A 128,642-nucleotide genomic window follows, 5' to 3' on the forward strand; every position below is an offset into this window, starting at 1 on the left:
AACGTACAGTGCCACTACATTAAGAGCATATATAAGTCCCGGAAGATAAAATAAGTGAACATAGAAATGTATGCGGTCGCGGGCATTTCAAAGTTTACCTTCTTCACAAACATTATAAGGACAATGTTGTATAAAAAAAAAAAAGAGCAGAAAAATATTTCATTCAAAAGCATTACTTTCGGGTTGTCTTTCATTATTTTTATTTCGAGATACATATGAAAACGTGAAGGTAACAAACAGCGATCAATTCGATGACATATATAGAAATATATATCTATGTAAAACAATTGCAATGAACTCTTAGATAAACATAACTGCCCAAAGTGAAAAATCAAGAAATATTCAATATAAAGCAGATAAAAATGCTTTATTTTGCTACCAACTTCCGTCCTTGACAAGGGTTGAACTCATGACCTGCAGAACTAAATCCTAGCAGCGTGTGACTACTGCGCTAGATCGATCAAGTCAAAAAACCTGCTTTCGGTTACGATAGAATTCTCGTCATACTGTCGCTTGCTACAGAATCTTATGAGAATGGAAATGGGACACAGATACTTGACGTAAATCTAAGATGATCATATAATACAGATACTTTATTTGAAATATTTCATATAAAGCACAACGATCGTGCTTTCAACCCTATGCGTTCAATCCTGAGCGGATTTTCACTGATACAAGTCCATTGTATAAGTTTAGGATCTGATATCTTCAAACTTTAAAGGAGGGTTCCGTTCAAGGTAACTTTCCTTTATGGTTTCAAATATTTCATTCTTGAACACTATTGCAGAAGGCTTAGCATTAGTTTGGATGTCTTCATGTTCCAACTCATCTACAATGGATAAAAATACGTTGATAATTTCACACGAGCAATGTTATCGTGCAATGTAATGGATCATATGAACATGGATACATTTATATGAGATATATTTCTCATTCCCTACATGGAAAGTTATTCTTTATCATTGAAACAATATAATCATTAGAACATCAGATAATGCTATAACCTACGATAGGATAACGTTTCCTCTTCGTGATGTTTGTCAAAATGCGAGTTCTGATTGTTCTTGTGCCTCTGACCATCTTTGCCGAGGGTCCCGTCACATGAGTCCTGGCTTTTGCTAACATTGCTTCTCATCACCCTCGCTTTATTGTTTTTCTCAGGTCGAAATATAACAATATAAATCTTTGTTAGGAAAAGACAAGCAAGAAACACGGTTGCATGGATGAACAGAGAAACACAAAGAGAGATAACTCGCACTGCGGCTGTTCCTGAGAAAGCATACAATGGAACAAATGCCAACCAGATGACAGATGAGGTAAATGAACAATACATGATTTCTCGAGAATCGTTCATTCCTTCTGGGAGTTTTCTTGTTTTGATGGCGAAGACTAAACATACAATCATGAGCATAAAAGGCCAGAAAAGCAGAAGAAAGTAACTGAAATCACTGGAATCTTTACACGCTCGGTGCCCGATGGGCTGCTGTGCTAAAGCATCATAACTTATATCATGTGCAGGAGTGTCTACAATCATCCAAAATATTATGGCAAGAAGTTGCACCGCTGACAAGACAAGGGATAGTAACAGTGCCGTCTTCATTGTACATATGTAAGGTCGGAGCACATGTTGTCCCTTAAGCGCTCTCTGTTTTATCCCTGCTCTCACATCGAAAGCTCTTTTATAAACAATTAACTTCGACAGAACTGAAGAATAAGCCAAAGTATAACTCATACCGATAAATAAACGAGCTAGTGCACAAGACCCGGAAGTAGGTTTACTTAGTAATACAAAAGGCGATGAGTAAGACAGAAGAATGCTAAACAGCAAGACAATGCTTGTTTCAAAGCCAGTGGCTTTCAGTAGAGGGGTGTTTCTGGTTTTGACGACTACAACAGATACTGCCACACACAATAGAAACCCGAGTATACACAACACTAAAATAGCAATAGAAAATGGATTGTCGTACGTAAAATACGAAACAGTTATTCGTATACATTCATTTCGGTCTACATTTGAGGTGAATCCAATAGGGCAATTTACACACACGTAACTATTCGACGAATTAGCAATGGCTCCTGCAGGGCAAGGAGTGCACTCCCAACAACATTTTTCGGTTATTCTTTTTATATAACCTTTCCAACAGGAGGCGGAACATGAAGAAATTTCCCCGTATGCACTCTGTACGTTCAGCATCAATTCATTTTCTAAAACTGTATAAAACATTTGAATAGAAATTCAGGCATTATAGTTATGTATTCAATGTATTGATAAAAATATTTTTTAAAAAATGAAAACGACACTGAATGTATTGTATAAATAAGGATGTCTTACATTTTCCAATGTCGATCCATTCATAACTGTCATCTTTTCTTAAGTACTGTAGAATACTGTATCGAGCCGGACCCTCTACTCCATCCACAAAATGAAATGTACTGTTGAAAGGATCTGTTAATGCAGTAAAACAACAGGAACACTAAAAATGTATGATTTCATCTGCTGTAAAAAAAAAAATATATATCATTCGAATTGTGTGTTTGTCTTTGATATTCTTGACAACAGAATAATATATTTTCGTGGATAAGTCTTGGAAATTGCAAAATCGTTTACTAGTTATCTTGACGATCAAATTATGCTCAAACGGTAACGGTAAACTAAAGATTTAACTTTAAGACAGATGTGTTGATTTCAGCTGTTCCACCTTCACCTTCTAATAATCATGTAGCAACATTACATTGCATTATGCATAAACTGCATATGATGTTTATGTCTCCGATCTGATTCAATACGCGAAAACATGTTCTGTGTATGATTAATTTTGAAATCGACGCCGATGATGCTACAGGGGCTTCAATAAATTCGTTTTAAGTCAGCATTTTGCAAATTCTCTGGCCGTTATAATGATCTTAGGAATTATCAAAATCGTACGACATTTTTCATAGCAGTTGCAAGACGGTTCTTTACGTCTGAGTGTGATGATCAGTTATTCTGTTTACTTGGTCATTATATAGTTTCCCGACCATAATGAGATGCTTGCTCCTTCATGCTAGGCACCTGATTCTACTCTGGTGTTTGTTATGGTCCGTGTTTCCTCTGCTCTTAATTTCGTGTTCTGTATAGGGTTTATGAGATTCATCACTATGTGTTACCTCCAGCATTTTCATAACTCAATTATCAATTTGAAAATTCTCAACCACAAAATACATATCGATTCCTTTGAATACAGTTTACCAGTCGCTGTAGCGAAGTGAATAGTGTGCTCCCTTTGTAACCGGGAAGTCACAATATACTCTGGCAAGAATAAGAACTCCCACTGATTCCGGTTTTGAACCCCCTACACGAGTTAAACTTTGAACATTGCACATATAGCTGAAATCGTTTTCATATTGTGTGGAATTTTCGAATAATAAACAAACACATACATTTTATTTAGAAGAAAGCATACCTTCGTGAATGATGTATTAAACGATATTTATACGTTGTTATATTGATTTTAGGAGTCAGCTCTTTTTTCATTACAAGTCAACAATAAACTTTAAGTTTAATACCTTAACGTAGTGCATTCTTCATTTTCAGTAAAATATTTTCATTTGGAAGAAATGTGCATGTATTGTTCTTATCAAAGAATTATCTTTAACTAGTTTAGACATCACACATGCCTGTAGAAGTATATATCAGCATTAACTGAGTTCCTAGTATCGGGATATTTGAAATTGAAATATACAAATTCAAATACGGTTAATAATTTTCATAGACATTATGAAAATTTCAATAAATTCATTTCAATGATATTTGAATATATTGCTTTCATTTTGATACTTGGTCGATTTAAATGCAAACGAGGAAATCGAATTACCGATTATCATCAACTACACCCTAAACTCAGGAAATCATTATGAATTTGTAATGTTTCAGACATGTTGATATGAAGAATACAAATTGCAATACAAATTTATGTGGGTTGTTTGCATCATGTAATATTTTTCAATATACAGTTCTTCAGTTATTCACTAACGCTAGAAAATGAAAAGTAGTGTACACATCAAATCCACCAAAAATTATCCACTATGAACATTCAAATCCCCCCTTCATTTTTACCTTTAACTCTCTCGAGGTATTCTGTCATTAGGTCACCGGTAAAGTTTTCTTTCATCTTCTTACATACACCCGTTAGATTCTGACACATCTCCGAATGCATATTCAACAATGCGTTACCAAATGCGTAAACGGCATCCCTCATGTTGCTGACATATGGAAAATCTTGATAATATAGCAAGTGACGGCTTTACTAAGTAAAAGGTACCGAGATACATTCATCAATGCTCAAAAATATTTAAAATCCAGAACCAATTTTTATTTTGATAACAGTCATGAATGTTTAGTCCGTATTGAAATATTCGTAACTCTCTAGTTAATAAATTTATGTGTACGATAACTTTAATCAGTTAGCCACTTTCTGTAGCTTTCATAGATAAAATTCATTGTCATTTTTCAGAGAACTATATACATCCCATATATATATATATATATATATATATATATATATATATATATATATAACTTGAATATATATTAGCACAATATATCAAAACTCCACAGATTAGTATGGAGGTCGCTCAATAACAACCGCTACAATGTCACAAGTCTTACCTTATATAAATACATGTATATACAATGTAGGGCGTTAAGTCAGTAAGAACAGGAAGGTTTCCATTTTGATTTTAAAGTTAAATCATAATATTACTGAACATGTGATGATTGCATGAATGTCAGTTACCTGTGTCGTTAAGGCGTCCACAGGATTCTGATGAACAGTTTGGGAAATATTGATTTAAGTAGTCCTCATACCAAGGATTTGGATTTGTTTGAATCGTTTGGCGGCTGCAATTAGAGACACAAACTAATGAAGTAAAAGCAAAGTACCAAACAGATTACCTGAATTCGGATGACATGCAGACTGGTTTGTCTCAAGACCTGTTAAACTCGTAAAGGTGGAGAGCGCACCTGGGTGATGATTACCTCGTATTTGGAATTGTTGTAAATTGGCATACTTACTGTGTCAGATCCAAAAAACAAATAAGGGGGTGGGGGTTGCGATCATAATTTGTACCTTTGTCGCATAGCGGTGGGAGATGGGTATTGAGGTTCCGAAAACAGCAAAACAGACTTTTTTCTTAAAGATTTTCAACCTAATGGGGATGCAACCCCATACCCCTTTCACTTATGACATTTGTTGAAATGAAAGTTTTTATTCGTAAACTAATTTTTATACCAAGAGACCTAGAGCTGATTAGTTTTCCAACGCCTACAAAGTGATAACTATATTCTAATGTAGACATCAAGTGTGAGGATTTTTAAACAAATATGTATAACTCTACAATAGGAGTGCGATTGTCATTGAGATTACGAAATCAAATAATTTATTTGATATTTCACGATGACGATTTCTTTTTATATTTACCATAGCCGCCAAAGAATAGATTATCCCTCTTACTTATTGATGTACTGGGAAAATCCAGGATATTCCAATGTTTCTAATGTTAATCCGAGTGTTCCGCTCATGACATCCTCTAATCCTTTTGGTGGATCTCGTCCTGTTATACCATCACTTCCGATCCAGATGATGTCTTCCAGATGTATGTGATGAACGTGGCGGATTATTCTGTACGCATTCTGATACAACATGAACAGGACCACCACTATTTTCCCTATAAGATAAGCATTGTTTACTGTACCTACCAGAACATTTTGTAAAAGTTCAATGCGCTTTAGTCAAATACCTTGAAGTTCCGCTTTAATCAAATACCTTGAACTTACATACACATGTATCCTTTTATTGGTTTTAATCATAATCACCTTCCAAATTTTTTCTTGATTTTAATTCATTCACAATTCCCATGATCTCTACGTCCTTAATATTTTCCGAAATCTGCTTCTCATAACCAATGCATATATTTCCCAGCGAAGCAAAGGTTTTAATGTCCCTGTACCCATAACTGCCATAGCTCGAATCTTCATATAGTATATTCACATACTGCCATCCAAAATATCTGAAGAAGCAAAGACCATAGACATTTCAAAATTATGAAACTCCAAAGTAGAGATTAACATAATAGGAATGCTTACAGTCTGAGAGTTTGAAAGGCGTCTTTCATATTCAAACAAGTGTTAACTTAATATCCTGAAATATTACCCTAATATGGTCACAACTACCGAATTCGGTATTGTAGTGAGATATTATCTGGACGTTTGCTGAAGGCGGATAATAAACACACGTACAAATTCTACTTTTAAAAACAATTATGTGTCAGTTAGAATCAGTCATCAAGACGGCAGAGCATGAAAGTGAGAACTTGCATCTTGGAATGAGAACAGACGTAGTCAAATAAAAAAGGTATTGTCAATCGGTAGTAATAATTACTAGATTGGTAAGGAGTTACCAAATACTTTGCCAGATTTGCATTCAAAATGGCATTACTTAACAACTATGAGTTCATCCATGGACCATTGAGAAGCATACCTATGTATTTTGCTTTATGTCAAGCTACTGACAAACAAGTTGATGGTACAGGGGTTTCAACAGTCTCGTATAAAGTCAGCATTTCGCAAATTCTATGGTCTTTATAACGATCTAGTTTGCCAATACAACCTATCATTGGGTCAAATGCTGTCTGATGTGTTTCATACTGATTGTTAGACAGTTCGTGGCACACCGATTTTGACTACAGATAACTGTTTACCTGATCAAGATATAGAGCTCACGGCGGATGTGACCGGTTGACAGGGGATGCTTACTCCCCCTAGGCACCTGATCCCACCTCTGGTGTTCCAAGGGGTCCGTGTTTGCCCAACTATCTATTTTGTATTGCATGTGGGATTTATGAGATCGATCACTGTTCGTTATCTTTACCCTTTATTCATGCATTCTGCAGTGTGTTTTGATTTTCTTTGGTGCAACTTGTGTTAATATCTCTTATCCAATTAGATATCTAGAAAGCTATTTCAAATGAATTGATGAATTTGTTTCACCTCATATGATATTAAACTAAAACTGTTACATCATATGAGTGAAAAATTCTTGGGGGGCGTTGAACAACATACAATATATGTTAATGAACTGCAGAAAAAGGTTTCCAGATCGAAAATCATTGCAGCGCTGAAATTAATAGCCCGTCATGCCACCCAACGTTCAAGGTAGCAAATGTCTATCCATACTAAAGTGATATTATGAATAGTTTGCATATTATTTTAAAAATTAGCCAAATTGCATTGCTTTCCCATCAGTTAATATGGCAAGATACAGCATTCATTCCTTGTAATCAAACATCGCAAACTATAGTAGAAAATTTATCATGTTTTGGTCAATACCTGAGCAGCTGAACAATTCCTTTAGCCTGGTGAGTGTCAGACGGGACTGTTCTTTTGAAATACTTATATTTCTTTCTGTCATTGAGAATGGACGATGTGGCAGAAGCACTTATCTGGTATTAAAACATGAAAAAATGAAAGACAAAATTCATTTTTTTTTTTTTACTTAAAATCATAATCCAAGTACAAAAATATTTAAAGTTTAATCTATATCATGTATGTATGGGGATGGGTGTTGATTGATTCCCGTTGGTTTACTTGATTCGTTCATTATTTTCATTACAAAATGAATCGAAATGATTACGTTATAAGTGTCAATTTCAGAAGCGATTTCAAAAACCCAAATGATTCATGGTGTATTTATATCATTTACAAATCCGGTACTGTGTATATAATGGAGTATACAAATGTGATTATATTACCTTTAGTAGAGAATTATTTCTATAGTTCACATGAACCTTTAATATTGCCCTACCTGCGGCATTTGGAAAAGATCGAATAAACTGGCCACAATCCGGGTTTCTTTACTTGTTACTGGACCAATCACTCCAATAACCCTTCTGGATAGAAATGGAGTACAAGTGATGTTATCAAGTTCTCCGTGCTGTGTATAGTAACTCTGTTCTTGTAACTCGAGAGAGTGATGCAAAGAGGGATTAATGATGTAGCAAGTGTCGTAGGCAATCAGACCCAACGAGATCCGAGACTTTGTCAAGAAACCGTTAACTTCCTTTAGGGCGAAAATTGCTGCGTCCAATAAATGTATTCCTACATCTTGATCAATTGTAATACCACACTTATCGCCATCGGGAAAATGAACAGGAAAAAGTCCACCCAACATAAAGTCCCCTGGGATGTGTACATATCTCTGTCCACTTGAATTACAAAACGCATATCCAAGTAATGTTACTAGACAAAACGTAAGACATCCGAACGAAATCGCCATTTTATCAAATATAGGTGGGTTTGTTTTACAATACACTGCTTTGCTTCCTGAACATATTTGTTATTTATTATGATACCTTGTGTTATTGATTTAAGTCATTCATAAAGGAGGAAAATGTGAAATATTTCCATCATGAAAAGGTATTTTGATCCGTTTTACACAAATATTTCCTTTTCTTCCGGGATACATTATCCACCTCTAGAATGTATATGTGCAACGAACATTGAAGGTTTTTTCGTTATTGTTTGCGAGTTTTTAGGTAGAGTGAGTTTATCAGCACATGTTTTTAATTCTATTCATACGACCGCCTCAGACATTCTGTTTGCTTAGATTTTGATGGGACTTCTGAACATTATCGAAACACATTTATCGTATTTGACATATGAATGTAGAATTCAATACAAATGATATAGAACTCTAAAGATATCATGTAGGACATCTCAGATGAAAATATGAAGACAACGAACAATTATCAATCCCATAAACCTAAGAAAGAGTAGGGCAAACCTGGACCACTGGACACACCAGAAGTGGAATAATATGTCTAGGAGTAAGCATATTCTGTTGATCGACAACTCCCTCCGTGATCCCTATATCTTGATCAGGTAAACGGAGTAACCCGTAGTCAAAATCACTATGTGAAGAACGGCCTAACAATCAATATGAAACACGAAAGACAGTATTCCACATAATGACATTTGGTTTTGCACATTAGATCATTTTAACGACCACCGATATTGCAAAATGCTGACATTCAGCGAGACAGTTGAATCCCCTATAATATCAATTTATTTGCGCGTAACGTACCTCAAATTTGAAATTTATCCCACGTGGAATATATGTCGAATCAGTTGGGAGACAAAATAATATGTTGGTAATACAGAATATCGCTACATGTACATGTGGAAGTTGACAGTGGATAAAAATGAGTTGTGACGATCCTGTCTATATCAATGTTATGAACAATTCGAATGAAAAACATTTACGTACATCCGTTTCTCTCCAGGCCCGTACCCAGACTTTTTCAATGGGGGGTGCATAAGTTTACGGCAAGTGGTTTGGGGGCCGCTTAAGGCCACCAAGCGGGTCCAGGGCGAAGCCCCCCAGAAGCAGAAGCGAAATAGAGAAAAATAAGGGTAAAAATGCTCTATCCTGGATGCAATTTTTGCTTTTTATTTACTTATTTAATACTCATAAATATGAAAGGGGAAACATACTGAAATTGGTCATATGTAAGGAAATGCTGGTCAATAATGTGTTCTTGTCTAATGAAAGTTATTTATTAATTATATGAAGTTGGACTTTCAGTTTTGCTTTTATTTGCTTAATATCCCTTAGCAGGTACCAATGATCACTTCTTCTTTAAATTCATTCACAAAGCCAAGATGCAAAATATGAAGTAAAACATGTATACATGTTAACATTTTTATTCAAACTTTGTTTCAAGAAATGGTAATGAAAGGTGAACAAAACTTCAAACTACAACACAGTACTAAGTCGAAAAAATAAAAGAAGATTTTAGTCATAAATTACAGACAGCATTTATAAAGGGCACTGCTAGAAGTTCTTAAGGCAAAAAAAAATTGCGTGTCCAGTTATCATGGTTATATGCAAAAAAAAGAGTTGGTAAGTTGAAAGTTTTTTTTTAATTTCTATGTCCCAACATTTGATCCCTGGGTCGGAAAGTTTTATTGATTTCTATATGTACATATGTCCAGCTAAACTGTGATGAGCTGCATCCCGCATCATACAAGGTATTTTTAGATTTGTCAGATGTTCACTGATTGATAAGTTCAGTTTTAGCGCAATGACAGACAACACAATACATTTGTACGTTTCCGAAAAGCATTACTCTTTTTAAATTTTGTATGCAGTTTAATTGTGATGAGTCCGACTCGTACTTCTGAAGATATACTTTAAAGCATTATTGATATTACCTGTGTACTACATCTGCAGTCACACTAAAACTCAGCTAGATCAAATCGATCTTTGAAACGATGCATTTGTCCCAGAATGTCTGCAAAACATACCATAGATCAAGACTCAATTCGTTTAAAAAAGAAACCGAAACCGGATACGATGTTAACCGTATTTCTTTACGCATAGGCAATATGTATTGAATTTATTTCGTGATATTCCTTACTGTGGAAGTAAAAGCTAGGGATTTTAGAAAATATTTGACTTTAATAGTGCTTGATGATTTACACAGCCGACTTTAATAGTGCTTAATGGTTTTCACAGGGGGATGCGTTTGGACCCCCGCACCCCCCCCCCTCGGTACGGGCCTGTCTCTGACTTTATATAAACAAAATCATAATAAGAAAGCCCAGCCTTTGGATGTTCGTTTCCGAGAAACATCGAATTGAATGATATTTATCTAAGGTAAAGTTACGTGTACCTTATATTTAAGATAAAGAGGGGGTTTAAAACACATGGGCAAGATATTACGAACATGGCAAGGTATATATAAGAGATATCAAAACCACGTACTAGACACATGTAAACTTAGCGTACCATTTATCCTTCCGTATTTAGTAAACCAACAGTGATAAAAGAAGTATATAGACAACGTGAGGAATATGTTTTTAGTTCCCACTTACAAAGCTTCTAACAACATTCTCTTTGTGAGTCTCATTATTACAACTGTATTTTAAACGAACTTTAATGTCACATTTGGTAATCCAATTTATACTCAAAGATCCCTCTCTAAATACGAAACTCTGTGCAATAGTGGCTGCCCCTGGATGGCTTTGCCCTTTATTGAAGATTGTACATCAAATGCTCGATTGCAGACTATCAACAAAGAAAATACACAGGAATGCGACATCGTTGTTCGTATTATTAGAATACTGAAGTGATGGTAATTTGTATTAACGACGAGTCTGATTATACTGAAATTATCCCACGTTTCAATTGTTATATTTCTCTCTCTCTCCATAATAGAAACCACTTAGGGATTCATATATATCGCAAAATAAGAAACATACATTTTTATTTTTATTGTATTGATTCCTGAAATATGGTAAATGAATATTCCCAAATACCCAGCTCAGCTGTGTGTAAACAGTTACACGTGACACTGCAGCTCAGCTGTGTGTAAACAGTTACACGTGACACTGCAGCTCAGCTGTGTGTAAACAGTTACACGTGACACTATTTCCCAAAGCTTGGTTGTGTGTCTGTGGTGGAACTAAAGCATTTAATACATTAATGCAAGACAATTGTGTGTTGATTTTAATACATGTAAAACAAAATCAAATGAATACAATCATTGATTGAAATAAATATGTTTAAATGTTTGAGTATTACAAAATAAAAAAAACGTGGTGCAAAATCTATCGTGAGATCATGAATTCTGATTTTGAACATCAGGTAAGGATTGTGATAACCTTCTCGCAGACTTTTCCAATCTGTTATCTTGGTTTTCTCCTTCTATCATATGTTCACTGCTGACATGAGCTTTATGTAATTTTCTCGAGGTTATGTTTCTGATAAAACTGGAGGGATTAAAGCCTATACTTTTGTGAAATAGTTCTTTACTTGTATGCTTAGGGGAACTTTCTTCCACGTCGAATTGTGAATTACATTTTGAAATATCTCCGTTAACTTTGCTTTTATTTAATGTTTCAGTGGTTTCTATTTCTTCAGAGTCTTTTATATCCCCTAATAGTTTTTCTCCGCTGTTTCTCTTCAATGAATCTTGAACAGTTTGTACATTTTCAGAGTATTTCTCAGATTTGTTGATGACAACAGAGGAGTTCCGGAAGGGTAAAGTTCCGGTTGTCGCGGAGTAATCTTCCCCTTCATCTTCGTTATCGTTGGTCACTGAAAATGTGAAGGTAAACAAAGACTCTGACATTATTAAGTTGTTATGATGAATAGATAAGTGTCATTCGTAGATATCATTATTTGATCATCAAAATAGGTTACGAAATACATGTATATCACTTAAGAATGAAATCGTACACATCGTATTTGTATTGTATAGTGACATAATTACTTGGTTGGAATTATTGATGGAATTACAAATACTGTTAACCAACTTTTATTCATTATTCGTGTGTGAAATATTTTCCTGATATTTGCCAATATCATTTTCCCTCTGCAAATGGATTGCCATGAACTACTCAGTCTGTCTATACTTCAAGTGTCGTGTGAATTTTACTGATCTCATACAACTCTCAAACCGACGAATCGAAAACAAAAGAACCCCCTGAGTAAACGTTGTTGTACAGCATGGAAGATATTTGTGAGTAAAATGTATGATATTTGGAAAAGCAAATTAATTACAAGTAGTGAACATTTACAGTACAGATTTCCTCGCAATGTAGATGACTTACCACATGCAGATGAAGGTTTTCTAGAACAATTAGCTGAGTTTCTGTCTTCCAAAGTCAACGCACACGACCGTCTCTTCTCCCCAGCATGACTGCCGTGGATACTTCCGCTGTATGAACCTCGACTTCTACTTGGGGTATTCCTCATTACTCTTTCCTTGTTGTTTTTCTCCGGGCGGAAGATTACAATGTAAATTTTAGTTATGAAGAGACAAATCAGGCACACAGTTCCATGGATGATCAAAGACACAGCAAGAGACATAACTTTGACGACTTTGTTTTCGGAGAAGGCATATAGAGGAATAAACGCAATCCACAAGACAAATGACGTGAAGCAACAGTACATTATTTCATGGGAGTCGTTCATACCGTCTGGAAGTTTTCTTGTTTTAATGGCAAACACTAAACACACAACCATCAACAAGAATGACCATGCAAGACTTACGAAATAGCTAAAGTTTCTCAAGTCGGCACACGAACGATTTCCGACGGCAGATTCAGGATTTATAGAGTATGATACAACTGGTGGTGGATTGTCACTGGCAATCCAAAACACAATCGCTAAAAGATGTATAGCGGATAAAGTAAGGGACATCACGAGGGCAGTCTTCATTGTACACATATTTCTATGCATTAGTGTCTGCCCCTGGATGGCTTTGGTCTTTATTGAAGATTGTACATCAAATGCTCGGTTGTAGACTATCAGCTTGGAAAAAATGGAGGAATACGCCATCGTGTAACTGAGACTAAGAAATATTCTGAAGAAAGCACATGATGCCAAAGAGGGTTCACTAACAAGAATGAATGGAGATATGTAAGAGAAAAGAATTCCAATTAACAGCACTAAGCTCGTCTCGAATCCAGTAGCCTTCACTATGGGGGTAGAACGTTTGTAAACAAATATAGTAGACACTATTAAACATATAACAATTCCAAGAGACGAAAACGCAACTATCACCAGAACATAGGGATTGTTATACGTAAGATGCTTGATAAGAATAGCAACGCAGATGTTCTGTGCGTGATTGGGTATCCATCCATATTCACAGGGCACACAGTTATAGGGATCACTGACATTAACTATGGCGGTGTAGGCACAAGCTTTACACGACCAACAACACACCTCACTTCTGCTTCGGATCTCGCCTTTTTTACAAGGTAATGAACACAAAGATATTTCCTCGTCCGGTTTCTTCAATTCATTCCACTTTAAATTCTTTCCATAATCTAAAATACAGTATTCATAATGAAAAACGAATTGTAATAAAAATTATTATGTATCTCTTACATTTTCTACTGATCTCACATACTGCACACTACTAAAGAAGATAAATATTGATAATCTACATCTTTAAAAGTGGATTCGAGATGATGAACAGTGCCCACAATAAATGGCCGTAAGATACATGCAAGAGCACGAATAAAATACAAGACCAACACAACCAATTGACAAACAAATGAATCTCTACTATATACTCTCAGCATGATGCTTTTCATATACATGTAAACTATCTCATCAGTTTAATAAGTGAGGAATTTGTGCACATGGGATGCCGTCGATTGTACAGTCCTTGCAAAATGATATCTAGTGATATTAAATTATTGAGAAACGCTCCTAGTAATGGGTTATCTACGAGTCCTTCTAAACGGTGAAATCCTGTAAATCTCGAAAGATTACTTCAGTGAAAATATTGACGACTTGTAGAATTTTTATTCATAAAAATTCTTCTTTTGTGTGTGTGTGGCCAACTTATTTTCTTTTGGTAGTCTAAAGATTGAGACAAATGGACGTCATTCTGATGGTACTAAAATCTTACATTTTCCGATCTCCTTCCAGCGGTAACCGTTTTCCCTCTGGTATTGTAAAACGCTGTATCTAACGGGACCATCCACCCCATCCACAAAGTGAAACGTTGTGTTGAACGGATCTACAAAAGTAGTTACAAAAAGATCAATAATATATCAAACCAGGGATCGGTAGTAACAAAAGGAATTCATACTATATCAAACCAGTGATCTGTAGTCACAAAAGGGATTCATAGTATATCAAACCAGGGATCTGTAGTCACAAAATGGATTCATAGTATATCAAACCAGGGATCTGTAGTCACAAAAGGGATTCATAGTATATCAAACCAGGGATCTGTAGTCACAAAAGGGATTCATAGTATATCAAACCAGTGATCTGTAATCACAAAAGGATCAATGATATATCTGTAGTCACAAAAGGGATTCATAGTATGGGTCGAGCCCTCTGCTGGTGGATTGTTAGTCCCCGAGGGTCTCTACAGCCCAGTAGCTAAGTACTTCGTTACTAGCTTGAAAATACAGATGTATATTTAATTGCTGTTATAAAATTTAGAAATTCATTTCAAAATTAAGGATTATCTCCCTCATGCATAGCTCTTATCCTTGGACGAATTTGGCTCCATTTGTTTGGCATGCTGTTTTTTGGCTATATTTAGATCTAAAACTTCATAGTTATTTCGGATTTCAAACATTTCGGTTGAGCATCACTGAAGAGACATTATTTGTCGAAATGCGCATCTGGTGCATCAAAATTGGTACCATATAAGTTTTACATATCAAACCAGGGATCTGTAGTCACAAAAGGGATTCATAGTATATCAAACCAGGGATATGTAGTCACAAAAGGGATTCATAGTATATCAAACCAGGGATCTGTAGTCACAAAAGGGATCCATAGTATATCAAACCAGTGATCTGTAGTCACAAAAGGGATTCATAGTATATCAAACCAGGGATCTGCAGTCACAAAAGGGATCCATAATATATCAAACCAGGGAACAGTAGTAACAAAGAGATCAATGATGTATAAAATCAGGGATTTGTAGTCACAAAAGGACCAATATTATATCAAAACAGGGATCTGTAGTCACAAAGGGATCAATAGTGTATCAAATCAGAGATATGTGGTCACAAATGGGTCAATGATGTATCAAATATGGATATGTAGTCATAAAAGGGATCTATAGTATATATAAAACAGGGATCTATAGTCACAAAGGGGTCAGTAATATATCAAACCAGGGATCTGTAGTCACAAAGGAATCCATAGTATAACAAAACAAGGATATATAGATTAAAAATAGAATGAGAATGTATTAAAACACAGATCTATAATGTAATCAAACGAGTAGAAAATATGAAAAATAACTGTGACGTCGTCATTCATGTATAAAGATGAACCGAGTATCTGTTAAGCAATCTTAGACGACTGAATTGTTCTGTTGTAGAAATGAAAGCAATGGTATATCAAAAACTTCAAGTAATTATATCTTGCCTAATATATTTGAAGAACATATGCAAATTGATTGAATATTGTTTTCTACACAAAATTTGAAAACTATCCACCCATACAGTGACGTCACTAACTCTAGGTGAAGGGCTACAACTATTGACCTATGCATGGCACTCAGAGCGGTAACAATGAGGGTTCTGGAGCTTAAACAGTGAGGGCTCTTTTTGAGAGACTTTACCAGAACATAATATATGATTACTTGTTTTAATCATAATCGTATGATATAATTAATGGCAAGAGTAATGCGAAATGACGTTCTATAGAGTTTTGGAATTCAGTTCTAGTTCTTTCCAAATTATCTTCTTTGAATATGTTTGATTATTTTTTTTTTATTTGTCGTTTTTATATCAATTTAGGATAAATGTTATAATCAATTTATTTCACTGCAGTTTTACTTCCATGACTTTTTTGGCATGTAATGAAAATAGCAAAATACAAAATATAATTATTCGGAACGCAGATTTTCACAGAACAAAAGTATTATGATGTATGAATTCGACAGCAAAGAAAAGTAAGCTTTAAGTATCTTAAAATCTTGACTTACTTTCAACTTTTCCAAGATATTCGAGGATCAATTCTCCTGTAAGACTGGATTTCATGTCATCACACACACCCCTAGCTCCTCCACAAAGTGAAGAGTGGATCTCCTGTACAGCGCTTCCAAAAGCGTAAACAGCGTTACGTACGTTGTAAGCTGTGAGTAATTCCTCGAAATCTGAAAAAGATATTGATCTAAATAAAAAAAAAATTATTTCATCTTTCATATACATGTATACATACATCGTTAAGGGATTAGGTTAAATGATAATCCACTTTGACCCTAATTTCAACGGTAATTTAAACTTTCAAGCTATATACATAACAAAACTGTATGTAAGCATTTCCTATTAAACGGGTGAGATACACAAATTTATCTTAAATGATTTCTACTATACTTGACGTCACAAATACGTCAGTGACACACAAGTTTTCTTGAAATGACAAAAGTACAAAAGCATGTGCCATATGTCTCGACAACAGATCAAATATGTTTTTAATCTTAAGAACATACGAGACATTTCTCAATGAAAGGTGAAGACATTGAACAGTAATCAATCTCATAACTTGTATAAGCAAAACAAAATAGATACTTGGGCAAACACGGACTCCTAGACACACCAGATGTGGGATCAGGTGTCTAGGAGGAGTAAGCATCTCCTGTCAACCAATCACACCCGCCGTGAGCCTTATATCCTGATCAGGTAAACGGAGTTAACACGTCGGACAGCATTTGACCCAAAACGACCATAGAATTTGCGAAATGCTGATTATTTCTAACTTTTCGTGACGTTCCAAGTACAATTCACTTGCATTCTATTTCTGTTTTACAAGAGATCTTGGGGTATATTACCATGTCTGTTTTAAAGTTAGCATAATTGATAACTTTTGGTTGGTGTAAGTAAACTATTATGTATTAGAGCAAGTTGTATAAATGGACATTACTGTAGCAAAGGTGACAATTTTTTTTTTTAACAATGGGGTATTGATTAGTTATGTGATCTAACCACTGAACTATCCTAGCCGATATACAAAGTTTTGTAATATCACTACAAAACTATTTCGGAAACCCTACAACAAATTTTCATAACGACAATACGAAAAATATTATTTTCTTAAATGTCAGAAATGTCGCACATGTCCATAATGTACAAAATACATCAGTATCCTTTTCAGGCTCACGAGCGCGTCCTACTGGAAAAGGAACTTCCTGAAAAGTAGGCATTTCAGTGATTTGTTCGTGTATAACTGTAGAAGTCAAGAACTGTGTGACGTCATATTGCAAAGTAGGAACGTGTTTTGACGGGAATTGGTTTTGACATGTGTTCTCTGGTAATGGTTAGCTATCAAATAAATACATGCTTAATTCAAGGTTAGAAAATAGACGTTCCTCTGTTTGTTTTCATAATTCGTAATTTACTGGAATTTTATCAAATCAAGAATTATAAATAATTTCATGCGTTGGTGTGGATATTTAAGTTTTAAACATCGTGCTTAAGGTATTCAATGTATAATGACCATATTTCATATCTAATAAATGGATGGTGGAATATTTGTAATCATGGTATCATTTTGAAGGGTTCATCAAATAAAAATAACCCACGGTAGGAATTTTCTAAATTTTGTTTACTGCTTGATATATTTCACCTAGAATTTAACATTGAAGTATATGGTAAAAGCATCTTTTATTACAATATTTTAAAAACAAATTATATATTCATACTAATCTCTTGGTAAAAAGTTACATACACTTTCTTTTTATGAAAATATGAAATAAAATTAATCATTGACCACACACATTTTTAGAAAATTGGATTTTTCTTATTTTTACAAAGGGCAGACAACTCTTCCAAAAAGTCTTAAGTGCAAAAAGGTCAGCTTCTAATCATTTACCAGTCATGTGAATTTCATCTGCTTCACTTCCATCATTATTTAACAATAAAGTTTTATGTTGATCTAAATCCTTCAAAATTGTTCATTATCCTTTCATTATACATGGAATACCTTAATTACCATTGATTTTGAGGTCAGCACAGTTAGGTTTTTTGCCAGTCGTGGAACAATTGTACCGCTGTATCAAATATTCACCAAACCAGGGGTTGTGGTTATAACTCAGATTAAGCCTAAAATAGAGAGTGAAACTTGCTCAACAGTACTACATATATAATTACACATACAAGGCTTAACAGGGGTTGTGGTTATAACTCAGATTATGCCTGAAATAGAGAATGGAACGGGGTCAAGATTAGTATCATTAAACAAACAAGGAATACACTGTAACATGAAGGTTAATATCTACAGCTTTTTTTATATCATTTCAAATTCAAATTCCGGTCATAGTAAGAAGAAAAACCAGCACATCTGTTAGCAAAGTCATATATTGATTTTTCATCTATACATTAGTTTGACAAATGAAGCATCTACTTTCAGAATAGTATATAATCACTTATTTTCGGGAGGAGAAATTCCATTCTACTCGTGGTGTCTTTAAGAGTTCCTGTTCTTCATAGTCAGACGTTCTCTCACATTCCTGGAGAATTTGTTTTGTGGGGAATGTCCACACCACATACAGACGAAATTATGACTCCATGAACAATAGCTTAACAGAATATGAGAGTAAATTGTTTGGAACAGTGAACCCCATTCAGCACCATATACCGTTGTTTGGGCTGTTTGTACATGCATGCTGTTTTACGTCACATTCCTTTGGGCACTTTGTACATCAATCGGAACTTCTCAAATGTCTCGCGCACTCGATATACACTATGTCGAGTGTGTGAGATATTCGAGGAGTTCCGATTGCATGGTTTGTACATGCATGTTGTTTTACGTTACATCCATTTGGGTTGTTTGTACATCCATGCTGTTTTAGGTCACATTAAAGAACATTTTACTCATATAGAGACGTCGCTAACTTTATCTTAAGTACCACAAATTTTTAGCTATGCATGCCACTCAAGTACGTAACAGCGAGCGTTTTTACGTACCAACATTAAATGTGACACAGGACCTATGTTACAATGTCAAGATACATGTTTTTCGCTTCTACTGCCGGACACTAGTTGAAGGAATAGTCAGTACCTATGTTTAACCGTTAGATTTGCCGTGGCGCCGAGTTTGACAAATCGGTGCCCTAACACTATGATGCCGAACATTACATCGCATTGCTCTTTCCCTCTTTCTCTCTAACCATCCCTCTCTCTTATATGTATCAGTTAATATGTATATGAAGCTTCAATGTTGGTGTCATGTACGAATTGTACTTGTACATTCTAGTGGCATGGATCTCAATAAATACTTGTATTGAATTAAAACAAAACTACATCATCGGTAGAAAACTTCACATCTTTTATGAATAATTCTTACTTTTTGAAGTACTGGGCAAATCCTGGGTAGACCGCAGTTTCTGGACTGATACCTATTGCCCCTTTAATCACGTTATCGTGTTCACTAGGTGGCTCTCTACCGATCCAAGCGTCACCTCCGACCCAAATGATGTCGTTGCCGTTGTAATTATCATCTACCAATTCCATTATTCTGTAGGCTAGTGCATATTGCATGAAGAGAATGGCTACCACTTTTCCTGAAATTATGAAATAATATCATTAGCTATTCTGGAGGTATTGCTTCAAATGTATTGTGATAAAGAAAGAGACATTTTTGCCCGTATTTCTCTACAAATTTATTCTTTGACAAAAGCGAACTGAATGTCTGGTTCAAACACAGGGCTTCCATGATTACGGTACAGTACCAGATCCATAGGTATATGAAGCTACAATTCCATTTCCTGGATTGCATTAACCTCCTTTTATTTAAATCTTCCTTCATGTTTGCAGATGGTTATGGCCGATTTCAAACCACAGCTGACATCTGGACTCGACTTGACTTTTGCATTCATGTAAGGGCACGTATGAAAAAGTGGGGATAATAAACAGTGCTTAATCTCATAATATTCCTACAAAGAATACAAAATCAAGAGTTTGGCAAACACGGACCCCTACGCTATCATTAGAAGTGAAAACCAACGCAAAGTGTCATTATATACTCATTAAGTAAGAAATGATATGAGAAACGTTTTCGATTCATTGAATAAATAACCAATGTACCAGAATAACGCGCTCTACAGATGTACATGTAAAAACAAATGTGAAAAAAAAGTAGAAGTAAAGAAAAGTTTCAACAAGTGTTTCAAACTTTCAACTTATCATGGCTAAATCATTTTACTAAATATCAGCAATGTAAAGTTGTATACCATATGTCTATATACAATGATATACAAAAGCAGATACTCCACTTTTAACTTTGAATTACGTAAATGAATTACATGCAAGTGCCATATATGTGTGTGTGTGTGTGTGTGTGTGTGTGTGTGTGTGTGTGTGTAATACTCTCCTATTGATGTGAATAAGTATTCGCTGTAGATCTAAAAGGAAATGTCCGGCTGCACACACTTCATTGTACATGTACGGTAATGCAATATCTTCCGTGTGTATTTATATTAAGGCAAGGAAGAGGACGTATTTATATCAATAGTTTGTGTAAATTATCGACCACATCATAGCCTTACAATACGCAAGAGTGGTGAAATTACCAATCTGAATCTATGGGGTGTGTAAAATCATGTACCTCAAGTTTGTTTTCCGTTTATGGTAAATTTTTCCCTGATGGTATCACTATAAAATGCTTGAAAAGAAACAATGATGATTGAACAAGATTATAAAGTTATCCGGATAATCTAAAATCCGCAGAAGATATCTATTAGTTTGAAATAGCACACGCACCTAAAATAGATTCTTTTCATATTTTCGGAAGCGCCGAGATATTTTGCATGCAAACACTAGGAAATATATACATTTTTAGAAATATAAAGCAATTTGTCGCAGTTCTTTTTTTAAGTCAAGGTTAGATCAATGTCATTAGTAGGATCTACATGTGGTTTGTTACACTAGGTCATATTCTGTGTTTCCTAATTAAGACTTATTCAGAGTCTTAAAAATATCCCGTTGCTGTGATTTTGTTCTGCTGGAAACAAAAATCATTATCTCCTTAAAATTTTCATCTTGATGATTGAAGCGAAAATTCACTCCTTCGTGGGTTCTGTCGAAAATATCAGGTTGTTTATCTTTTTTTTCGACAAAGTACGTTTTCCTTAATTATCACAACTGGTTATTATTACATTCAAAATTTGATCTGGTGCGCCCTCCAACTTGTTTTTTAATAGTAGCAGGGTATTGTGGTGGAAATATAACATTTAATCAATGAATGGTCTGAAAGATCAATCCAAGCAGCCACTGTCGCCCCTCCCACTGCACCCTCTTTCCCCAACGATTTATATTTCTTTTTTCATGAGATCAGTATTATATAATGAAAAGTGATCAATTTCATAAATCCTATAAAGAATCAAGAGAAGGGCAAACCTCGACTCTTGAACACATCAGAGGTGAAAACAAGTGTCTATATTTTGTATTCATTTACCTGATTATACAGATAAAATCTATCAACAGAATCCGCTCCTGTATGGCGTGTAAAACGTTGCACTATTATACTAATCTTGTTATTCATATTCGAAAACTTGTAATTTTTATTCTAAAGCATATCATTCATATTCGAAAAGTTATTATTCATATTTGATAATTTTATCATTCATATTCAAAAACATGTTATTCTTATTCTAAAACGTGTTATTGATATTCAAAAAACATGCCATTCTTATTCAATAAATTGTTATTCATATTGTAAACTTTTCATTCATATTCAAAAACATGTGATTCATATTCGATAATCTTATCATTCATATTCAAAAACATGTGATTCATATTCGATAATCTTATCATTCATATTCAAAAACATGTGATTCATATTCGATAATCTTATCATTCATATTCGATAATCATGTCATTTATATTCGATAATTATGTTATTTATATTCGACAATCACGTCATTTATATTCGATAATTTTGCTATTCCTATTCTAAAGCATGTAATTCATATTCGATTATCATGTCATTCTTATTCGATAGTCATGTCATTCTTATTCGATAATTTTTTAATTCTTATTCAATATAATTTGCATTGTGGGTAATATTATCTGTTTGTAAAATCTCTGCTCATTGGGTACATGTATGTGAAAACGAAAGTAGATTATGGTGTTACCATATCTGGACCACGTGTACGCAGCACATTCATAGGTAATGAATGTCTATTGATTGATAAACTTTTGGTAAATGTTCATCGTATTACACTAACTAACATAAAGAATGTACACTTACCACCAGATATGGTAACACCATAATCTACTTTCGTTTTCACATACATGTACCCAATGAGCAGAGACTTTGCAAACAGATAATACTACCCACAATGCAAATTATATTGAATAAGAATTAAAAAAATTATCGAATAAGAATGACATGATTATCGAATATGAATTACATGCTTTTGAATATGAATAGCAAAATTATCGAATATGAATGACATGATTGTCGAATATAAATAACATAATTATCGAATATAAATGACATGATTATCGAATATGAATCAAATGTTTTTTTAATATGAATGATAAGATTATCGAATATGAATCACATGTTTTTGAATATGAATGAAAAGTTTACAATATGAATAACAATTTATTGAATAAGAATGACATGTTTTTGAATATGAATGATAAAATTATCGAATATGAATAACAACTTTTCGAATATGAATGATATGCTTTAGAATAAAAATTTCAAGTTTTCGAATATGAATAACAAAATTAGTATAATAGTGCAACGTTTTACACGCCATACTCCTGGCACATCTTTTACTTTTCTGACTTCTTCGTCGCACATATTTTTTGTGGTTTTTTATCTTGTAATATATTTTCTCGTCGCAAATCTTGTATTTCTGATCTTGTGAGCTATTTACTCTTATTACCGAGCCTTTATCAAACAATTTCTAACACTCAATCGTTTGTGTTTCTCGTTTTCATCGGATCATCAATGGTTCCTCTCAACTTTGTGTTTTCTTTTCCATGAGATCATGTATGACTTATGGCATCTTTTGTGTTTATCTTTTTATCGAACCGCCCACCACTCATCTCCCCTTTCAAGTTTGTCCTTTTCATCAGATGGTCTACATCTTCACTTACCTTTTGTACTTTTTTCTTTCTTTCATCAGATGGTCTACATCTTCACTTACCTTTTGTGGGTTTCTTCCTTTTCATCAGATGGTCTACATCTTCATTTACCTTTTGTGGGTTTTTTTTTCTTTTCATCAGATGGTCTACATCTTCATTTACCTTTTGTGGTTTTTTTTCTTTTCATCAGATCGTCTATAAACTTTTCTCACCATTTGTGGTGGCCTTTTCATCAGATCGTCTACAAACTTCTCTTACCGTTTGTGTTTGTCCTTTTCATCAGATCGTCCACGACTTTTCTCAATTCGTCCTCGTTGTCTGTTTCCTTCACTTTCTGATCCAAACCAAAACATATCCCGGCATCCTCAGCATTTGTCCGTATCTCAGTGTACCCTTCATTTCCATAATTACTGTCCTCATAGATAATATTGACGTACTTCCAATCTAGAGAGCTATGGAAAAGACACAAAGTATCAATAGCTATATCCATATAGGTCATCGGAGTGACTCAAGTAACTTACAAGTCATCTGAGTGACTCAAGTAACTTACAGGTCATCGGAGTGACTCAAGTAACTTACAGGTATTGCAAACAATGACCGTTTTTGTGCATGTAATCCTTTTCTAAATCCAAAATGAACCAAACATTCAACATTGTTGCAAGTTTTAGGGGAAAAAAATTGAAATCCCATATTCTATATCTTGAACACATTAAATTAAAACATTCTTGGAAGTCCTTGTTTTGCCTGAATATTTAGAGATAGCAAATATTTTTGTGTATGATTATATCGAGTTAATTTCAATTCCCAGGGGAATGGGGTAGGTCCGTTCTGACTGATATCAGATTTTTTATCCGCTTCGGTAATATCATGTCGCTACACAAAGGCATGTGATAATGGTAATATTAGAGCAAATCAAAGATCTAAATTTAATCAGATTGGGGATAATGTTCCAAGGAGGGTTATAAAGAAATTGGTAGAAAATTCTACAGATCAAGTTCGGGATGTTTACTTTAATTCCATTCAGCTTCGCATTCCTATTCACCGATGATAAATGCATAAATTTTTTTAAATTTTTTTAAATATATATATATATATATATATATATATATATATATTCAGATTTCTATTCTTATGCACTTTCAAATTTTAGCAGAATTAGAGTAGGTTTCAATATGAAGTATCTTAATGTTTACTTTGAAAAAAAAAAACATGCAGGTTTGGTTTTCAATATATGAATTAAACATCCCGTATCCTTATTCAGAAAACTCTAGATTTTGTGTTTAAAATTACGAAGTCACAGCACTAATGTCCAATTATACATGTATACACTCTTTTATGAATCTCCTAACCCAGAAAATATGGCTATTGCTCAGATAATAAAATCCGAGGATTAGTATGGGGTCATAAGTAGGGATCACCCTAGAAGTTCTATGACAACAGTTTAATCTTCATATAATGCTACCAATTACAATGAAATGACAATCACTCAAATTTTATGGACATCACATTGCGCGTCCTCTTATTTCGAAAAAAAAAATCAAAACTGCTCGCTGCAGCAAGTCATTCCTTACGCAGTGTACAGACCAACACCCAGAAAAACCTTGAAAGCAAAAATCACAAACTCATGCTGGCATGGTGTGAGTCCTCTGTAGCATTCACAACTTCCAATCAAAAACCCTGAATCACGGGTTGTACATATTATCTGTTGCTAAAATTGTACGTGTACATATACAGTGTACATGTATTTATCTACATGTACGACCTCAACACCGGGGAGGGTGCCATTTTATAAAAAACAAAACAAAACAAAAAAACAACAACCAACATTTCATCGCCTGGACCATAGCTGCAGCTGTAACAAAATCTTTCGTTTTAGTGTGCAACAATGTTAAGGGGACCGCTAGGAAAATATCTATATTTTACGATTTGAACACTGAATATTATCATACTATGCTTTTGTATATATTGCCTGGATTGACATTTTTGTAAAACAAAATTTACATGGATATTGCAAAGCCAATGTATCCTATGTAAAATCGTACATGGTGCAATAGTCTCAGAATACTACCTGGTATATGACAAGTGTTGCAAACTAAAATGTCCTGACTTATTTATGATACTATGTACTCTACATCTACGTACATCACTCTTTAAAAAAATTTACACTTACTGTTTTGACAAGTCAGCAGCACTTTTTAAATACCAATAGACAGTTTTGTTTGAGACAAAATGACTTCCAGCTTAATTGAATAAAATAAGTACAGCCTGCTGTCACTGTTGATTACATTCCAACAACTTTTTATCTTTTCTCTGCCATTATTCATTTCACTTTAATGCACTTAATTTTCTTATAGAATGTTGATTAGTAAAATTTAGAAAAATGAGATATGTGGTCATTGGGTTTTTATGTTTTAACACGGCTGGTGGGCTTCAATGGACCGGATGCAACTTTCCAACGTCAATCTAAATGTCCGAATTATCTGTAGTGTTCGATGTGATATTGCAAAATTAGAGAGATCAACTGAAGATTGAATAACTCTAGAAGTGTGGTGTATGTGTTGTAAACTTTCCCATTCAGATACTCAGAATACGAACGTTTGTTTCCACGTATAATTGTAATTGTAATTAAAAGATTCATATAGCGCCCTATCAACATTAGTTCTCTAAAGCGCTTTACAAATGTGAGAGAAAAGATAATACGAAATCAATGTCCACATACATGTGAATAAAATATTCATAGTGTCAAAATTAAAATGCATAATTACCATTATTGATACATGTATATAGCGCCTAATGTAATGATATAATTACCCTAATAACATATAAAACAATTTAAAACAACCCTTAGGAATAAAATACATAGAAAGGACATAAGTATAATAACAAACTACAGTTCAAATAGCAACTGGTTGTTGTTGTTGTTGTTTTGTTGTTGTTTTGTTGCTGTTGTTTTTTTTTGGTAACAGTACTCTTGTATGTCTAACACTCGTATTCTCAGTGTAGACAATTATATTACTTGTCAGACCTCCCCAGGGTACTTCAGTCTGAATAATCGACTTAAAGTATGGACAAATATTCATCTACAAATTCAAGATTATACTATATCGTTTGAACAATTGCCACTTATAAAAGTATGACTTACTTCTGGTCGCAGTGTTTGACGTTATTAGACAGCCATTGCATTGACTCAATCACGAGGGGTTTCCGTTGACTCTTGAAGTGAGCTGTTGTACGTATGACTGTGTCGGTACGATGAATGACCACATTGTCATATTGCCCTGTCAAACAGTAACTACTTTTAACTCACCTCAGTATGCTGACGAGAGCTTTGGTCTGGAAAGTATCAGAAGGCACAGTTCGTTTGAAGTATTTGTATGTAATGTTGTCGCTCAGCTCCGGTGTTGTGGCAAAATAACTTATCTGGTTTAAAACAAAGCGACTATACAAACATTTAGCGTGAATTTTAGAATAATTTTCGCAGTAATAGCTATGAATAAAAGTGACGTTGTAGGACCTTAAACATGAAAGCTTATATTGCACCAATAAGAACTGGCATTGAGAAAATATATAAATTTTGTAAAAGTCTTGAAAAATTCTAAATAATAAAACGTTACCAACACCAACATGCATATCGCTACCCATACAATATGGCATAATGTGTCGTGATAAATTTCTATTGAAATGTGTGGAATCATATGGGTTCCTAGTGTACATTCATAGCTTTCATTATGCTTTTATAGTTGTATTTGCAAGGAAATAATTAAATCGTTCCTGGTTTAGAAATTCTGGTAATAAATGTAATATTTGTAGCATAGATCCGTGTTCATTGAATGCAGTCGACAATATGATTTATTACATTTTATATAATGTCTTACCTGTGGAACTTTAAACAAGTTGAGTAGCTTCGCTACATCAACTGTCTCCTTACTTCTAGCAGGGCCAATCACACCTATGACGTTGTTGTCTTGTGATGACGTACAAGTGCAGTTCTCGAACCTGATTGGTTGTGAGTTATATCGCCTTTGTGCAAACTCCAGCGCGTGCTGCAGTGCTATGCTCGTTTCATAGCAGGAATCTCTGGCCAATAATCCAAGTGACAATCCACTGGGCTCCAGGTAACTGTTTACTTCTCTCAGAGCAAAAACAGCGGCTTCCAGGATCTGAATGCCGTCTTGTTCGTTAATACGAGACGTGCAGAATCGGCTCTCCGAATAGTGTATTGGAAAAAGTGCTCCCAAGAGGAAGTCTCCGGGAATTAGTACTTCCTTTCCAGAAATTTGGCCGCAACAATGTCCGACAAAATAGGTGAACAGGAAGGCGACGAATAGTGGTTTACTTACGTCCATCTTGTTTGGAGACAGTCTCTGCTAATTACTTCGTGTCATGGATTTTTACGAGGAAGGAAGAATGTACTCTGCTTTCCTTTTTACTCTGGTTCATGATGCTAGACAATATCTGTAAATTTCGGAGCCGTTAGCAAGGAAGGAAGTTGAAACTTTCACGAATTTAAGCAGTCCTTGTGTGGATGCAGATAATACGCCATGCTTGTTTACGAGGACTGCGTTTAAAATGTTTCCTACAAAAAGCAATTGTGACCCCCAAGAGTTAGAGCATCGTGTTGAATTACTCACACTATAAGTGTACTCAACTTAAAATGTTTCATCACTTAGTCACGTTAAAGCAATGTAATTGAATGATTTTAGAACCGGATATTGTTTCAATATTCATTGTAAAACTCGAATGCTTACTTCTCAAAATACGAATAAAACAACGTCTAATCTGGCTGATGATAAATGATGTTTGGTCGAATTGCCTTAAAAGGACATGCTCACCTTGTTATATAAACAACTTGTTTTAGCAAATGCTGTTCTTGAAATGCTTCATTGTTATTCCTATATTTAATATGAAGTAATGTAATTCACAATTTGATTCTTATGTACATGTGAAGACATTGATAGTGTATTTATATAGATATCAACTTATAAAGATCTTCTCGATGTTGAAAAGGCATGACACTTTTTAGATGAAGGCACAGCAAGATCTATATTCTACAAGAATCGACATTGTCATATTATTCTAACTGTGATAGTAGCATTTAGCATGATTACTATTATTCGCTACTTTGGAATACTTTTAAGACATTCCAATGACATATCTCTAAAAACAGCATTTTCTGTTGTAGCTATAAAATAATTTAGTATCAATGTCAAATAACTCATATTGAAGGGGTGTTCGGGTTCCATGCAAGCTTTATTGAGTGTTTAACATAAAATTCGTTTTGTAATTAGAGGTGTAACATCCTGGATTGAACACTAATTACTCCTACACGTTCTGTGTCGAGATTTATTGACAATTCGGGAAATTAAATGTGATGGATGATGGCAATTGACCTTTGGCCCAGAACACCTTGAGCAACAGCCCAGTTGGTATTGAAAGATACAGTGTAGGAAGATAAGACAAAAAAAGTGCCATTTCTATTTAGGAATGATAGGGTTAAGGTTTCGCTATCAATAAGATCTTGTTTTATAGTGTCTTTTTTTCGTCTTTGTATTATCTGAGGAGGTAAACTGTCTTGCTATCAGTGATTAACCGGGTATCCATTTTACAGATCGTATCAATTCCTGTTCTGTGTAACTGTCAAACCATGCATATAGACAACATCATAATGGTTTAAAAATAGTTCTGAACTATTTTTAACACTGTTACGAACTTCTCCCTGAATAACTCACTTATAAACGTTATAGATAGAGGTCCTTAAGGTGTCTTGGGTTAATTAATTAAGCTATCTTACCTGGATGTCGTTATCGGAGTTGATAGGTAAACTGGACTTAGTCAGTATAACAGCGGAGAAGTGAGTGTTATCGTGTCGTTATCATGGGACTATACAGTTCACTATCTGTAAACAGACAAATCATCATTTCATGTCAAGTGGGATGGAAAGCGGCTTCTGCATGTGTTCATAATCGTCTTAAAGATTGTGTCAAGTATGAAATAAAATTACATGTGTTTACGATAAGTGTGCACTTGTCGCAGCTTGCATGGTGTGTATAATTCATTCAGTTGTTCTCCTGCATTGTCTTACTGCTTTTTTGAACTTTTATAAGGCTTTGTACAGTAAAATGAATTTACGCATTTTTTCATCCAATGTTGGCTGCGCATGCTTCATGTCAGAGGCCACACAAGAGTCATATCACTGGAGTTCCCCGCCCACCCTCAGGGGTGCCAATTATCACTGAGATAAATGACCGTTCATCTCCGTCCCAACAAGGATGACCGTATATTTACAGTTCTTTATCACTCCTAAGCTGTACAGTTTATCAGTAGAAGTAAATTCATATATAAATGTGTAAACACATTTGTGTTGTTATTTACTGAGAATTTAAGTCATACATGACATGGTTTTGATAACAACAAATATTATGCTTGCACGACATGAATGTAAAAGTAGAAAAGTGTGTTAATTCACAGTGAACTAAATGCACACGTGTGACAATTCTAAACATAATTCATTCCGCACATAAACTTTTCTAAATTACCCATATCTTTGTAAATTTTAGAATTAATCAATGGCAGTAATAATTTTTTGTGGTTATTTAAGAATTTTGCGCTCGCATCGTCAATTGTACAGCGGTAGGTGAAGTGTCTCACGAAAGATTCGTAGTGGTTACGTGTGAACGCCGAGCATGGTGCTTACGTTTAACGATTTAGATTTGACATGGTCAAAGTATAAGAAGGACTCGAACCCATCAACTTCCAGTAAAAAAGCGGACATTTTAACCACTGAGCACCGCGGCCGGTTCAAATGCAGAAAAAAATTCTATAGTACGTCTTTGAACATTTTTTACGAAAGTTGTTTTACAATGGACAAACCATTCTAGAATAATTTTTGTATACAACACGTTTTAAGCACGCAAATCATATTCTGCAATTTCCGTTCTATTGTATTTTATTGCACTTTTGTATTTATTGTATATTGCATTTTTAATATTGTATTTTTCGGTATTAATTGCTAGTGTTTGGTAAGGCAATTTGAACTTTAGTGTACATTTTTTTCAAAGTTGGTAGAGATTGACTTTCTTAAAAAGATAGTCAAGGTCGTTTCTATTAAATATTTCTAAATATTAGATAAGTCCATGTGACTCAAACAAGTCATTTTCTATAAAATGTTTTATGCGTTTATCTGCATTTACTTTCAAATTCAAAACAATTATGATCTTCAAAATAATCCCCTGAATGTTTGCATGCTGAACAGAAATACCATCTGCTATATGAAGCAGCTCCTAGTGTAAATTGTGATGCACATGTAATCATTTCAAAGTTGATACATGTCATTCATTTATCTTTTTTATGATATTAGAAAAAATTAAGGTGATCCAAGATGAGAAATGTTTTTCACGAAAATGAGCCTTACTTCCTCTTCACTGAGCCTTACTTCCTCTTCACTGAGCCTTACTTCCTCTTCACGAAATAATGTTGATGACATAAAAGAAAGCAGTGCAAATTAGCTTTTTCTTCTACACTTCATACAGAGTGTTGAGTCTGCTGTGTGCTGCAGGACCAATCTCCATCACCATTCAATGAGAATATAAGGACATACACTATGTTTCTCAATATATAATTTCTCGAGAAAACTCGGGTGCGATTCACTTGCATCCTGTTCTATTTTTACAAAAATACTTGAGATATATTATATGTACCAGATTTGTTTCCAGATAGCTAATAGCTGCAACGTCAGTTCTTGCAATGAGTGTATCAATTCAATATATCAATGAGTGTATCAATTCAATATATCAAGGCGTTTAGAGAGAAAAAATCCGCAAAATTGGCTGTCACGGAAGTACAGAAGGACGGACAAGGGTAACACTACATGCTCCGATTTAAACGATATTTTATTATGTATAATACATAAAAGAATTGGACAACAGGCGTTGCCTATATAAGCCCTCTCTATACAAATTCATGGTCAAGGTCATACAGATATAGTTATCATATAATGATAATGAAGCAATATAATATTATATACATTGATGTGTTTGACAGTTTCCATTTCTATGATAATTTACAGCTTGATGTATGACTGAAAAATATAATTTAGGTATGAATATAGAAATTTACTACACAGGAAAAAGATATAAACAAGTTGGTTCTGTGGTTTGAAAATGAAAGATTTTAAGAAATTAAACAAATCTATTTGTAGACAAAATAAATTCATGTACAATTCTGAAAATTGCAACATTTTGGTTATAACTGAGATTATTGTCACCATACAAAATAAGTTCTAAAGATAAAGTTAATTGTAATTGTAGATCATTAAAACTTTGTATCAGTATTTGTCTTTGTGTACAATATTTTGGACACTTCAGAAAAAAATGAAGTGTGGTTTCAGGACTATTTTGACACAAGTCACAATTAGGATTTACATACTCCGATCACTTTGTTGCGGGGGCATAAAAAATATGGAATACGTCGAATTCAAAATTGTACTTAAAATGGTATGCCCTGGGAGCACTATTTCAATTTCTCGTAATTCTAATGTCAATATGCAGTTTAATGTTTCATTCCAATCCCTGACCATGAGATTATCAGCGAATAAAGCACACTTTCTGTGACATAGCTTACTTCAAACCTGAAAATTATTTACATGCATTGAAGTAGAGTTTTACAGTGTCCGCTTATTCTCTACGCCGCCTATATTAGAAGTATGATTAACACCACCACCTACAAACCTGAAAATTATTTACAATCATCGAGGTAGAGTTTTACAGTGTCCGCTTATTCTTTATGCCTCCTATATTAGAAGTATGATTAACAACACCACCTACAAACCTGAAAATTATTTACAATCATCGAGGTAGAGTTTTACAGTGACCGCTTATTCTTTATGCCGCCTATATTAGAAGTATGATTAACAACACCACCTACATAACTCACGGCAGAAATAGCAGAGTGTCATCTTTAATGCATAACAAACAAAGCACAAGCAATGTCTAACACTTTATTTCAATCATCTTCTATTGAAACAGAATTTTTAAAACGCACAACCATTTACACAGAAAACATACATTACATATCTATACAACCTGAACAATTAGTGTATTGAAATTAGTATGTATGATCTAAAGGTTAAATCATCTAACTGGACCAGCCTCGTTTAAAGTATTCGATCACTTATTATTTTGAAATATGTTGAAAGAATATACCTTACGTAATGTATGATTTATCAATCAAGGAAATTCCATTAGTGAACTTCCCACGCTTACGTAGCAATGTTCCATTGACAATTGCATATGGTGTTTATGTCTCTCAATAGTTTCGATGCGCAAGAACATATTCTGTCTACATGCCTTCTCCCAATGAGTCAAGATTGCTTGCATAAGTAAGTTCCAGTAAATAATAGATACAAGATCTATACATTTATCATCTGAAAGTTTAAATCTATGATCCCCTGAATTTTTGCTACTGGACTAACACTCCATCTGCTAAGTAAGTCGGCTCCTAGTGTAACTTTTAACGAATATGCAGTCATTTCACAGATAGAAGATAACATTCAGTCATCTTTTGATATCTTTGGGGTGAGAGAAAGAATCACCAAAGTGTGAGCTTTACTATGATATCTCTTGTCAGTTATCAACAACAAACAACACTAAATAGCGGTACAACATTGGTAACTTTATTAGAGAAACAATTATTCCCGGAAAACCAAAACAATAAGTCATTATTGAATTCAAACTTGTTTATGAAAACGTTCCAGGATTATTTTTTTTCTTCTCAGAAATTGTGCATACACTGTAGCATTCAGAATCTGTACAGCAGTTTATCAACAAACAACACAATTCAACGAATTGGTCATTTGATTCAGGAGAGAGAGAGAGAGAGAGAGAGAGAGAGAGAGAGAGAGAGAGAAATTCTAAACACTTGTATATTGTTGCATGGTACTGTTGCCCAAACACGTGTATTTGTATCGTCAATGTTTTTGCCTTTGATATCGTTAATGCGCGTATGGATTTAAAGAAAACAATAGCACGTCTATTTTAACAGCTGAGAATTCCGACAGAAATGAAAGCAGAATGTGAATACAAGAGATAAACTTCATTTCTAACAATGCATGAGGGTATGAATTGCAACACTTCACGCCGCCGCATACTTTTCATGTAGCGCTGACACTAGCGCACTTCTTGAAATATGGCGGTGTTAAACGTCGCAGTCCATACCCTCATGTATTTTCAAAATTAAAATGTATTTCTGAAGTGTATTGCTGCATGATCTTGTTACCCGAACGTGTGTATATTGTGTTGGGAATTCACGGTTGGTCTTTTACACAAGAAAGAATTGGAAGCGGTCCCAACACTGGGTTTCTGACGATGCATATTATTTCTACCTGTTTATCTTCACTTGTAAGGAGAGTTCGAGCTTTATCCAAAAGTACCAATCAAAACAAAGCCCTTTTCAGTAGTGATTTTAAAGGTTGCTCTATTCCAAGAATAAGACAAATAAATATTAATTATAACTTGTCTGATAATGCACGGATTGTTAATTAGATAAAAACATTGTTTTGGTATATGCACAGTTTACCAATTTCTTGAATATATATATGGCGCTCTTTGTCAATTGTAAGGTTATTTAGTATTGCATATTTACGTATTATAATAAGAATAATCCTTCCTTTGTTAATTTACAAAGTTCCCCTCTGATGCCGTTCTGGTGCAACCTGCGATAGGATAAGACCATTTCATTCATCTGGAATTCAACCACAGATGTAAAATTTCAGGAAGCGACACAATACATAACTGATTTGTGTTTCCGTAAAGACTGTGTTAAATGTATTGATTGTTTATCGATGTTAATGTTTAAATCATCAATCAGTTTAGGGGATTTCTGCAATACATGCGATCAAGGAATCTAATTTAAAAATAGACAACATATCATACAAACAGATACTTATATTTGCTTCCTTTTCAGATGAAATTTTTTTTTTCTAAAAAGACAGAGCATTTAGTCATTTGCTGATGATTCAATGTCAGGTATTTAAAAAATAGCAGGCTGGACTATTCGGGCGACAAAAGAACAATATACGTTTTGAATCAAATGAATTCACCTTGCATAAGACAATGATTGTAAATTTTTCACTTGCACGGAAATTGACCCTGCACGCTTTGAAGATAGAGTGTGCTTGACTGACGTCTCTCTTTCAAATGATCCTATAAATCAAAAAAAAAAAAAAAAATGTCCGCTCTGATATTTCATTTCTATTTTTTCCATGTTCACATGATAAACGACAATTAATTTTTTTTTCAAATCATTCATAACACGGACGTTGATAAAATGCTGTAGACGTGATCCTGAGTTAGCGGGAAAATGCCCTTCAATTTCCATATTGGACAGCAAACGATGACGTGATTAGTGTTTTCTATTACATCAATAAACTTTCTGAAAATTAAGGAGAGGGCCAAAATGTACTAAACCATTTTGATCATGTTAGAAAATCTGCATCATTTTATGATCAGTTTGTCTCGGTTCGGGTGTGAATAAAAACCGGACCCTCCGACATGTACTCTGTTGTAAACCGATTCTACAAGTAGTCCCTACTAATTCAATAGTGACATCACATCAGTACAGCTGTTTACAAACACTTACCCCGCTCCCCCTTTTATTTTTGTTTACCTGTCAGGTGAAAGGACTGATTTCAATTGCTAGCCACGCTTGTACGTACATTTCACACCTTGCTGATGCAAGTTCGCGTACAGCCGCTAGGCCACAATGAAAAGCGAAAACATCGGCCACTCTCCTCTACCGACGTAAGTGTGTTAACCATCTATAACCGTGATAACGTGAAGGCAAAGTGATGTGCGTGTTGACGCAATATTCTTCTAAAATTTTCTTTTGAAGTCAGTTTGAAAACATTTAGTCACTAGCAAAATTGAATGAAAGCACCACATTTAATGAACGAGAGAGAGAGAGAGAGAGAGATAGCATCTCATCACAAGGAAATAAAACTTGCATATTAGTAATGATGCTAAGAAATGATTTATGTTCATTTGATAAAACAAAATGTAGCTATCAATACTCCGACGCATATTTTAAATAGATATTATAAAATAGATAATCTATTGATATACCACTGCGTGCCAAGAATGATTTGTCGCGCAATGATTAAATGATAATCGGTTTTATTCTCTGTACAATCTGTAACATACCACGCTGAACGTCTCCAGAAAGCGCCCGAGAGAACGGAAGCATTTTTACGCACGCGACCACAACAATTTTCAAAATCAAAAGTCAATTTGACAGATGGGGGCATGTCAAAATTCATAACGTCGTCTGATGGTATTTATAATACCGTTAAAGTCTTATGAATTAATTAACAATTACAGTAATTAATCATCTTACAAACAAAGCAGCTGTAGAGGTATAAAAACGCACCGGAGACCGAGTCAACAACAGTATCTCTCCTGAGCTTGAAAGAATTCACACCTTGCTCATTCAGCGACTTAGAATTTACCTGATTAATCTATATAACTATGTATGCCACAGTTTCAGTGATCGTGTTGTCTATTCTACTTCCCGAGGTTGTTTTCGGAGCTTGCCGATTTTATAGTCAGGAAATGACTGCAATGCCGGGAAAGAAAGGTGATTATGATAGCATCTTTTTTTTATCTTTTTTTTTTTTTTTTTTTTTTTTTTTTTTTTTTTTTTTTTTTACAAAAAGTTCAATATCATAAATGTTGATGTCAACTTAAAAACTTAAAAACACAGAAGTACTCATCGCTCTACACTACAATGCCTAGATACTGCATAGCCTTTGTTTATATTTCAGTGACTTTGGACTGTCTGTACAAAAGTTCAATCCGGGTCCCCTACCAGCAATCCTACCGGGACCACGAGACGTGCGAGGACTGTCAGTGCACGGAGACTGGGCTGGAGTGTTGTGGGTAGGTACACGTGCATCCTTTGGAAATACCCATTTTTGAATACAATGCAACACGATATACATGTATATATACATTAAATATATTAAGGACACTTGCTATAACCAAATATGGAGCCATAGGTTGATGATATATAATTTTTGACTAATTCTGGTTGTAATTAGTACTATTAAATTCCTAAAATATAAGGAACTTTGACATTTTCTATATATATGATGTTCAAAATTTGTGATATTTTGCCCATCCCTATATAACTCTATACAACAATTTCCTCCCTGTAATGTATATTGAGAAAACGTGATCAAAAATTAAATTTCATGCAGTGAAATTTATTTGTTTTTCTTATATAAACATAAATTTACATATAGTGTCCATTTTCATAATTTTGGGGAGAGGGGGGGGGGGGGTTAGTACGTAGCAAGTGACCTTAAACATCAGTAATGTTTAAAACAGAGCTTTTCATGTTAACCCTTCTCTTGGATTCCTCTTCATTGCTAATATATATGAATTTTATTTATACTTAATTCTTATTTAATGAATTTCCAGATCCCGTGTTGTACTAATGTATAGTTGCATTATTAATATTATAGTTATCTAGATCAACTATGTTTACAATGCGTGCTTGTAGTTTGGTTTAACATTAAGTTTCCAATGTCATGGATATGCTATCATGTTTCTATATAACTAATGAATACGAAATAAACATTGAAAAATACAAACAATAGTCAAGAAATATGTCAATGTTGCTTGATATTCAAAGAACATGGTTGTATTATTTGTACAGATGGTTGCTGAAACTATCGTCGGGACTATTCTATTAATAACTATATAATGTTCTTGTAGGTTTGGAAGTCATGCTGGAACGTTTAAAGTTGAGGGCTGTATAGAGAAAACAGAGGGTTGTTACTCCACATTTGTGGATGCAAACGACCCCACCAAGCCTTGTCCCGCTATGCAGACAACGACACAAGCTCCCCCTAGTCCCACTTACAGAAATCCATTCGCGATCAAGGACGATAACTCATTATTCAACAGTTTTGGAAGCCCGAACTCGCTCTACAATGTTGACAACTGGAAAAACACTGACAAACAGTCCCAACGAAAACGCCAATACGAGTTACTTATGTCCTTCATTAAATACTATCTGATCAACAATAACTAAGTGGTCAGAACTGTGTAGTGGACATACCCGAAATCCAACATTATTTATTTCTATTTATCGTGACTCTCCTCTCTTTATTGATTTGATATTCAACGACACGTGTTTATGTTTCAACAGATTTATTTCAACAATTTACTCGGATGTTTTTGAATATATATGTTGTGGACATTGTGTTCTGCATTTTATTTATTGTTGTTTTATATGACTTTTTTCGTGCTTTGTATAATAAAGAAGAAATTGAATCAGTTGTGTTTGCCTCTTTACTCTACATGCTGTGAAATGTAGATCGTAGAGATCGAGTTATATACTTTTAGATTCGTCTGTAAAACACGAAGACAATATACGGAACAGAGAATGATACACCGTCCCCACATTCTGTATACAACATCGGCTGCTCTGGAGAATGTATGTACTATACGTGACACATCTTCCTGCGATGCACAATCAGATAATAGTATTAACAGACGATAATTATGTAACAACATGAAACAAAATGAGGTACAGATAGAATCAAGGATCCTGTCTAAGTAAGAAAAATGCTATTTGCATATTTATTTCTACTTCTCTATTTTTGGGGGGAAGGGGGGGGGTCGTTGTTATTTGATCGGAAATCTTTCAGATTGGCAATTATCATGACAATGTCATTCATTTCCACGACGACGGGCAGACTAAATCTGTAACATATGATGAAATTAGACATGAAAACTGACATGATGATAGCTTACATAGAAATGTTTACTCGATGAAAGCAAGAGCATGCCTTAAAGAAAGCAAGTCAAAGTGGAAACTTCTAATGACTTTTTTTTTTTAAATGAGAGCATAGTGAATATTTGTACATACGTCTATTCAGCTGATTGTTGACTTCTACGCCACAACGTGTAGTCGCTCTGTGGGTGTGTCTCGAATTCGTCTAGAAAGATGCTGGAGGGCACACGCCGTCATCATACACAGGGCGTTGTTGCATTCACCACGGCGCGGAACCAACGAAGGTATGGTGTCTCTCCGGGTCCTGCTCTGTGTAGCGTTCCTTGATTTGATCTCCGATTTCTGCCACGGATTTGATGTCTGTAATAACCTGATAGATGTGGAACATGACTTGGATAAAAATGGAAACGGTACGTACATCACTCTTATCTAGATTTCATCAATTTAGACTTTGATGTTATTTTTTTTTCCCTTTGTAACCTTTGAACTATATGTTTATACATTATTTACTGTATCATTGCGGAACTCGTATAATGCTATAAATGTCCTTTATGATCATTGTTCTGGGTGTAAAGTTTTATTTTCATCGGGAAAAAGCTTTTAGCATTTAGGAAAATCATAGAATTTACATGTCGGTATTATACACATGACATATGACCAAATCAATAATTTACAATATGCCTTGCTATTCTTAGGAAATCAGCATAGCTGTATTCTTAGGAAATCGGCATAGCTGCATTCTTAGGAAATCAGCATAGCTGCATTCTTAGGAAATCGGCATAGCTGCATTCTTAGGAAATCGGCATAGCTGCATTCTTAAATGTAATTAGTAACTTAGAAATTTTGACGGTAACGTTATTTACTGTAGTGTTCGGTGATTCTGGGAACGATAAAAAGTCTTCCATAAATTAAAACCTCACCAAAGGCTGATAATTGTTTAATAACGCTGTCTTTTAACCATTTTAGACAAGTTATGAAAGAAAATAAAGCAAAGCGCCTTTGCCAAACGCAAATATGACTGTTGGTGCTCTATGGTTTTAATTTACATCAAAGTCACAAAACAATACTTCATTAGTAAAGAAGGCACTTCCAAGGTTGTGCATGTACAGTACAAAAGAATACAGTGGACAGAGAGACACACAGACAGACCATAGTAAACGAGACCAAAGGATGAATATTCTTCAAAAATTCAGAAACCAATGCAAATGTTAAGAATTGATGTAGCATCTCAGGGGGAAAAAGATTTGTCAATAATTTTCACAAGGTATAATGAAATGTTTCTTTACAGTGCTTGCCTGCCGCTATGAAATTCTAAAGTTTGACCCGTCTGGAGTGTTTCTCAGAGAGGCAGTGTCCACTCCGGTCAACAAGACCCTGTGTCACGAGCTCCGGAACGCGGACACTTGTAATCCAGACGGGTCCCTGGTTACCTGCCAGTAAGTAGTCACGTGATAGGCAACAACTCACCAAGAGGTGACTTCTAAGGTAACCCATAATATGTAGTCACGTGATGAACAAAAAATATCAGATTCCATAGATCAATTAGTGGTCACGTGATATAACTCCAGCCAATGATGTACTACCCCGTAGGTTTCAAGAACTTCGTTAAATACAGTATTACTTAGTTAATAGAATGTGTTATATAATGGTTAATTTCAAAAGTTGTTTATTCGTTATCAAAACTGGATAGACGTGGACACCACATTTATTTTAGTCATCTCCCTTAAATATGACACGTGGTGAATACAATCACAATTACAGAAGTAAAGGTAACCGTGGGAAAATAAGATATAACGAAAGAGATACAATAGAAAAAACATATTTGAATGGATGTGTGAACATTTCTAGAAAAATCGAGAATGACTTTGTTTACTGGTTGTCACAGATATGAAAAAGTGAAAATAACGAATCGAATAGTGATCAATATCATAAATCCTACAGAGGGTACAAAATTGAAAGTGGGAAAACAAGGGATTCCTTACACAATATGTGGGATCAAGTGCCCAGGAGGAATAAGCAGCCCCTATTGACCAGTGATCAAATGAACTGAGTAACCTGCATGCAATATTGGTGTGTATACAAAGAACGGCCTAACAATTGGTATGAAACACGTCAGACAGCATTCGACCGAATGGGAGGTTGTACTTATAAATTAGAGCATTATAATGACATTTAGAATTTACGATATACTGAAAATACGTATTATGATAATACGTAAAATTATACAATCTAATATTACATTCAAATATTATGTAATAACCCCGAAATGTACATATATATCATTGCTAGTTCAGGGTCAGTATTGATATCGGCCTTTTTATCAATGCTTGATAATCATTGAGAATGCTGCAATGTTCCTAATCCTGATAGTGTGCATTCTTTGACAGGAAATTTTATCTCTTTCTCTTTGTAAAGCCATGTTCCTAAATGGGAGAGATACCCAGAGGGGGAATTCAATCCTCCAGAAGGATGCACGTTCTCTCAGAATCTACAGTGCGAGATGGAGACAATTTGTTTAAGTGCGACAGAAAAGCCCGTCACTGTGAGAACAACAGGAAATATGAAGACAGGAAGGGACAAAACGACTCTAAATGGTAGAACCGGAGTCCCGACAAACAGACCTGTCCTAGTAAGCATGAGGACTGACATTACAACTGTTGGTACAGAAGACTTCATTACAGAGAAAAAAGAGAAATCTCAACATGTTGTGATTGATGTTAAGAGACTAACGACAGCGGAACCATCATCAGCTGGGAATAACAAGGACGAAAGTATTTTCCTGTTGATTCTGTCACTTTTATCGAGTTTATTTCTGATTAACAAACAAGTTCTCTCACAATTGATGTAACATTTTAAAACAAAGTCCAAGGTTAGAGTATAGCATCGCAATAACAAAAACTTGAAAATGATACATGTTGTGCTCAATTTGGATTGTTAATGTGACATTTTAGAAGAATTGACAAATCATTCTTGTTGAATTTACACCAGATAAAAAAATCCTACAAATCTCCTAAAATAGTCTGAGAAGCTGCACTTACATGCAGTCGTGTTTTATTTGATCTTTCTTGGAAATTCAGTTTAATCTAAATATCACAATTATTGTTGGGTTAGTGGGCATAAACACGTTGTTTAATTCTCTTAGTGACATACTTCTAAGAATATAACTGTATTGTAAGGTAACGAAATTACCATAGAGCGTTTATAATCATCTAAATGATGTTACTCAGTCCATAAAATAATGGAGGTATTGAAATGAATGAAGGAAATACAAAAGTCAATTATGGTACCTAAAATGCTTCGAATAAACAATGGTAACGACAAAGAAATGATTACAATGAACTTTTATTCCAAGTCTTCAATAAAAGACATCTTTTTATTGGTTCCCTTTATCAGTTGACGTCACGTAGATTGTCAGATTAGGAGTGAAGTTCTCGACAATAGGTACACGTGCTCACACTACACACGTAGAATTTCTCTGTGTCAATATATGTTGTTTAATTGTATATTATTATATATTTCGTACTTTCACTTTCAGTTGGTTAGAGTAAGTTTATATTGCATCATTCATTGTTTTGTAGTGTAGCTCACGACATCTCCATCAAGCTTAAAATTCGACATATTTTTTCTATGAGACTTAACTTTGAATGTCATATGTTATATCAAACGACAACAAGGGGTCTATTTAAATATTGTAACCAAATACAGTTAAGTGTTGATTTGCTATATTTCATGATTTTAGTTTCGTACATTCCTTGATTTGAGAATATTTTGCATCATTGAAAGAGGGAAAAAAGAGAGATTTCCTTGAAAAATCAGATATTCGATGTGAAATATAGTTGCACTGCTCGCAACAATGTAACACAAATTCATATGTCTTGTGCTGTAATCTTGGTACAAAATAAATTGAAAAACGATTTTGGAAAAACAATTTGGAAGGCAGATATTTTGTTCTATATGATTTACAAATCAAAGTTTATAAGCGAGTTTATCACTGAAAGTCAATTACTGCGCTTATCCGAGACAATATAAGTGATAGCACTTGTTTCCGAATCCTGTTAATTTTGCATCTGTTTGTATGTTTCATGTAATGCTTCATTTAATGAATATAGTTTAAACCAATCATTTATGTTTATTGATACGTCTATACACGTTAATCCATGTTGATTGTGTTCCACGAGGTAACAGAGATGTAGCCGATGAAGATAATTCTATGTACAAGTGACTCTCGATAACTCCAAGTTCAAGGGACCTTGATAAAACTTCGAGAAATCGAGAGTTCGAAATTCGGAAATTGAAGGCCCACCGGTATGGTTCAGATTTTACAGTAACCGAAAATGTATACCAACAAGATCATAATTATGATATCGTTTTGACGTGTTTTCCTTCATATTCGTCAAGTAGTTTAATTTGATATCAAAATATTAAAAAAAAAACAAACTGATTTTGCATTAATAAAAACATTTCAAAGTTTCTGTATTTTTATTTGTTCTTAATCATGCTTAGATAGGCATACGAAACCAAGTTCCGATGACGCTTTACTATCGCTAACTAAACAGCTGAGCACTATGTTATGTCGCTTTACCCAAAGCAAATATTCTAACTAATGAGTGAAACGATGTATTAGAGTAACTTTACACAAAGAACAAACTCGAGAAATTTAACAGTCTGCAGACAATCAAAACCCATTAACATCTTGCAACACGACTTTTATCCGCCTCTTCATTTAACGCGGGAAATATAACGCGCTTGGTGTAAACAGTTACAAATTGTGACGTCATATTAGCTGCAATTTTTTTTCTTCTCTCAAACCAAGCAAAAACAAAACGTTTGAAGCTATGAGAAAGCTTGTCTGGAATTGAAAAACGTTAATTGTACTTTCTAAACAATCTAATTATTTTAATTACGGGATTGTCAATGAAGTATACCGCAGTGACGGCGACATTTTTCCGGAGGCATTATGGGTAGTCCCCATCATTTTTCAGCTGATGAAGAGCAAACCACGTGACTCAATTGCGTAATCATTGGAGCGAGCTCGTCGCGTCGCTTCGCTCGGTATAAAACTTACTCTCTCGTTGTCAAGTCAAAACAAATTAAAGATTTTATTCATAGTCGGATTATATATAATTTTAATCATCACGACACATAACCCCAGTACAAGGTGTAAACTGACCAATTAGCTAATTATATACTCAAGTGTGTCACCTCCACAACGAAGCATGGGGATGTTTCAACTATGTAAACAACTAATTACCCCTCCGGCATTCCACAAAATCCAGGTAAGGTCCAAGCGGAAATTATTACACGCTTGGATAACGGTGGGTATACGCGATCAAGAGATCGAGAGTGAAAAACAATGAAGTGTGTTTTACGGGACCCAACTTCACTTCGAGAGATCGAACGTTCGAGAGATCGATAGTAAATTTGCTTTGTTATACACATGTAGAGAAAAAAAGATCGGGACCATGATTTCACTTCGAGAGATCGAAGTTTGAGCCATCGAGAGTCACCTGTAGGTTATTACAACACTGCGGCACAAATGTCATTTATAATACATACGTCCAGCCCTGAAATACATTTTAAGCAATGAATTATTATAAATGAAAGATGTAGTCTCATAACTGCAATGGTGTGTGCATACAAATTGAATACCTCACGTTATTATAAAATTACCAGTTCCTGTGGGTGGAGATGTCAGTGGTGGATTTTAGAGGGGGCGCAGACGGCGCCCCCCCCCCCCCCTAAAATTTTCAAATTTAAGGTAAATCGTGGTATCTTGTTTAGAAAAATGTACTAAACGATAAAAGCAATGATTTCTTCTACTCCCGGAGATACTTGTGACAAAATCTTTTGATTTTTTGAATAACTTCATTGGGAGAACTTAATTTTTTTCAAAAACACTTAAATTTTGCGTCATATTATTAATTTCACCTTATTAGAAATGATAGAAAATAGTACAAATGACTAAACAGGAGACATATTTCAAGCCCTCTAAAATATGTAAATTCCAGGAGCTTCCGGGGGCTTCGCCCCCTGGGTCCCCACCAGGGCTTCGCTCTGGACCCACTGGGGGCCTCAAGGCGGCCCCCAGACCCCCTGCCTCATAAAGTGGCGCCCCCGTAACTGCAATTCCTGGATCCGCCCCTGGATGCAGATAACATGCTTGACAGTGTCAATACCCTTCACAGACTTTAGTGATTCTGTCTTTGCAGCTGTAACAAATATAACTAAAAATCTCTAATGTATTTTATCATGGGAATAAAAGGTAAATGTAATACCATAGACTACATTAACTAGTAATAATTGGCGATATTACTTTAATAAATATGTAATTCATAAATACAATTTCAATGAAGCACTATTGTTATACTAATACATGTGTATCATTCTCTGAATTCCTCGTGGGGATCCAGGTTAGAATAAGTCCTCAGTACCATAAATTTGTCGTAAGAGGCGACTAAATGGGGCGGTCCTTCAGATGAGACCGCAAACACGGAGGCTCCGTGTCACAACAGGTGTGGCACGAAAGATACATCCCTGCCCAAAGGCCGTAAGCGCCAAACATAACCCTAAATGTTGCAGCCCTTTACCGGCAATGTATCCATGTTGTGGATCCGACACTTTTAGCCATCGGGTGTTGTTGGAACTTAGTGCTTATATATATCATGAGCGTCAAGTATGTATCTAAATTTGTGGTACTTCACCTACAACTGGTGACGTCTCAATGTGATTGAAAATTTTTCGACGGAACGTAAAGCAAATAACCAATCAATCTCACTTCGGTCATGGTAGCTCAGTTGTATAGCGTTCGCTTCCTAACCGGGAAGTCGTGAGTTCGAGTCTTGCTCGCGTCAAACCTAAGACGTTAATATGGGTAGAGATTTCTCCGCCAAACGCTCGGCGTTTAGAAATGAGAATCACGGGTCTTAAAAACGGAGGCCCCGTGTCACAGCAGGCGTTGGTATGTTAAAGAGCCCTGAGAGCTAAGCATATACATGTAGGTCAAAATTTGTGGTACTTCACCTACAGCTGGTGACGTCTCAATATGAATGAAAAATTCTCGACAGAACGTAAAAACAATCAATCAATCTTTACAAATTAGAATTAGAGCACAAGCAAAACTGATCCAAATATTTTGATAAAACGATTTATGACTTCTAATATGGGTTAACACCTCCCTTTATCACACTCCTGGAAGAGAAGAAAATGTGTCAACCTTCATAATGTTTTGACTACTGAATTCACAATAACTTCTGTAGGGCTACCGGTCCAGAAGAAGTGTAAGATAGATTGCTTAAAGACACAGCAACCCAAATATCACCTGATTTAAAGGGGAAGGAAACACAAAAATATTTTACATGATAAATGATAGGATTAATTATACGATAAAAATTTGGCATGCTATTCTGTTGATACACGGCCTAGATAAGCTTCAGTACTAATTTGAAAACGACAAAAATTGAAATTCTCGCTATCTATAGAGGCTGTCATTATGTGGAATTCTTTTGTATTCAAGACCACAAAAATCAATACTTTTGGCGTCACACAGTCTGTTCCGGTTTTGATGTGATTCTAAGATCATGAAAGATGTGCATGTGGTAGATTTTATGAATACATCGTAAATAGGTTGGTGTCTTCCTGTCAAGCAGTTAATTACACTAATGCGAAGGGGAGATGTGAAAAAAGTGTTGTTTTTTTTCCTCGAAATTCCTGACCCAACCAAGTCATCTGAAAAGAAAATACTATGTAAACTGTGGATCCATCATTTGCGTAATGACAAGTTGAGGTTCGATCGAGACATTTGTATGAAGAAACGTATACCGTCTGCCTGGTATGCGACTCTACTGAACGTCTTCTTTTCTTAATTTCTTCTTGCGAAAGAACGGGCTCAAATCTATACGACTCCAAACTTTACTGTTTGTGACTTGTCAAGTTTACAGTGCTGCTGATGAAATAAACCGAAACCGATGGTGTGACGTCATAAATCAAACTTCAATGGCCGCTCTCTCAGCGGCGGGCAATCTAAAACATATGATAGATTAGTATTGATTTAATTGTTAAGCAAGGAGTTTTCTTGTTAAAGACTGTCATTTACAATATCAGTAAGCAATACTTTATTCATAAAAGCAACAATGTGCTTAGGGTTGCCTTTCCCTTTAACACATACATGTATGTGGATCAGGGCAAGGACTGGCGGTAGATATAACACCACTCTTTAAGAAAGGAGACTGGGTAGTACCAATCAATTCCAGACCTGTATCCTTTACCTCTATTTGCGGCAAAGTCGTGGACACACACCGTTCACAGCCATGTAATCTCACACCTTCACAAAGAAAACAAATATAAGCTGATTCACAACATGTACATGATTTCGGGAACCGACGTTGATCAGAAACCCAGCTCATCCTATCCGTCAATGACCTCGCAGGAGGCTTCGACACAGGTGAGCAGGTAGACTGCGTACTTCTGGACTTCTCTAAAGCCTTTTAAAAGATTCTCCGCAAACAAGTGCTGGTGGAGATTCATCACTCTGGAAGTAGCAACGGAACATGACTGAATTGCAACTTCTTCATAAATCACCCATACGTTGTATTTGATGGTTAGTCAGTCGTCACCTGCCCCATCAATTTCATCATGAGTCCCAAAGACCTGGACCCGCAGTGTTCTCTGGTCTTCACAGATGATATCCCCACAACAGAAATATCAATCATCCAACTGTTTGCCGATGACTGACACTTGTATCGAGGGATCAAAACAGCAAAGAATCAAGCGACACTGAAAGGAAGATATTGGCCAACTACAATAGTGTAATATTTAACCCTGATAAGTCTGAAGTACTGTAGATTACTGACAAGAGATACCTACTGATTGCCAGCTATTCCATTGGAGTAGTAGTCAATCATTTAATTTTACATGTTTACACGCCTTTTCATTGGTTGAAAAATCATTGGAATATCGTATCCAACAAACAAAAAGATAAATGGCCGGAACTACTTTCTATTGGAATGTTGGGGATTCCCCTGAATTGTCTAGTTATAGACCTATTTATAGATTGGGGATCCTGAAAAGAACAACTTAACAACTCTATCGATCCAAATAAATTCATTAAAAAAAACTAACATATAAAAAATAAATGATAAATAAACAATTAATTATACAAAATAAAATAAATATGACTATTTGAAGGAAAAACATAACATACGTCTGCTTATGCAATTTCTGATAATGCATTCCAATGGAAGAAATTTTGATATTGGTACTTTCGATGATATTTTTCAAGACAGACCTGAATGTGAAGTTATGAAACCTGATTTTGATGAAGAAACTCTTCTTTCTCTGTTTAATAACTTTGATGATGAGGATGAAAATTGTCAGAATATTTGTGAAATCATAAATGCTTCTACATCCAATGGTGAGGCGCTTAGGGAATTGGCCAAGGCACTAGAATCTGAATATAAAACCCCGTCATAATTTCCAATCCAAGATTCAAAACAATATCTGAGGAGGAATTAAAAGGAATCGAGAGTGGTCGTCAATCCGAGGGTACAAAGAACAAAGCAAATTGGGGTGTCAAGATTTTCCAAGGTAACGTGATACAAACAAATTTACTCATATATATATATTGACATAAAAAGATGAATAATTAAATAACAGCACTAATAACAAACACTGCACAATGTATGCAATCGTTAAAATAAATGAAATTAAAAAAAGTCTCTGTCTGTCTCGCTAACGAATACTTAAATAATAGTTAAACATATCAAACAATAACTGAGGGAACACCCCGAACTTTTCCAGATCGGAGCATGGGAAAGTTTAATATCGACACTAAACTGCATAAAGTTGAAAAAGAGGAACTTTGTGGCCTGTTGAGACACTTCTATGCTGAGGTCCAACCTAAATTTGACCCCAAGAAGGGCGAACAACCTTAAGAGTGTCACAAAAAACACACTAAAATCCACAACATCAGCTCTCTACAGACATCTGAGTGTTACAAAAACACACTAAAATCCACAACATCAGCTCTCTACAGACATCTGAGTGTCACAAAAACACACTAAAATCCACAACATCAGCTCTCTACAGACATCTGAATGATATTGGTCGAGATTTTGACATTGTTAGAGATAGAAATTTCAAATCACCAAATGTCATCCTTGATGGCAAATTAAAGGAAAACAAATCTGGATTATCTCGGCCTACACTGCACAAAGCAGTTGTTAACAATAGTGACTTGCTGAAAATCTCCGACTACCTTTCCACTATTGATAATCCTGTCATTTTGCGTTATCGGGTCTGGTACGACCTTTCGATCCATTTTGTGTCACGGGAGTTTGAGTTACATCAACAGCTGATGACAAACTCATTTGAGTTTTTATATGATGAGAATGACAGCGAGTATGTGGTGATTCCCCATGAAACCAAGCAAAAGAATTCGCAGGGTGCTCTCGACACATCTGATGCTCCACAGGATAAGCGAATGTACTCAACCGGGGATGACAATTGTCCAGTTCACACCCTACGACAACTTCTTCATGTCACAGACCCGAATGCCACATCAATATTCAATCACTGTTCCAAAGCTGCAATGCGTCTCCACAATCAGAGAAGGTGTGGTTCACAGCAAAGCCTGTCAAAAGCGTACAAGTTTTCGAAATTCATGTCTGACATATCTAGAAATTCTGGATGCTCTCAAAATTATACCACACACTGTCTCGGAGCGACTGCAATTTAAACCCTTAACGACGATGGTTTTGAACTCCGACATATTTTGTTCATGAGTGGGCACCGGAACGAGGCGTCCTACGAAGTTATAACAGGGATTGCAGTGACCATCAAAAGCAATGCATTAATAATTCACTAGCAAAACTTGCAAGACCCTCTGCAACACTCACCCATCCCCCTGGAAACCGTAGAAACCCTCAAGAGAACCCTACTTGCCTGGTCTCTGATCACATGACACATCATACACATGTCCCACGCTTACCGTTCGTACCGACATCGAACATTGATGTGAATGCCAGTTCCACTCAACAAAGTCCCAGCAATTTTCTATCCACAGGATTCATCTCTAACTCATCCTTTAAAAACTGCACCTTTCAGTTCACAGGGAACCCGTTTGTGAGTCAAAAGTAAACAGTTCGTGGAAGCCGACATTTCCGATTTTCAGTTAATGTTTTCATAAATTACTACGCCAATTTCGAAGCGTGATATAATGTAGTTCAAGAATAAATCTTTAATTGAACTCAAATCATATCATATTTTTTCACTCAAACTCAATGCTTTAACATATTTAAATGATAAGGAATGAATATATTATCTTTTCGTTGATGGAGGTACATGTATTCCACCAAAAAAAAACGCTGTTCAGGTATGGTTGGTAAATAAAATCTATCGCTTGTAAGCTATAAACAAGACTCCTTGACAATAGTTTAGATGTGTTAATCACATTTTTACTAATCTTGAAATCATATTTATCAGATAAATTTTATCTTATTCAATTAACGATAATTCGAATTCATAAAGTACTGTTTATAATGTATATTGTAAACTTTGATTCACAAATGAAACCTTTGATTAACAATTGAAATGATTAACAATTGAGAACTTTGATGAACAGTTGAAAACTTTGATGTACAGTTGAAAACTTTGATTTACAGTTGAAAACTTCGATTAACAACGCTATTTTATGCTCACCATTCGTTAGTATCAATTTAATGTCAACAAATTATGATCAAACTTCGTAAAATATGATTCACAACATAAAGTTATCTTTAATAACAATTTCTCTCATTAATCTTAGAGACGGTGAATAGTTCTCACGGCTTGATTAAATCGTTCGAATTCGTAGAATTTATTTTTATTGCTTCTAATTTTTCCATAAGTTGTCTGAGCAAGGATGCGATTATGGTACAATTGGTATTCATGGATAGTATAAATTGCATATTTTCTATGGAATTAATTTGCATGGAAATATCATATCATATATATGTGACGTCGTGGATTGAAATTCCCGGGACACGGGTACCCACGTAAATTGAGTCCCCGCGAAATTTAATCAGTAAATCAATAAAATTAAACATTTGTATTCTAAATAAACAAGGAATATTCACAGACTGGGGTTGCTAGGAAGCCAATTTGTATGTAGAGTGCACAGATAATCAGTCACATTTTAATTGTATTTTTCGTTTTAATCAAGAGTATATATATCAATAAATCAACTCATCAAATTTAAGCTAATGCACTTAATTACTGCATATTTGTATTTCATAGTATATCATATTAATATTTATGTTCAGTTCAATTACTTACAAAAAAATTATAAATACCTACTGTCTCTTTTACCTTTCTTCTCATGTAACCCAAGCGTGTCTGATTGTGCATGAAGACTGATCGTTGTCAGCTAGAGGTCCGAGATCTAGGAAAACATAACACGGCCACGGAGGAGAATGACGACGAGCGGATGTTGTATGATCGGGTTCCTTCTTGTGTTTCCATTAGGATATGTGGATAGTTCCTGTAAAAATTTACTGGAAGGGATGCAAGATGGTTACAGGGTGAAAAGAACCGATAAGGAAGGTCTGTTTACAGTACTTTTATTGCTGTTTAGAATCAGTAACAGTTCGTTTGAACAGTGTGTGAAGTACGTTCTCACCAGGTGTACTTTTTCCTTTAAAATAATTTATATTTTTGTTCTTCCCTTTCTATAGAAAATATAGTTAATCAACCAAATAACAATGGGAAAAAATCTTAAATTTATAAGTTTTGATCATATTATCAAATTTTTTCATAAATGGAACAATATAAAATTTTACAATATGATTAGATAGATAGATAGAGAGAGAGAGAGAGAGAGAGAGAGAGAGAGAGAGAGAGAGAGAGACGTTTTCCTCTTTTTCCTTCTCATTTACCTCATAAAGTGTATATAATTCATGTTTAACACACATTTAATCTAAAGGATTTGTAATTTTATTCTAAATTTTGACAAAAAATAGCGTTAAGTGATTCCATATCTTACAAGTTGAATGACAAGGCTTTGTACAAGTTGAATAAAGGAATATGCAAAGAAATAAAAACAAAAGCTTAGTAATACTGTATTCATAGAGAATGGGGGGAAATGCAAACATTAAACAGCTCATGATAGACGGATGATACGAAGGTCAGATGGGACACAAATAGCGAATTTATTCTATTCACTGAAAATTGATTACCCACTATTACACAACAGATTTCATTTGCATAAGTGCATTATATAGCTCCTAAAATTCTCAGATTTGTTAGCTTTGTGTCCTATAAGCATGTGCAGTGTTTAATTAATGGTCTGATATTTAGATGCACTCTTCTGAGATAATCGTCTTGCAGGTTCTCAAATGAAAGGTGGGAATTAATTTATACATGCTTTTTAATTCCCCTAAATGTCAATCACCTAGATGAATATTTCACAATAAAATGTCAGCAAATGTATTCATTTTGTCAGTGTTCCCAGACTAAATGCATGCAGCGGCCACCTCGTTTCACTTTCACTTAGACCCAGTTTTCTTCTAATCAGGGTTTAGTGTTGGATTCTTGTCTTGCACATGGACAACGTTTGAAAGGCTTTAAAATCAGGGAAATCATTTGAAGGATTCATAGGAACTAAGTTTTCAAAAAGGATTCCTTCATTTACCTTAGCTAAATAACGTATTTTTCACTTGATGTTATTTTCCACTTTATAACATAGCACGGTCTTGAAGTTTACATACTTCGACTCTGATCTATCATGATAACCGGCCATAATTCATAACGCCAGTCCCCGTTAGGTATTTTCCAGTGATGAAAGATAGAACGATGTGCCAAGTTAGTCGTACTGATGACAAATGTTAATTAATTTTGTCGTTTAAACTTCACAAGAAGAAATTGTGTACTCATACCTTGGTACAAGGTGACAGAATTGCCCGTAACAAATGTATAATAACAGAAAAAGAAGAACATAATGCGATATAGCAAAGTCTTGTCCTAATGTACATTAGTGAAATCGTATACATCATAGACGCAGATAAACCTTTATAATTATAGTGCATCAATCTGGCGATTATGTGCACATCAACAAAGTACCGCTTCTTTTAATTGGTCACTCCCAGGGAGAGGTACCGCGCGCGCAGAAACAACGAGATGAGACACTTCGAGGAAATTCAAACTATTAACTTGAACTCCTTTGCATGTACGTTAAATAAAACACTTGTCGTGTTTAGTGCCTGTCGTGTTAATTCATATCGACCACTGGTTTGTACACTGAACCTTAACTCAGAACCCACGACAAAGGTTCACATCTAAAGAACATCTCTTCTCAACTCATCCACAGATGACAACGATGAGGCTTGGGGGAGAATGCTATTAAGATATAGGAAGACGATTTTTATAATAATTTTAAACGATCGATGATTTTGTGGGTCACCATATCCTTTTAAAACAATCGTTTGATTAGCTTGTAATCATGTTACATGAAGAACTCGACTTAAGGTACGCGTGTATATTACCCAATGAAACAGAACTGACAAAACAGCTTGCAACAACAACAAAAAACTCCCTCTGAATATTCCTGGAAAGCATTAAGAATTAGATACCATATGTTCAGTTAGATATAAATTTCCGTGTTTCATACACCGTAAATTGTAACAAAAACTGCCCTACGAGCAAATGAAGCATAACAGACCAGTTTTGAACATTTAAAGAATATTACTATGCATTAAACATGATTACAGTCAGTGTTGCATAACTACATGTCCATTTAGAATAACCATAATTATAAAATAGCGTGCCTTTCTTAGATCTATTATATGTATTTCTGTACACTTGATTTGAACGTATACAAATTTTCATTTATTTATTTTTTTTTTTTTTTGAAATATGAGGCAACATAACACTTCTGCTGAAGTACCAGTAAGACAATCACATTTGAAAGCAGCGGTGCATGGTTTTATTTGGTACTCAGGAAACGGTAACGTAGGGTTTTTAAATTCCTTCTAATACTTCGCCAACATAGTTTTATAATTGAAGACAATTCAAACAACGCATGATGATTGTCATCACTGCCATTAAAACATGACGACTTCAAGATAATATACGGAACGCAAAAACAGAGATAATGCACGAAACGCAAAAACAATCTTATTTTTACAATCGTTGAGTAGTATGGCATTTTTTTTTTACTCTAAATTTTTGTTTTCTAATAATTTCTGTGAAACATGGTGTTTGTTGTTGTACTGTCCTTGCTAGGTAAGGAGAGAATCTACCAAACAAACAAAAACGATTGTTTCACACCTCAAATCAAAATATCCAATAAAAAGATCGTCTTTAGAACTTTTTCATCTATTTTTAGAACATGATGAATGTTGTTTTCTTTCTGCTTGTACATGTAACACACAAATACATAAACAAATTTTGAGGGTCATTTGGTTTGACCCCCAAATAGCAAAACTACAATTCCGGTGACTGTCACATAAAGGGAGAAAATGCAGCGGACCAGATCAGGATTCAAACCCCGGCCCCTGATTCTGTAGTCAGGTGATCTATCAACTGAGTTTTACCTGGTACAGGTAATCGTCTGACTGCTACACTTCCACATATTTAAGAGATGAAGATCGAGTTTGCGTTTATATTGCATGATAACCTCCCCAGTCTCGACATTTTTGTTTGAAACATAAAAGCCGAGGCCATAGTTAGTCGTGGCTTTTATATTTAAAACATTCCGAGACTAAGGAGGTTACCCTGCAATATACATGAAAACAAGGACTTTATTTCTATCTCACTACGGTCCAGAAATATACACCTACATGTATGAATTAGGTCAAAGTGACGTCATTATTTTTAGACTTTAAACAGATCGTTCACATACTCTATAGGAGATGCGTTAAATGCGTATCTGCCATGTAAGGGGTTAACAAATAAGGACTTGGTATAATGAAATGATAGTCTACTCTGCATGTGGGCTATTTTCGTGTGTGCATTTTCGTAGTTGGGGGGTGGGGAGACCAAGCCACGAAAGAGAACAACAATAAATAGATTTACAGCATTCGTGTAACTCTGAATGATAACAAGAGGAACTGTGAGCAATGCTCACTAAGAATACCCCCGCTTACCCTAATCTCCCAAAGGGTGTTGTTAATAGGTATAAATTACCTCTTTTCTGAGTGTGATAAAAAGGGCATGACAAAACCTTGGGTAGTCTCTTCTCTAGGGAGAAATGGATAAGAGATAAAACCATATTGCTACTTCGATGTCCAATGCGATTGACCTTTGACCTTTTGACTCCAAATTCGTAATAGGGAACATCTTCGTCCCATGGGTAGTCCATATGTATGAAATGGTGGCTGTAGATGGAAAGGAAAACGCATTAGAGCCCGGAAACGATCTTGCTACTTCGATGCCCAGTGCGCTTGACATTTGACCTTTTGACCCCAAATTCGATAGGGACCATCTTCGTCCCATGGGTAGTCTATTTGTGTGATATGGTGACTGTAGGTGGATTGATTGATTTTTTTTAACGTCCCTCTCGAATATTTCACTCATATGGAGACGTCACCATTGCCGGTTAAGGGCTGCAAAATTTAGGCCTATGCTCGGCGCTTATGGCCTTTGAGCAGGGAGGGATCTTTATCGGGCCACACCTGCTGTGACACAGGACCTCCGTTTTTGCGGTCTCATCCGAAGGACCGCCCCATTTAGTCGCCTTTTACGACAAGCAAGGGGTACTGAGGACCTATTCTAACCCGGATCCCCACGGGACGACTGTAGGTGGAAAGGATAACGCTTTAGATCCAGGAAACTATATTGCTACTTCGATGTCCAGTGCGCTTTACCTTTCAGCTTTTGACCCCCAATTTGATAGGAAACATCTTCGTCCCATGGGTAGTCCATATGTATGATATGGTGACCGTAGGTGGAAAGGATAACGCTTTAGAGCCCGGAAACCATATTGCTACTTCGATGTCCAGTGCGCTTGACCTTTGACTTTTTGACCCCAAATTCGATAGGGAACATCTTCGTCCCATGGGTAGTCCATATCTATTATTAGATGGTGACAGTAGGTAGAAAGGATAACGCTTTAGAGCCCGGAAATCATTGCGTCTACAGACGGACGGATAAGAGCAAAACAATCACAAATATTTTTCTGTTTCAGTACAGTCCTGTATTTACATTGACCAAAGTAACAAAAGCATAGAGATAGGTGTGGGTACGGCCCATCATCATCTTACAGACTGTGAGGAATGCACGTGCCAGCTTTCAGGGGAGCTCCACTGTTGCACGTGAGTACACGTCCTACAATATGGACGAATCGAACTCGAACGATGCACTTGAGTACAAAAAGTTGAATTTGAACGAATCGCGTCACTATTCTACGCAAGTACAAATACTGAATCTAGGCAAATCTAACTTTAAAGTTGTATTAAATCTTGCATTTCCGTTGGTGTGTCAGTCTGTGCTTTCTTCATTGTATCAGATTTAGGGCAAAGACTGGACCTTCGTCATATCCGTCCACTTGTACACTTCTGGAGACCAGCAATTGTGGATACAGACTCGTTCTGAAGTCTGACGAAAGCTCCCCCTGTATTGAGGGACCTATCTACCCCCAGTCTACCCCCGGCAGTATTACTGCGACTCGCAGTGCGCTGCCCGACACTACCAAGGCCTTTCAACGCAGATCAGAATCTAAGGAAACTAATAGCGCGACGGGTTATTCCGCGAACTTTTATACGCCGTACAGCTTGTTGCTTTTCGTCATGTCCGTGCTGTTGCGTTAGTGTGTCTTTTATAAACTTTATCAACTCCAAAAAGATGAAGCATGGGATATACATGTACATATTTTTTTTAAATATGATAATCATTTACATGAATGGACACATTGTGATATAAAATAGATTTTATTGGATACAAAACAAACTCAATTTAACGAAGTAGCCAGCGACATTTCACTAGTTGATTATATGTAATCAATAAAATACAGCACTACATTAATAGCCTGTCATGTATTAAATTGTACTACAGTGAAAACTGCCTACTCCCACTCCTGTTCAATCCGTTTCACTTGCCATTCTGATTCTTATTTTCATTCTCAATTTCATATTTCCATTGTTTCACACCGTTTATTCCGAAACACTGTGTATTCTGCGACAAAAATGTTTCCAATAGCATTTTGGAATAGGCAGGTTTCACTATAAATACTTATTACGATGTTGATGATGTATTTTTCCTGTGTGTTTTGCTAAAACTAACACTGTTAATTGAAATAAACATAATTATTTTTATATACATGTACTGTAATTGTTCTTAGATGTAAGCATCGCTAGTATGATCATACCATTATACAGTACTTTATTGTAATGTAGATCTCATTGAGAACGAATATGTAGCAAAGTTTAAATGTGTGTAATGTGACTCTCGGTCTTCTTCTTGCCGTATATATGTATACAATTACACTAATTTTTATTTCATGTCATATTTTCTCTACAACGTACGAAAGTTTCCTGTTGAATTTTGTTTTGGTACTATCCTATTCCGAAAACAGTATTAGTTCTGAGTGTATCAGAAGGCTTTGAAACTTCCAGTCGTGAGGACGATGGATTAACACGTGTTGGCTACTCTGAAACATATATCAGGCTGTTGAAAAATATCACACTAGTATACAGGATTTGTCAGTTAAACTATCGATTGATATGAAGACTCCAAAGTCTTATTTATAAGAGTAAGAACACACTCTGACAGCTCACTAGTGGTAGTCGTCAAGGGCGGATCTATAAGAGTAAGAACACACTGACAGCTCACTAGTGGTAGTCGTCAAGGGCGGATCTATAAGAGTAAGAACACACTCTGACAGCTCACTAGTGGTAGTCGTCAAGGGCGGATCTATAAGAGTAAGAACACACTCTGACAGCTCACTAGTGGTAGTCGTCAAGGGCGGATCTATAAGAGTAAGAACACACTCTGACAGCTCACTAGTGGTAGTCGTCAAGGGCGGATCCAGCGATGGGCGTGCCCCCTTCCGTCTCAAATCGGATCCATTTGTTATAGAAATATGTCCAAAATCAGGCAAATGTATACTTATTTTGTCAGAAGTCGGTAGATTCGGGGAACTTCACCCTCAAACTCTCGTCAGGGTTCCGCGTTGGATCACATGGGCTTTATTACATTCTCCATGTCCCCAACCTGTTACTCCGCTACCCCCACCCACTCCCAGTTGAGAATTTTTTTAATTCGCCGCTGATCAGTACAACACAGGGAGTAACTTATCACAATCTACACTCTAACTTCAGCCGGCACGAGGCACATCACTATACACCTGATTTTAAGGATGTACGGGACTGACGATTTTGAAATTACCGCGCAACTCCGAATAACGTAAATAAATCCTATGTCGTTCGCATCTCCTATTTGATTCTGAGTGTGTGTTAGATAATATCTACAATGCAATTAATTCTATAGATATATTTTACATAAACTATGACAAAAATATTATTATATTCGAAATAAAAACAAATCGCGTAAATTTTACGACTTTAATTACTTTTCGGCAATGTAAACATAGTGAGACTTTTGAAACATTGAAATGCGGGGGAAACGCGGATTTCAGTCAGCTAAAGCGATCCAGCGTTACATCAAGGTTTTTTGACCCACAGAAGACGATGGAAAGCTGCCTCACCAAGACACCAGACGCTGGATCATCTATATTTGCAATCGCAGACGCAAGACATGTGTTCAGGTTTGTCAATCACTGTTAACAGGTTAATGCCGAGTACGCACGTACGTCAAATAAGAAGAAAACAAAATTGTTCAAGTGCAAATCTTCCCAAAAATTCCATGAAAATCGATGCTTGAAAACAATATTGAAATAGAGTATGAATTCACCGGCGCTTATTAAATTGTCAATGTCAGCTGATTGTTCATAGACTTTGAAGATCTAGATCAACCTAAATTATTTAGCCAAACATACAAAGTGTATGATACAAGCATCTGCATCTGAGTATGAATATGTTAAAGTATTTGTCAAGTTTTAATATACATCTCTATAAATTTAAATATCTGTTGGAGGAGGGGTCATATAAAGCTAGGATATACACAATAGATCAGTGGTGGATCTTTGGTCTTACATAAATTGATGAGTAAGATTTTTTCTTCCTTTAATCATATGTTTGCAGTACAGAAAACAGAGACAGGACACTATAAAAATCTACCACCACATACAAATTATACAAACCCAGTGACATGCTTTGATTTATTTTCACTTTGTGCAAAATATACAGCATAATGCCATAAATGGGTCAACTTTTATTTATTTTACTATATAATTCATTTTGAAATCATTTTCATCCACTTATTAAGATTCAATTCATAGTAACCTTTACACCATTAACAGCACAAATATCTCCAGTATCTTGTTTCAGTGTCTTATTTTTTCCCCGGAACATTGGAGCCATACACATATTATATGATTGTGTTCCACTCTTACAAAGGAATATAAGGAAATGGAATGATAAATTTCATTAATCATGCATGTTTTCTGCATCTAATGTTGCTAAAAGTTTTTGAAATCATGAATAGAATTTATGTCCAGATCAAATGTTTTTTGATAAATGTTTTAGATTTCATAAAAATGAGTTTAGAATTATGATTTAAACAAAGGTTATTTTTCAATGAGTTATAGGCCTAGCGTAAGATGTGAAAGTTGACTCATTCATGACAGTATGCTGCAATTCTATGCCAGCATGAATGTGTTGAACAACAAAAAGAATATGAATTGTCACTCAGCTTCCTTAGGCCCCAATATTAACACTTCATGTAAATAGCCGAGGTTCATTGATGTATCAGTATTGTTTTTCAGTTCAGTAATTCAAATACCCCCCTCCCCTCCCCTCCCCCCGAGTAACAAAAAAAGTAATTTTATTACAAAGGAATAGTAATACACTAATTGATAGCTGACTACAACAAAATCGTAAGGTAACCATGGCCATTTTCGATCTATCAAGAATGATGGATGCTAGGTATTTTCTGCCAATTAAGTTTAAATTCAGCCCAACAATTTCAGCACTATGACACTACTATTATACATGTACAACACTAAATATTTTTTTTAACAAGACGCTTCATTAAAGAAATTTATTTAACATTATTAGTTTTCTATTCACCTAATGTATTATCTAGTTTCTTCGGGCCAAAGTATCCACTATTAAATGTCAGCTAGACCATGTACACAGATTCAATGATGAAATCTAGTTGTATTCACCTTTTTTGTGTTACACATACCATGTGAGAGTAAAATATAATTGTTCTATATCTATTTCATGTAAACAATATTTGGGAATTGTCAAGCTAGCTGGATAATTTTGCTGCAAGGCATTTGATATCATGATATCATATTGTGCTTGTTTTTAAAATATATATGCTAATTAAAGATTGCCCAAGTCCTATAATGAAAAGATTACAAGCATGGTATTATGATAAATATGCATAATTTTGCAAGGAACTCTAGTTTTTTTTTAATGCATACATACCTACATGTATATACTGCCCACCATGAATAACTATACACTCACCAAAATAAGTTACTTGTGCATAAAAAAGAAACATGGGTTACATCATAGATACAGATATTTTGATGCAAATACATAACTCTTGCAAATAAATATATAATGGTAGGCTTTTAACTTTTCATATCCTTCTGGTCTTTTTATTAAAATACTTGATTTTCTGAATTCTCTAAATAAGAGATATTATGTAAAATTTAAATTGAAACTATTTCGAACTATTTACTAATACATATTATTTTGTATTTGATGTGAATATAGTAACTTTTATAAGACCCTTTGATTTTTCAACTGTAATAAATCAATATCACAATTTAACAGACTATATCAAAATATTGAAAGTCCATTATTGTTTCACATATATTGAATTTGTACCCTTAACTAATTACTTTATTGAGCTTAATTGAAAGTTATATTCAGTGAATTAATTTGGCTATTTTTCATTATATCATATACTATTGGCTATCATTAAGGTACAATGTATCTAGGTTTATATAATTGCACCTGTCAATAAGTTAGTCATAATACTAAATGCAGTTTGGGCAAGACATACATCAAATATTTGATGCAAGTGTACCTCTAAGTTTTGAGAGGAATTCTTAAATCATTTAACACGTTAAGGGGCGATGGCGAAATCAAAAGTTCAATGTCTGACAAAAAACTAAATTCACATCAAAATTGGTACCGTATACGTTTTACATAGTTTTCACGAAATCACACCCCACTCCCCTTAAATCTAAATATTATGAATGTTGAAACTAATCGATTAACAAGTAAAAACATGCGAGTATAAATAATACTGTTATACTTTTACTTCTGTTTATTCACAAATTAAAGTGTACATTTAAAATATTTAATGTTCATTACCGGTAAAATGTAATATATTATTATGTGGTTTTTAACAGCCACTTGTCTTTTTTCCACTAAAGTGAAATCGATGTTGGATGACAAAAACTTATTTGAGTTTTTACTCCCCCTGAGGCCCCCTAACTATTTGAATTTGAATTTTTTTCCTGACATTGGTCTTTTGATTTCGCCCCTAAACATGATGGACACTCAACAACCATGGATCAAATTCTGTATGTTGACTCTGCCATTGACCCAATAACCAGAAAACTTACTACAAAATTTATACTTAGTAATAAGTTTTTATACAGGACCCTGCATATAAAATAACCTCTAAAGTAATGATCTTGAATACTTATGATATTCATTGTAAAATTTAATATTGTTTATTTATTCTATTAATTAATATCATAGGGGCACATACTTCATTACGATTTTATATGTCTTATTTTAAGTTATACATACACAACTACATGTATACAATTTATTGATTCTTTTAATAGATACCTAAAATTGTTCAAATACATGTTGTCAATATTTGAACAATGCACCCACAGGAAAGAAACATGGAAGAGTGTGGGATGCAAACACAAAACTAAACAATAGTAATTTGTCTGCATGTGCATGTACGCGCACGTACGTGCATTGCAATTTTGGTACAAAAAAATTGAAAATCAGAATTCACAAGGAATCAACATGAAACCTTGTTAGGATGATAGTATATCATTTGTATATACGCAAAATGATAGTCGTGTTGTCTGCACGCGCGTGCATGCACATGCATCACATTTTTCGTACATGAATTTTGTAATCAGTGTAACTTTTTTGTTGCTCATTCAAATGGTTTGATATTCATATTATAGGTAGATATTGAGATCCTTAACTGATCTGCATTGTCAAAATTACCAATCTGCACGCGCATGCACGTGCGCTTCTTTTTGATTGGATAATACATGTACTAAAACATCTGTAACTCTCTTATTAATGAAGCGAATGAGTTGATATTCACTTCATAGGTAGATGATATGTGTATCTATATATTGGTGTAACAAAATATGCCAACGCAAACGTGCATGCACATGCATCATATTTCAAAAGTTAATTTTTTGAAGGACGTTAATGTTTTTGTTTTTCATCAAATTCTTTTGATTTTGAGGTTTTAGGTGTGTCTTGGTACTCCTTACAAATTGGTGTGGTTAAAATTACTGGTCAGCACGTGCACGCACGTGTGCTGATTTCTGATTGGATGATTTTAAAATCACAATAACTTTCTTGTATTTGATGCAAACATTAAGAAATTCTTTCTGTGGGTATATGATAGAAAGGCCTGTACTAGAATGACATCAACAAAAGTACGGAATCATACTCGTGTGTGCGTGTATGCAAGTGCATTCCTTTCTTTTATTTCTTTGCACTGAAATGACCATAGTAAATCATATTAAACGTACTACATGTAATTAAAGGCTAAAATAAAATGATTTTTCCTATAGGTTTACAATGACTTTACTTTTTAACTGGTTTGGGGAACATATGTAATGGTCCCAGTTACAATTAGAACTAGTTACAAATGGAATTTTGATTTTACTTTAGATTGCAGAATTTTTATCTTTGATATGATTTTATAAAGAAATGCAACTCATTTTTAGCTCAAGTGAGCATTTCTGATCACCCATTGTCTATCGTCTGACTGTCTGTAAACTTTTCACATTTTCGACTTCTTCTCCAGAACCACTTGGACAATTTCAAACAAACTTGGCAAAAAGCATCCTTGGGTCGAGGCAAGTTAAGTCTGATGAAATGAAGGGTAACACCCTGCTCCAAGGGGAGATAATAGCGAAATAGTAGATATATATTGACAAATTTATAAAAAATTCTCCACAAAAATCCTGTGGGGATCTGTGTTGGAATATATCCTCAGTACCATCTTGCTTGTCGCAAGAGGCGACTAAATAGGGCGGTCGTTCGGATGAGACTGCAAAAACCGAGGTCCCGTGTCACAGCAGATGTGGCACGAGATAGATCCCTCCCTGCTCAATGGCCCTAAGCACCGAGCATAGGCCTAAATTTTGCAGCCCTTCACCGGCATGGGTGACATCTCCATATGAGTGAAATATTCTCGAGAGGGACGTAAAACAATATTCAATCAATCAATCAATCTCCAGTACAATACTTCCAGAACAAGCAGGCCAATTTCATGCAATGAAGGGCCATGCTACCTTTAAAGGTATAAAAGAGATAATTACAAAAATAGGGAGGGGTCAATTAAAAATCTTCTCAAGAACTGCTGGGCAAGGAAAGTTCAACTGTTCATGGCAGCTTCCTGACATAGTGCAGATAAAGTTTGTTGAAACCATGGCTCCTGGGGGGTAGGATGGGGCTACAATAGGGGATCAAAGTTTTATATCTGAATGTATAGGGAACAAATCTTTAAAAAGCTCCTTCATAAAGCAATAATTATATATAAATATTTATTATATTTAATATATATATTTATTTAATAGTAAATATATATGATGCTATCCATTTCACGTAATTTTTTAATTATTCTGATGTCAACCTTACACGTATATTTTTCACAAGTTTTGAATATAATGTCTCCAGTATGGATATGTTTGACGATTGTTACCATGGAAACGAACTCACAGACCAACATGTATGTCAAAACAGGTGGGTTTTTTTGGTAAATTAAATATAGTGGTACCCATTTCAATCAATTTTAGAATTTTTAAATTAGTCATACCCTTCTGTTTTTTGGTGTTTTTTTTTTACAGGTTTTGAACATGATGTCTCCAGCAAGGATATGTTTGATGATGGTTACCATGGGAACGAACTCACAGACCTATGTCAAAAATGTCATTTTCTGATAGAATAGACATAATGCTATCCATTTCACTTAATTTTAGAATTTTTTAATTATTCTGATGTCAGCCATACACTTCCGGGTTCTCTACAGGTGTTTTAAAATATGATGTCTCCAGCAAGTATATGTTTGATGATGGTTACCATGGTAACGATCTCACAGACCTTTGTCAGAAATGTCTTTTTCTGATAGAATAGACATAATGCTATCCATTTCACTTAATTTTAGAATTTTTTAATTATTCTGATGTCAGCCATACACTTCCGGGTTCTCTACAGGTTTTAAATATGATGTATCCAGCAAGGATATGTTTGATGATGGTTACCATGGGAACGATCTCACAGACCTATGTCAAAAATGTCATTTTCTGATAGAATAGACATAATGCTATCCATTTCACTCAATTTTAGAATTTTTTAATTATTCTCATGTCAGTCATACCTTTCCATTTTTTGTTTACAGGTTTTGAACATGATGTCTCCAGCAAGGATATGTTTGATGACGGTTACCATGGAAACGAACTCACGGACCTATGTCAAAAATGTCTTTTTCTGATAAAATAAATATAATGCTATCCATTTCATTCAATTTTAGAATTTTTTAATTATTCTGATGTCAGCCATACACTTCCGGGTTCTCTACAGGTTCTAGATATGATGTCTCCAGCAAGGATATGTTTGATGATGGTTACCATGGTAACGAACTCAAAGACCTATTTAGAAATAAATTTTTCTGTTAAATTGAAACTAATGCTAATTACTTTAATCACTTTAGGAATTTTTTCACTGCTCTGATGTCAGTTCCATACCCCCTTTTAGACAAATAGTAAATTTCAGTCAATTATAATGTCTCCAGCAAGGGTATCTTTGATGTTCGTTACCATGGAAACGAACTCACGAACCTATCTAAAACATGTCTTTTTTCGATAAAATGAGTACAGTACTATCTATTTCACTCATTTTTAGGATTTTTTTAATTACTCTGATGTCAGTCCCATACATCCCTAATTAACTACGTAATTTATAAAATGTAAATGAGAATGACATTGTAGATTGTCACTTCCGGAAAAAAATGAACAGCCAATGTACAGACAACGATTTCTAGAGTTATCATCACCTACATATACTACCCTAAATGATTGTTTGAATCCATCTCCATCCATGCATGCAATATATATACTATTTTCTTTTGAGCTTGATAAAAGTATCTAATAGTATCAGATATTGAAGGACATATCACTGCTTTTGCCATGGTAGTTTACTTATTGTAACATATGTATCAAAATACAAAAATACATCTTTATTATTTCTTTGATTTGGTGAGTATCGTTTGTTGGTTTACAGTTTTAATATACATGTATTCCGGATTTACTATACGCAGTCCTCTTGGTGGAATTGTGCGTCATGTTTTACAACAGAACTTACAACTAAGATCAAATTATTCTTTTTGCAATTTATCTTATTCTTTACTTTGATGAAATTATGATTTTAATGCAAATAAGGAAAATTTAGTTATTTGAATTTGTGTAAGTAGTGCTAAACAAAATTAATTAGGTTGACAAGTTTTCAGAAATATGTATATTTTTAGTCTTAGTCGGAAGTTCTTTTGTAAATATGTAATGATTGGTTGAATCTACAAAACGAAAGACAACTCTTACTATATTTGAGGACAATGCATTTCATAATGGTCTTCTGTGATAAACACACACGGGGATCAGTTATACGTGGTACTTTTTCTATATATACCAAACAAAAATCTTAAAGTCATGGGGAAATGAAATATGGAAGTTACATGTAAGTATCATCCAACTTAGATCGTAATTTTCAGTCAAAATTTTCAGCGGTACAAAAAAGCATGATGTGCACGTATTTAAATAGATTTCGGTTTTGAAGTGAAAATTATTTTTTCAGTATTAAAGTATCTATAGTCTTTATTACTGTGTATCTACATAAACATGGGTCCCGCGGACTTAACTGTTCTGCCTACTGTCGGGTCTAAGCTTCGGGTAGGTCTTGCTGTACGTCTGTCATGTACCATAACCGCGGGAAATCTCCTCGTGCTGCCGGATGTTGATCCTCTGCCATCCGGGGATAAACAAGTCGTACTGGGGAAGACTCTCCAGATACTACACTCCCCTCCGTTTCCTCTGAAGGACGGAGAAACGGGTTCAACCAATGGTCAAGGTGGGTGCGACACGCCCCCTCGGATGAACTATCCGAGGACGCCGGAAAGGGTTCCAGCAGGAAAGGTCCGGGTAAATGCCCCGGAGAAAACTGACTGGGACTAATCTAATCCCGACCGGTGTGGGCCAGGGCGAGCCCTGGGTCGCACATCAATTACTGAAAAGGATCTATAGATTCTCCCACCAGCTCTAAATACAGGTGGGGGCCAAGGCAACCTGATGCCTCTGAACTGTCGGACTTGGGTCCTGAATGAGTCATGTCCCACAAGATCCGTCTTGAAGTCAAACTCAGCCCCTTGAGTCCAACCTGGGAACCCGAGAAGTTCTCGGGAGACATAGTTCCATGACACCTCGCTAACAGGGCCGTGGTAACCATCCTGAACACCTTCACTGGGCGCACAATGAGTAAGGCCAACAGCTGAAGCTTCAACCACACTAATTTCCTCAGCAATGTTGGTCGGCTCAAGGGGGAAATCTCCCCCACTATCCAATATGGCCTCCTTGGAAGTTGATCAAGTTCCAGGGCAAGCTAAGTGGGCAACATTAACTCTTGCTGTAAATGTGCTGAGCTTAGTCCTTGCCTCAGTGTGGGGGTCCACACTGTTCACATTCTCAACGACCAAGTCAGGTGCCAGCACCCATGGTTCGGCCTCCAAGGCTGATCCGATCGCACTGCCTCCGGAGATGGACACTTCCTCATCTGAAGCATTGACAATGCTGGTCACCAACGTTCTCTCCCCAGCATAAGTGTGCGGCACCGATAATACGTCCGAGGTCTGCTTGATCTGAGGGCTAACTACGTAGTCTTTCCAACTCCTTATCCAAACGACAAGGACATAGGACGACTTAAGCAGCTGGGACCCGGATAGACTTCGTTACTGAAACCTGGGCCTGTTGTCCCCCTCCTGGTCGTCGGAACGTCATAGGGACCTTCTCCTTTCCCAAGGTCATGGTGCCATGCTCCAGGTCTAAATGAGCCTTCTGCTGATGGAGAAACTCCATACCTAGCAGCATTTGGTCCTGCAGGGGGGCCACATACAGGTCGACATTATGTTTCGTGTCTCCAAGGCGAACTGCCACAGGGCCAATGATGAAACCCCTCATCCTGGCATTTTCCCCTGCCTGGACCAAGGTCACATGGGAGTCTTGGGGTCGAGCTCCTCGTAGACCCGGGTGGACAACACACTCCCCTTCGCCCCAGTGTCTACCACTGCCTGTAGTCTTACTCCCTGGACTACCATTTGGACCATGAATCCGGTGGTTGGGCGCATCTGTCCTATTGGCACAGGCGAGTCTTCGTGGGATTCTCCCGCATGCCGGAATGGCATATCCGCAGTCCCATTCTCCGCTTGGCCACTGACCACCCCCAGCCCACATTCCTCCTTGTGCTGAACCTGCGCCCTAACTGGCTCCGGGCACTCGCTAGGCTCGGACGCGGGGTCCGCGCCTACCTGCTCCTCCTGAATGAGCGAGGGCTCCTGATCCGGCAAGTCCTCCGAATCCTCCGGAAATTCCTCCACATCCCCCTGGTTCTCTGCCCCAAACCTGGGCAGTTCCGGTACCACGATATCCTCAGAGAGCCTGAATCCCGACAACATCGGCTCGTATTTGTCCTCCTCCCACCCTATGACCCAGTCATCGGATTCCTTCTCCTTCTCCTCCTTGGATGCCTCCTTGAACCGCACTTGGAGTGTACCCTTCCTGGAGCGGCGCATGCAGGAGGGCGCCTGCCTGTGTCCTCCTGCAAACCGACTTGTCCCCGTGCGAGCGTCGCACGGCCCTGGCCTAACTGGGGAGCGCTCTGGAGTCAGCTCCCTGACTTCCCGCTGCGTAGGCCCTCCACTAGATTGCGACTGGCGGGTCTTGGCTCCCCGCCCCCTTGGTTCTGATGAACACGGTTGTGCGTCTTGACCGCCCCTAAGCTTGACCTTGGTCCCCTGGCCCTGGATCGCCTCAGTTTTCCCCTTCAGCTCCGGGCATTCCCTCTTGAAGTGCCCCATGGCCCCGCATTTGTAGCAACCTACTGACTTCCGATTGCCGCTCAAAGGTGGCGATGAAGGTCTCCTAGGAGAGGGGGTCCGCCCTCGGAGTTCCTTCTCTATCTCCACAAGGCGCTGGCGCATTTCCTTGATCTCCTTGTCAGGATTGGGAGCTTCAACCTGAGCTACCTGCCTCACATCCCTCATGGGCTTGGATGACTTCATCTGCCGTGAATGCTGATAGTACTGCATTCGGTCGACTGCTTCCTCAACTGTCTTGGGCTGGCCGTCCAGGGCATAAAGTCCTGCGTCCCTGTCCTCAGCACCATAGCACAGCCGTGGGATGGCATAGACATGTACATCCGGCACAGACGGGAAAGCCTTGGTGGCCAGGGTAAGCACCCTGTCAGTCCAATGTCGCAATGACTCGCCCATATCCTGTGATGCTGACTGAAAGTTCAATTGATGCGTGAAACCTGGTGGACCCAAAACGTTTCCCAAACCGCCCAATGATGTCAGCCAAAGAGAGACTGCGGTCTGTTTCCATCAACAGGGTGTAGTAGTCACTGGCTGTCCCCTCCAAGGAGAAACATAATTTGTCGTGTTGTTCCATCTCAGTCCACTGTTGGCTGCGGGCCAGGCGAATGAACTTGTACAGGAAGGACTTCCAGCTAGAATTTCCATCGTACCGCAAATCCTTGTACTGAGGTGCGTTTCTACTGAAGCCCATCGACTGCTCCCCTCTACAAGAGTACTGGGGGACCTGGTACGTGGTGCGAGACGCTGGAGCTAGTCCCTGGGCAGAATGCCCAGAGAATGGTGCGTTTCGTTCTGGTTCACCTAACTGGGGTTGAATGTGCACTACGCTACCCCTCTCATCCCCCAACCCACAAGCCGTGGTGCCAGGGTAGGGCATAGGTGTGCTAGCGTAATCGCCAGACATGTGAGATATCAAAGGCTGGGTGTGGGGGGCATTCCCCCCAACCCAATGGTCTTGCACATGGGATGGGTAGGCATGCGGGACTGGGGACCCTGTAAGCAGATCATAGCCCTGGCTGGGCTGTGGGGACTGGTAATTACCGTAGGTAATCCCTGGCTCCGAAAATGGGGCAACTGGGGAATACGGTCCAGGAGTGGGGTGCTGCAAGCGTGAACCCAAGCCCATCTGGGACAAACCCTGACTAAGCTGGCCTAGGGCCTGATCATCAACCCATGAATGAGGGGGTGGGGCTGACATTGACACTGGAGTGTAGGAATGCAGAGTAGGGGTATGATATTCCGGGAGACTCCCAGAGCTGGATACATGACCACTCCCCTTGACTGGAGTAGGCCTCACCGTGACATTAGGAATAACTGAGCCCCCACCAGGGGACAAGAAATCCTTCTCCCGCCTATCCCAATCGCTAAACCCTGGGGTGTCATGTCCAGACCCTTTCTTGGGCGAATCTAATCCCATTAAATTCCCCGGGAAGTCACACCTACGTTGCATATCCCAATCTAAGCTATAGCCTTCATCAGAGCCAAACTACGTGCCACTAAACCTGCCACCCTCCATAGAGAAAAATTGCGTGCCACTATGCCTGTCACTCTCTCTAGAGCCAAACTGCGTGCCACTAAGCCTGTCGCCCTCTCTAGAGCCAAACTGCGTGCCACTAAGCCTGTCACCCTCTCTAGAATCAAACTGCGTGCCACTAAGCCTGTCACCCTCTCTAGAACCAAACTGCGTGCCACTAAACCTGTCGCCCTCTCTAGAGCCAAACTGCGTTCCACTAAGCCTGTCACCCTCTCTAGAGCCAAACTGCGTGCCACTAAGCCTCACTTCCCCACCTGTGGCATCCCTTAACCTACCTCCCCCCTCTCTCAAACAGGAAGCCAAGGACGGCGTGAAATAACGTTCGTCATCGCCTGAGGATACCTGGGAGTACGCGGGTACATTCCGCGTGACCACAGGTGTGTCTGGGTGAGGGCGCAAGCCCAACCCATGTAACGCCTCATCTATAGACATATCCATCTCACAAGTAAATAATCCACAAAAAATGTATCAAAAATGGAGTAAAGTATTGTCTAAATTGATTCAGTAATTAATAAAAATCCCTGTTAATCACTAAAATCGAAATCTATTCCCGAGTAGAAAAAAGAAAAATCCCAAATCTGACACTACCCGCCAATATGGCGACCTAACAACGTGACTGGGGAAAGCACCAAAAAAATGCAATAACCCACCCAGGTAAGTCCACGGCCTCGAGTTGGGCGCCAATAAAGTATCTATAGTCTTTATTACTGTGTATCTACATAAACATGGGTCCCGCGGACTTAACTGTTCTGCCTGCTGTCGGGTCTAAGCTTCGGGTAGGTCTTGCTGTACGTCTGGCATGTACCATAACCGCGGGAAATCTCCTCGTGCTGCCGGATGTTGATCCTCTGCCATCCGGGGATAAACAAGTCGTACTGGGGAAGACTCCCCAGATACTACAGTATATATTCATCACCATTTGCGGACATGAAATTAATTAGTGATGTAATAAAGACAACAATAACAAGGTCGATGCCCCATATTAACTTCGTGCGTTCGATTTTACTGTGACGTGATCGTGCTTTTCAAAATCTACATTGTGACGTCAGGGTCGCAACTACCGAGGGAATGCTTCTTTGTTAAACATGTACATAGTATTTTCTGACGTAAAATGCGCAATTTAGGTCCAGTCGTAAGTGACTTCATATCGCATTGCAGGATAAAAACAAAAGTTTAAAAAATAGATAAAAATGGTAAGTTCTTTCTTTAGAAATAAATGATAGTTGGTCTTGGGTCGATAACATGCGGAGAGACTAGCCACGCCATTTATCACAATCTTTGTCCACACATAAATAACACTTCGAGACAATAATATAGATCTAAGGCATGTTTAATAGTTCATATCAAACTGTAATTGGTTATGTGTTGAGATTATATGCAAAATTTTCCTTCAAAGTGATTGTGTAGGCCTAAAGTAGTGCATGTGGATTAGTTGAATGGAGACTGGAGAACAAATGTGTTCTGATAATGATAGGTATAGGTCAGTATTCCATCCCTGTATAGAAATGTGAAAACGTGTACTGCGCAGCTTAGGTGTCCGTTTCATCCACAATTTCGTAGAACAATGTACGAAATAAAGAGCTAATATGGATTCTTGTGGAAGTGAATATTGCCAATATCACTAATTGGTATCGAAGTAATCATCTTGATCCAAATAGTCTTTCTCCTAACGTGATATATTAATCTTTATTTTGTATCGGTATAATAAGTTTTGTACGACACCGTGACGAGGGTCTTTCAGTTGATAGAACATGCATCCATTATTCGTTTTAGAACAGCAAAAATCATCACGGCGAAATCAAAGAATTCGATCCGTATATTTAAGGAACACAGACAGGATGAACCTATGTCATCCAGTCTACTGAACGGTCTGGAAAGGTCAGTGAATGACAGAGCTCTGCCATTAAGTCACGTTTCAGTAACCGTTCAGTTACATTTCAGTAACCGTTCAGTTACATTTCAGTAACCGTTCAGTCACGTTTCAGTAACCGTTCAGTCACATTTCAGTAACCATTCAGTCACGTTTCAGTAACCGTTCAGTCACATTTCAGTAACCATTCAGTCATGTTTCAGTAACCGTTCAGTTACATTTCAGTAACCGTCCAGTCACATTTCAGTAACCATTCAGTCACGCAGTAAGCATTAATTCCCCTTTCACTAAACATTCAGTTACGTTTCAGTAACCATTCAGTCACATTTCAGTAACCGTTCAGTCACATTTCAGAAACAGTTCAGTCACATTTCAGTAACCATTCAGTCACGTTTCAGTAATCGTTCAGTCAGTTTTCAGTAACCGTTCAGTCACCTTTCGGTTTACTGAATGGCATAATTACACCCTGTGACACGTTTAGTTTGTTTATATTATGGAGGTATGGGAGCTATGGACGATGGGGAACCTACAACGATCTATATGTTTGGGAAACGAGTCGTTATGTCAAGTAGAATTGGTTAGTGTGTTTATCGAGAAATACAATCTATTGAAATAAGCATATGGATAAACATTAGTAAATGTAAATATTTAAATATGAATTAAACCTGTATTTCACATATTTTATTACAATTTCTAATTGTTTGCAATTATATCGTTACTTGTCGAACATTAGATTTCTAACTAAATTGTAACGATTAATTTTGTCATGATCGAAGTTTTTCCTTTCTTCAAAAAAAAAGATCAATATTTTGTGGATGATATGGCGTGGGTTGACATTAAAAGAGTAATTTGCCGTTGTGTGATGTGTGAAGTTTGGAATGCCGTGCGATGTGTTTGGAAAAGTCTTACATTGTGTATAAAGCTGATTTTGTATAAACTAAGAATATAGAAGACGTTGTCTTGGGGTTGTAATATCCGTTCCTAGGAACGTTCTCTACTTTTCTATTGACATGTTTCATCACTACAACAAATAATCAGTTTACTGTTCAAGCTTCGTGTTATTCATTACAAAGTTGAGAAAACATTACGACGAGATTCCATTGATTTGGTAATTATGGACATTCTTTATGTAATTGCTATCTTACATAATTAACCAGTCGTGAAATAAACATTGGAGTAAATAACTTTAGCCTCATTATCAATAAATGACTAGATGCGGTTATTTGACGAATATTGAATATCTACAAAGGACCAAGATTTGAGATGAAAACCAAAACACCGCACGTCAAACGAGCAGCTGTTTAATCCAAGACAATGAATATTGTGTAATTTAAGACTGTCATGACTGCTGTTTAAATTTCTCAGTTATTTTCCGGACTCGTATTGATTATCTATCAATCAGACAGAGACGGGCTTCTACGTTCACCACCCTGTAGACCTAAGGAAACGGTAAAGGTGAGTAAAACAGCGCCGTGTTACCTGTTTGATATACAGTAAAGGTGAGTAAAACAGCGCCGTCTTACCTGTTTGATATGCAGCAAAGGTGAGTAAAATAGCGTCGTCTTACCTGTTTGATATACATGTACGGCAAAGGTGAGTAAAACAGCGCTGTGTTACCTGGTTGTTATACAGTAAAGGTGAGTAAAATAGCGCCGTGTTATCTGTTTTATAGATAATGAGGAATTCTTATGTAGTTTAGAAGAACTATAATTCATTGCAAATAATTATCTGCTTTACAAATGATAGTATAAAATTTGGTGTTCCTAAAAGCTTGTGCTTTAAAAACAAAGGAAGTTTTCGTAGTATTAAATGAAAGTTTTCCATTTAAAAACGTTAATATGATTTCAAAGCAACAGCATGCTCAATCGCTATGTCTGTTCTAGTATTTCGACTCGCTTATTGAATTACGTGTGCTAAAGGGGGAAAATATTTACATAAGCTGTAATGTAAATATCTTTATTACATTTCAAATTACTTTATGACCTTTTTTTTTATTTCAGTGCACATGATGATATTTTATAATCTTATCTCAAATAGTTTTAAAAAAAACGTTGACTTGAGGTATATAAAGTGGGGACTGCCCCCCCCTCTCTCTCTCTCTCTCTCTCTCTCTCTCTCTCTCTCTCTCTCTCTCTCTCTCACTTTGTTAGAACATCCAAAAAGAAAAGTGAAAATGGTGACGGTCAAAATTCGTTATCCAATCCATAGGGCTGACAAGTCGTTATACATCCGATAAACGCTATATTTAAAGGAAAAGAACTTAGAATTGACTAACATAAGTTTAAAAGTCTTCTATTTCATTAGAGAAAATGAAACTCATGGGTAAATTGTTTCAGGAGACAATTATGGATTATTTGTATTATATTATATTGTTTTGTTTTGTTTTACTTTCCATTTGAGAATTTTTCACTCACAGAGAGCTGTCACCAGCGTTAGGTGAAGTGCCACAATTTTTTAAAACTGTACATGGCGCTCACGGCTGTAGCAGTGAGGGTCCTTTATCGTGACTACTCTTGCCCTACCACGGGACCTATGTTGTTTTGTTTTTGCTCTCTTTTTTTAAATACAAGTTAAATTTTATTTTTGAAAACACATGAGCGTATGATGTACAGAGCTTTACATGGGTATACTTTATTTATACCATTAGTTAATACCCTCATGTATTTTCAAAACTAAATTTTTAATCTACATTCTCCAGTTTTTGGCACTTTAGTTCTCCTTTTAGCTCTTACAAGTTTATTTTTATTTCGAATTTCCAAAATTTCGGCTTGAACATCACTGAAGAGACCTTATTTGTCGAAATGCGCATCTGGTGCATCAAAATTGGTACCGTATAAGTTTTACATTACGACCCCTGGGTCGAGACCTCTGCTGGTGGACTGTTAGTCCCCGAGGGTCTCTACAGCCCAGTAGCTAAGTACTTCGTTACTAGCTTGAAAATACGGATATATATTTAATTGCTGGGATAAAATTTAGAAATTCATTTTAAAATTAAGGATTATCTCCCTCGTGCATAGCTCTTATCCCTTAACGAATTTGGCTCCAGTTTTTGACACTCTAGTTTTCCTTTTAGCTCTTACAAGTTTATTGTTATTTCGAATTTCCAAAATTTCGGCTTGAGCATCACTGAAGAGACATTATTTGTCTAAATGCGCATCTGGTGCATCAAAATTGGTACCGTATAAGTTTTACATTCTACACCTTCAGTTCTGTCGAAATTCCCAGCTGTTAGAATAGACTTGTGATATTCACCAAGTTCCATACGCGCTGCATTGTTCACAAAATGCAATACCTTCAGGAGGAAATAGCTTGTCATATACAAAAGTGTAATGGACATTTTTCTGCAATGTTTGCGAACTTCACCTCCCGTTTAACAAACAAAAGAAATACAATTCATCATCTATATTTATATTTTTTCTGTATCCTTGTAATATAAATACTTTCAAGTACGTAAAATATAGATGGTATTGACTTGTAAGTTATTTAAACACAATAGATAAAAAAAAAATCACCTCATTTTGACTTCTCTCCATATTTGGTAATGATTTCCATATTTGAACGATGGTAAAGGGAAGTACATGTAGTCCAAAAAGGACAAACTTTAAACTCATATAAAATAAACCATCGTATAATATAGGTATGCGTTCTCTATTATCTAAATTCAAATCAAATGTAAAATATAAATTTAAAAAAAACAACAACACATTTTCCAACAATTTCAACAATACAGCGATATAAATCGTGCAGTTTGTGGAATGTGCATATTCACACACAGACAGACACCGGAATTAACTAGATTGGAACAAATTGTGTCTTCATAGTAGCAAATGACAAGCAACAGATCTCAAAAGAAATTAGCAAAATACACTACAGTGTATGTGAATGTAAATATAAGATAATATATGAAAGACGCGTGAATTTCATATCTAATGTCGGGCGCTTGACGAAGGAAGTTACAACCTATGTTAGGTTTAACGCGCGACTGTCGGAGCAGGTAACAAATGATTAACATTATTGTAAATGCATATATTAAAGGTGTTATGATCTAATCTCCGTTCATCTTATAGAGATGATTGGTTTGATGATACTTGCAGAAAGGTCTATGGTGCAAAATTTGACATTTAATGACCAGATTGTTGTAACATTCGACCTAAATTCCGTACTCTACAAGGTCAAGGAGATTCCGCTGAGGTGAACTAGATGTGATACAGCATATTTCCTGAGAAACTCCTCTCTAATACAGCGATATTCCCAGGTGAACAGTCTGACATCAGCGACTAAATTATATATAACGTTTTTAGGTTTCGATTAGATGTTTGCGGGACGATTTTGCTAAGATAATGTGTCTATGTCGTATCAGATGAAATTTAAACATCGTGCTGCAATATTCATATGCAGTTTGAAAGAGTTTTGTTTGGAGTATAAAATTAGTATTGTATTATAAAACACACTAATGTGTTACCTCTGTGTAGTTTGCTTTGCTTCTGTATTTGTTAACAGTATCACAATGCTGCATATTTAATCCTTGACAACTTATTGCAATATTTAATTAAAATCGATCCAAAAACAAAATACTGAAATGTTTGAATCAGTTTTTGGGTGACCATAAAGGTTTTCATTACCTAGCAATATAGTGATTCTTCTGAAATATTTACATTTTCCATACATGTATATATCTTTTCTTCTAAACATTTTATTATTTCTTTTATCAAAATGCTTATAACAAATAAGTCTCCATTATGAAGTTCACCAACGAGTATGAAATATTTATCATTTTCTGAAAAAAATATACATTATCTCTTAGCCTACCTGACATTTTGTAGAATATATGTAAAATGCATTATTCTGTAGGGTTACATTAGCTGGAGGCATCTTAACAAGTGAAGTGCAGTTTGTAACATTTGAATCAGGTTAAAACATTTGGGGAAATAATTAAACATTTATTAGCTAATAGACTTGTCAGGGTCACCTGCTAAACAAATTGCCAGACTGAGGTTGGTGACTGGGCAAACATCAAACGAAGATGGTACCTGGCTTTGGTGTATGTGTGATAAATGCAGTAAACAGAAATAATACGGACAGGATTAATTGTAAACATGTACAGTCTCGGACAGGATTAATTACAAAGAGGCACAATGTTGGACAGCATTAATTACAGGTACGGTATCGGATTGGATTAATTACACGTGCAATCTTGCCGTATTTTGTCAGGGGTTGTACATGCCTTCAAATTGCAACTTTACTTTCGGCGTTTCTTAGTGTGTTTTTCTATAGATCGAAAACACAACACGTTGGATAATAATCATATCCAACCACAAACCATGATATTTTCTTTTTATCACATATTTCAGCCTAACAGACCATTGACTTTGCATATCCAAAATATCCTGGTTTATTTACTTCAAGCCAAACTACATTGGTAACGTTAACACTACGCCGCTACAAATAGTTCGTTGGGAAATATAAAAATGAATATTGACTGTCACAATGTTTAATTCATAGAAGATCATTTTTAAATGAGATTTTTTGTTTTACATTTTAGGACGTTTTACATTGATATTGTGTGACAATTCATGAAAATGTCAATCATCCAAATCTGGGTCATAGATGGTGCGCTGTCTTCTTTTTTTCTCTTTCTTTTGATTTGTTTTAGTCGAACATGTGAATAAGGAGACGATAAATTTGCCACCATGTATATATATCGTCATTTAGAGAATTTCCATGTTTCCTGTGACATATGGAGAGTCGTGGAGCTTTCATTGTTAGATGTGCTCGTGTTTCGTACATCTGCATGTATTAGTGATGAAACCGTGTTGTGTGTAGTTTAACGTGGCGTATCCCAGATTCATTTGGTGCATGGAGTTCGAAAGTTGATATCCACTACATAAAGGGGTAAATATGTGATAAAGATCTTGTGTGTTCGCTTCCTAATGTGAACTATCGGGTTTCCTAACACTGAGAATGATTTATACAGTATGTCATTTAGTTCTCACAAAGGGGGAGGGTGGCGCTCAATACAACGGTTTCCATTTTAGTTTCAAGAAAAACGATTTCAGTTCGTGTCTTCTATTATTTTTTTTTCTTTCAATGTATATTTGTTTCCTTGATCATTGAGAAAATTTTACGATCGATACAAAACATGATCAGGGGGTGTATGCAACACCGAGCTACAGGCTGTTTCACTTTTTCGAGGCGATAAATAGGCTTGTTTGATCGATGTTAACAAATTACTTAACATTCAAATCCATTGTTTCCAAACTTTTTGAAGAATTTAACAACACATGTGCCACTTCCATAATTTTTTTTCATGGGGGGGGGGGGGGGGGGGTGTCACCCTAATCCAGTTCCTATGCACATTACGTCATGCGGCGTAGGAACACCTACTATGGGATGCGATAAATATTGTATGAGTTGAAGTTTATACCTTCATATTTACATTTACTCTTTAATTCTGTGATAAAATACATTAGAGAATTTTGAATATTTGCCTATAACTGCAAAGACTATATTTCTATTAGGCGTATGGACACTGTCGAGCATATCGTTTGCATCTCGACCCACAGGAATCATACAACTTACTAATAAAATTATTTTTTCCCCTTGTTAGGGGATGGTGTGATATAAGACCCCTAATATTGTTATTACAGACAAAATTGCCGTGCAGTTCCCGTGCTCGGCCATACATGTACGTGTGCCGAATGAAAACAAAGCCTAGGGCTTGTTGTCCATTCCTGTCTCATTCGATGCCAGATAAGTTGATTTTACCTCTAACATGTGGTTATTATCACCGATCAAACACGAAAAATTTATTCAATTTAAGTGCAGGATTTTTCAACAATTCTTCTCTCAGTAATTGTACTTTCAATTTCTCGAAGTGACAACCTGGCCGACTAACACCTAAAATGACTATACCTACGCTGTTAACAATTAAATAGATTTGAACTGTTTAATCCCAGTTCAGTTTTTAAACTTTGTTAATAATTGCTTTTTATTGTATTTATTATAAATCAATTCAAAACATAATAGGACTAATAATTTTTTTCAGCATTGCACACTCTTTTCTTTTACGTTATGACATCACATTTTGCTTTCCACGGCTGTTCCGTTAATCGCTACTTGCTCAAAGAATTAGGCGGGAGATTCGAGACATATTTGAAAAATGTACACGTTAAAAAGGGGTTTTTAAAATGTAAATACAAATGTATAAGCAATGCAGTCTTGGTTTTTGAAAGGTGTAGTCTCATAACCACAACGGTGTGTGTAAACAAATTTTCATGACGCTAACTCACGTGATTCAATTTGCACATACCGTTGCAGTTATGAGACTGCATTTTTTGTACATCTTTCAAAAAATAAGAATTCATTGCTTAAATGTATTTTCAAAAGTGAAGTTTATTTCTTATGTATACATTCTACACTCATTTCTGTTAGAATCTGCAACTGTTAAAATATACATATTATAATCTATTCATATCTATGTGCCAATGGTTTACAACTTCAACGCGTACATGACGAAATGGCTAATATTGCATATTTGTAGAAACCATTGGAAACGTATGACAAGATTTCATATTTTTCATTTGTATTGTATAATTTGTATTATAACATATTCATTTCATGGCATATTTTCCATTTGTATTATATATTTTTTCATTTGTATTCTATATTCTCCATTTCTCGTTGTATAATATTTTCATATGTATTATATATTTTCCATTTGAATTGTGTCGTTTTTCATTTGTATATTATAATGTTTCATTTGCATTGCATATTTTTTTCATTTATATTGCATCCGAGGAATTTTTGTTTGTTTGTTTGTTGTTTTTGCTTGGAGGGGGGGGGGTACGAAGCATTTCATTGGTTTAAACCATGGTTGTTTATCAATATCAAGGCATAAATTATGTCTTTTTTATTACTACTGTTTACCACTGAACTTTCCCTCGCTTTTCAACCTCGTGTTTTTTTTTTTTATAGTACTGCACGAAGATAGGGGACCAGTTTATCTTGTGGTCGAGCATGCTTGTTTTCAGAACTATTGACTGATGGAATCCTTCATGATAACAAATTAAATTTAAAAAAAAAAAAAAAAAAAAAAAAAAAAAAAACCGTCGGATACAATACAAATGAAAAATTATAATACAAATGAAGTTTGTTTTAAATGCCAATGAAAAATGTACAATACAAATGACACAAATGGAAAAATATGCAATGCAAAGGAAAAAAATAACATTGCAACGTTTGACATGCCATATGAATGTAACGGTATCTTGCTTCCTTTCTCAAATATTGTCGAACAATTTTGCACATGGGTCACGCGCTGTCTAATATAAAGGTTAGGTTCGACAGTTCGTGGGTCAAATCCTGGGCTAAGGCAGAAGTGCATAAGTGGTTATTTCCGAATTTCCTCATGAATGCGTACTGCGCGTATGAATATTGATAATTATGATACGTCTATTTTAACACGGCTGGGAATTTCAATAGAAATGAGAGTAGAATGTACATATAAGGATTGAAATCTTTCACAGAGCGAGAGAGAGGTCCAACAAAAATGATCATTGTCTTTGCTATTTCTTAAATTAAAAACGACTTTTCTTTAGTTGAAGGAGTGTAGAATCTGTCATTGAATACCAGATGTTGAATTGTTTAATACATGTAAACCTCGCAGAGAAGTTACAATTTTTTAACAATCTTTACGAATATCAATAAAATGATGTAGTACTCTGGGGTATATTGGAACTCCAGCAGGCGATTCCTGTTTGATGATGAATACAATGCCATGTGCATGTCAAGTATACAATAAATTAATTAAGATGCATGTGTTTCTTCTAATCTTAGAAAATAAAACCTATAAGAAATTCTACATGAATTAGCTTTATCTTTTTTTAATCATGATAACATCTTGCGCATAGTGTAAAGAAAATGTTGTTCATCGCCATGTAACCATGATGGTAATACACGCAGAGTCTTAGCGATTGTTTTTCTATTGACGAAATAATCCGTTACAAATATTATTTGTGTATATGCATTGAATTAGCTGATATCTATTTACAATAGAAAGTTCAATTAATATCCCACAGTAATAAAACACCATGCTGGGTTTGATGAAAGTAATGAAGACAATCTTGAACCGTGTTAAATTAGTATCCGTAAAATCAAAGGAATTCATACTCACCCTACCGATAACCAATTCGTATTCCTCTACCGATAACTAATTCGTACCCCCCCCCCCCATAACCGATAACTAATTCGTATTCCCCTTCCGATAGCTAATTAGGGCTCCTTAATCTGGAGATGCAGTCACGGTGTATAGAAACACGGACTTTTTCCTTTTTCGCTATAAAATTATCAATAATGATTATTCTGAATTGCTTTGTCGGATTAGAGAATAAACTTTCAGCGATTTTATGAAAGCTTACATCATGGCAATATGAAAATTTGCAAGGGTTCTTGTTTGAGACCCTGTGAAATCGCTGCAATTTGCTTTTCGGCATTTTCGTGGAACGGAAATACATGCATAAAATCTTCCATCAACAGGAGAGTGCTATCATAAAGGGAGTCAACTCTTGCACCACGAATTTATTTTCACCATCTGATATGTTTTATGTACATGGACTATTGACAGGTTCACAGCACCGTGATTTTAAAGTTTGTGGTCAGGTGGTCCAAGTATATTGCGTAGCTAGATCTCATTTTACCAATTACATTTTTGGATTCTAATTTTACACTGACACAATGCATCAAATTATCCAATTCTTGGTTTCATTTTATCTGAATGCAAACATTTTAAATCCTCTTGCTTCACATTCCATCTATTATTTATAGTAGACTAACAATAAGAACAAAATTGACAAATAGAAATTGAAACAATTGCAAGAAGCATGAAACATTTGACTGAATTTTTGTTTCATACAAGTGTCGAAACATAAATCAATTTGGATCTTCTCAATCTTACGCAATCCTTTAACAAACACACCCTTTACAAATACGGTGTGCTTCGATCATTATTTACAGAGAAGCAATTCACAATATATAACGGTACACTCCATAAATATTGAACGATTTATTTTCTTAAGATAAAACGTTTGTTAAGATGGGGGATAAGGACGTGTTCAATGTGGAAGACATGTAAACGACTCCACGATAAGTTTTCTATTATGTATTTTTTTTTCAAAAAAGAATACTTTTGTATTAAGGACAGCTTCCATTATATTGGAAACCTTAACCCTTTAACTTTTGGTGGAAAAAACCAGCGTTACGAAAAACGTGTAACAGTGTGTGATACCGTAATCATGTTATGTTGAACTTTATTCTTCTGGTCTCTTTTCAGATAGAACTCAGATTCCAACGTTTAACAAAAATGATTAACTTTACAAGTCTGCCGTTATTTACATCATCGGGAGTAACGGCTACAGGAACTAAAACTCAGAAGTCACTTGATGTCATAGACGCTATTTATCCACCAATCCTCATCCTTGTGGGAGTCACGTGTAATGTATTCATCATCTTGGTCATGCGTACTAAACAGTTTTGTAGACAATCAACTTCCGTGTTCATGACGGCCGGCGCTGTCAATGACGCTCTAAGTTTGGTCATATCCATGACAACACATTGGCTCTATGTTAGCTTTGATGGAATATATTATCGAAACGAAGTCAAAGGCATCTGTAAATTTCTAGATTTCTACGGCTGGGGAAACTGTGACTTTGGAATTTTGATCACAAGCATGATGACCGTTGATCGGGCTTTAGCAATGATGTTCCCGTTGAAGTTCAAAACAAAATCAATCAGGCGGGCAAGAATCATAGTAGTTATCCTTGCGTTCATTGTTGTTGCAAAAGAGTTTCACTTCCTCATCGGATCCAACATGGTTCCAGAATCAAGGAAAGAGAGACTCTGTGATGTTTATCCTGGAACAGAATCGTACCAATTTTTCTGGAAGCGGGTTTGGCCATGTCTGCATTTGGTTTATCTTTCTGTATGCTTCATCATCATTATAGTGAGTAACACTATCCTAGTGCTTCAGTTACTCAAATCGTCCAAGTTCGAGACAAACTTCAGGAAGACGTCCAAATTCAAAGAGAATTCTAGGATAGATGAATGTAACAATTTGAATTACAACGCCCGTGTCCGGAGACAACTACACACCATAGTTCCGATGTTGGTTGGTGAATCTCTGGTTTTGTTGATATTAACGTTTCCGTTTTCGGTGCAACTATCCATATCCGGATACAATCCGGACTTTTACAGTTCACCAGACATGGGACTGCTTTTCTCTGCTACATTTTATATGTTGTACACCAATAAATGTGTGACATTCTTTGTGTACCTTGTTACAGGCAGCAAATTTAGACAATCGCTGAAACAAATATTCAGGAGATGCATTCAGGGGAAAGACAGTGTAAGGCGAACACAGTTTGATAATTTTTCAAAATGGTACACAGCAAAGGGAGATCACTCAAAACAGGTGTGGAGGAGGACCAGCAGCGACATCTGGAGCACAGATACCGCATCACGAGAAACTATGATGTCCGATATTCAGATGGCGCCAAAATTTGTAGTATCGACACATTTATAAATAGAGGGTAATACATGTATATGGACATTCAGAGATGTGAATCTTACTTGTGTGGTGTAAAAGTTCATATGTTTGACTCGTAAATAATTTATGTAGTAACTCAGGACGGTGTTACGATTTGTGAAGAAGCACTGAAGTACACGTTATACTTGATTCATATCAATTTACTCTTTCTAAAGTTTGTTGACATTACTGTGAATAAATGAATGTCATCTGTCATCCTCAATGTCCATCTGAAATACTGTGATTTTATTAGTACACATTGAACACTAATTTTGTCGGTTGCATGGTTGACTTAGAACAATTCAAGTAATCAATGAAAAGTTTGGTTTTTAGCAAAATAAATAAACACGCAAATTTTAATGTGCATGAAAATTATGAAACTACTGTAATACCTCCGTTAAATTGACTGTACCAAATATTACGAAACAATACAACAAAAGATATGTAAATGTGTATACAATACAGTGCTTTATTATAACACATTTTGATTGATTTTGTCAAAATAAACATTGAGAATATATACACGTACAGGTGTGTGCGACTTTTCGCTGTATTAAGATATTCGATGTTTTCGCTGTATTAAGATATTCGATGTTTTCGCTGTATTAAGATATTCGATGTTTTCGCTGTATTAAGATATTCGATGTTTTCGCTGTATTAAGATATTCGATGTTTGAGATCGGAAATATGTTCAGATGTTAGTTCGATCCACGAGATAATGGGAAATTGATTGTCAAAACCGATATTGCCTCGAATTCACCCTTTCCAACTTGGCTCAAATACAAAGAGAAATTCTTTACCAGTTTAAGTTACGTTATACGTGGGAAGGATTATATAGGTTCGGCCTTCTGCACAGACCTACGTGTATTATATCATATGTATACGTAGTAAAATATTGTTCAAATTAAACTAAAGAAGCAGTTTACGTCTAAACGACTCATCTCCGTTTTCTCGAAATATATATCATCATATTTTCCTTGGCAGCCTCTATTTTTGTTTTCTTTATTTCATTTGATAGACAGTTATCAGAAGAAAATGCTTTACATATATTATCATTGTTTGTCTAAGATGCATATACTATATCATACGATGTCCTTAATAGGGCTTGGAGCCATAATTTCTCGTAACATTGTTTTTCTCGATAACTAATTTTGCTACTTGAATGTTCTTCACTTACTATTTACCAGGGGTTTTTCATTGATGTAACATTATTCTATGTAATTGTGCATCAAATACTTTTTTTTCGCGTTCTTAAAATGATTTGTTGTGCATCATTCCATTAATCAAAGGTGATTTTGAAAGTAAATAGAATACATGTATTCCGCACTCTGAACATGCATTCACGGATTAGATCACTCGACCACCATTCTGATTCTCTTGGTACTGCCATAAACCACGGTCCACCCGAACACTGTCCGGTCAGTGCTCGCAAACTGTACCGGTGCACTCCATTGGCTAAATCACATTTCGGACCACAGTCGCGACAGTCCGTTGTTTGTGTTATTCACTTCGCAATCAGGTGGCCCGGGGGTTCTATTCTCACAGTAGGTGTGGGCACAATAAATTAAAAAAACAACCCACTACTGCAGCTGTAAGCGACAAACATCGGTCTAAAGCTGCTGACATTTCCGTACGAGTGATGAATTCTCGAATGGAACTAAAACAACATAATCAAAGAACGTGTTTGGGATGTACCAGAAATTTAAAGGTCCACTGTTCACCTCTTCTTATCGACACACAACGACAACACAGAACACGACAATAACACAGAACTGCATTACAGCGCATCGTGTGGGTAGACGCCAGATTTATTGTAGTGCATGTGCAAACAAAGCGGCCTTGACAACAAAAATATCATAATTTAACAAGATATATTTAATATACATTGTATCCGAACACCCCCTCCCCCGCTCAGGAAAACAACATTGAAATACATGTAGTTTTAAATTACCATGGGAATCTGTGTATTCGCGGAAAAATGTAGAGTGAGCAAAATAGGTGGAGGCACCTCGCCCTGAAATGTATCGTGTATAAGAATTTAAAGCATACACTAGAAAGGAACCAATATAACGACTCACATTCGAACACGTTCATCAAATACTTTACACCATATCATATGCATGGGATGTAACTAAAACGACAACAGGACCAAATAACTCATCACTTCCTATACATTGTTTACATGTCGTTATCACTTCCTATACATTGTTTACATGTCGTTATCACTTCCTATACATTGTTTACATGTCGTTATCACTTCCTATACATTGTTTACATGTCGTTATCACTTCCTATACATTGTTTACATGTCTTTATCACTTCCTATACATTGTTTACATGTCGTTATCACTTCCTATACATTGTTTACATGTCGTTGGGACGATTATATTTTGATATACAACGAAATGCTAACAAATTCTAAAGTACACCCCTATCCTGTATGTGCAGCAATACATAAACAAAATCTCCGACGAACTGTATACAGACTTAAATTTGAGAGAAAAGACATGTTTTTATCGATATTTTTTCTGTGAAATTTGATCTACGATTCAAACACATCACTCAAAGATTGATAACACGAGTAGTACTGACCTTATCATATGACATGTAACGGCCATATCAAAATACGATTTTACAGGGTTAGACGTTAAAACGATAAACCACTTTGGGAAAACTCTCAGTAAGTATTAATTTGTTTCGAGCGCGCGATATATGCCCACGTAACTCAAACATAATTACTGTATTCGTGATCGGGAACTACTAATGGTGATTAAATCAAATCACCCTACGTTACACAGTGCCAAACGCTCCGATTTACAGATACACAATCATACAGTGATAAATTCAAGTTTTCAGTTGACCTAGTTACATGTACTTTGAGTTACATGTACCATCAGAGATTAACGTTAGTATTCAGTTTAATCATATTAAAAAGTAAACATATACATGGCTATACACATATTTTCAAATGTATTGAAGCAAATTAAAGTTATTTTTTTACGAAAATGTTGTCAACTGTATAAGAAGACTTTGAGAACTTGTGTCCAATCCTTTTATTATAACAACGGCATATCAGTGCCAAACAAGCAAAACAACTGACAAACGAGATGACTTCCGCTTCTACACCATCAACTTCCCATATTTGTGTAGCAATATTTTATTATCACTCGCATATGTTTATGTTTCTCAACTGATTCGATATGCGAGAGCATGGTCTGTACATGATCAATTCAATCATGGAGATATTCTATTGAAAATATATATAAACGGCAGACTAACAACTCAACTTGATGACAAACGGGATGATTTCAGCTTCTCCATCGTCAACTTCCCATATTTATATATCAAAACTGATTCGATACGCAAGACTTTGTTCTGTGTATGATCAGTTTTTAAATCGAGGCAGGCTACTGATAAACAAGTTGATGGTGCAGGGGTATAACAATTACCATATTTATGTAGCAATATTCCATTATCACCTGCATGGTGTATATGTCTTAACTGATATGAAACACAAGAGTTTGTTCAGTGTATGATAAGTTTTTAAATCGAGGCAGGCTACTGACAAACAAGTTGATGGTGCAGGGGTTTCAACAGTCTCTTTCAAAGTCAGCATTTCGCAAATTATATGTGTGGTGTACGGTACAAATCACGCCATTTACGTTTACTAACTGATTTATTAATCTCCCTATACAGGAGAGTACAAACAAAGGGAAACAACTCTAAACAAACATAGAATGGATCATGAATACATCACATCCTTCCCCTTATAAAAATGATATTTTTGGACTGTTTTGAAATGGACACTCAATTACTACAAAATATATTTAAACATGCATTTAATTATTGACCTGTAATACACATGTAAATCACCATGTCAAAGAACGACAATATAAGCTGTTTTTCCAATCCAGTCCCAAAGTACACTTCAAGTTATACGAAAGAAATCAATAATCAAATTATAAATTACTTAATGACAAAATATAATCACTTAAATCAATCATGTCAAAATTCAATCCAACTATCTACTTGTTAAAGCCAAATAAATGAACACATTATACTTTTAACTATGCAGAACATATAAACACTGATCACAATGATACACTATTCACTCCTATCACTGAATTCACTCTCGGTAACGCACAGGAATATTTATGCAACGGCCACTACGGGTCACACGAGCAGGGCAAATAGCTGGCGGTTTGGCATCAGGTGTTGCAGTAGTAGTTTCATCAGAAGCTGTAGAATGCGACAAAGAAGTTTCGGTTCCATTGACTTCTGATTTTGGCGGACTGTACGACGGAGCACTGGATATTAAGTATCCTCTGTAACTGTGCATTCAAAGTTACTTCTAACTCGAGTTGGCCTCAAGAACTTGCAGTTTTTTCTATAATGTTTTCCGTTACTCTGAACGATGTATGAACGTTTAGCCGAATTTAAGTCTTTGATGTGCCCGCTTGTCCACTGTCCAGATGGATTCTTCAGCATTACGTTGTCTCCTGGCTTAAGAGGTTTCAGTGGCTCTTTTCTGGTATGTTTGTTGAAGTTTTCCTCCTGTTTTTCCTGACGAAATGTAAGCTTGACCAGGGTATCCTTATTTATGTTCGATTTTAACAAAGGCAATGTTATTGGCACGATATATTTCAGTCTTCGCCCTAGAAACATCTGAGCAGGCGACAAGTCAATACCATCAATTTTGGTATTTCTATACTCTAGCAGAGTTACATATGAATCATGAGATTTGGTGATAAGACATTTCATCGTCTGGACAATGCGTTCTGTTTGTCCATTAGACTGAGCATAGTAAGGACTAGTAGTTGAATGTGTGATCTGATATCCCTTTACGAATTCCCTAAATTCAAAGCTGCTAAACTGCGGCCCATTATCACTTATGATGATGTCCGGAATTCCGTATTTGGCAATCATGCTCTTAACATGAGTAATCACACGCTTAGATGTCAATGATTCAAGTTTAGACACCTCTGGCCACTTTGACAAGTAATCAACAGTGAGTAAATAATGAGTTCCATTGAGTTCAAAAAGATCCATACCAATCTTTGACCAAGGTCTTGTAGGTAATTCGCTTGGGATCATCGGTTCTTTAGGATTCATGGCTTGGTACTTTGCACAAATCTCACAGGAACTCACAAGGTTTTCAATGTCTTTTCCCATTCCATTCCAAAACAGAATGTCTCTTGCACGGTTTTTAGTCTTGACGATTCCTTGATGTCCGACATGGAAGTTTTTCCAGCATTTCGTTTTGCAGCGACTTTAGAATAATGGGTTTATGAGAATTGTAGAGAATACCATCAATACAAGAGATGTTGTCTTTGAAATTCCAGTAGTTACTATTTTCTGGTGATAGATCAGCTTTGTTGTTCGGCCATCCAACTAAGACTGTATCCATGAGCTGCTGTAGTTCCATATCATGACTGGTTTCGTTCCTGATCCGGCCCTGCATTTCCTGTGAGGCAGGTAAGTATGATGTAAGATGAATTTCATTCACCTGAAGATCCGGAACGAGTACCTCCTTTGTCTCCTTGAGAAACGAACGACTCAAATGATCAGCTAGGAACATTTTCTTTCCTGGTTTGTACATAACGTGAATATCATACTTTTCAAGTGCCAATACTAGTCTCTGTAGTCTTGGAGGTGTTGATAACACAGGCTTCTTAAAGATGCTTTCAAGAGGTTTATGGTCTAATTCGACTCGCATACAGTGTTCATACACATAGTCGTGGAATTTGGTACATCCGTAAAGAATCGCACGAGTTTCCTTCTCAATCTGAGAATAACGTTGTTGTGTCTCGGTCAAGGCACGAGATCCGTAAGCAACTGGATTGTCATCCTGAATCAGAGCAGCGCCAAGTCCCTTGGAACTAGCATCCACAGATAGCAATACTGGTTTGTTTGGGTCGTAGTATTGTAGAATTGGTGTACTAGTTGTCATATGTTTCAGTTTCTGGAAGCTCTCCTCCTGTTCCTATCTCCAAGCTGTGTTTTTCTCCAGTAGTTGACGTAACGGACTGCCAACTTCTGACAGATTAGGCATAAACTTTCCTAGGTACTGTACAAAGCCCATAAACGTTTGGAGGTTCTTCACATTTTCTGGACGGTCCATTTCTTGTACTGCACGCACTTTCTCTGGATCAGGCTTCAAGCCAGAGTCAGTAAATCTATGTCCAACATAGGTAAGTTCCGTCTGTCATGTTCTTCCACCGTGGTACTCCATATGATATCATCAATAATCGCTTCAGTTCCATCAAGATCCTGACCATCTCGGAAATAGCACGTTGGAACACTTCCGGAGCAGACTTGATTCCAAACGGCATTCTGATGAAACGATAACGTCCAAATGGCGAGTTGAATGTACACAACTTCGAACTCTCTTCGTCTAGTTTGGTCTGCCAAAACCCAGATGTGGCGTCCAATTTACTGCACACTTTGGCTCCAGGCATCATTGCTGCTACTTCCTCTACTATTTTCAAAGGAAAATGTTCACGCAATATAGCACGGTTCAAGTCACGGGGATCAACACAGATCCTAATCTTTCCATTAGGCTTGGTAGCAGTTACCATGGAATTGACCCATTTAGTAGGTTCACGCTGCTTAACAATCACTCCTTCACGCTCCATTCGGTCCAACTCATCCTTGACCCAGTGATAGGTTGTATTGGCAAACTAGATCGTTATCAAATGCGTGTCAATATGAAACGTGATTTTGAAGGATTTCATCTTTGGAAACGGAACAACGTATAAGCTGTAATACCAAAAGTAGAATTAAAACCAAGTTCATTTAAGATACAGTAATGATTATCACAGAGATGTTATGTTGTTACAACTTTGTGGTTCTTATGTAATCATCACTTCTGCACTACTAGATATTTCTATTTTAACGTGCCTAATACGACATTGTAATATTTCACTTAAAATTTTATTTTTTCTGACAGTGTCAATCAAGATCTTCCTTTTCATATTTTGTCCTTCGCTTGGCATAATCTTCGACAGAATACAAAATAAAGATGAAGTTCTGTCGCCAATTGAATGTCCGGGGCTCTCTGAAAATTGGGTCGTATGGCGCATTTCATATCAAATGTTGACCTAATCCATCCTCTGGGATGTTCAGAGGTCCGTGTTTATCCTTTTGATTTTATATCTATCATAGGATTTATGAAATTGACCACTGTTCGTTATTTTCACCATTCCATCTAAATCATAGTAATATACTGTATCTAGAGTTAGTCATTTACCTGCTGTTGTTTTTGTTTTTTTGTTTGTTTTTTTTTTTTATTGCAAAGTAATAATTTCTACAAAGGTAAAGGAAAATTTCTACAATCCAGGTTCACATAACAAACAAACATATAAACGAACGTACTCAACATGGTGGTAGGAGACTCCGCATAGTGGTAGGTGGATAAAACAAAAACTGTTTTTGAAAAACTGAGCAGGATCACATACTAGTACACGTACCCCATAATGAATGACAATGTTACAGATAATGAATGACAATGTTACACACAATGAATGACAATGTTACACACAATGAATGACAATGTTACACACAATGAATGACAATGTTACACACAATGAATGACAATGCTACACACAATGAATGACAATGCTACACACAATGAATGACAATGTTACACATAATGAATGACAATGTTACACATAATGAATGACAATGCTACACACAATGAATGACAATGTTACACATAATGAATGACAATGTTACACATCATGAATGACAATGTTACACATCATGAATGACAATACTACACATAATGACAATGCTACACACAATGACAATGCTACACATAATGAATGACAATGTTACACATAATGAATGACAATACTACACACAATGAATGACAATGCTACACACAATGAATGACAATGCTACACATAATGAATGACAATGCTACACATAATGAATGACAATGCTACACATAATGAATGACAATGCTACACACAATGACAATGCTACATAATGAATGACAATGCTACACACAATGATAATGCTATATAATAAATGACAATGCTACACATTAGTATGACAATGCTACACATAATGACAATGTTACACATAATGAATGGACAATGCTACACATAATGACAATGCTACACATAATGAATGACAATGCTACACATAATGACAATGCTACACATAATGAATGACAATGCTACACATAATGACAATGCTACACACAATGAATGACAATGCTACACACAATGACAATGCTACATAATGAATGACAATGTTACACATAATGAATGACAATGCTACACACAATGACAATGCTACACAATAGTGAATGACAATGTTACACACAATGAATGACAATGCTACATAATGAATGACAATACTACAAATAATGAATGACAATGTTACACACAATGACAATGCTACACATAATGAATGACAATGCTACACATAATGACAATGTTACACATAATGAATGACAATGTTACACATAATGAATGACAATATTACACATAATAAATGACAATGCTACACACAATGAATGACAATGCTACACAATAGTGAATGACAATGTTACACATAATGAATGACAATACTACACACAATGACAATGCTACAAATAATGAATGACAATGTTACACATAATGAATGACAATGTTACACATAATAAATGACAATGCTACACACAATGAATGACAATGCTACACACAATGAATGACAATGCTACATAATGAATGACAATGCTACACACAATGAATGACAATGCTACACACAATGACAATGCTACACACAATGAAAATGCTACACAATAGTGAATGACAATGTTACACATAATGAATGACAATGCTACATAATGAATGACAATGCTACAAATAATGAATGACAATGTTACACACAATGACAATGCTACACATAATGAATGACAATGCTACAAATAATGAATGACAATGTTACACACAATGACAATGCTACACATAATGAATGACAATGCTACACACAATGACAATGCTACACAATAGTGAATGACAATGTTACACATAATGAATGACAATGCTACATAATGAATGACGATGCTACAAATAATGAATGACAATGTTACACACAATGACAATGCTACACATAATGAATGACAATGTTACACACAATGACAATGATACACACAATGAATGACAATGCTACACATAATGACAATGTTACACACAATGAATGACAATGCTACACATAATGAATGACAATGCTACACACAATGACAATGCTACACACAATGAATGACAATGCTACACATAATGACAATGTTACACATAATGAATGACAATGTTACACATAATGAATGACAATGTTACACATAATAAATGACAATGTTACACAAAATGAATGACAATGCTACACACAATCAATGACAATGCTACACACAATGACAATACTACACACAATGACAATGTTACACATAATGAATGACAATGCTACACACAATGACAATGCTACACACAATGAATGACAATGTTACACACAATGAATGACAATGCTACACACAATGAATGATGACAATGCTACACACAATGAATGACAATGCTACACACAATGAATGATGAAAATGTTACACACAATGAATGACAATGCTACACATAATGAATGACAATGCTACACACAATGACAATGCTACACACAATGAATGACAATGCTACACATAATGACAATGTTACACATAATGAATGACAATGTTACACACAATGAATGACAATGTTACACATAATGAATGACAATGTTACACATAATGAATGACAATGCTACACACAATGAATGACAATGTTACACATAATGAATGACAATGTTACACATAATGAATGACAATGTTGCACATCATGAATGACAATGCTACACACAATGAATGACAATGTTACACACAATGAATGACAATGCTACACACAATGACAATGTTACACATAATGAATGACAATGTTACACATAATGAATGACAATGTTACACACAATGAATGACAATGCTACACACAATGACAATGCTACATAATGAATGACAATGCTACACACAATGATAATGCTATATAATAAATGACAATGCTACACATTAGTATGACAATGCTACACATAATGACAATGTTACACATAATGAATGGACAATGCTACACATAATGACAATGCTACACATAATGAATGACAATGCTACACATAATGACAATGCTACACATAATGAATGACAATGCTACACATAATGACAATGCTACACACAATGAATGACAATGCTACACACAATGACAATGCTACATAATGAATGACAATGTTACACATAATGAATGACAATGCTACACACAATGACAATGCTACACAATAGTGAATGACAATGTTACACACAATGAATGACAATGCTACATAATGAATGACAATACTACAAATAATGAATGACAATGTTACACACAATGACAATGCTACACATAATGAATGACAATGCTACACATAATGACAATGTTACACATAATGAATGACAATGTTACACATAATGAATGACAATATTACACATAATAAATGACAATGCTACACACAATGAATGACAATGCTACACAATAGTGAATGACAATGTTACACATAATGAATGACAATACTACACACAATGACAATGCTACAAATAATGAATGACAATGTTACACATAATGAATGACAATGTTACACATAATAAATGACAATGCTACACACAATGAATGACAATGCTACACACAATGAATGACAATGCTACATAATGAATGACAATGCTACACACAATGAATGACAATGCTACACACAATGACAATGCTACACACAATGAAAATGCTACACAATAGTGAATGACAATGTTACACATAATGAATGACAATGCTACATAATGAATGACAATGCTACAAATAATGAATGACAATGTTACACACAATGACAATGCTACACATAATGAATGACAATGCTACAAATAATGAATGACAATGTTACACACAATGACAATGCTACACATAATGAATGACAATGCTACACACAATGACAATGCTACACAATAGTGAATGACAATGTTACACATAATGAATGACAATGCTACATAATGAATGACGATGCTACAAATAATGAATGACAATGTTACACACAATGACAATGCTACACATAATGAATGACAATGTTACACACAATGACAATGATACACACAATGAATGACAATGCTACACATAATGACAATGTTACACACAATGAATGACAATGCTACACATAATGAATGACAATGCTACACACAATGACAATGCTACACACAATGAATGACAATGCTACACATAATGACAATGTTACACATAATGAATGACAATGTTACACATAATGAATGACAATGTTACACATAATAAATGACAATGTTACACAAAATGAATGACAATGCTACACACAATCAATGACAATGCTACACACAATGACAATACTACACACAATGACAATGTTACACATAATGAATGACAATGCTACACACAATGACAATGCTACACACAATGAATGACAATGTTACACACAATGAATGACAATGCTACACACAATGAATGATGACAATGCTACACACAATGAATGACAATGCTACACACAATGAATGATGAAAATGTTACACACAATGAATGACAATGCTACACATAATGAATGACAATGCTACACACAATGACAATGCTACACACAATGAATGACAATGCTACACATAATGACAATGTTACACATAATGAATGACAATGTTACACACAATGAATGACAATGTTACACATAATGAATGACAATGTTACACATAATGAATGACAATGCTACACACAATGAATGACAATGTTACACATAATGAATGACAATGTTACACATAATGAATGACAATGTTGCACATCATGAATGACAATGCTACACACAATGAATGACAATGTTACACACAATGAATGACAATGCTACACACAATGACAATGTTACACATAATGAATGACAATGTTACACATAATGAATGACAATGTTACACACAATGAATGACAATGCTACACACAATGACAATGCTACACACAATGACAATGCTACACAAGAGTGAATGACAATGCTACACACAATGACAATGCTACATAATGAATGGCAATGCTACACATAATGAATGACAATGCTACACACAATGAATAACAATGCTACACACAATGACAATGCTACACATAATGAATGACAATGCTACACATAATGAATGACAATGTTACACACAATGAATGACAATGCTACACACAATGACAATGCTACACACAATGAATAACAATGCTACACACAATGAATGACAATGCTACACACAATGACAATGCTACACATAATGAATGACAATGCTACACATAATGAATGACAATGTTACACACAATGAATGACAATGCTACACACAATGAATGACAATGCTACACACAATGAATGACAATGCTACACACAATGACAATGCTACATAATGAATGGCAATGCTACACATAATGACAATGCTACACACAATGAATGACAATGCTACACACAATGAATGACAATGCTACACACAATGACAATGCTACATAATGAATGGCAATGCTACACACAATGAATGACAATGCTACACATAATGAATGAGAATGTTACACATAATGACAATGTTACACACAATGAATGACAATGCTACACACAATGACAATGTTACACACAATGAATGACAATGCTACACAAGAGTGAATGACAATGCTACACACAATGACAATGCTACATAATGAATGGCAATGCTACACACAATGACAATGCTACACATAATGAATGACAATGCTACACACAATGACAATGCTACACACAATGACAATGCTACACACAATGGTAATGCTACACACAATGACAATGTTACACACAATGAATGACAATGCTACACACAATGACAATGCTACATACAATGAATGACAATGCTACACACAATGAATGACAATGCTACATAATGAATGGCAATGCTACACACAATGAATGGCAATGCTACACACAATGAATGACAATGCTACACAAGAGTGAATGACAATGCTACACACAATGACAATGCTACATAATGAATGACAATGCTACACACAATGAATGACAATGCTACACATAATGAATGACAATGCTACACATAATGAATGGCAATGCTACACACAATGAATGACAATGCTACACATAATGAATGACAATGCTACACATAATGAATGACAATGCTACACACAATCAAAATGTTACACACAATGACAATGCTACACATAATGAATGACAATGCTACACATAATGAATGACAATGCTACACATAATGAATGACAATGCTACACACAATGAATGACAATGCTACATAATGAATGGCAATGCTACACATAATGAATGACAATGCTACACACAATGAATGACAATGCTACACACAATGACAATGCTACACATAATGAATGACAATGCTACACACAATGAATGACAATGCTACACATAATGAATGACAATGCTACACACAATGAATGACAATGCTACACATAATGAATGACAATGCTACACATAATGAATGGCAATGCTACACACAATGAATGACAATGCTACACATAATGAATGACAATGCTACACATAATGAATGACAATGCTACACACAATCAAAATGTTACACACAATGACAATGCTACACATAATGAATGACAATGCTACACATAATGAATGACAATGCTACACATAATGAATGACAATGTTACACACAATGAATGACAATGCTACACACAATGAATGACAATGCTATACACAATGAATGACAATGCTACACATAATGACAATGTTACAAACAATGAATGACAATGCTATGCATAAATACAACATATGATAATGCCCCTGTGCTATAGCATACCGTTTTAATTTCACACATGTATCTAGATGGCACTACTCAATTCATATTGTTTAGAAATGTAAATTATATAAAATGTCAAAAGTGAATTACATATGACTTGAAATAGTACATTTTTGCCTTTTGTTAAAAAGGGGCACAACTCCCAGAAAAAAATGAAATCAGAATTCCCTGTGAATATGCACATCTACAAAGTTGCAGGAAATATTGTTTAGCGGTTTCAAAGAAGTCGCACTAACAAACTGTTTCAGTGGTATATCTTAATCTCATTGAGATTAGCTGTTTTGAATCCGCTACCGTTTCTTAAGCAGTAGTGGATTCAAAACAGCTCATTTTGATAAGATTGATTTTGGCCGAACTGCCAAGTTCTAAGTCCCCCCTCCCCCCAATCGGATTGGAATTCTTATTTTACATGTCTACACTGTATATATTTAATCCTTACAAGTTTCATCAGTTAACCGGTTTCAGAGAAAAATGTGGTAAAAAGAACGGGACTAAATTAATGAATAACAGATGGCTCATAAACAGTACAATCTCCGCAACTAGTAGCGTGGGGTATAAGCAATATCTTAAAAATACTACAAGATTTCAACATTGGCCGCAGAGGTCTAGAGGTAGAACGTTCGCCCTGTATGCAGAAGATCGGGGTTCGAATCCCGGCTGCGACAGACTTAAGTCGTTAAAACATGTAGTGACAGTTCCAGCGTCAAACGATCGGCATCAGGTGTTAATGTCACGGGTCCTCAGGGACAGCCTTAAAAGCAATGTCCCGTGTCACAGTAGGCACCCTCACTACTCAATGGCCGACCACAGGCATTGATTTTTTGGGGCCAAAATGCCACCGATATTCGACTGTTTCCCCTTACTAAAATTAGCTGTTTTTCCCAATTATATATATATGTTTTTCCCAATTTCAAAACTAGGCCATTTAAAAAAAAGGTTACCGTATATTGCTGACAAAGAGTAAATATGTTTTTCTCTTCAGTTTTATACTCCAAACCACCGCACATGCAAAAGGTTTTGTAAAAAATATGTAAAACAATAGAGGCATCCATATAAGCAGATATGCAGTGAAGTATATAGTTTCCAGATACACATAAGCCATGTTATACAATTTAGTTTGACCGCCATTATATGTAGGGTCAGGCTAATAACAGGAAGTGGCCAACAGTATAGGGTTTTACTAAAATCTGAAAAATACAAACAGGAGAGACATTCTGGAAACTTGATTTTACAAGATTATGGGTACAAATTCTGGTGAATTAATAATTTATTATTTTCTTTATGAAATTAGACAATAAGTATTTCTTAGAAATTGAAAAAGTAAATAATATATATACAAGGTGTGACTTCCAATACTTATTTAATGTTAAATAATTATTTCTTTTATGATTTTAAATCAAATCTGAAATAAACTTCAAACAAAAAAATTGTTATTTAATTATTTTATGCATCTTTATCATTTTAATTTACTATGAATGATTTTTCCCAATTTGAGGAAAATGTCGCTATTTTTTCCCAATTCAAAAGGAGGGGTGGTAGTTTGAAAAAAAAGATCACTGATAGGGCTTCATATCCTATATGAATCCCTTCACCGGTATTGGTGACATCTCCATTTGAGTGAAAAATTCTCCAAGGACATTAAACATGATACAATCAAATCAATCAATCAATATTGGCAATCGTAGACTGTCCCAATAGAATTAAGAGTGGTCAACTCAATGCTTCCTTCGCCGGTTAATGATGATCGACAAATACTGTACTATGTAGCACGTTATGTTGCACATCAACTAGCCTACCCAAGTTTACCAAAATCCAGCAACTCTAGATATTTTTCCCCATTCCCAAATACTGGGATGTACGTTGAGCATGTACATACTAAGCTCTCCCCAACTTTGTCAAAGTCAACTAAACAAGAAGCCCACAGGCCTTATCGGTCACCTGAATACTGGGCTATGAAATCTAGAAAAAAAATTCCTGTTCTGAATGTCTAAGCTAAATTCTAATGTTCAGCAACAGTATAAAACAAGATGTGTTCTTAAAACTTCACTGCCCTCAAAAGTGCATACACTGATGAAAGGCTTTAAATAATAAGTGTATTAAAATTAAAACATATGACTAATTTGGACTCATCCTAGTCATAACCCTGGGTTTTGATTGAAATTTACCATTTGTACATCCTTTTCTGCTATTCCTAACTATGCATTTAGATTTTATACGGGATCAGCAAACATATACATAAATACTATATACCAAGTTTGGTCCCACCCTGGGGTCAGAACCCTTACCCTAGGGATCATCAAATTTACAGCATTGGTTAAAGACTACCTGTTCTATACATTTAGTTTCAATTTAGTATCAACAGCACTAAAGAAGTTATGCAAGTGTTTACACATAAACACTATATAACAAGTTTGGCCCTCCCTGGAGATAGAAACCCTACCTCGGGGATCATGAAATTTGCAATTTTGGTAGAGCCCTTCCTGCTCTCCATCACCATGCATTCTTACACGTGTGCGCTTCTCGAGAAGATTTTTGAAAATTTGTCAATTTTGGGCAGTTTTTGCCCCAGGAATCCTGAAATTTACATTTCATGTCTTGTTCTAAAGATGCTTCATACCAAATATGAAAAGAATTGGAATGATAGTTATCAAGAAGTTCAAAAATGTCTATTGTTCACACCTTTCATAACTGACCATTTTGGCCCCACCCCGATATCAACAAGAGGCCCATGGGCCACATCGCTCACCTGGGCCCATATCTGAAGACTTTCCATATATATTTGCATGTAAAACCTTGGTCCCTATTATGGCCCAAACTACCCTTTGCAAACTTGAATCTACACTATGTCAGAAAGCTTTCATGTAAATGTCAACTTTTTTGGCCCAATGGTTCTTTTAAAGCTTTTTTCTATATTTGTATGTAAAACTTTGACCCCCCCCCCCCAACTTGTGGCCCCATCCTACCCCCTGGGACCATGATTTGAACAAACTTGAATCTGCACTATGTCAGAAAGTTTTCTTGTAAATATCAGCTTTTCTGACTCAGTGGTTATTGAGAAAAAGATTTTAACTATATATTTGTATGTAAAACTTTGATCCCCCTTGTGGCCCCATCCTACCCCCGAAGCCCATGATTTGAAGAAACTTGAATCTGTACTATGTCAGAAAGTTTTCATGTAAAAATCAGCTTTTTTGGCTCAGTGGTTCTTGAGAAGAAGATTTTTAAAGTTTTTCCCTATATATTTGTGTGTAAAACTTTGACCCCCCCTTGGGGCCCCATCTTATCCCCGGGGGCCATGATTTGAACAAACTTGAATCTGCACTATGTCAGGAAGCTTTCATGTAAATCTCAGCTTTTCTGGCTTAGTGGTTCTTGAGAAGAAGATTTTTAAAGTTTTTCCCTATATATTTGTGTGTAAAACTTTGATCCCCCCCTTGGGGCCCCATCTTATCCCCGGGGGCCATGATTTGAACAAACTTGAATCTGCACTATGTCAGAAAGTTTTCATGTAAAAATCAGCTTTTCTGGCTTAGTGGTTCTTGAGAAGAAGATTTTTCCTATATATTTGTATGTAAAACTTTGATCCCCTATTGTGGCCTCATCCAACCCCAGGGGCCCATGATTTGAACAAACTTGAATCTGCATTATGTCAGGAAGCTTTCATGTAAATCTCAACTTTTCTGGCTTAGTGGTTCTTGAGAAGAAGATTTTTAAAGTTTTTCCCTATATATTTGTATGTAAAACTTTGATCCCCCCTTGTGGCCCCATCCTACCACCGGGGCCCATGATTTGAACAAACTTGAATCTGCAATATGTCAGGAAGCTTTCAGCTCTTCTGACCCAGTGGTTCTTGAGAAGAAGATTTTTAAATGACCCCACCCTATTTTTGTGATTATCTCCCCTTTGAAAGGGACATGGCCCTTCATTTGAACAAACTTGAAAGCCCTTCACCCAAGGATGCTTTTGGCCAAGTTAGGTTGAAATTGGCCCAGTGGTTCTGGAGAAGAAGTCGAAAATGTGAAAGTTTACAGACAGACGGACGCCGGACAAAATGTGATCAGAATAGCTCACTTGAACCTTCGGTTCAGGTGAGCTAAAAACCCCTACCCCTGGGATCATCAAATTTACAATTTAGGTAAAGGACTACCTGCTCTTTTTAAATATCTATTTAGTTTCAATATAGTATCAACAGCACTAAAGATGCTATTTAAGTGTTTTACACATAATTAAATATCAAGTTTGGCCCCGCCCTGGGGTCAGAACCCCTACCCCGGTGGTCATGAAATTTACAATTTTAGAACCCTTCCTGCTCTCCATCACCATGCATTTAGTTTTTTTTTTTTTTTTAAATTATAGACGTGCGGTTCTTGAGAATTTTCGAAAATTGGTCAATTTTTGGCAGTATTTGCCCAACCCTCAAGGCCCCAGGGGTGCTGGAGACCTGAAATTTACAATTTATGTCCCTCTTGTACCAAAGATACATCATACCAAATTTGAAAAGAATTGGACTGGTAGTTATCAAGAAGTTAAAAATGTTCAATTGTTATCGCACAACAACCGATTGCAATGTCTCCTGGTGACCTAAAAATTAATCGTGCTCTCAGTGAATCCTGTGTAAAAGAGGTTTTTTCATAATCCGAAGTAGTAGTAATAGTCTTTGACTGATAATCTTAACATGGTAACTGGTCATCTTCCATCAGCTTGGATTAACAGTAGTCTGAGAATGAACTGTAACACTCCCACCTTGTGTACATCCAAAACACAAAGAGAGTTAAAATATGTAAAAATTTTATTAACATTCATATACATAAAAACTGCCAAATCACAGCAGGACTCTCTCTCTCACAAAATATGAGATGATATACAGTTACAATTGTGAATGATGAAACATTAATCTCTCAAGTCAACATGTAATATTTATCTTGCCCTTTGTTCTAAGTTGAATACATCTATAAGTCACATTTAGACACCATTTTTTACAGTCACATATCTGCAGTGTCTGGGACAAGGTTCTAAATCCTGGAATTTATTTCATACTGTGTATTCTTTCAGCTGACAACCCGTCAATCATCCGCACTGCAGGAGGGCCTACAAACACCATGAAAGCATGAATACAAGAAATCTGTAAAATATATTTCCATATTTTTAAAACCTGTAAATATTTTATTAGTCTACAATTTTAAAGGTATAATTTCCATTAATGACAAGGTATCTAAACTATTTTTCAACAATTCCCCCTCCATTATTTTGAGTATACATTATTGTGTCCACAAGATCTGAGGTGAGGTCTGCTATGCGTGAAGCTAGCCAGATACCTGGAAGGGGGCCCACTAGTGTGGACCATACCCATACATCTCAGAGTTCCTGAAAAGTGTCGGTAATGTCGAATTATCTGATAAAAGTAGTAAATTTCCGACACAAGTTACTTAATTGTCAGTCCTGATGGCCGATATAAGATCGGGATCGAAGTCCTTTTTTTACTGGGGAAAATGGCGCCCATGTGGCCCATAAATTTTCAAACCGATGCTAAATCCGGCAACGCATTGAAACGTAAACACGAGAAATCAGTTGTGAGGAACTACGAGAAGAGAAACCGATTGTTTCAATCAGCCTGGCAATCTGGGAGACAATAGCTTTTGTTTGCAGCGGTTTTACCTACTGCTAAGTGACACAATTTGCTCTAAGTCGAAACTGACGAAATACCAACTACACCCGGGCAAAAGTGAGAGAAAGAGTATAGTTACAACGATTGCAGAGGAAGATGAGAGAGAAGTTGTGAGGAATATACAGGATAGAGAGAGAAATGGAGGATGAGAGAAGTGGAGGGTGAGAGAGAAATAGAGCAAGAAAGTGACTCACGATAGTGAAAGTGAGGAAGATTCATTCAGAGTGTAAGGAAGATGAGAAAGGGTATGAAAAGATAATTTATGAACTTATAGCTGAGATGGAGATTGAATACAATTACACATGTAGTTGATTATAAATAAAATTTATAAAAACCTTTTTTCTCTGGACTGACGAAATTTTGTTTGGGCTGACACTCTTTCTAACAGTGTCAAACCAAATGTCTGACACTTGAAAAGAAATTTCAAGAACTCTGCATTTGCACGTAAATAAAAAGAAACTGACAATAACAAGCTATTCTAATATCCTTCAACCCTCTTAGATCCACTATAACTTTAGGAAAATAATTGGATCCTGAAAAGGGGGTCTTTTTTTTTTTAATATTTTCCAATGGGGTTAGATTGAGCCCTACATGCTGCAGTATAGAACTAGAGATTGTTTTTATGAAAACAAATGTCTCCCCAGCTCCCCAAATTGGTAGTTCTCCAAATGAAACCTCCTCCCTTTAATGTACTGCATGGTATGAAGGAGAAAGCAAGAGCAGGAACATACACAATACAAACTCCGATAAGCCACATAGTTTCTGATTGGACTGGTAACTTTTAAAAGTATCCAGTTCTGTATCTGGCTACTATCTTCTTCTCAAGACTTTATCTTTATTTCTTAAATTGATTTCAAAACCAATATTCTGTTTTCAAAGATGAGCAAGACCACAGATTTTTGGATTTTCTGATATCCAAGGAAATTAATGAAACCATTTAGGTCAACATTTCCAGCAATTTCAAAAAGACCAAGTTCCTACCCCGCACTAGAAGATTCTACATTTCCAGCAATTTCAAAAAGACCAAGTTCCTACCCCGCACTAGAAGATTCTACATTTCCAGCAATTTCAAAAAGACCAAGTTCCTACCCCGCACTAGAAGATTCTACATTTCCAGCAATTTCAAAAAGACCAAGTTCCTACCCCGCACTAGAAGATTCGCTGCTCTGACTGCTGTTGGTCCCCGAGGATTCCGAGTCACTTGGACTTTCGTTTTCCTTTCCTTTCTGTGGGGACTGGAAGAAAGAGTTAATTCCCTTCTGCCAGTCTGGGGTTGGTCGTGGACAGACCGGATTCCCTCCAGCGTACTTCCCAGCCTTCCCTGCAAATTTAAAAAGATAGAACTTAAGCTGAACATCCAGAACTGTTTATACACAAACTGTTGACATGGGTCCGATAAAGAGACCCTTCCCAATTGGACAGCATAATTTTCCCAATCCAAAGTGAAAAAATTCTGAATTTAGAGACATCGTTAAAAGTACTGTAAAATGTGTTTCTCAAATAATCAAATATTGTCAAAATACAAAGAAATAGATATTTCTAAACTACACTTCATGTATTTTGATGGAGAGGGGGTTGTAGGAGGTTGTTACTAATTGAATGTAACTGGAGGAAATTCTTTCATGTCGTCACCTTCCAACAAGACAAAACAAACCTCTTATTAACCAACACGAAGCTAGAGTGATTGTGTATCAATAAATCTCAATCTGAACATACTTTCTTCGCAAAATTCTTAATTTAGAGGAATCAGGACACTATCCCCAAAACAGTAGTGAAAATCCTGGAGCTTGAAGATTATGAACTAAAGTACTGTGGTGAAGCACGTTATAAATTTGACATGTAAATTTTAATACAGTCTGCAAAATTAGCGGTACTCCGAATGCCCGCACCCAGTGATTTTCCTGTCGGACTTGTAAAATCCACTTGGCAACAAGTCCGACTGGCTTGTAAAAAAAAAAAAAAAAATTACCCATCGGAGATTTACTTTGACATCGGAAGTAAATAAATATATTGTGCATGCTCAAGTCATAGAATTAGAATAACTCGTCCCAAACAAAGTCATTCATCCCATTAGATCTAAATACGCATCTTCACTCAATCTGTTCCGGATTTGTCTAGAAAAATTGTTCAGATTTCGCATGCGTATAATTACATTGTTTTCCCGGACAAGTGAAATTGAGTTTGGGCATGTAGATTTCCTGAAAATGGTTGCCCGAATGGCTTGTGGTTTGCAAATCTTAATATCATTGACTGAATACATGTACATGGTAAAATGCTTTATTCCTAACTTTATGTGTAGTGGACTTCCAATACAGACCACTTACTACCTGTATAAGTTCTATGCTGACAAATGGTACTCTTCAGGGTTCGACACTAACTTTTATAGGCATTAGTCCAGCCAGATTATTTTTACTAGTCTGCAGGGAATTTTATTAGTCCTTCATAAATAGGGAAATACATGTGTAATTCAAAAACAAAAATGATTTATAATTTAATACAATGTACTTACAAGAGTAATACATTTCTTTCTAACTTTCGCTTTTCAATACTCTCAGTATTTGCTTTGAAAAAGTCTGACAGCTTTTGTTTTTCCATTGCGGCAAGTGTCAAACTAATCATGATCACTGAAACGTTTTACTTATCTCATATCATTACTCCAAGTAAGCGTTAATTGACTTGACTAGAAATTACATGACTACCTGCTGTGTTAGATAGCTAAAAATACATTCGGGGTTTCCCAATAAAGTTGTTAACTCATTCGGCCCCAATCCCGACTGCAGGCGGTCTAAATATCGTACATTGTTTGGCCGATAACGTCTAGAAACGTAGTGTTTACAATGCTCTCTCTGGCCGATCACGTCTACAGAAGGTGCCGACATAGGGTTGAGAAAAGGCCTCTCATTGGATTAAAATGTCTGATTTTGTGCAGAACTATTATGATACAACCAATCAGAATGGTTGTTTAAAGTCTTTGTCAACTTTTACCTAATAAATATTCATAACATTAGAGACAATGAGAAACGAAAGTATAGAGTTTCATTCAAGCGTGGGTTTTGAAAACAAACATGGCGGATGTATTTGACTCGAGCGATAGTGATGGCGAATTTAAGGGATTTACTGTAGAAGAATGTACAGAAGCAGAAGAAAGAAATGTCAGGAGACAACTACAGATTATGAGGGAAATTGAATCTGATATTAGTTTGTCCGATATATCAGACGATGAGTCAGACTTTGCCAATATGTCTGATGAATCTGAGGATGAAGATGACCAACCGCTAGCTGAAATCGCGAGGTGGTCGGTAAATTTACGTCAAATGAATATTAAAGATTTCACTGGACCAGTCCCAGGCCCAACAACGGTAATGGACTCTTCTAAAACAGAAATGGATTTTTTTCACTTGTTATTTCCATCAAATTATTATGAAGAAATAGCGCAACAGACAAATGCATATGCCGAGAGAGCCATTGATGTGAATCCCAATCCTGCCTGGTACCCAACAAATGGAGAAGAAATAAAAGCATATTTGGGGGTCGCAATTGTCATGGGTATTTTACCAGCTCCTGCACAAGATATGTATTGGTGCAAGGACAAGTTATTCCACCCATCCTGCATAGAAGGAAAATTCTCCAGGACTAGATTTGAGACATTACAAAGATACTTTCATGTTGCAGACACAACCTCAAATCCAGCCCGAGAGAATCCTGCCCATGATAAGTTGGCTCACGTCAGACCTTTACTGGAGCTCCTGAGAACAAATTTCAAACAAGAGTATCATCCACACAAAGAAGTTTCCATAGATGAGGCGATGGTAGGATTCTCAGGAAGACTGGGGTTCAAGCAGTACGTGCCTCTCAAACCTACAAAGAGGGGTATCAAAGTGTGGGTCAGAGCCGACCCTTTCAATGGATATATAAATGACTTCCAGGTTTACACTGGACGTCATAATAATGTTGCAGAGAAGGACCTGGGCTCTCGTGTTGTGTTAGACCTTGCAAGACCAATAATAGGACTTGGACACCACATATATTGTGACAGTTTCTTCACATCCCCAGATCTGTTCCTACAGCTGTGGCGTGAGGATACCTATGCTTGCGGCACAGTGAGGGCCAATAGGAAAGGCCTTCCAAAGGACATAGGAACAACCAAGTTGAAGGAGCAAGGAAGAAATGTTACAAAACAAAAAGGAAGTATGCGTGTAACTGTTTGGCGAGACAAAAAGAATATAACAATTCTTCATACAAATGGTGGTGGTGAAGATACGTCAGTGAATAGAAAGCAGAAGGATGGCTCCACCAAGGATGTACCCTGTCCTGAGGCTGTGAAATTGTACAATCAGTACATGAATGGTGTCGATCATGCAGATCAGCTCAGATCTACTTACCACACAGCGAGGAAAGCCCTAAAATGGTGGAAATATTTATTTTTCTTTCTATTCGACGTTGCCATTGTGAATTCCTACCTTCTTATGAGAGAATCTCCCCAACATTCCCTAAAAACAAAAACCAACAGAACTAGGCAGAGGACCCAAATGGAATTTAGAATGAAGTTGGCACATCAGATGCTTGGAGCATTTATGTCCAAGAGAAAGAGACAATCAGAAGTGCAGATACCAGCCCAACCGAACCATACCCATTGGCCAACTGTGATGAAGAAAAAAACTTGTAAACATTGTGCAACTAAAAAAATTAGATCAGAACCAGGCTATGGATGTGAACAATGTAATGTGAACCTATGTGTGAAGTGTTTCAAGCCATATCATGTGTCAAAATTCCCTGAAATGTCCTGAGATCTTTGACAATAAACTAATTTCAAGCAGTAAATTCTATTTACAAGGACTTATTACAAATATAAATAATTATTGTTTCCTATTAAAATTATATCAATGGATTGAAAATTTTGTTTTCTATGTTGTGTGAAAATTTCAAAGTGATCAGTGGAATAATTAAGGAGATACAAAGGTAAATATAAAGCATGTGCATGTTATCAACATCACTTAGCATCTTTCCCAAAATCTGTCTGGGGCACATGCTGATAACAGCTACTGAGGCACTGTGTAGATAAGAGTGCTTGGGGCTGAATGAGTTAAGCAGAAATTTTTATTAGTCTGATTGGACCGACTAGGCATAGATTTTATTAGTCTAAAATGTATTAGTCTGAGACTAATGGACAAACGTTAGTGTTGAACCCTGCTCTTGTACTATGGCTAAAGTATTCTTAAGGATGTTTGACCAGTTTTAGGAATTAACTTTTCTTGATATTTAATAGGGGTCTAAATTAACTTTTTCTACCACATTCAAATTTAAATTAAGGTTCTAACTTACCCCCGTCACCTGTTTAAATAAAGTGTTAATGGAGATATTTAAGGTTCTAACTCACCACTAGGGGGAGTCACCTGTTAATATTAAAGGTGTTGATGGAGATATTTAAGGTTCTAACTCACCATTAGGGGGAGTCACTTGTTAATATTAAAGGTGTTGATGGAGATATTTAAGGTTCTAACTCACCATTAGGGGGAGTCACTTGTTAATATTAAAGGTGTTGATGGAGAAATTTAAGGTTCTAACTCACCATTAGGGGGAGTCACCTGTTAATATTAAAGGTGTTGATGGAGAAATTTAAGGTTCTAACTCACCATTAGGGGGAGTCACCTGTTAATATTAAAGGTGTTGATGGAGATATTTAAGGTTCTAACTCACCATTAGGGGGAGTCACCTGTTAATATTAAAGGTGTTGATGGAGATATTTAAGGTTCTAACTCACCATTAGGGGGAGTCACCTGTTAATGTTAAAGGTGTTGATGGAGATATTTAAGGTTCTAACTCACCATTAGGGGGAGTCACCTGTTAATATTAAAGGTGTTGATGGAGATATTTAAGGTTCTAACTCACCATTAGGGGGAGTCACCTGTTAATATTAAAGGTGTTGATGGAGATATTTAAGGTTCTAACTCACCATTAGGGGGAGTCACCTGTTAATGTTAAAGGTGTTGATGGAGATATTTAAGGTTCTAACTCACCATTAGGGGGAGTCACCTGTTAATGTTAAAGGTGTTGATGGAGATATTTAAGGTTCTAACTCACCATTAGGGGGAGTCACCTGTTAATGTTAAAGGTGTTGATGGAGATATTTAAGGTTCTAACTTACCACTTGGGGAGTCACCTGCTGAGGAGCTTGGTCCACCACCACCTAATGCCTTCCGTGGGGCTCTTGCGGCTACAACTAAAATAGACAGCACATTTAATATATGCCAATTAACTACAACTAAAATAGACAGCACATTTAGTATATGCCAATTAACTACAACTGAAATAGATAGCACATTTAATATATGCCAATTAACTACAACTGAAATAGATAGCACATTTAATATACACCATTTAACTATAGTAAATTTACTTTATCTCTACGAAGTCGTATCAAAACATAAAAATGAATTTCATACAAAAACCTTATGGAAGGTAAGAAAACGATGATTAATCATTATCAATTTGCCAATCATAATCCATTGCCTAATGACTACTGATTATTGCCTACAATTGATTAAACTACTGATTATTGCCTACAATTGATCAGGACAATTTAATTCATATAGCCTGACACATTTTTAAATCACATTTAAAGCCATCAAGCACTTCTATTTTGACCCCATTAATACTCTGATTTCCAAGTTTAGTTGCAAAAGAGCGATGATTCATATTTACCAGAGGTTTCGTGGTGATGGCAGATGAGTGCTTTACGATTAATGAAAAGATCAGACACAAAACGCTTCATAAATTCAGAGTTGGTGAAAGACGCCGTACTACCAGATATCTCCAGTAAATTTTCAATTTGTCCAGTAAAACTTAGAAACTCATCTGACAAACTGTTCGGTAAATATTAGTGGCTCAGACAAATAAAAAAAAAAAAACATATCTGCGTTGTTTATTGGCTTTTGGGCAAACACAAACTTCGTCTGGTATAAATTACTTGCTTTTGTACAACAAATGTGCATTCCCAGAAATCGTAAGCCCACTCCCTGCGTGTGCTTTCGATATCATGCATGTCATTCTACTTCCAATTGTGTATCATATCACATGGTTGAAAAATCATAGTTCAGACGTAATAAAGAAAGTTGAATGTGTAAACACAGGTGCTTGAACAGTATGTCAACATGATCAAGTATCTCCCTCCCCTTAGTTTACAACAAATATTTTTATTAGAATAACTATTCACTTCCGTGGCGATAGCTCCAATTTTCGTGAGTTACAAAACTACGAAAACTTATAGGTAATAGATAACGTAAATATTGGCCGGCTTTGTGCTGCGCAGTTTGAAGAAATTTTAAAGGACACATCTCGTATTTTCAAAGTATACAGAATTATATGCATTTTGTCTTCCTTATGCTTATAGAAATTAATTGTAATAGTTCGTTCGCTGAAGTATTGTGATAATTAGCCACAATACGGACTTAAATCTAAGTCCCGATTTCAAAAAGCCAAGTTAATTAGATAGGTAGTCACGTGGTACAGTGACGTCATATGCGACCTTCGTCGATCAACTTGTTGTAAAAGTAGTGTTAGATATTTTTAAAAACTCGGGTTAACATATATTTCGATGTTGACAAATTTCCCGAGTCTTATATCTTTTAGCCACCAGTGCATACATATAGCAACCCAAATGTAGCGAGAAAAGCGAGTATGAAATCTGCATGAATTTGCGAGTAAATAATGTTTCGAATCACTGTCTAAACACAATTTGGTAATGCCATTTCTGTAAACAACTGTAAGTTAGATAGGCCTAAATTATGGTACGATTATGTATCATTGACAACTAGGCCTACTGTCACGGGTGCATTTTGAAAAAGAAAAAATAATAATAATGATCAAACTTATTGTGAAAATCACAATACTTTTAAATTATTTTGTTAAAGCAATTTTATTAGGCCTAATCATTATTTTTTGTTATCAACACGTTGTTACTTAGGAAGTGGGAGCGCGGCGTGCTGTTGTTGTAAACATATACGCGTTCCTTAAAAAAAATTAAAGCATTATAATTCAATTCAAAGTCGGGAAATATTATATTTTATTATTTATAATTGAAAGTTCAATTATCTTTTATCTTTAAATTTCTTTTTTAAAACTACCAGTTGGTAGACACTGCTAGCAAAGTTCTGCCTATATGTTGTTACAAGGTGAAGGTCAGTTGGTGCGAGTGTGTATTGAATTCGAGAGCAGAACGGAAAGCATATGCCGTAGGCCTATATGTAACAGTGGGTAGCTTCGATAGAACCATTTTCTCACAGTTTATCTACGTATTTATCCAAGTGCTTGTTTGAAAAAGTACAGGGACAGATTTTACTGGGGGGTTTTATGGCAAAGTCGTTGTGCCGACAAAAAGTATTCACGTCTTGTCCCTCACACCTTCCTTCGAAAATTGAAAAAAAAACTAGTCCAAATCCTCTCTACTGACAGCAAGTACACCCTTAAACGGCACAAAACACCCTAATGCAGTGTTATTTACAAGCTGTTAATGTGATAATTGTTTGTTTGTCAATTAAATCTAATCTGTTTATGAAATGGCTACCACTGTTTTCAAATCTTCTCGCTCGAGGTCGCATACGACGTCACAGATAATGGCGCGTAAAATATCGAAGAAAATATGGATATCGCAAGATTTGAATTTCATCGCTTTCAAACTCGAAAACTATGCACACTGTTTCATTTAAAACACATGTAAAGTAGTTTTAGGCATGAAATGAATTAATTTTGCTGAAAAAATTAGAAAGTTTAAAAACATGCGACGTGTCCTTTAATGTAAGGTTGAGTGAGTGAACTACACCACATAATATTTATGTCTTTATGAGTACTGTATGGAGTTTTCCAAGGGGTTATCTACTTTTATTTTTGAAGTTTCCGACCTTGTCTACTTTTATGACAAGTTTTACATTTCATGGAGAATATGCATTGTAAAATGAGTAATGAAACGAAATTGATTATATTTCTTCTGTAGATATTTTTTTTTGTAAACGGGGCGGCATGTGTGTGTGTGTTGCTGACTGGGGGTTCCGGGGTATGTGGTTATATCCACAAGTACCTACGAAAAAAACGGATGAAAATCAAACTACAACAACATTGATAAGAAAGTTGAATTCATATGTGGTCATAACAAAGAGAGCTGTTAAGCACAAGTAAATGTTTTAAACTGTCACACTCAAGGTTTGAAAATAAATAAGGGTAAAATAATCTCAAGTTTCTTTATTCTGTCTGATAAATTTTTAACTTGTCTGGTAGATTTTCTAAATTATCCCTAATCTAAAGGACATGATGTCGGGTAGTTTTTCAATGCTCTTTTGCCAACTCTACATATTAAAACACTTACTAGTAAGCCTATATTAAAATGTTTGCAAGAAATTTTTAAAATAAACACTCACATATACAAAGAAATATTGAATTGCATTCGAAGCCCCCCCCCCCTTTTTTTTAAGTATAAAGATTTGATTCAGTGGTTGAACAAGATCAAAATTCAAGTAACATTTGAAAAGAATGCAAGCACTGAAACTGCAAATTTAAGCAAGCTCTGGGTTTTATCAAGCTTTCAGTAAATTACTGAGATCTGGGATATCAGAAAACTCTAAGAGACTTGATTTTGCTGATCAAACAAAATGGATGTTGGTGTCTTTCACAGCAAAGTTATGTATCTAAAACTATCAATATGAAGAGCTTCATTATTACTAATTAGGTGTTTCATTAAATCAAATTTGGAAATAAGTTTAAATTCCAAACAAAAGAGAAGTTATTATGCTTTTATATTGACTGTGCTAAGCATCATATTCTTTTGATATATCATGACATTTTCCTAATTGCGATTTTTTTTAAATCTCTCACCTAAGTTATGTGTAGAAAGTTTGTGATAAACAGGCTGATTACAGGCTCTACCCAGACACATTTGTAAATTTATTAATTATCCATTTTGATTCACTATTTAAATGATAGGACTTTGCTTTTTCTAGTTTTAAAGTTCACAATCACATCTGGGCAGAATGCAGACATAATAGATCTGCAGTTATTTCCCTCTCCGTCTTGTGAGTAAAGAAAGTAAAAATATACATAGGTCTATATATATATTTTTAATTTTGTATCGAAGTCTGGTATTGGGTGGAAAGAGACAGGGTTATGATTCCTTAAACACATGTTGGAGGTGCAACTAGTTTACTTTCCCCCGTGTGTATACTAGTTTACTTTCCCCTGTGTGTATATTCACGGTAAATAATTGAAAATAGGCTAGATCACACCACAGAAGTTTGAAATTTCAAACTCCTGTGATCACACAATGCAATTCATCTGCGATTATTGGAAGAAGAATGAAATATATGTCCTTCAGTCAAAATATCGCTAACAGGCGTCCCAATTTTTAATGAAGATTCATACAGATCTAATTAGGAAAAAATACTCTCTCAATAAATATATATAAATGCACGTATTCATATATATAGTATTCTATCTATTGGATATCAGACGTACCTATGTCATAGGCTATGATCATGATGATAAAAAGGACGCTATCAAGCAACACATCGGAGAGTTTGATATCGGGGTATCTACATAAGCCTTATGAACTTAATTTGGCTTCTCTGTGTACTTGAGATGATTGTTATGTTTACCTTTCCTTGATGATGAGCTGGATCCACCGTCTGCCTTCGTACGCACCATTATAACTTTCAATAGGTGTTGTTTTGTTTACCACAGCTCAGCCTTCCCGCCCTACGCAAATTTGGCGCGTTTTCACCACCGGAAGTTATATTGGATAAATCGAGTCAAGTTGATTCGTACATGTAGCGAAGTCCTCAGTAGATTACATAATGAAATGTCGATGATAATTAAAGTAGTTGACAAAGAGCATTGAGAATTTTTTTTTAATTTCTAAACAGTACTTATTAAATCACACAGAAAATGTATTTCAAAACCCAATCAAAGGTCAATAAAATAAATTAAAGAAGAATTAGGCATGCAGTCAATGTTTGGGATATTGATATTGGGGGAGGAGTGTGTGTGACTGTTTGACTTATAAAATCAATATACACCCTGTTGCTTGAAAATATAGTTATCAATTTCTATTAATTGTTATTATTCATAGTTCTAGTACATAAATGTAAACACTTTTTTAAAATGCGCATTTCATCAGTAAATTTACTGATGAAATGTGCTTTTTAAAAAAAACGTGTTCTTCATAAAGTCATAATTTGAACAAACTTGAATTTAACCTTCCTGAGAATGCTTGCATATCAATATGACTATCTTACCCTCTTGTTCTTAAGAAGACACCCCCCCCCCCAATATATCCCCATGTTAAATTTTAATCCCCTATTTTAACCCCCATCCCTGGGGCCAATGATTTGAGCAAACTTGAATCTTGGCTATGTCAGGAAGCTTTCACACAAGTTTCATCTTTTTTGGTCCAGTGATTATTGAGAAGAAGAAAAATTGAATACCCAGCCCACCCTATTTTCTTTTTTTACCTTGATTATCTCCCTGTGGAAGCATTCTCTCACCAGAGGGCGCGTTACGCCTGTGGAAGGGGAAAATAGTATGGCCCATCATTTGATCAAACTTGAATCCTCTACATCTGTGGATACTCTGTGCCAAGTTTGGTTGAAATTGTCATAGTGATTTTGGAGGAGATGAAATCCAACCCAATTAAAATTAGATCCTTTGATCCGCTCACGTACATGTATATTGCTACACAAGGGCGATATACGCGAGTGGATCAAAGGATCTAATTTTTATTAGAATGAAACAAGATCATAAAGACTTGAAGATGACAACAACAATGGACATATTTTGATAAGAAAAGCTCACGTGAGCATCTGGCTCAGATCAACTAAAACACACAACTGGCCATCACAAAATACCATTCAGATTGTAGTCCAAACTTTAGTCCTCATGAGCAAGCAACATTAAAAATTCCACCATTTTTCATAAAGATTATTTGGTAATAAGAAAACTAATCATTTTGTTTATGCTTGCAGTGTACAAATATATGTACACACACTTAATATTAAATTGCACCAAGCCAACAGAATTTACATTAACTTAAAGCTAGTCCAAGGCTTTCTGTTCCCCCATAGTCAATGATTTCATTTCTAAAACAGGCCATCTTCATTAAAAGCACAAATACACAGCTTTTTTTAAAAACAATTTTATTTTCTAAAATCATATTAAATAAATAATATGAAAGGAATTCATTCAGTATCATTAACAGGATAATCATAAAACCATTGAAACTAAGACCTCACAGAGGAAAAAGATGCACAGGTTCCTCATGATAACAATGAGAAATGACAGAAGGATCATGTAGATTTACAGCTACAATAATAAAAACTTCCGTTTTACATGATGCATATGATAAGAGAGCACATTACATAAACATATGTAGATATACAAGTAATACTGACTGTAATGAATACATTGTAACATGACAAACTCTTTTTAATGGTGCTCTATAGGAACATGTGTCACTATTATAAAATGCATTCTTGAATGATCTTAAAATGCAGTCATTCAGAGATCTTGTATTGATTTCTATGTATGATATAATCTCACTCTCACTTCAATTAAAAGTCAAATGTAACACCAAATCTTTAGTAATATTTGCACATGCCTGTAATCACGTCAGGAATCTCCACAGCGTTTTCTCCATTTCCTTTTATTCTATCACAGTACTTCCGGATAAAGTGATCATTGCACTTGCAACATTTTCATCAGATTTATACACACATTAAGACTTTCACACCCACACACATCTACACCCTATCTTACAAACACACATTAAGACTTTCACACCCACACATCTACACCCTATCTTACAAACACACATTAAGACTTTCACACCCACACACATCTACACCCTATCTTACAAACACCCCAGACCAGCTTACACAACCCACACATATTAAGAACTGCCTCCAAATATGCCAGTGATGGTGGATGCTTCCTTTTCAGGAAGAGCTTTCTGAGTGTCTAAGATCTTATCAATGAGAGCGAATTGCTGGCTGCGTTCCTCCAGCTCTTCGATCGGTGTCCATGACATGTCGTGTTCCAGTTTATAAGCGCCGCTGAAGTCGTGTGGACAGGATGAACCCCATTCCTAAAACATAAACCTGAGTGTAATGTCAAATCCTTGAACATTCAAAACGAATTCCTAAAACACAAAACTCCGAGTGTAATGTCAAATCTTTGAACTTTCTATTCCAATTCCTCAAACACAAACCGCTGAGTGCTATGTCAAATCCTTAAGGTAGGTCCCTAGTCCTGGACCTACTTGTGATTTCTCAAAAATTTGAGTTTAAATACTTAGATTGTTCATTTGAGGTATGATAAAAACAAAAAAATGGGGGGTTGTCAGTATAATGAGTAAATTATGGTATTTTTATTACATGTACCCCCATTTGTCAAACGGCAATATCAGAATTCATTGAAGAAGTCCTAGAATATGTCCATAAAATTTTGTTTGAGGTATGATGCTGCAATTTTCCCCCTCAAATATGAAATAAATATGTCTAACTAAATGATTGAAAGTGAAATTTTAACACAGTTTCATGTTTTTAATAATGGTGGTACAAAATTGAACTCAATACAGGCCCTCGGCAGTCAAAAATACGGCACTGCAGCACCACTAATATGGATATTTTAAAAATTTGACTTGTGATTTTTCATTGAAACTCACATATTATGTTCATAGTTGAATGCTTGTTAAAATACATTTTTAAAAAATCTGCCCTTTCTCAGCATAATATTTTCACAGCATCTCAATTTATATTTATATTTTTTGGCCAAAATAGCCATTTTAATGATGATTTTCACATAATAGAAGATAACAAATATATAACAAGATAACAAATATATAACAAGTGCAGAATTGTTTTATTTATTTCCACAAGTGCATTATTGCATATTATGATTTTTTTTTTTAAATTTACAGATAATTTTAACATGTAATACCCCTGTATATCAATTAAACAAATATGTACCTCTGGTTTTATGTGTGAATTAGATGAAAACAAAAACAAGAGGTACTGTGAGCAATGCTCACTAAGAATACCCCTCGCTTACCCCAATCTCCCAAAGGGTGTTGGTAATAGGTATAAACTACCTCTTTTCTGAGTGTAAAAAACAAATGGCATGACAAACCGAACCATATTGTTACTTCAATGTCCAGTGCGCGTGACCTTTGACCTTTGACCCCAAAATCGATAGGGAACATCTTCATCCCATGGGTAGTCCATATGTATGATATGGTGACTGTAGGTGGAAAGGATAACACTTTAGAGCCCGGAAACCATATTGCTACTTCGATGTCCAGTGCAAGTGACCTTTGACCTTTTGACCCCAAAATCGATAGGGAACATCTTCATCCCATGGGTAGTCCATATGTATGATATGGTGACTGTAGGTGGAAAGGATAACGCTTTAGAGCCCGGAAACCATATTGCTACTTCGATGTCCAATGCGCTTGACCTTTGACCTTTTGACCCCAAAATCGATAGGGAACATCTTCATCCCATGGGTAGTCCATATATATGATATGGTGACGGTAGGTGGAAAGGATAATCCTTTAGAGCCCGGAAACCATTGCGTCTACAGACGAACGGACAGACAGACGGACAACCCGATTCCAGTATACCCCCCCCCCCCCCCCCCACAACTTGTTGCGGGGGGGTATAAAAATGGAAAGAAGATTGGAGCCATAGTCTACTCAAATATAAGTGATTGAGTGTTATTGTATTCATCTTACTAAATAAAAAAACATCCAGGTAAATGTAAAAATACGTTTGATAATAATAGTACGTGAACCAATACCGAAGTTCGATCCGGACATGATGTCACACTACTAGACCCCTACTTTAAACATTCAATAGAATACGAATTCCTAAAACACAAAACTCTTGAGTTTTAATGTTCCAAAACACTAACTCTTAGCTTAATGTCAGATACTTACATTCACCGAATCTTATATCTCTTTTGAAATTGACATTGCTTTCATCCAGGACAATGAATGCATATTTATTGCAAACTAGTTCAATCCGATTTTTTAGTATCGCCTGTTTGTGTTATCATTACCAAATATGGAGCGTTATCAAGGCCAAAGTGTGCATTAGCTGTTCCGTTTGATGTAATGAATGGGCCCACCATATAATATTTAGTACTTAAATCTAGTTGATATATATAAAAAATAAAATACAAATATAAACAATATAATGTCTTTTTGTTGTTTCATTGGGTGATGAAGGTAGCAATCATTGCAGAAAAGATTTACATATCCCGCTTGTGTGGGTTATGAAATTTTTCTGCAATGCTTGCTACCCTCATCATCCTATGATAATGAAACAACAAAGAAAGCATTTTATTGTTGAAATCATAACAAATTCAATATGAATGCTGTGAGTGATCATGGTGATGTAGAACTTCATTTTTTTTAATGATGAGGGAGATAACTCTTTCTTATTATGATTTTACATGTAGTATCACAATTTTGCTGTGTAAATGGTCTGGATATTTTTAAAATATTCAAATATCAACGAATTTCAATTTAAATTCAACAAGAACAAGAGAAGCTGAACTAACATTCTTCAAACATGAAATCTGGTCACCACGTTCATGCCTATTTTCCAAAAACAACAAAAGGCCTGTAGCCCTTACCGGTCACCTAAGGATATTTAATCACTATGACCATTTTGGCCACACCCTGGTACCAAAACCATACCCCTGGGATCATGAACTTACAATTTTAGTAAAAGTTTTTCTGCTTTACGTGACTTTAATACATTTAGCTTTTCTTAAAAATGTGTGACTAGTCAATTTTGCCCCATTTCTAAGGCCCCTAAATATTACGATTTTGCTGTGTAAATGGTCTGGATATTTTTAAAATATTCAAATATCAACGAATTTCAATTTAAATTCAACAAGAACAAGAGAAGCTGAACTAACATTCTTCAAACATGAAATCTGGTCACCACGTTCATGCCTATTTTCCAAAAACAACAAAAGGCCTGTAGCCCTTACCGGTCACCTAAGGATATTTAATCACTATGACCATTTTGGCCACACCCTGGTACCAAAACCATACCCCTGGGATCATGAACTTACAATTTTAGTAAAAGTTTTTCTGCTTTACGTGACTTTAATACATTTAGCTTTTCTTAAAAATGTGTGACTAGTCAATTTTGCCCCATTTCTAAGGCCCCTAAATATTACGATTTATGCCCCCCCCCCCCCCCCCCCCCCCCCCCACAAAGATGCTTTAAAAAATATGAAAAGAATTGGAAGGGATGCAATAAAGAAGTTAAAAATGTTCAATTGTTGAAGCACAATGCAAAACGAAAGATGCAGACCAATAGCAATAGGTAACCTGAGTGACTAAAACTCTGACTCTATAATCAAAATAAATTATTGCAGTTATTCTTGCCTGCACCCAATAAGATGTTAAAGGATTTGTCTTTAATTACTAACCTCTGGTGAGAGGATGGACATGTATTTTTGCCCAGAATCTCTCTCATACAAATAGTATGTGGTACCCGGTTTCTTCACCAAATTACAGGCGTAGTGGTGGAGTCTGTTGTCCCTGTTAGCTTCCTCCAGAGCCTACAATAAAATGTGTGTACAGTTAACAAAATAAAATGTGTGTACAGTTAACAAAATAAAATGTGTGTATATTTAACAGACGAATCGATGGAGAAGTTTCTCTGTCAGCCTCCTCCGCCTTACAATAAATCCGTGTACAGTTAACAGACAGACAGTGGACTTTGTTCTTACTGTAAGCCTGCCCCCTATGTCTTTAATCACATTTCTTACTGTAAGACTGCCCCCTATGTCTTTAATCACATTTCTTACTGTAAGCCTGCCCCCTATGTCTTTAATCACACCTCTTATTGTAAGCCTGCCTCCTATGTCTATAATCACACTTCTTACTGTAAGCCTGCCCCCTATGTCTATAATCACATTTCTTACTGTAAGCCTGCCTCCTATGTCTATAATCACATTTCTTATTGTAAGCCTGCCTCCTATGTCTATAATCACACTTCTTACTGTAAGCCTGTCTCCTATATCTATAATCACATTTTTATTGTAAGCCTGCCTCCTATATCTATAATCACATTTCTTACTGTAAGCCTGCCTCCTATATCTATAATCACATTTCTTATTGTAAACCTGCCTCCTATATCTATAATCACATTATCTTACTGTAAGCCTGCCTCCTATGTCTATAATCACATTTCTTATTGTAAGCCTGCCTCCTATGTCTATAATCACATTTCTTATTGTAAGCCTGCCCCCTATATCTATAATCACATTTCTTATTGTAAGCCTGCCCCTATATCTATAATCACATTTTTTATTGTAAGTCTGCCTCCTATGTCTATAATCTCAAAGAAAGGATATCCCCGAATTCAGCTTATATTAAGCAATTTACTCTTAGACTATACCCTATTTATGTATGATAAGGGTTTCAAAATTAACTTATTACCACAACTACATTTTAACAAGTGCCAAAATCTCTACCAGCAAAGTAAAAAAAAAAAATTAACAAATTTCTAGAATTATTCAATAAAGAGACTTGACACAAGGAAATGTCAATGTCGTTTGTTAAAATTCTACAGCAGAATTTCCCATTTTTCTTTTAAATGCAAAAGCGAAAGCAAGAAGGCGAAAGCTTGCTATATTAAAATTTTTATCATTCCAATCTGCTTTCAATGCATCATGTCTATCAATAGAACTATCTCCCTTGTTATTCTAATCATCTGTTTTTCTTTTCACATTAGACATTTATAATTAGTTTAACATTTTCGTGACAAGCTGCAACAGACTTCACTCAGCAAACACTGGCCGATACCTCCATCTTATTCTAACCTTCTCTACATAACGCATGCTTCCACTGCCCAAACAATTTCTATTCTTATCCCATCTCTTAATCCACCTGTACTGGAAATGCTCCGGTGTCCTCAATATTCAGCAGCCACACACATGTAGTAATATGATCAACCAACATCCCAACCCAGGTCTGCATAAATGTAACTTGTAAACATCCACAAGGAGTACTTTTAATAGTTAGACTTCTGTCCAAGATATGTAAGTTGCAGAGATCTATCACTTTACAGAATTGTGATGACTTACATTTTATTATTCACTTAATTATAGATTTTTATTCTTAGCCTATTCATGCCTCTCTATGTATTCCATTGATTAGAGTTATTGCCCTTTTTTGTGCACATCCCGACTGGGTTATGCCCGATCAGGAATCGTTATATCTATATATACCTGTTGAAGGGAGAATAGCAGCAGTAGAAGATTTTAGGGGTGTGTATTGCTCAAGATTTTCCGATACGATACAATATTTTCTGACGCGATATCCGATACATTGGATTTACAATGTAGTTAAGCATTTTCTGAAGTAAAATATCAAAATTTTAAAAAAAATGAAGTGGTTTTTAATATCTTTTATTTCATAACAAAACAAACAATGACAAAGTCTGAGGAAACTCCAATGTCACAATGTAAAAGCGGGGATTAAAGTCTGAGAAATCTCCGATGTGTCACAATGTTAAAGCGGGTATTAAAGTCTGAGGAATCTCTGATGTCACAATGTAAAAGCGGGTATTAAAGTCTGAGGAATCACTGATGCCACAATGTAAAAGCGGGTATTAAAGTCTGAGGAATCGTGTTCCTGTTAGAAGCCATTTTTAAATTATGAACTTCGATCCCGACTATTAAAAGGGCTATTTTTAAACCCGAAATTATATCGTATCATATCGTCAAAACACCGTATCGTATATCGATGGTATTTCGATATATCGATATATTGATTCACCCCTAGAAGATTTGTATATTAAGCACTTGATTTGGGGGACAGGGGCTAAATTTAACTATAACGGTAAATAACACACTTCCTTGGATTTATAATGATCATAATGTTTCATATCGAAATTATTTTTAAATATTTAAAACATGTTCAAATACAATAGAATATAATTAATTCTAAACACCAAAAACTTGTTAACCTTTCTGTACCTGGATATAAAATGTATGGGATTACCCTAGACAGTCCCATTTATACAGTATCATTGCCACAGAGAAAGCCAATCGCCGCTGAATTGGCAATGAAATGTATCTCTATGTTATTCTGCACAAGATTCTTAAGATATATCCATAATACCTATAGATGAACTTTGTGATCATTGAGACAGTCAGTGAATTTTTGGTTGTACAAAATCAGTCTTTTTTCTTAATTTTGAACCCTGCATAACAAACTCGTTAAATCTTGGTCTGTAGAGGAGCTCAATGTGCCCCTTATAACATATAGGACTGTTATTATACCTTTTTGGCCCTTCCCTGAAGGTACCGGATCTGGTTGGCAATTTCTGTCAGTTTACTGCCAGCTGTGGCTTTTACAAATTCATCTGCCTACAACATACACACATTAAAAATTATACCAGTTGAGCTTTGTAAGGAAACCAGAACATGACCACACAACATACACAGACTACAAATTTGTACTGATCTTTGCAGGGAGACCAAAAAATGACCAAAATGGTCATGATCTTGATGTATACATCAGCATTGGTTGGTTTCTTTTGATCATTTGTTTACTTTTCACCGTACAGCACAGTGTGCAGACTAATTGAATTATACACTGTACTTGAGATGTGGGCTAGCCAGTTTCTTGGTGGATTCCTTTCATTTTTGACACGGCTAATTTAAAAATTTAAGTAGAGTTTAAAGGGGCATGAACACGATTTGAGATAAAAATGTTCAAATTTTGATTTTCCAGTTTTAATATCTAGAATGCTTCAATAAGGTATTACTAATGGTCTGCAAAAATCTGAATGTCAGTTGTCGAGGTGCATGGGAGATACAAAGCTCACAATCCTTTGATATGTAAATAAGGCTCATGTCATGTGTTTGTTTACATAGGTTAAATATACTAGTAAAAGTTTCGTTTAAAGCAGATTTTTCAAATTACAAGTTAATTCTGAACACAATTACACAGTTTCTAATGTTTGACATATTTTGTTTTAAACATGATATTTTCTATTTAGCAGTCTATATATAAACAAAAAACATGGCACGAGCCTTGTTTACAAAACTAGGAATTATGAGTGCTGTATCTCACTTGTAACTCAAGAATTGATATTCAAATTTTGGTTAATAATTAGAAATACTTTAGTTAAACATTGTAAACAATAAAATCATGTCCATGCTCCTGTAAACCCTGGGCCAAGTCGAATCTCATCAAAATAATACAAGATAATATGCATGATTGTAATAAGCTGACCCTTAATTACACAAATAACCTGCAGCTAAAGTAATAGTGCAGTTGATTCTTTTTCTCCACGGAGACCTACCTTTTGTATGGTGGTGGCCAGCTCCACTAAATCCATAGGATCAGCTGTTTTGTTAGTCCTAGCTGTGCTGACCAACTGGACGCCACCTGGTCGGCTGTTACTCTCCACTAACTGAACTACAACAGAGAGACAATTCTGTATTCAGGGATTAAAAATTAGGATAAGACAGAAAGCACCTAATTAATAGGCACAACTGACGAGACCCAATATTGAGCTATATCTTCTTTCTTATCAACCTATGCACATATCCACACAAAAAAATTAACACCTAGATGTCATTCCCCTCATATTTCTTTCCAGTAAAGGGGCAATCTTGGTCGAGATTCGGCTCAATTGGATATTTGGATTGCTTGACGCCATCACTAAATCTAAGATTATCTTGGTGAAGTCATCAGTCCAAATATCTAGCAGAGTTGAATATCTACCAAAGCAGTGTTTCCATTAATGCAAATTTCTGCGTAATTTACCCATAAAGATATATTTTACCCCAAAAAACATCACCCAAAGGATCACCATGACCCTGAAAAAGATGAAGTTTACATTTTGCTATCGGGCACAATGTTCTTTCCTGGAAGAATATAAGAATAAAGGCAGAGAACCAGTCTTTAAATTGTGTTTCAGCATGGCGACGTTCAATTTTAGATAATAGAGGATCAGGATGCACATAATGTCGATCACAGGAGTCGGCAGTTTCATCTGTCAAGGTCTACAACTAACAAGCAACAACCACTGAGCTTTGCATATGCCCTTCATGAGTTTCATGCTCGATGGTTGTTATTTACATTGTAGACCTTCAAAGATATAACTGCCAACTCTTGTGATTCAACGTAAATCATAACGGCGGCACGAAATGCACAAAAAGGTCCTTATTTTTTAATGACTATACCTTCTAACATTGATCATCATATAAATGACAGAGACAAAAGATATGATGACAAGTAAATTATAGAAACATCAAAATATATCAATAAATTAAGGTATTCATTTCATAAACATTGCACCAATTCAATTATGAACAAAAAACTGTTCTGTACCTATACAGTGTAGATCAAAATTAAATGCTTTAAATTAATATCCTTTAAAAATGTATGACCTTTTGACACCCAGAATTCAGCCTCAGAGGGTCATCATGACCCTTGCAACTCTAAAAATCAAAGGCAAGGGGGAGTCCAATCTAATATGAAATTAGACAAGTGTATATTCACAGGTATTTGAATTTACATGATCAATAAATAAATATAAATAGAAAAAAGGAAAACACTATATATTTACATATACTAAATCAGTCTTGGTACATTTATTGATTAATATAAATATTCCGTTCCTCTACGATACACTTTAATACTTGGAATAAACAAGTCTAATTTTAATCAGATTTGAGATCATGTTTCCTTTCTGCATCCACGTTAGTAAAATCAAAAGTAAATGATTGCATAATTTCAGTTACACATGACATGACACCTCCCATGAAAAATGTTATATAACAACAAAATTTCAGTTTTCACATGTATGGACATATGGATCTATATCCATACCGTCTCTGAAATTTGCAGAAGTAATGTTTCAGAATTTTACCTGCTTTAGTGTGTGCTGGAGGATTTTGACTCATTGTTGAAAATTTTGTTGTAAACAACACACGACCCTTCCACTTCCAAAGTTTCACCGGAAATAGACAGCACTAACGAGTGCGTCCGCAATTTATATACAAAGTGTGACGTCAAAATTGTTTTATTAGCTCGATCCTTTTCATTTCGGGAAACATTTCTCATTGTGCCGTGTAGGTATGATTGATTGGGATTTATTGATTTTGATTGTATATTGTTTAACGCCTCATTAGAGAATTTTTCACTCCTTTGCAGATACCACCATTGCCGGTGAAGGGCTTAGGCCTATGCTCGGCGTTTACGACCTTCAGGATGCGGATCCAGGAATTGTGGTTACGGGGGCGCCACTTTTTTAGGCAGGGGTCTAAGGTGAAATTAGTAAAATGACGCAAATTTTAAGGGTTTGGGGAAAAAATACTTCTCCCAATAAAATAATTCAATAAATCAAAAGATTTTGTCATTTATTTCTCCGGGTGTGGAAGAATTTATTGCTTCTTTTATCGTTTTGTACATTTTTCTAAACAATATACCACGATTTACCTTAAATTTTTTTTTTAAAATTAGAGGGGGAGGGGGGCTCCCCCATTAAATCCCACACTGGCCTTTGAGCAAGAGGCCGGATCTGTATTGTGCCATGTATAGTTGATGCAACTGATCAATGTGGTCTTTACCACCATCCCCGTTTTGGGGGCTGAAAAGATACAAATTTGAGTTGAAACCCAGCCCTACTCCCGGCTTTGAAATTTTTCTGGATCCGCCCCCTGAATATGATCTACCAACAGGAAGGGAGAAAATGCAACAGACCAGACCGGGATTCGAACCTGGGCCCCCTGAATTTCTAGTCAGGTACGTGCTCTACCAACTGAGCTAACTGGCCACCGCCGATCGAAACTTGCTGACCGCTACATTCCTCCCTCCTTAAATGTCTTCACACTTGAAGAGTGTTAACCCAGGATCTTAAAATCCCCTGGCAGGCATTTTCACCTGTCAGTTTCAGGGGCTGGTCCACAGGCACTTGTTTCAAACATGGGTCCCCCTCCTTAATAATACCGGATTGGTATTATTGGTAATTGCATGGTAATTGGTAATAATACATTAAGGAGGGGGACCCATGTATGAAATAAGTGCCTGTGGGCTGGTCCGCTACACCGGCGATCGAATCCGGCTGACCGCTACAAAAGCATAATCATGACGTCTACAGTCGGTTTTTTTAACGGTCGATTAAGATAGTCAATGCAATGATTATTCCTTCGCCAAGATTGTTTCGTGCAGTATAACTATAGACCAACAGTCTGGTGCAATAATTTATTTTCCATTCTGTTAACAGGCATTGTTCCTTGGTGCCCCCTGTAGTCAACTTAACAAATCATTCTTTAACTTTTTTTATTCATATTGTACAATTATTTTCATATATATAGGGAAGTCGTTGTGGCCGAGTGGACTTACGCACTGGTTTGAAAATCTTGCTAGGCGGTGGGTGCCGTAGGTCGCTGGTTCGACCCCGGGCTGGGGCGAAAATTTTCAGTACCTAGTTGTGATTATTTAGTGCTTTATATATTAATTAATTGATTTTCACATGTATCGTTTAGATCCTAGGGGTAAACGTAAGGTTGGGTGTTATAATTGTTTGTTTGTGCTTTATATATATAAGAATTATTCTAACCTCCCTGCTTTAGACATAAAACATTCAGAACAACTGGATCCTGCATGTACATGTGTATTGTACTTGAATGCTGTATTTATTAACCCATACCATAGGGTTATTGAACTTATATTGGTGAATATTGGCACTAATTGGCTGTAAAAATGCACGAGCTTGCGAGTGCATTTTGACAGCCAATGAGTGCCAATATTCACCTATATAAGTTCAATAACCCTTTTATTATATAGCTAAAGTATTTAGTTGTTAAATTATATCCCTTTTCACTCAAACTACTCCAAACAGACGAGAATTCATCAATATTGGCATCTAAGGTGAAGGTGTGCAATAACAGCATGCATTTCTTAACTGTTCAATATTGAACCCGTCATTAATGCATGAAGCAAACTGATTTTGTAAATGGGGAATCACAATTTAACTGTCTTTTGCCATACAGTTTAGTACGAACGTGTGGTTGTATAAGGTATAACGAATGCGCAGACCGAAGTGTTCGTTGAGGATGGTAGACTTGAACTAGTTCCTGGATGTATGCTGGAGCTAATCCATGTAGAACCTTGAAAGCATACAATAGGATTTTATATTTCGTTCGATATGTCACAGGTAACCAGTGAAGCGATATAAGAATTGGCGTAATATGCTCATGTGACACACTAGCCTGGCAGCAGTGTTTTGAACTTTCTGTAACTTCTACAAGGATGCTTTTAAATTAACACCATAAAGAAGTACATTTCCATAATCAAGGCGGGATGTAATCAGTGATCTAACAAGTGTCCTGCACGCATCCTCCGTTAAAAGAGATCTACTTCTACCGATATTACGAAGTTGGAAATAACACGATTTAGTCATGCAATGCACTTATTTGACACTCCATGCTAAGTGTGCTGTCGAAAAGCATCCCAAGATTTTTGACACATGAAGCACTCGCGATGACAGATCCACCGAAAGCCAGTTGATATCCTGAGAATTCACTTGCTTTACTTTTTGGTGTAAAGTTAATAAGTTCTGTCTTTCACTGATTTCGCTTGAGTATGTTGTTTTGCATCCAGTTGTAAATATCAGACAGACACCGTTGAAGTCTGTCTGCAGTGCTGTCCTAGCTGTGGTTCGGATTTATGATCAAGTATACCTGAGTGTCATCCGCGTAGCAATGGTAACACATATTATGTCTCCAGCTTTCTCCGATTGGTTTGAAGAACATGCAATATAGACGAGGTCCTAATACAGAACCCTGTGGAACACCAAAGTGGAGTAGGAACTCCTTGGATACTGTAGATCCAACAGCAATTTGTTGACTTCGACCAGAGACATAAGACTTGATCCATGACAGAGCCGACCCCGTGATACCAAAAGCATACTCCATACGCCTGATCAGCATATTATGGTCTATGACGTCGAATACGGCTGAAAGATCAAGCATTACGAGCGCAACACACACGGATCCTCTTCCAATGCAGAGGTAATATCATAGTGAACCCGTAATAGAGCTGTTTCTGTGGAGTGACAATTACGGTGGGCAGATTTAACCGGTTCGTGAAGCTCGTGATCGTTCAGATGTTGTTCAATGCGACCTGCCACTGCTTTTCCCAATACTTTAGATAGAAAAGGTAATTTTGATACAGGTCGACGTCTTTTATTATTAATTCATCCTTGTCAAGTCCTTGGCGCTTAATTAATGGTCGCACTATAGCTTTTTTGAAATTCATTGGCACGTTCTATCCAAGAAAACGTTCGTGGATATTAAGTCTTAATTCGTACGACTTTGTTTGCGCACCGCTGATAATATCACGCACTTCAGAAAGCGACACTGGCTCAAACACTGCCAAAGGAATATCATCAAACTTAATGTCAGCGCAGAGAACTACTTCCACAGAAGATGACGTGATCGAAGAACATAGACTGTCTCTAATTTTCTGAAAATGCTCAATAATTTCATTATACCTGCACTTTCTAAAGAAGGTTGGGGTATGTTGTTGTTACCCTGGTCTGTATCACTTTTTTCTTCCTCAAACTAGTCTTTTATTTAAGCAGTAACAAATTATCATTTTGGATTGATTGATTATATAGCGCATAGAAACTATATGTACATGTAATTTTGCGCTTTATAAATGAATAAAATAATAATAGCATATTGTTTAACGTCCCTCTCGAGAATCTTTCACTCATATGGAGACGTCACCATTGCCGGTGAAGGACTGCGCAAAATATAGGCCTATGCTCGGCGCTTACAGCCTTTGAGCAGGGGAATCTTTATCGTACCTGCTGCTGCGGCCTCGTCCGAAAGACCGCCCTATTTAGTCGCCTCTTACGACAAGCAAGGGGTACTGAGGACCTATTCTAACCCGGATCCCCACGGGAATCATTTTGGAATATGATAGAAGATGGTGTCCTGTAAATGTACAATAAGGTTTCAGAATTTTCAATTTTACTCCGGGGGCAAAATGAGGGTAGGCCTACAGAAAAAAAAAAACGTGCGTGTGGTTTTGTTTTTAAAACTGGTTCTAGGGTTCCTTAAACATTTTATTCAGTAGCCAAATCATCTTTTGGAAAATGTAAATGTGCAATAAGTTTCGGAATTTTCTTTTTCACCTTGAAAGGTAAATAGGGTGAAAAAACGAC

At 36.0% G+C, this 128,642-nt stretch overlaps 9 protein-coding genes across 17 annotated transcripts in view; 4 read left to right on the forward strand and 5 right to left on the reverse strand.

The window, feature by feature from the left end:
- Positions 1-8,573, reverse strand: part of LOC125664027 (metabotropic glutamate receptor 3-like) — a 55,431-nt gene extending 46,858 nt beyond the window's left edge. For 2 of the 4 annotated variants that reach the window (XM_056152718.1, XM_056152719.1), the window contains exons 1-5: positions 7,842-8,573; positions 7,367-7,479; positions 5,855-6,048; positions 5,493-5,706; positions 4,776-4,879 (exon numbers count right to left, since the gene is read on the reverse strand). In XM_056152718.1, the coding sequence (XP_056008693.1) occupies positions 4,776-4,879; positions 5,493-5,706; positions 5,855-6,048; positions 7,367-7,479; positions 7,842-8,312 (1,096 nt within the window). In that variant the 5' untranslated portion in view covers positions 8,313-8,573. Of the gene's footprint in view, positions 1-572; positions 830-1,004; positions 2,212-2,332; positions 2,447-4,096; positions 4,259-4,775; positions 4,880-5,492; positions 5,707-5,854; positions 6,049-7,366; positions 7,480-7,841 lie in introns of those variants that run through there. The other 2 variants (XM_056152716.1, XM_048896513.2) reach the window with 2 other exon arrangements.
- A 2,958-nt stretch (positions 8,574-11,531) lies between these two features.
- On the reverse strand, positions 11,532-38,699 carry LOC125664023 (metabotropic glutamate receptor 6-like). 4 transcript variants are annotated; one of them, XM_048896508.2, is made up of 11 exons: positions 38,558-38,699; positions 29,421-29,525; positions 27,505-28,084; positions 26,937-27,049; positions 23,888-24,081; positions 19,875-20,091; positions 18,522-18,631; positions 16,516-16,686; positions 14,467-14,577; positions 12,653-13,876; positions 11,532-12,137 (listed from the first exon to the last, which is right to left on the reverse strand). In XM_048896508.2, the coding sequence occupies exons 3-11, from the start codon at positions 27,973-27,975 to the stop codon at positions 11,659-11,661; spliced, it is 3,090 nt and encodes a 1,029-aa protein (XP_048752465.2). In that variant the 5' UTR covers positions 27,976-28,084; positions 29,421-29,525; positions 38,558-38,699; the 3' UTR covers positions 11,532-11,658. The 4 variants fall into 4 exon arrangements, with proteins under 4 accessions (XP_048752465.2, XP_048752464.2, XP_048752466.2 ...); XM_048896507.2 differs by having other exon boundaries at positions 27,505-28,205; XM_048896509.2 differs by lacking the exons at positions 29,421-29,525; positions 38,558-38,699 and having other exon boundaries at positions 27,505-28,631.
- On the forward strand, positions 35,799-37,959 carry LOC125664024 (uncharacterized). Its single transcript, XM_048896511.2, has 3 exons — positions 35,799-36,256; positions 36,444-36,558; positions 37,399-37,959. The coding sequence occupies exons 1-3, from the start codon at positions 36,148-36,150 to the stop codon at positions 37,715-37,717; spliced, it is 543 nt and encodes a 180-aa protein (XP_048752468.1). The 5' UTR covers positions 35,799-36,147; the 3' UTR covers positions 37,718-37,959.
- LOC125664026 (uncharacterized) lies at positions 38,697-42,892 on the forward strand. Its single transcript, XM_048896512.2, has 3 exons — positions 38,697-38,832; positions 39,711-39,858; positions 40,838-42,892. Exons 1-3 carry the CDS (start codon positions 38,709-38,711, stop codon positions 41,268-41,270), a joined length of 705 nt encoding a protein of 234 aa, XP_048752469.1. The 5' UTR covers positions 38,697-38,708; the 3' UTR covers positions 41,271-42,892.
- Positions 42,893-50,768: 7,876 nt separating this feature from the next.
- LOC125665373 (uncharacterized) lies at positions 50,769-56,703 on the forward strand. The gene is made up of 3 exons (XM_048898020.2): positions 50,769-50,998; positions 55,578-55,704; positions 55,899-56,703. Exons 1-3 carry the CDS (start codon positions 50,869-50,871, stop codon positions 56,197-56,199), a joined length of 558 nt encoding a protein of 185 aa, XP_048753977.1. The 5' UTR covers positions 50,769-50,868; the 3' UTR covers positions 56,200-56,703.
- A 15,897-nt stretch (positions 56,704-72,600) lies between these two features.
- On the forward strand, positions 72,601-83,387 carry LOC125664022 (C-C chemokine receptor type 3-like). Its single transcript, XM_048896506.2, has 2 exons — positions 72,601-72,741; positions 81,614-83,387. Exon 2 carries the CDS (start codon positions 81,644-81,646, stop codon positions 82,859-82,861), a length of 1,218 nt encoding a protein of 405 aa, XP_048752463.1. The 5' UTR covers positions 72,601-72,741; positions 81,614-81,643; the 3' UTR covers positions 82,862-83,387.
- A 3,791-nt stretch (positions 83,388-87,178) lies between these two features.
- Positions 87,179-88,036, reverse strand: LOC125664301 (uncharacterized protein K02A2.6-like). The gene has a single exon (XM_048896998.2). It carries the CDS (start codon positions 88,034-88,036, stop codon positions 87,179-87,181), a length of 858 nt encoding a protein of 285 aa, XP_048752955.2.
- Positions 88,037-101,493: 13,457 nt separating this feature from the next.
- On the reverse strand, positions 101,494-113,165 carry LOC125664021 (PCNA-associated factor-like). The gene is made up of 4 exons (XM_056152721.1): positions 113,028-113,165; positions 108,533-108,607; positions 103,531-103,708; positions 101,494-101,810 (listed from the first exon to the last, which is right to left on the reverse strand). Exons 1-4 carry the CDS (start codon positions 113,074-113,076, stop codon positions 101,786-101,788), a joined length of 327 nt encoding a protein of 108 aa, XP_056008696.1. The 5' UTR covers positions 113,077-113,165; the 3' UTR covers positions 101,494-101,785.
- Positions 113,166-115,067: 1,902 nt separating this feature from the next.
- On the reverse strand, positions 115,068-124,463 carry LOC125664020 (uncharacterized protein C1orf50 homolog). 3 transcript variants are annotated; one of them, XR_008799619.1, is made up of 6 exons: positions 124,338-124,463; positions 122,763-122,878; positions 121,735-121,821; positions 118,873-119,004; positions 115,263-115,510; positions 115,068-115,214 (listed from the first exon to the last, which is right to left on the reverse strand). XR_008799619.1 is itself a non-coding variant. In XM_048896503.2 (5 exons), the coding sequence occupies exons 1-5, from the start codon at positions 124,369-124,371 to the stop codon at positions 115,316-115,318; spliced, it is 564 nt and encodes a 187-aa protein (XP_048752460.2). In that variant the 5' UTR covers positions 124,372-124,463; the 3' UTR covers positions 115,068-115,315. The 3 variants fall into 3 exon arrangements, 1 of the variants encoding a protein (XP_048752460.2); XR_008799618.1 differs by having other exon boundaries at positions 115,068-115,173; positions 115,221-115,510; XM_048896503.2 differs by having other exon boundaries at positions 115,068-115,510.
- Positions 124,464-128,642: the final 4,179 nt, after the last annotated feature.

Source organism: Ostrea edulis, chromosome 1, assembly GCF_947568905.1.
Source record: "Ostrea edulis chromosome 1, xbOstEdul1.1, whole genome shotgun sequence".
Taxonomy (NCBI): Eukaryota; Metazoa; Mollusca; class Bivalvia; order Ostreida; family Ostreidae; genus Ostrea; species Ostrea edulis.

What these genes read in the sequence shown, in the direction of transcription:
- LOC125664023 (XM_048896508.2), bottom strand. Translation starts at nt 27,975, where the DNA reads ATGGACGTAAGTAAACCACTATTCGTCGCCTTCCTGTTCACCTATTTT. An exon ending in TGCTGACCTCAAAATCAATG is followed by an intron (nt 16,687 to 18,521) that starts GTAATTAAGGTA and finishes TATCTTTTTCAG; the next exon opens with ATTTCGAGGAATTACTCACA. An exon ending in ATATCTTGGAAAAGTTGAAA is followed by an intron (nt 14,578 to 16,515) that starts GTAAGTCAAGAT and finishes CTACTTTTGTAG; the next exon opens with ATCCGTTCAACACAACGTTT.
- LOC125664024 (XM_048896511.2), top strand. Translation starts at nt 36,148, where the DNA reads ATGTATGCCACAGTTTCAGTGATCGTGTTGTCTATTCTACTTCCCGAG. An exon ending in TGCAATGCCGGGAAAGAAAG is followed by an intron (nt 36,257 to 36,443) that starts GTGATTATGATA and finishes TTTATATTTCAG; the next exon opens with TGACTTTGGACTGTCTGTAC. An exon ending in ACTGGGCTGGAGTGTTGTGG is followed by an intron (nt 36,559 to 37,398) that starts GTAGGTACACGT and finishes ATGTTCTTGTAG; the next exon opens with GTTTGGAAGTCATGCTGGAA.
- LOC125664026 (XM_048896512.2), top strand. Translation starts at nt 38,709, where the DNA reads ATGGTGTCTCTCCGGGTCCTGCTCTGTGTAGCGTTCCTTGATTTGATC. An exon ending in CTTGGATAAAAATGGAAACG is followed by an intron (nt 38,833 to 39,710) that starts GTACGTACATCA and finishes GTTTCTTTACAG; the next exon opens with TGCTTGCCTGCCGCTATGAA. An exon ending in GGGTCCCTGGTTACCTGCCA is followed by an intron (nt 39,859 to 40,837) that starts GTAAGTAGTCAC and finishes CTCTTTGTAAAG; the next exon opens with CCATGTTCCTAAATGGGAGA.
- LOC125665373 (XM_048898020.2), top strand. Translation starts at nt 50,869, where the DNA reads ATGACGACGAGCGGATGTTGTATGATCGGGTTCCTTCTTGTGTTTCCA. An exon ending in GAAAAGAACCGATAAGGAAG is followed by an intron (nt 50,999 to 55,577) that starts GTCTGTTTACAG and finishes TTTCTGTTTCAG; the next exon opens with TACAGTCCTGTATTTACATT. An exon ending in GGGGAGCTCCACTGTTGCAC is followed by an intron (nt 55,705 to 55,898) that starts GTGAGTACACGT and finishes TCATTGTATCAG; the next exon opens with ATTTAGGGCAAAGACTGGAC.
- LOC125664022 (XM_048896506.2), top strand. Translation starts at nt 81,644, where the DNA reads ATGATTAACTTTACAAGTCTGCCGTTATTTACATCATCGGGAGTAACG.
- LOC125664301 (XM_048896998.2), bottom strand. Translation starts at nt 88,036, where the DNA reads ATGGGAAAAGACATTGAAAACCTTGTGAGTTCCTGTGAGATTTGTGCA.
- LOC125664021 (XM_056152721.1), bottom strand. Translation starts at nt 113,076, where the DNA reads ATGGTGCGTACGAAGGCAGACGGTGGATCCAGCTCATCATCAAGGAAA. An exon ending in CAGCTCATCATCAAGGAAAG is followed by an intron (nt 108,608 to 113,027) that starts GTAAACATAACA and finishes TGTCTATTTTAG; the next exon opens with TTGTAGCCGCAAGAGCCCCA. An exon ending in AGCGAATCTTCTAGTGCGGG is followed by an intron (nt 101,811 to 103,530) that starts GTAGGAACTTGG and finishes TGGTGTTTGTAG; the next exon opens with GCCCTCCTGCAGTGCGGATG.
- LOC125664020 (XM_048896503.2), bottom strand. Translation starts at nt 124,371, where the DNA reads ATGAGTCAAAATCCTCCAGCACACACTAAAGCAG. An exon ending in TCCAGCACACACTAAAGCAG is followed by an intron (nt 122,879 to 124,337) that starts GTAAAATTCTGA and finishes TCTCTGTTGTAG; the next exon opens with TTCAGTTAGTGGAGAGTAAC. An exon ending in TTCAGGGAAGGGCCAAAAAG is followed by an intron (nt 119,005 to 121,734) that starts GTATAATAACAG and finishes ATTTTATTGTAG; the next exon opens with GCTCTGGAGGAAGCTAACAG.